Source organism: Emydura macquarii, unplaced genomic scaffold, assembly GCF_026122565.2.
Source record: "Emydura macquarii macquarii isolate MOO-44397 ecotype Brisbane River unplaced genomic scaffold, CSIRO-AGI_Emac_v2 contig_3128, whole genome shotgun sequence".
NCBI classification, from domain to species: Eukaryota; Metazoa; Chordata; order Testudines; family Chelidae; genus Emydura; species Emydura macquarii.
Window position 1 is genome coordinate 1,982,497 of NW_027133265.1, and position 144,179 is coordinate 2,126,675.

The following is a 144,179-nucleotide window of genomic DNA, read 5'->3' on the forward strand; positions in this document are numbered from 1 at the left end:
AGCGTCCAATTAAATTGCTCCACCAGACCGTCCGTCTGGGGGTAGTAGACTGAGGTCTGTAATTTTTTATTCCCAGAATGCCACACACCTCCCGGAGCAGTCGGGAGGTGAAATTTGTCCCTTGGTAGTCCCACTCGTGCGAAGATCTTTAATAGCTCCGCGGCCACCATCCGTGCTGTGGCATTTCGGAGAGGGATGGCCTCCGGGAAGCGGGTTGCATAATCCATGACGACCAGGATGTACCGAAACCCGACGGCACTCTTGGAAGGGGTCCTACCAAGTCCATCGCAACCCTCTCAAAGGGCGCTCCGACGACAGGAAGAGGTACGAGGGGAGCTCAGGGCACGCCCGGGAGAGCCGCCAGTTGGCATTCGGGGCAGGAGGTGCAATAATCTTTTCCTGCCTGATTCCCGGCCAATAGAAGCAGGTCAGAATCTAGGCGAGGGTCTTGTCCAGCCCCAGGTGGCCAGTCGCGGGGACATCATGGGCCAATCTGAGTATGGTCCGCCGGTGTAGTCGGGGTACCACCAGTTGAATTCGGGTCTCCCGGGTTCGGGGGTCTCGCTCCACGTGGTATAGCCAGCCTGCTCGCAGCTCGAAGCGGGGCCACTGGTCAGCTTGGTTGGGATTGGTCGCTTCGCCGTCCACGAAGGCGAGTTGCTCATATGCATGGCGCAGCGTGGGATCGCTTCGTTGGTCTTGGCTAAAGTCCCCCAGGGACTCAAAGGCGGGTCCTCCCCGTCTAGTGGGGTGGGAGTCTCTTGTCTCGCCCCGCTTGGGTCGCTGGGCGGCCGTGGGATCATCTGGGGCCTCGGGCTCTCTGCTTCTGGGGGATCCCCTCGGGGGGCATCTCCCAAGAGCGCTGCTCGCTCTGGACTTTCGCGGTGAGCGATCGTCTGGAGGACCTGGGTGAACCCAGGCCAGTCCCGCCCGAGTATGACGGGATAGGGCAGCCTCGTGGCTACTCCTACTTGTACCACCTAGGTCACTCCAGCTATAGTGAGCGACAGGAGACAGGTGGGGTACTCTCTCAGGTCTCCATGGATGCAACGCAAGCGGACACGCCCTGGGATTCGCTGGCCCCGGGGAATCAGCTCTGGGCGGACCAGCGTCTGTCCACATCCCGAATCGACGAGGGCCTGCACCTCTCGGTCCGGGAGCAGCACGGGGATCGTTACAGCGGGCCTGAGTTGTCTTCGGATTCGTCCCTCCCCAGTGCAGACTAGGCCGAAGGAGCAGTCCATCCGGGGACAGTCTCGCTGCAGGTGGCCTAATTGTCCACAGGTAAAACAAGGGCCGATCTCTCGTCGCCCAGGAGGAACCCTCCTATCGTGGACTGGGTTGGGCACCCCTTGGGGCCCCAAGGCCCGCTCTGGCCTCTGTCAGGGTGTCTCGTGATGAGCCGCTGGGGCTGCTGACGACTGGTGTAGTCTGTCCCTCACAGCGGGTCCTGGCTGGGCTGGGCGCCGAGGCAAGGACTCTTGTATCGGAGGAGTCCGGGCGACCGTCGGGGTCCCTTGCATCGGAGGGGTCTCGGCCGCGAGGAAGTGCTCCATGAGGCGCACCACGTAGTTTAATGTGGCGGGGCGGTGACGCATAACCCAAGTCCTTCCGCGCGGCGGCAGGATTTGCAGGAACTGTTCCGTCACTATCATATCTACGACTTCCGCCGTCGATCGACGATCGGGCAGCAACCATTGCCCGCAAGCGTCCTTCAGCTCCTGGGCGACGGCTCGGGGCCGAGCCCCTGGGGGGTACGTCTTCCCCCGAAATCGTCACCTGAAGGTGTCCGGGCTGATATCCAATGCGTCTAAGATTGCAGTCTTCACTGCCTTGTAGTCTCGGGCCTCCTCTTCGGAAAGCGCCCGGTAAGCGGCCTGTGGGACTCCGGTCAAATAGGGGGCCAGCAGGGTGGCCCATTGTGCAGGGGCCCAACCGGCGGCTGATGCCACCTGCTCAAAGGTGACGAGGAAGGCCTCCGGGTCGTCCTCTGGGCCAGCTTGGTTAGGCGGAGCGGCATCTGGGCAACATCTGGGCCTGCCATTCCTCCTACAGCTGCGCTGCTCGGAGTGGGGAGCAGGGTGGCCAGCTGCTGGAGACACTGGCATTGTTGCTCCTGGTGCTGCAACCCCAGGTCGCGGACAAGTTGCTGCTGCTGGGCCCCTAGGGACTGGAGCAGTTGTTGCTGCTGTTGCTGTTGGGCCGCTTACTGTTGCTGCTGCGTTTCGGCCCACCACTGTCGGAGTTGGTCCAGGTCCATCCTGACCTGGAAATCGGGGAAATAGCATTGCAGGTTGCCCCTTGTCAGCACGGGGCAGGGTTTGCCTGCATTCTCCACCACGTGTGAACGTGTCCTTCTGGGGGCAGCGTTGGGGGTTCCCCTCTGAGTCCTTCCTAGAGGGGGACTGGTCTACCTGGCTCTCCCCTGCTGGGAGGTCGCCTAGTCCTTCGCACCGGCCCTAGGCAGGGCGGGCGAGCCAACAGTCTTTCGCCCTGGCCCTAGGCAGGGCGGGCGAGCCAGCAGTCAGCCTAGTGGCTGGCCCGTAGGCGGGGCTGGCAAACAAGCAGTCCAACGCCCGGCCCGTAGGCGGGGCTGGCAAAGCAACAAGCAGTCCAACGCCCGGCCCATAGGCGGGGCTGGTAAAGCAACAAGCAGTCCAACGCCCGGCCAGTAGGCGGGGCTGGCAAAGCAACAAGCAGTCCAACGCCCGGCCAGTAGGCGGGGCTGGCAAAGCAACAAGCAGTCTAACGCCTGGCCCGTAGGCAGGGCTGACAAAGCAACAAGCAGTCCAACGCCCGGCCCGTAGGCAGGGCTGGCAAACAACAAGCAGTCTAGTCTCTGGGGCGGTAAGGAGGGTAAGGTTCTCCCGGGCTGGCTCGGGAAGAGGGGAGGGGGACGCAGGCCCACCCGTCTCCATTGCATCCCAGCCCAGGGCCCTAGCAGTGGCAGAGGTGCCTGCCACTGCGTTGGTGGGGCTCCAGCCGCAACACGCCAACCGGGTTGCCCCGTACTCAGCCCCTGTTTAGCCTTCTTCCTCCCCGTACCCACAGGTACCTGATTCCTCCGGGTCGCCGGGGTGTGGTAGTCCCATCAGGCCCTTCTTGTCCACCGGCGGCAGCTCCGGCAGCTCCGGCAGGTCCATGGGTTCCTCCTCGGAGGGGAGCTCCTCCAGGTTCTCCGGTCCCCAGGCTGCAGATTGGGCTGGTAGGTTCTCTGGGTCCCAGGCTCTGTACTGCTCAGGTCTATCCTCCTCCTGTTCCCTGGCAGCGGGTAGCCCGGACGGGCCCTCCTCTGGCTCCCAGGCAGCGGGTGACTCAGGTGGGCTCCCCTCCGACTCCCAGGCAGTGGGTGACTCAGGTGGGCTCCCCTCCGACTCCCAGGCAGCGGGTGGGTCAGGTAGGTTCTCTGCCAGTCCCCAGTCTGGGATTAAGACTGGCCGCTTCCCCTTGGTGTGGGCCTCGGGCCTGGTTCTAGTATGGAGCCTCCAGGGAGAGGCATCCTTCTCCCTCAGCCATCCCTGCCTGACTGAGCTCGCAGGCCGGGGTTTTAAAGGCCTGGCCCCACCTCCCTGCTTCCGGCCAGGTGATCCCCTTCTGGGCTCTAGCAGCCAGGGTCGGTTTGGTTCTCCCTCTGGGTCCCTCTCAGAAGGGAACCACCCCTCCCGGCTACAGGTATCTTTACCAGTTTTCGCTGCCCATGATATCTGCCATGCTTTCAATGTGGTGGCACATAGTCCATAGTATGCAGCCATGAATTTGGTTGCCTGTTCAATAACATCAATCATTGACATCACCAGACAAAGAGAGGAAGAATCCAGCTTGCAGAATCTTCAACACAGTGCCTTTGCTGAGGCCAAAATAGGAAGCTAGCATATCACAGCCTGAAAGCACGTGGGCAGTTAACAGTCCTGGTACCGCTCTGCAGTATAACCAATGTCTATTACATCTCTCTTTTGGACTGGGTTCCATAATCACAAAGGATGTTAGGTGTTGTTCAAGGTAATGGTGCAAGAGTAAGAAAAATATGTCAATGTCATCTGATAATACTGCTATTCCCACCAGTTTCTCTTGTGCAACTATCACCATTTGTATCACCACATCACACCACATATACAAAGATGTTGTGAACTTCCTCAGGCGAGGCAGCCTTATCTTCTCTGTTGATCACCACACCTCTCTGGTGTATTTCAGATGGGATGTTGTCTCCACCTGTGATGACTAGCTTATGCTTTTGTGTGTGTTGTTGGTGAAACTTACTGTCTTGAATGAGTTCTGTACAAATTATGTCAAACAATTGTCTCTTATTTTCAGTATATAAGAACAGCCATACTGGGTCAGACCAATGATCCATCTAGCCCAGTATCCTATCTTCTGACAGTGGCCAGTGACAGATGCTGGTGGCTGGTCCCAGTAACCATCAAGATAGCTTTCTTTGGAGGTAGGTGTATACTTATACTCAACTGATGCATTCTTCTTGCTCCTGTAGCTCTGTCTCGTGACACTCTTTGTGCTGAAGTTTTTGTACCTGTCAAAGACAAGGTATATATCACCAGCTGCTAGCATGTGTTCAGTGTAGACTCTGAAACTGGTCACAAATTCCTTGATGATACTACTTACTAGCCAATGTACTATCCATCAATGCAGAACTATCAATGACTGTGCAGGCAACTTCTATGTATACTTGACACCTCTGTCTGCAGCTGCTTCTTTAGGTTAGACTTGGCCTTAGCAATCCTTATGTCACCAAAATCAATGAACACTGTCTCTCGTACAGGAACCAACTCACATGACAAAATATTCTTGATGTCAACCTCTTGTGAACTTGCTTGTAGGCTTATCATCTTGAACAGATAAAGTTAGTATCAAATACCTTTGTTGGAATAACCTATACATGCTTTTTTCACAGTCCGTGCCTCTACTATCCTTGGTATTATGTTACCCATTGGCCAGCTACGTTCAAATTTTTGCATGTGGTGAATTCTAATTGTAAGTGACTGATGGTGGTGCCACTTTATCACTGGCGATGTTTACTATTGCCTCTGGGTGCTTAGTGGGGTCTAAGAGATTGACGCACAGCTCTAGCTTCTTACTAATGGATTCTCTGTCCGTGGTATCTGCAGCCATCCTTGACTTGACAAACTGCAACCAGGTAGCGATAGCTAGCACAGAAAATAAACAATGAGAAGCATAAAAGGTGAGTGAAGAAAACAGGTGACTGTGTGTTTCAGTTATAATCTTCTAATGTCTATAATTGTCTAATAATTGAAAATTAATTATCACGAGTGAATACGTAAGAATCTGTTAAGTGAGCATGCTCTGAGAATGCAAGAAAAACAAGCATTGTGTCCCAACTCAGAGGGAGGAGAGAGTTCACTGGGAAGGTATACTGCTAATACAGACACTCATACAGACCTAACATATGAACCTGCTAGCTAATTATGTTCCATAACAAAATATTGGTGTGAAGTTTTCATTAAAAAATAATTGAAATTCAGTGGAAGTAGTTTCACTGTCACTTGGCTTGTAAATCAGGAAGGAGGTGATAGTAAGTGCTCATATTTCAAAATGCTCAACAGTGACTAGATGTCACCAGGCAGTTTCTTTGAATTTAGTGTGTTGAAATTCAGAATCCAAAATACAAAACGCTACACTTTGCATGGACACTAAAATAAGGTACTGCTATAACTTGTGTTTGACTAAACATACGTAGCAGAAAGGCATCCAGTCTTAACAATGCATTGCAAAAGAAAAGAAAAAATGCCTAATAAATGTGCACAAAACTGCTGACTTTAAAATAATTTAAAAAAATAATTTAAAGAACTGATTTTCTCCACATTTGAATTTTTTCCTTGCTCAATAAGGTCTACAGAATAAGCACAATCTGATATTTCAATTTCTGAGTTATGCAAACAAATTTTTTCCTTAGAAAACATAGGAGAAAGTTTTCCCTTCCAATTTAACATCAGATATGGGAAATATCAATCCAAAGGGAATTTGAACAATAGAATAAATATGTAAGAATAGAAGTTGGGATTTATCCTTAATCTAAAAGGGGAATTTATTGAAGTTGATGTTGTACCAATTTATATCAAAGATCTTATTCTAACTCAAAATATTTATGGTATGAGTCTAGGGTGTACTAGAATGATATTTCATTAATATTTGTAAAATGCCTTGGGATCTTTGGATGAAAAGTAATATACAAATTTAGATTACTGTAGTAATATTTACAATACCCTTTTTCTGAGTGGAGAGGTGATGGAGTTCAGAGGTAGTGAGAAAGTTAAAGGAATGATTGTCAACTTTTAGTAAACATTAAAGAAGTAAAAAACTACTTTGTCAGGAATGCACCCACAGAGTAGTAATTTAAGGATTCCGGTTATGAATACAGTGCATGTTAACATTACTGAGAACAAAATAGTTTACTATTTCTGTTGAGGATAAAGAAAGTTGAATTCAGAAAAAACTCAAAATTTCTTCTTTGCCATTTAAAAATCAGTATACCCTGAATACGCTTCAAAAAAATCCTTTCCATTTCCCATGAGAGTAGGAAGAGTGAATTTGCAGGTGAAGTGAAACCTGATACAGATATTGAACAGTTGCATTTTGAGCACGTACTTTCTACCATGATCTTGTAAGAAGGGGAACAAAGTATGCCAGAGAGCCTTTAAACATGCAGTGGGAGAGTAGTGGTTCCAAAGTGTGTTCCTCTGGAGTCTTACAAGAATAGCACGGTTGGGGTTCTGTGGTATTAGGTTGGCGGGGGGGAGGGACAAACGGGAGGAACAACAGCTCTCCATGGCAGGTATCCCTCTTGTAGTGTGCACATTTCAGCAGTAATTCAGTGCAATTGTAATTTTGATGGAACTAGCAGTAACTGGATTCTGAGCTCCAACTCTACTCCTCACCCAGGAGGCAAAGTGAGGGAGTCACAATGGCAGCATGTCCTCCTAGGAGAGTCCTTGAACATGAAGGCTGGTAAATGTATAACAGATTTCTAACTAGCTTTTATCTTCAAGCTGTGAAAACTGGAGTTATTTAGAAGAAGTTTTGTTTCCTGATGAAGAAATTGTTGCCTCCCAACCCTCCAGAGAGAAGTGTTCAACATGCCCATACATGCTCTTGTACATGCATAATTGTTTAGCAAAACTCTTGACAAAATGGAAAGCGTGGGTCACTACAATATACAGTACTTACAAACATTGCTCACTCAGTGGAGTAACAGAGACCTCCCTCCTAAAATCCACTCTGAAGCTGTTAAATTAGTCCCAACAAAAAAAGTAAACAGTGTAAGTCAGCTGACCACTTTAAAGAGATTTCTCAGCTGTTATCCAGACCACTTCAGTGAGGAGAAAACTCAAATTTCATTGGTGAAAGTCTGGGCCTAGGAATTTTGATAACTCTGCAAAATTTCAGTTTCAGTGACTGTCCTTTAATTAACATAGAACTCATGCTTTCAATGGCAGAGGGCCTTGTAGGAGTGTGAGTGGGTACAATACATAATTCATGACTTAATACCCTTTTAGTTGTTAGATAAACATTAAGGAACTGTCTACACTATAAATATAGTCATGTGAGGGAGACCTAGCTTCAACACTATCGTCCTTTTACCTGGTTATAATATGGTAGCAATAAGTAATGTAGATAGAATCTTATCTGTGGTCCATAACTGAGGTAGAGCATGGAAGTGTGTTTTAACCAGGCCTGGATTAACCCATCACTAGACACTTGTCATACATACATTATCTGTCTAGGTATTTGCACAGAGCTGAGCACTTTCCACATTTTTGCCCTAGAGCCTTTGGTCCTAGAAGCAATTTTATATGTCTTCATCTACAGTCCATTAACAATCATTTTAGATACCCCTTAGTGACAGATTGAAGAAATTTACCAATGACAATGGAAGATGTATTCTTTAATTACAAATTTTAAGATACAGGTTCTCCTTTGATCCAGAGTCTTGTATGTTGGACACATAAAAAAGACTAGTTAAAAGGTCTCAGATATGTTCTTCAAAAAGTTCACTGTTCAGTAGCCTGTATGAAGATTCCCTTTTTATTTGGGATGTATATGAGAATATTTGCACCAAAAATTACAGTTTTTCAGTTTTATCTTGGAATTAATTAGTACTTTTTATATCAACTATTTTCAAATATTATCATCATTATCATTTACCAACATTCTGAGTGCAGCATAAGACAAATGTTATGGTTGGAGTAAAGTAACTGAGAACACTGGAAAAAAGCTGCTCATCTTGTTTGTAGAGTACAATGATTTCAGGTGCTGTTGTAATATACAGAGAAACCTGCATAAGACACCACCCTTATGAAGCAATCTCCTCATATAATGCCCCACAGAGTACAGTTCTGCCCTACATTTTTTAATAAAGTTGATTTGCTAATAAAATATTTCATTGGGGTTCTTAAGACAAGTTTCCTGTATTTTTCTTTACTAGCAGAACCAGACACCATATTTTCTCTGGAATACAAGATACTTAAAAATTAACTACTTTCAACATATACTGGGAATTTAAAATGTCGCATTTACATATACGCAGACAAAGAAAATACCCATTTAATTACCTTTAAAAACCCTCCAATTTTGTTCCTCATGAGAAATTTGTATATAAAAAGGGAAGACTAAAGATAAAGTATATCACATGTATTAATAGTAAAAATTTGCTAGCGTATATATGCCATCATACTTTGCTGCTAAGTTAGCTGTGTACTTTTAATTAATCCCCTGAATTGTACCTAATAAAAACTATGCTACTGAGTGAAGAGAAAATGTACAGTACATTCATTCTGACAAAATTATTAAGATTTATAATCTAGAAATCTGTAGGTAAAGATTTAGTGCAGCGTTATGACAATGAACATACTGCAAGCAGAAAATAATTAAAAATATATTCCAAAATGTTACATACATATCTAAAGTTGTAGAAGAATTATGATGTAGTATTTGAGAAATAACATATGATATTATTAAAGACTTCACTGTAATGCAACCTTAACTTGGTCATTTACTGATTTTTCAGTGTTAAACTACATAGATTTGCATTCTATTAACATTTTTTCCTGTGGAAACAGCTTACATAGTACAAAACAATCAAGCACCATCTAGTGGCAATATCTCATAATACCATTTTAGTCAGAACCAACAGTACAAAATTCAGACTATACTGTACTATCTGGTCATGAAATTGACATGGTCACAAAATTTGCTTTTGGTTTTAAAATTTTTATTTTGAGCATGAGATATTCTTGGCATTAGTGAGTTTTGGAAAATAGATTATATTGGTTTTGGTGATGGTGCTGCTGTATGTTTCTGGGAGAGGGTTTCTATTATTAGGAGATTTCAAGTAAGGCATTCCTGCCTAAATAATCCCATTAAAAAGCATAAGAGAAGAGAGTTATAGACAATGTTGTTGTAAATTCAACATTTAATGAGCAGTAACATACAGGATGATATTAATTGCATTTGGTAAATTAATCATATGCCCAATACTTACCAATTAGCAAAGAATAAGGAATGATGGGCCAGATTTTTAAAGGAATTTAGGCTCCTAAAGATGCAGTTAGATGCCTTAGCCTAAATGCAGCTTTAGGCATGCTCATGGGATGTATAGACCGTATGCTGGCATCCCAGCCAAAAAGTTAAAGCAGTAAGTACCAACCAGTGCTGACTGGCAGCCTCACACCATCTGGGAGAATAAAAGGACTGAGAAGCAGTGGGGAAGGGAGGCTGTCAAAGGAGCAAGCAGGCTGGAGAAGGAAAGTCCTATGAGCAAGCTGGTGAGAGGCCACCCAGGGTATGTCTACACTGCAATTAGACACCTGTTACTGGCCTGTACCAGCTGATGGGGCTCACTGGTTAAGGGCTGTTTATCTGCAGAACTGTAGACATTCTGGCTTAAGCTGCAGTCTGAGCTTTGGGACCCTCTTATCTCACAGGGTCCTCCTAAAGCCTGGGCTCCATTTCAAGCCTGAATGTCTACAACCCAATTAAAAAGCCCCACAGCCCAAGCTCCATGTGTCTTGTCAGCTAGCACAGGCCAGCTGTTTTTTAACTGCAATGTAGACATACTTGTAAAGAAGGCATGACCAGATCTACAGGCTGGAGAAGCCTACAGAACCAGGGGAGGCAGGAAGGAGTTCAGGGCACAGGAGGAGGAGTTATTGAGGCTTGATTCTGCCTGTCTGGTTTAAAGGCCCTAAGGTGTAACCCAGTGGCGTGGGTAGGCCAGGATTCCCCTACCGATCCCTCAGCCTCAGGAGCCAACTGGGTTTCTAGACCCCCTGAGGACTAGGACCAGCTAATCCTGCCAAATATAAGAGGAAACGTATACCCCCATGGGATTGAGACTAATACTTTTATAGCTCAAAATGGGACTACCACAGGGACTCAGGCAAGAGGAGCACACTGACTGCCCTGCCAGACTGAGTGAGGACTGTGCAATGCTCCATCTGACCAGAGGACCTGCTTTCACATTAACACACCATCTCATAGGCACCTAACACCCATTTGAAAACCTGGTCCTATGTCATTTTTAGAATGTGAGGCAATGGATCAATGTGGTTGGACTCTCTACTGGCTAATCAATTTGTTATTTGACCTAGAGGTGGAGAAGATACAAATCCAGTAGGATAGTTCCTCCCTGGATCCACTCAGCAGGGATTCAGGGTGTGTAGTTGGGAAGCAGGGAGGCAGGGGGATGGACATTATTTGTATTGTCACTTCCATCAACCCCACAGGGATTCCAGACTGTTGAACCTGCCCTGAGGAGAGAGGATACGGGAGCAACCAGCAAGAGAATTCCTGACAACATGGCTCTAATGGAGCTGTGCTGCAATGGAGCCATGGGTGGCCCAGACAGCTGTGAAGACACAAGGCCCCTGATGAGCTCATGGGAAATATGGCAGTTTGGGAGGACAATGCCTGCTTCTTTCATGGGTGATGGGGGAATCTCCCTCCCCTAAGGGAATTCCCCCAAGGGAACGTCATAGAATGGCCTGTTTCCTTATTATTTCTAACTCAATATTTCCATATAGGAGACAATCTGGTCCTTGGAAAAGGTACTCCTTGTCTGGCCTCTGAGCTGTAGGCCAGGTAAGGTCTTCCATCTGATGAATTGTCATGATGGGGTATAAAAACATCATATTGGAGAAGGCATCGTTAAGGAGTCACTCTGGGCCTAGTGAGTCACATCCCACCACACCCGCAAAATCTGCACAAGCTGGAAGTAGGGCTTAAAAGGGGAAGCAGAGTAACTCAGAAGTAGGCAGAGATCAGACCTGACCTCGGGGAAGGAGCATCACAGGAGCTCTTGCTGCCTGAGGTTCAGAGATACTGACCTGGCCAAGCCTACATGGTGGGACTGCTGATTTTTGAAGGTCAAACTTTAATTTTGTGTCCAGTTCTTTACTTTATCCTGAGGAAAAAAGAGGCACTAGTAGGAAGTGATCCAGGGAGTCAGCTGCATAGCACCCATAGGTGCAGCCCTTCTCTGTCAGCCATTAGACCCTCCTACCAACCCCTAGAGGGGATAATGACAAAAGTCTATTAATCAGCAGGGAAACCTAGTTGGGAAAAATCCTAAAGGCACAATGATCCTAGTCCTAAGACTAGCCCAAGGGGAAAGCCCTGGCTGACTTCTGAAGACTTCCATGTTATTGGACTCTCTCTCTGTACCACAAAAAGGGTGAACTTGAACATGGGACCTGGCTAGAGGGCTGAGTCACTAAAAGGGACAGACTACCACATGGTGGAGCTATAGTGAGAAAGAAGACGACTTGGGAGGAAAACAACCTGTCACACCCCAGCCTGATCATTAAGTGGCAGTGCCAGTAACCCTCCTTTTGCAGTCATGCTGCTAACAACAATATTCTTTCCTTCCTTCCATCAGCGCCCTGGTTTCTCACCTGTGTGCTTTCTGCATTGAACACCTAACAGTCAGTAATGTATAAGGACCTGATCCAACTCCCATCAGTGGTGCCAGTGCAGCGGGGTGGCGAGGGGAGACAAATGTCCACGTTTTTCGCACTTGCTCAAAGTTCCACAGGCTGCAGAGCAGAGGTAGGGGAAGGGGGAACATGGCCTACAGAGCCATCCCTAGGGTAGGGCGAATAGGGGTGACCACCCCGGGCCCCACGCATTGGGGGACCCTGCACACTGGGGGACCCTGCGCTGGTCCCCTGGTTCCTGCAAATCCACATGATCTGGGAGGCAGCCGCCCACGTCCTGCCTGGTCCCAGCTCCCAGCTAGGAGGCAGGCAGCAGCCGCCCGAATCCTGGGAAGACAAGCAACAGCCTCCTGGGCCCTGGCTGGGAGTCCAGCGGTAGCCTCCCGCGCCTCAGGAGCTGGGCCACAGCAGCCACTTGTGGCTTGCCCACGTCCCAGGGTCCCAGCCTGGCGGAAGCCTCCCACATCCCAGCTGGGAGCCAGGCGGCAGCCACCCATGCCCCAGCTCGCAGTTGGGAACTGGGGGACAACTTCCTGCACGCTCTTCAGAGCCCGACGGCAGCCTCCTCTGCCCAGGGCCTGCACTCCACTACGGACGGCCCTGATGACCCAGCCACTTTTAAGCAGTGGTCCTTTACTAAATCAGTACATCACTGATGGAGGGGTCTGGAACGTCAGTCTAGCCATGTGATCACTACACCACTGAAATTTTACCTGGCCGACCCTCTGTACAGATGGAGGGGTGGTTGGGCCAAGTTTCAGGGAATGGCATTGTGACCCCCAAATTTGCCCTGGTTGCCTAGCCATCCAGAAGCAGGGGTGGCTGGGCCACATAGTGGTGTGACCTGGCACACATGGAGTCTGTTCCTGTATGGCAGAGTGTAAGGGAGTGTGAGGGAGATGCCTAGGTCCCCCCTCGAGGGGTGTGTGTGTCAGTACAATTCCCAACCTGGGCAGGCCCCAAAGCGTCGTGCTTGGCCTCTGGTCGCCTATAACACAACTTCTCAAGAGCTTCCTGTGTGCAGTGGGGCCCAACAAACCACCCGGGCTGAGCTGTGAAGCAGTCCTAAAGCCTCCCTGGGTATGGCAGGACTCTCTAAGCGGCTATCATCCTCCGCACTGTGTCCCTTCTTGTGGGCTCTGGGAGTGGGTCTCTCTTCTCTACTGTCCTGTCCCGCTCTGAGGCCTCTGCTGGGCTTTTAAGTCCCACCTCCTGCCAGGGCACGCACAGTGTGCGTGAGAGGAAGGGGCCTTCCTGGAAGCTAAAGGCTCCCCCTCTGGCGGGAGGGGCTGGTACACCCCATCACAGGGAGCCTATCTACATCTCAACTCCTGACAATACTGGCTCATGCATTGTGTGGGTAAGAAAGGGACCAGCATGGCTACACCACCACTGCATACAATTCCAGGACTGTCATTTGAGCATCTTTCATTAGATGGTAAGGACCCCAGGGCAAGGAGTCTGTTCTGTTTTCGTACAACACCTAGTACAATAGGGTTCTAGGCACTCTGCCAATACAAGCAATAAATAATAATAGAGTACTAGATTTATTTTTATAAAGTAAATCAATGAACGTTGCATTCTTATCTCTATAGCTGGTGCAACAGTTGTACCCCCAAAAAATTTCACAGCATTTTGCCTGTTTTCAAGTTTGTGAAGTGCTCAAGAAATTGGAACAATTTTACAATAGTTTTCAAAGAAATAATTTACTAAAGCTTTTGCTATTTGGATGGCTGTGAAACTAAGGAAAAATTCACTTTACTTTTTAAAATTTTGAGCTGGATAGGTTGACTGTAATAGGGCATATAAGCCATGTAGTATAGGTGCCAACTTGTATTGGCTGAGTCTACTACGTGAGGTCAAGAGTTCTCAGAAGCCATCCTGATTCATTTTCTCAGTGGAAGCAGCTGCATTTTGCATGCTGTTGCTGAACTTCAATCATTCTGTCCTGCTAGAACAATGCTTAGGTTGTGGGGTGGGGAAGTTCTGTACATGGTGCACACAAACGTTAACAGCGACTGGGCCAGTATTAGCTTTTGTATGGTATTTCCAAGGGGTTGTTCTGGGAATGATGTATGTTCTGCCTCATGCATGTATCTTCACCTACTTCCCACCCAGAGATTACCTATCCTTCAGATGTGTTTTGCAAGTGACAGGGAGATGTGATCATGCTATAAAATGCTTCCATTTACTCACCTTAGAGAGACAGAGGAAAGAATTTAGGCCTCAGATTGATAAATGCTAGAGAAATACATGTAGGCAAGACGTTTGTATTTCCTGCAAATAAAAGAATGAAAGGAATCGGTACTCTCTCAACGAGAGAATAGAAAGATAAGATGCACTTTATATCTCTTCCTCCTTCATGTGATGACCTTTTTCAAGTTTGTTTAACCAGCTTCATGACAAATGGAGACCAAGTTAAATAGTATTTTTAAAATAATCAGTCAGAATGAGAGAGAGATTAATTACAATCTGTTGTTGCTCATGTGATTGACCTTAGTGTGAAAGTTAGAGGACCTTTCCAGACATTTTAGGAGAAATATAAGAAACCAGATTATAGGCCATATTCTATATAAGAGAGCTTTCTAATTATAGGACTGCTTCATGACATACAGGATGAATGGTAACTTTATTCAGAACCCCATTTGATGCTACAAGTGGCAAAAAGTTGGTCTAAGGGCAAACTAATACTTCCCACACTGCTTATATCCAAGGTAAAAATGTTTACATCTCATGTTCATTTGTGTCAATGAAAGGGTAATGTGAGATTTATCATAATATAATGTGATTAAACTGAAGAGCTTCCCAGGTAAATCACAACATTTAAACCCAAATTTCTGAATCTCTGGGTTTGATATTTTGCAACCTGTATTTTTTATTAATTTAAATTTGAAGTATACATTATTGAAAACTGAATTATGAATAGCCTCTGCATTGTTAAGGCTACAACTTGTACACAGATTCAATTAAGAGGCTTATTTTTTAGACCCTGAGAATTTGGAATAATAAAAATGGTTTGGCTAGAAAACTACCATACTTACTCTGAAGATTGAGGTCAATCCTTCTAAAAAGCTGAACATGCTACCTCTTCAAACTTCAAAATAGTTAAATCTTGCTTAAAAGTTGTCCATAGGCTATATTTGGTAACAATCTAATTGTAACAGAATTTTCTATTAGCTGTTTGCCCTCTGGTGGCTGTTGGCAGGTAAGACAGAAGAGAAAGATTTTTCCGTACTGCACTATTATCACCACTGCAGCGAAGCTGGTGAAGACCCTCTATGCTGAAAGGAGAGAAACACCCCCGCGAGCAGCATAACTATAAGCTCTCCCACCGACATAGTGTTGTCCCTCTAGCACTTACATCAGTGAAACTTATATTGCTCAGTGGGGTGGAACATTCACACCCGATAGTAACATACTTTTTGCCAATGTAAGTGGTAGAGTAGATAAGTCTAGGGCCAGAAGAAATGACCAGATCATCGATGTAGTCTGACCTCTTGTATATCACAGGCCACCAACACCACCCACCTCCTGCACACTAAACCCATACAACCAAAATCATACCAAAGTATTATAGCTCACAGAAAACTAGGCTATTACATGCCACAGGAAGAGAATAGGGGGACTAAGATATACAAGTGCTTGAGGAGCCCACAATGTAAAATAAATGATTGAGAGGTGCCTGGATTATCTGGGTAAATGACAGACACTGCAGAGAAAGGCCAATAGCCCCCCAATTACACTGCCAATCTGCCATGGAGTAAAAAATTTTTAAAAGCCTTATAGAGTACACAAGGGACAGGGGAAAATCCCTTCCTGATCAATCAGTGGCCATCTGAAACCCTGAAGCATGAGTTTTAGGATCATGAGACATAAATCAGAAGTGAGCCCCAGGGCTATCGAGTCCTGCCCCCCACCATCACAAGCAACCACATCAAACAATTGCACTCAAATTTGTCCAGCTCTCTTAAAACTAATTAAGATTGCCCCCAAAATGCTTGATGGGAGGCTGTTCCAGAACCTCACTGCTCTGATGGTTAGAAACCTTCCAATTTCCTATTTTTTTCCCCATGGCCAGTTTATATCCATTTGTTCTTGTGCCAGCATTGTCCTTTGTCTTAAATAGCTCTTCTCTCTCATTGGTATTTGTTCCCTATAAACACATTAGAGGGGTAATCATATCCTGTCTCGGCCTTTTTTTTTTTGCTAGGCTAAACAAGTCAAGCTCTTCCAGTCCCCTCTCATAAGATAGGCTCTCCATTCCCCCATGCCATCCTACTAGCTCTTCTCTGCACCTCCTCCAGTTTAAATTAATTTTTCTTGAACATGGGTGATAAGACCTCATTTGGAATACTGTGTACAGTTCTGATCAGTGCCTTTTACAATGGCATTATCTCTACTGGAAATGCCCCACATAATACATCTCAGGATCACATTTGCCTTTTTCAAAGCTGCCTTTTTCAAAGCCTCAGTTTGTAGCCGAAGTTATTACACCCTAAGTGCGTGCCTTGCACTTTGTACTATTGAATTTCATCCCATTTCTGTCACTCCAGTCTTCAAGGTCATCCTGCTCTTCGTGTATAATAATCTAATCCTCCCGTGTATAGATACTGCCTCCCACCTTTGTACCATCAGCAAATTTCACTAGTACACTCCTACTTATGGTGCCAAGGTCATTAATAAAAAATATTGAATAAGATTGGCTGGCCCTAAAACTGATCCTTAAGGAACTCCAGTAGTAAGCTTCCTTTAGTCTGGAAAACCAGGATTCTAACTGCAGGTTTGGATGACTTATATAGTAATTGTTTGTTTGAATGTTTGTAGCTAGAGCTGATTGAACTATTTGATATAGTTAATATTATGAATTTAACTCATTTTGTGGTTAGGAAACTGTTTGCTCTTTCTTCAGATTTTATAAGTATGAGTTATTTAACTTAGCCAAATAATCTTCAGACTATGTTTTGTTCAGGAACTACTCCCTGTACCCTATCTATTATTTACAACAGGAGAAAGTGTTCACCAAAATCCTATCGTATTGTTTCTGCTTCAGGATTGGATGATTGAAACCCCTCCCTTCCCCCCCATTGGTTTAATGACTGAAGGTACAATATCAGCTTCCAAATCATATGCAAACAAGCATATTTCTTTATCTATGTTATTAATAAAACCTTAGCTTATTAAAAATGAAATTCAAAAACCCTGTTCATAAAGTTTAAAAAACAAATAACTGAACTAAGGAAGCATGCTGTGCTTCACTGCTCATTTGCCTGCTTTTTGTTATATCTCATCCTTTTCTATAATTTTCTTTGATCTGTAAGCTCTTTGGACAGGGACCTGTAAAGTGCCTAGAGCGCTTCTAGTTCTGTACAAGTAATAAAATTTAGCAAGGAATCAGAGTGTGCTGCTGAAAATTGGATGAATTTTGGTTAGAAACTAAGGGCTTTATTCTGATCATTTGAAATATGAACATGTATCTCTGACATGTCCAGACTATTGGCTTAGTCCTACAAGATACTTGTCCTGATCCAGCAAAGCACTAAAGCATATGCTTAACTTTAAGCACAAAAGTAGTCAATTGATGGCAACTGTAGTCCCACTGGCATGTCAGGGTATTCCACATATATACAGTCGAACCAGATCTAGTTTACAAATCCATTGTGAAACCCTGTTTTCTGCAAATCAACAATTTTTAAAAGGAAAAAAAAAACATTGTTGTTTGGTGGAAGGTCAGAATCAATCTTTGTGAGGGGGTATAATATAAAAAGAAAAAAGGGACAAACCATCCCTGGTGTAACCTCTCTGCAGTCAGTGGTACCTAAGGGAAAAATTTAAACTGAGTTAAAGCTGCCCCAGGCAGAAACCCTGAGAGATGGCAGTGGGAATACCACTGCTTGCTCTCCACAGCAGTAAGTCCCCACACTGGAGCATGAGGAAAATAGGTGTAACTGACGCTGTGAGCCTGAACTTCCCAGTACCAGTCTTTTTGGGTCTATCCCAGTGTTGTACAACACTCTTAAATGAAAAGCACTGTAGTAGAGCTAAGTATTGTTATATGTATCTTAATGATGTGCCAAGTGACAAAAAGTCTGCTCTCTGGAAAATTCAAAGCAGGGGGGAGGGGACATACTCTTATTTTTAACCAAGAATGTTGCTGTTTGTTTTTCTAGAAGAATTCCCAGCTCAAACAATGTGGCAGGCTGGCAAGAATGAGATATTTCCTATGGGCTAGGTTCCTACTATTGTTTACATGTCAAATGCAAAGCTAGATAGTAATGGGCTGCCCCATTTCTAGTCATGATAGAGGCGTCTGTTACCAATGACAGGTCTGTATATTGAAACATGTAAACGTGAAGGATTTCTTGCAGTCTTTTTCCTTTCTCATAAGCATTGTGGCAGGAAAAGCTTTTAAAAAACTCTAGGTCTTTTCCAAAGAATTTGTTTTTTAGTCAACTTTTTATCCTCCTTACAATTGCATTTCCTAAGAACCAAACATCTAAGCCACTCTTCAGCTTTATAGTTTTTGTTGCTATTGTATTTCCAACTTTGTTCTCTGAAATTGTTGGGGTTATAATAGAAACTATTTTGCAGCCTTAACTACATTGGTTGCTACCAGTGAAGCCCACAACAGACTTGTATATTTTGTTAACACTGCTGCCATGGTGAAGTGTTGAGGCAGATTCCATTGTTTGAACTCTTCCTTTGGAGACACATAATACATGTTTATACATACGTATATGTAAACACATTAGGCATACTTGTGGTAGGCCAAATACATCTGAAAATATACCCTGATCAGTTTTAGGCATTATTGGAATGGGTGAGGCTACACACGCACAATGCTACCATTTCTCTTATTATTATTATTACTCTAAATGTTTGTATTATGGTAGTGCCCATGTGAGAGTGGGTTCTATAGTGCTGGGCATTGCATAAACACAGAAAAAAGAGACAATCCCTGCTCTGGATGGTTTACAATCAAAGCCAATTTATGCTGGTTATTCCAGATTAGAACTGCAAGAAGAGTTGGACCTGAAATACACAGGCCTTCAAAAAATAGCTTTGGTTTGAGTTTAACCTACATTCATGAATCATGACCTCGGGGAGAGTAATAAGGGGGATGGAGCAGGTTGCACAAAACCAGTTATTTTGGCTTTATGTCACCAAGGGACTCCTTTAAAAACAGAGTCCTTAGCTGCCCCTTTACCTCATGTTTAAAATGACTGAGTACACAAGGAGGATTACACCTGATCTGAGGATCTGGCTCCTAATTTTTAAAATATCTGCATCAAAAACACCTGCGGCCACAGACTGTAACCACTTTTTATAGGAGGTACAAAATTAATTCCTGTTTAATTTCCCTGAAGACAATGGAATTACACTGGGGATGAATTAGGCCTAAAATGTGGGTTGTTTTTTTTTTTTCCTGCTGGCTCTTTAGCCACATCTAATTATTAAAACATTATTCAAAGGGCAGAGTGGACATTAGTTAACATTCCAGATGCACAAAGGCATTTGGACATTAATTTTTTTTTTTAAACAAAAACAATGCCATTTATTTAAACTCCTTTGAAAATGCACAACAAAATTAATGACTTGCAAATTGAAACATAGATACAGAATTATTAGGTTGATGAGGGAAGAGAATCAAAATAAGGACACTGCACCGGATTCTGATCTCCATTAATTACAGGGGATAACTCTGGATTTTCATCATTATGACTGAGACCACAATCTGACACATACAAAAAGGAAGAGGGTCATATCTGAAAGTGCTTTGGAACAAAGACTGATGTTATTAAGGGGATTTACAGAAATCAGAGGAATATTTCATTCACAGCCCTGGAATTATGTCAAAACATACCAAAAATAATGAAGCTCCATAACTGGGTACTGATTTTAAAAGCTAGGTTCTGAACTGTTAACCAGTGTAAATTTAGAGCAACTTCAAGGAAACTATTTTAGATATACAGTGGTGTAGGCAAGATCAGACTCTGTGCCTATATTAAGATCTGGGATTTTGGTTTGACACTCCTAATTACAATGAATCAAATTACCCTCCTATTTACATCAATGTAACACCATTACACAAACCCCATGTAAATAAGAGAATTTGGCTTACATAGAATAAAATGTTACATTCAGTGTGTCAATCATTTTTGTTTTGTGTTCCAAATCTATACAGCATTTCACTTGAGTTTGTATAGTTCTGGAACAGCCTTCCAAGGGGAGCAGTGGGGGCAAGAAACCCAGCTGGCTTCAAGACTGAGCTTAATTAGTTTCTGGAGGGGATGGTAAGATGGGACAGCCTAATTTGGCAATTGACTGATCTTTGACTACTAGTGGTAAATATGCCCAATGACCTGTGAAGGGATGTTAGATAGGGTGGGTTCTGAGTTATTACAGAGAATTCTTTCCGAGTACCTGACTGGTGAGTCTTGCCCACATGCTCAGAGTTTAGCTGATTGCCATATTTGGGGTTGGGAAGGAATTTTCCCACAGGGCATATTAGCAGAGCCCCTGGGTTTTGTTTTTTTGGCCTTCCTCTGTAGCATGGGACCTGGGTCACTTGCTGGTGGATTCTCTATACCTTGACATTTTTAAACCATTATTTGAGGACTTCAGTAACTCAGTCATAGGTTAGGGGTCTATTACAGGAGTGGGTGGGTGAGGTTATGTGGCCTGCAATGTGCAGGAGGTCAGACTAAGGTCAGAAGGGACCATTATGATCATCTAAAGTCTCTGAACCTATGAATATACACAAGATAAAAATTGTACTCTGAACACTTTAATTTCAGTTTCATCTTCTTTTTAAGCAAACCATATCCTGGTCCAAATTCTGCTGTCAAGTGCACTGTTGTAAATTTGGTTAATCCCATTATGTAACTCCAGATTTACATTGGGTTAGTTAAATTTGGAATCTATCCCCTATAGATAGATGAAGGACATTTATATCCAGCTGATAATGATCAGTATGAAGACTGACTCACTAAACTTGCTTTTAAACCATGAGAAGCCTTTACTCTTAAAATATGTATTACCACATCTCCTTGAGGTGGGGGGGGGCGGGGGGGGGAAGGTGAGATTGTGGCTCCTAAACCACAGTCCATACTAGAGGAGTGCTGAGAGCTGCAATGTGACTCAGCCAGAATTCTTCCTAGGGACTCCTGGAATATGCATATTATAGAAGTAGCTTCATGACCTTTTCAGGTGCAGAGGCACATGCCCAGCCAGTCAGCTGGTGCATATCAACCCAATATTCTACTTCTCCTGTCCTCTCTTTTTTGTAGGCACTAGCTACCAAGGGCCCTGGTTGGCTGGTCTTTCCCAGGAAGTATACTGGGTAGGTAAGTAAAGATTCCTTTCACTCCATATGCTTATGCAGACATAAATACAAATAAAAAGTTAGAGGCCCCAGTCAGATCATGGTCCTATTGTACTGGGGACAGAGTCCCTGTCCCAGAGTGAACAATCTAAATAATGAAAAGATGTAACAAGAGGTATAGTAAAGAAACAATGGGAGTGGGGTAGGGAAGAGGAAGATAGTAACTGGTGGGCATAGTCATGTGGTTACACCACAGACTGGACACAATCAAGCCCGCTGCCTTTTCTGAGGAACTTCATCAAAGCCTTTTGAAAGTTTAAGGGTCAGATTTTGCACTCAAATACATGAGCCCATCCTACCAACTTTAGTGGGAATTGCACATGCATATCTGAGGACTGAATTTAGCCTGAAATAAATCATTTCCATTGGCTTTCAGTCCTTAGGTCAGTAGGCCATGAATGTCCCTTACAGAATCTTGCTAGTTTATACACCTCAATAACTATAGGTTAGGGATAATGTCATTTTCTCAATTACTTTTCCTTGTATTGGAAGAAGATGGTTTATTACTCCTGGGTAGGCTCTGGACATACAAGGCCTAATTGTCTGTTGATACAACTCTACTTGCCAGCAGAGAATTTGGCCCATAGATATCTGAGGGCTAACAGTTATGGCTGAAAAGTCAGCCTTATGGAAAATGGAAAGGTCTAAAATCTGACAGGAAGGTAATACCTAATAATTCAGCGTAGGAAGAGGAGCATCATCATCTTGCTTCTTAGTGGCAGCTCCTTTCCCATCTTAAATACCAAGAGCGGGGTTTTGTTTTTCCATAAATAGATTACTTTAGCAAATCAGAGTGAATTCTCTGGCATTTTTGCTTCTGGGTGGTACAATTTAAACCCTCCTGATACTTAAAAAACATCTAAGCTCCTGCTAGTTCTATGTGATGGTTCGGTTTCTCTCTCTCTGCAGAAGAGATGCCTATCCTACTTTGGCAGCAGGTTCTCAAGGTTTTTGCTGGTCCCTTGGATGACTGCTCTTCTTAGTGCTTAGAACTCAGTGTTTCTGTGGCTCTGGCCCACTGCTGCTATGCTAAAGTTGGAGCTCTTGTAGGTCCTGGATCTGTGAGCAGAGTGCGCACAACTCACTCAGCAGCGAGAAGTCCTTGGGATCAATTAAGACTCTCAGGACCCACTTCCTTCTGGTAGTGTTGAAGTTTATCTTTGTGCTGGCTGAATAAAGTGCCTCCCCCTCAGCACTAGAGCTCAGAGGCACACTGTAGTTGAGGGTGAACTGGTGTCCCAACAAATAGCCTCTTTAACAGATTTGGTCTGCTTCATCAACAGTGTCCAGCTGCATGTGCCTTTTCCCATCACCAGCTACAACAAATCAAGGTTGTCCTGCAACAACTATTTCTCCACTTGATTTCTACCATCCTATTTCTTTCAAGGCTAATAGACTCAGAAATACCCTATGAACAAAGCAAAGCATCCTTGTCTACTGCTCTAGCTAAGCCCAGCCAATCTTCAGATCCCTCAAATTTCCTATTTAGGAAATGGCAACATTGGTGGAGTAGGACTAGATGAGATTCCTTCTGGAGGCAGTCACAAACTTCTGAAAAGGCAACATATGCCATTGCAATGTGATGCAAGACACTATTCTCTGCTCACTGCTACAACGCTATCTCCAGAGCACACTTACACGCTGCCGGCCTAAAGCATGTAAAACCAACATTGGGACTAAAAATATTTTTGTTTTATGATGATCAAGTTAAACACTTGTTTGTAGCCTTTTGTCATTAATCTCTGATCCTTTTTAAAAAAAATAGAGATGAATTATTAACATTCATTTATTAGTTTAGTAGTTTCATCTATATGCTTTAATGTACATAGGAACATAGTATTGGAAGAGACTTGCTGGGTCATTGAGTCCAGTCCCCTTCCATCCTATAAACAGTGTTCAGAAACTTATCAAGATCCATCTGAAAAATAGCTAGGTTGTTTGCCCCCACTGCTCCTATTCAGGACCAGTGCAACCACTAGGCAAACTAGGGAAATAGCAAAAAAACTCTGAGTGAACTATTCATGAAACTACATAAGTAAACAAACAAACTTCAGAAATGGGAAATGAAAGGTCAATGAGAATGTACAATCAGTATCATAATATTCTCTCCTTTTTCATGTCAAATAAATCTAATTATAAATGCAAAAATTTTATTCATACTAATGCACAATATTCATTTTTGAATATTAATTGTTGGGAGGGAGGGGTACAAGGCTGAAGGTTCGCCTAGGGTGCCTAACACTCTTGCACTGGCTCTGCTCCTGTTAGAAGGCTGTTCCAGAGACTCTCATACCTTTGATGGTTAAAAAAAAAAAATCTTCTAATTTCCAACCTAAATTTATGCATGGATGGTTTACATTCATTTGTTCTTATTCCAACATCATATTTTAACACAGTACCTCTTCTCCCTCCCTTATGTTTAAGAAAGACTAATTTGAAACTGGAACAGGTACAGGGAAGAGGAATGGAGAACCTATCTTATGAGAGGACATTACAATAGTCTGGCTGTTTTAGACTAGCACAATGGAGGTGTTGAGGGGATATAATTGCTCTGTATAAATACATTGGGGGGGGAGGGTTAAACATAAGTGACCAAAATTATACACAGTATTCCAGATGAGATTTTATCTGTCTTGTAAAATGTGCCTTGCTTCAGACAAAATAGTTGATATTATAGCATATGTATCCTGCTTCTGAGATCTATAGCACATACATCTAATGAAGAAAAGTGTAATAAAATAGTGACTTATTTTAACAATAAATGTGGAAAGTATTATTCCAAGGGCTAATCTCCTCAGAGCCAATCATCAGGGAGTTGCAGAACTGTTCCAGGATTGGAAGATCATGTAAATGAGCTCCTTGGTTGATAGTCTTAAGACCAAAGCAATCTTCCATCTGTAGATCCACTGATGTTAGGCACTTTCGCAATGTCGAATCTAGAGGTGGTGAGGTCACTGTCTGGGAGGGGTGTGTGTTTATGTGTTACAGAAGGGTTAATCTCATAGAGAGCTTGATCTCTTCCTCATCCCAAATTGCCATTAAAAGAGCTAATGAACTCAAGTTCCTTGCCTGAGCTCTATTTCATAGATGGCAGCGAGGAGAGGATTTGTGCCACTTAAAATTCTTCCAATCTGCCATCCTCTTCCTCACATTAGGACATTTGGGGGTGCATTGAGCCAATATAATTTCTGTGAGATTGACTGCCAAAAAGAACAATCAGTGGAGCAGAACAGTGGGAAGGGGCCACCTTGAATAGGTAGTCAAACAACATTATAAACTGCTTCTGAGGGATATGTACTATGGCTGAGTCTGGAAAGCTCAATGAACCAGTAGCTGTAGAGAATTTTGGGACAAGTATTGTCTTTAGTCTTGACTGTTGAACACCGCCTGGTCACTAAAATGCTGGATTTCATTATTTTCTTATCTACAAACATAAGAATATCTGTTTAGTTTATTCACTGTGGGATTTTGTGGGATGAGTTGCACAAATGCACCAGATGACAAATGGCTGACAGAACTTCAGGCAGAGCTACATACTGTAGTTAAAAGTACACTCAGTTTAAAAAGCCATGGGCCAGATTCTCTGGTCATGCTGAGCCAGGTTCAGCACAAGGGAGAAGAAGGGGGGGAAGGGATGGCTTTTTAAACACAACTTTTATTCTTCCCCAAGCTGGGGGCTGGCCAAGGATGGTCCTGGCTGCAGCTACCCTTCTCCCCTGGTGCTGGGCTCTGTGCTTCCCCGCCAGTGAGAGCTGCCCAGCTGCTCCTGCTGGTGGGGAGCGAGCCCAGTTGCTGCTCTCCTCCACCCCCCATTTTAAACGGTAATCAGCTGTTTAAAACGTTTAAACAGCTGATTGCACACTGTTCAAACCCTACTCTGAGGCCAGAATCATGAATGTCCTCAGACTTTTTATGGTGCTCATTAGGGATGTAAAAGGTTAACTGTTTAAATGGCAAAGTATGAGACCGCATATTTAACTGCTAGGTGAAAATATTGAATAGCTGCTTATTAAGTGGGCAGCATCCACGGAGTGCACTGTATGAGGCAGGGGTCCTGTGGAAAAATTGTGTCTGTCTTTAATTACATACTATCATAATGCATATGTGCAAAAGATCCCTTAACTTGTATGCTTAACTTTGCATCCTTAATGGTTTTAATGTAGTTTTTTGTGCATAGTAGAAAAGGCAGAGAGAGGAAAAAAAGCTCCCTACTTCATAAAAGAACAAAGACATACAATGAAATTAAAAAGGTGGTGAATTAAAAACTGAGTAGTTATATATTGTGTGAAAAAGTATTTCTTAAACTGTGGAACTTTGCCACAGGAAGCTATTGAGGTTAAGAATTTAGCAAGATGCAAAGAGAGATAGGACACCTATATGGATAACAAGAATATCTAGAGTTACAACAGGGGCAAACATTTTGAAAGGTCTATTAAACTTCATTCTTCAGGGCTTAAACCAATGTCTAACTTTTAGAAGTTAGGAGGACACCTAACTTGGGGGCAAATTATCCTGCATCTACTTCTGAACAATCTAATACTAGTCCCTGTTGGACTAGATACTGGATGTCTGATCCAGTGTGACAATTTTTAGTGTTCTTAAATTCACTTGGGACTTTGCTACCTGGAAGGTGTTTAGATAGTTATTGTGATGAGGAGTGGTGTGACACTGCACCTCATGTACACCCTTATGTTGTGATTGTGTATCATTCATGTTCACCCGTATAGTGTAACTGTGTATTGTTTAATGCAAAGTGCTTCATCTGAGGTGTTTTTGCAATGCTCATGACATATTGAACATTGTTATAGTAGTATGCTTCTTGCAATGTCATATGTATGATTATGAAGTTCTGCAATGTAATATTCCCAAATACGTGTCATGTTTTGAAGCAGATCTAGGCAAACACTAAAAGCAGCAGAAAGGTAGTTCACACCTCACTAAGGCATACATAAAACAACCCAGCTCTTCCAGGAACAATGGACTGGCCTCAGCATCTGATGAGGGGATGCTCATGTGACTCAGGACCTGGAGGGTCCAGGCAGACACTGGTCCATCACCTAACCCTGAAGGATCAGAGGAACATGTTAAAAGCGGAGACATTTTGGCTCTCTCCCTTTCTCTCTCGCAACCCAGCTACAAACAACATCAAGCAAGCAACTGAAGCATTGAACACAGAGGAAAGCCTGGTTGGAGGCCGACCAACCAGCCTGTGGTAAGAACCATCTAAGACTGTAAGGCTACTAAAAGTGTTAAGCTTAGTTTAGAATGCGATTTGCCTTTGTTTAGTTTTAATTAAATCGGACCTGACTTCCTCGGGTTTATAATTACTTAAAATCTTTCTGTACCTAATAAACTTATGTTAGTTTTATCTAAAGCAGTGCATGTTTGTGTGTGTATAGAGACTTCATTTAAAAGTGACAGAGCTGGTGCATATCAATTTCTTGGATAAACTGACTTGCAGAGTCCAGTGGGCAGCACTGAACTCTGTAAGACAGAAGTTCCCAGGGTTGCATCTGGGACTGGGGGTGTTTGCTAGGGGTCATTTTATTGCATAATCCCATGAATGGCTGGCCAAAAGCACTCAGTCACAAAATTAAGGGTCACTTGCTTGCAGGAGGCTGTGCATGGGCTGACCCAGGAGTGGGTGGTTCACATAGTGGGGCAAATGCAAGACAGGCTCCAGGAGTGAGGGATTGAGATGACACAGTAATATAACAGTCCAGATTACAGAGAGGAATGTCACAGGTGGCAATACAAAAGCCAAGTCAGATAAAAAAGTCAAACGGAGAGAGGAGATTTTAAAAGGAAAATTATATGGAACAGTCACAAGAGTGAAATGCCTGAAAGCTGTATAGAAACTATTTAGAAACACCATCAGAGGCTCAAACTAAATGTATATCCACCCACCCCTCAAAATTGAAAGTCAAATGAGGAAAACAGAAAGGAACACATTCTGGCAAGTCAAGTGTAAAAGTATGATTAGGCAGGCCAAAGAAGAATTTGAAGAACAACTAGCAAAAACTAACAGCAAAAAAATTAAGTACATAAGAAGCAGAAAGCCTGTCAAACAATCAGTGGGACAACTGGATGATCAAGATACTAAACAAGCACTCAAAGATGACAAGGCTGTTGCAGAGAATCTAAATGAGTTATTTGCATTTGTTTTCGCTGCAGAGGATGTGAGGGATATTCCCACACCTGAACCATGCTTTTTAAATGACAGATCTGAGGAACTGTCCCAAATTGAGGTGTCAATAGAGCTTTTGGAACAAATTGATACATTAAAATAGTGATAAATCATCAGGACCAGATGGTATCCACTCAAGTATCCTGAAGGAACTCAAATGTGAAATTGCAGAATTAACAATTGTGATATATAATCTATTGCTTAGATCAGCCTCTGCACCAGATAACTAGAGAATAGCTAACGTAATGCTAATTTTTTTTTTTTTTTTTACCAAAAAAGACACCAGAGGCAATCCTGGCAGTAAGACTAACTTCAGTACTAGTCAAATTGGTTGAAACTATAATGAAGGGAATTATCAGACACAGATGAACAGAATACATTGGGAGAGGAGTCAATATGGCTTTTGTAATGGAAATCATGCCTCACTAATCAATTAGAATTCTTTATGTGGGGGCAACAAGCATGTTGACAAGGGTGATCCAGTGGATATAGCATACTTGGACATTCAGAAAGCTCTTGATAAGATCCTACACCAAAGGCTCTAATCCCATGATGACTTACTTTGCTTAAGAGGGAAGGTCCTCTCATAGATCAGTAACTGGTTAAAAGATAGGAAACAAAGTGTAAGAATAAATGGTCAGTTTTCACAATGAAGAGAGGTAAATAGGAGGGTCCCAAAATGATCTGCTAAAGGGCATAAACAATGAAGTGGCAAAGTTTGCTGATACAAAATTACTCAAGGTAGTTACATCTAAAACTGACTCTGAAGAGTCACAAAGCGATTTCACAAAACTGGGTGATTGAGCAACAAATGACAGATGAAATTCAGTGTTGATAAATGCAAAGTAACATGCAGTGGAAAACATCCCTAGTATATATATACATATATTGATGGGATCTAAATTACCTGTTACCACTCAAGAAAGATCTTGGAGTCACTGTAGATAATTCTCTGAAAACATTTGTTCAATGTGGAGCTGCAGTCAAAAAAGCTAACAATTTGAGGAACCATTAGGAAGGGGATAGAAAATAAGAAATTATAATGCCACTATATAAATTCATGCCATGTTCTCACCTTGAATACTGTGTCCAATTCTGGTCACCCCATCTAAAAAAAAAAAAAATTAGAATTGGAAAATGTACAGAGAATGCCAAAAAAAGTTAGGGGTATGGAACAAATTCCATAAAAGGAGAGATTAAAAAGATATGACTAAGGAGAGCTATGATAGTCTATAACAGTGGTTCTCAATGTGTGGTCCACAGACTATGTCTAAGGGATCCATGAAAGACTGTCATTACTACAGAACAGTGGTTTTCAATCTGTGGTCTGTTTTCAACCTCTAGGGGTCCAGAGACTATGGCTAAGATTTCCAAAGGGGTCCAGACTTTCATTTGAAATTTTTTAGGGGTCCACAAGCAAAAAAAAAAAAAAAAGTTGAAAACCACTGACCTATAAAACCATGAATGGTGTGGAGAAGATGAATGGGAAGTGTTATTTACCCCTTTCACCTAAACAAGAATTTCATTGGGTGATCCCTGATTAACAGGCAGCAGGTTTAAAACATATATAATGAAGTACTTCACACAATGCACAGGTAACCTGTGGCATTCATTGACATGAAACACTGTGAAAGATAGAAGTATAACCAGGTTCAGAGTCAGATGAGTTTATGGAAGATAGGTTCAGAGACACCTTGAGCATGGGATTGCATCCCTGATCATTTTAGCTAAAGCCATTGATGGACCTATGACTGCCAGAAGCTGAGATTGGACAATATTAAAAGATCCATCCCCTAATTGCCCTGTTCTGTTAATTCCCTCTGAAGCATCTGCATTGGCCACTGTAAAAAGACAAGATGTTGGGCTAGATGGACCATTGGTCTGACTCAGAATGATCTTATTTATTCTCACACTCATGCTCTTCTTTCCCTTTCTTACTCCATTAACTTCAAGCTTTATGTTGAAGTCATTCCATGGGAGTATAAATCTTACTGAATTGGCAGCAGTTTTGAGTCACAATTGCAGGGTCAATCTTCCTGCCTTTTTTGCCATCATTTGGTTAAACAATTCCACCTGTTGTTTCTTTCTGCTCTTCCCCACCCCCATTATTTTCTACAAGATTTTAAAAACTCTTCTCTCCTTTGTATCATCTTTTTTTAAGAAAAGATAAAAGGTACTTTTTCTTGAACAGTCTTTTAGGAGCGCCTTCTTCCCGTGGTTGATCTGTGTGAACCGAGGGTGGTGAGTCACTATGGAAACATCATTTGCAAGCAGTAAATGAGAAGAGGTAAAATTCAACAGCAACTGCAGAAGTGGCTTTAGAGTGTATAAATAGACTTTTAGAACAGACCAGTAACAGATTTATCATTTTCATACAGGTCCTGGCTGGTATAACACCCCACTTCCTCTCCTTACTCCCCTAAATCTATAACAGGATCTTTAAAAAACACTATTGGGGACATGCAGTGAGTGAGTGGCCCTCTGAGTCCCCCACCACAATTTGATCTCTTAGAGATTCATTCCCATTTATGACATCCAAGGGGATCTCCAAACAAAATAAAAGAAACTAAAAGGTATTTTTCCCACTCCTTCCCTTGAGAGAAGGAGACTCAGAGTAAAAGACAAAAGGTGGTCAATCTCTTCATCAACCCTTTGGAGTTTGGTTTATCTGCATGTGTAGTGTTTTTAATCAAGGTTAAGTTCTACCTCCAACTTCTCCTGTTACCTTCACTTTGTACCTGAGCCACGCAATCTCAGAGACAGCAAAGTGTGAGACTGTTTTCCACCTGACCTGTTTCTGTAATCAGCCATCTTCTCTTTAATGACCACTCTTTCCTCTGAAGTGGGGCGGCTTACCCTTTTTAAGCTTCCTCCTTCAGAGCAACGCAAGCCTTACAGGTGTTTCTGGTTGGTGCTGGCTGCGCCCAGAGGAACTTGTGAGCTACCTCCCTACTAGAGTAAGGACGTGCACCCACACAGGCAAAACAGCTGTTGCGTACATTTTAAACAGAGGGGATCCCCAACCCAAACTGTCTACCGGATCCAGACACTAGTGAACGGGGGAGCCAGTTTGGATCCAGTTCTGAATTTTGTGACTTGGGCCCCTGTTTATAATGCCCTGAGACACTACACCGAACTGAAACACCCTCAGTTGTTGGGGGAGTTCACATTTGGGTTTGATTCCAATCCCGAACTTTGTGATTTGGGCCAATTTCTCATTTCAAATTCCCTTTCTGACATCCTTCACGCGCCAGCACTGGAGGAGATCTATAAACAAGGACACTTCTAAACACTACAGCAATTGGAGAGACTGGTTTTATGGATGACAGGAAGAGGGGAGGGAAATGATCAATGTTTGGGGAATACGCTGGGCGTCAGAGCCATTAAACTCTGTCCAGAACCACCCCTCCTGTCACTCTGCAGTAAGACTTCTCTGCACAAGTCCAAGAAGCAGGTGTTTCACGAGTAAATCTAAGGGCAGAGCAGAACACTTGGCAGAGGAGGCTCTGCATAACGCGCAGGACACAGAGAGAAATTTGCAGCTTCCTTTTTCTCAGCGCAGCCGCCTCGTAAAATGAAAGTAAGGGAGTGAGCCCCACCAGAGGGCTGGGCTGCCGGGTTCTTGCTCTCCGGCGGGCAGTGGGAGGAGGAAGAGAAGGGGGCGGCCCTTCTCTAATGGTGACCTTCCCCCGGCAGGGTGAGGCTCAAGGCAATCTCGCTCCGACTAGATCAGGAGTTCAGGGTTTATCAGCAGCAGCAGCAGCGCTGCTCGGCTTAAGCCTCGACCCCAGGTAAGGGCAGCGCTGCTGGGTGGGGTGATTCTTCCTTTCCCACATGCTGCTGCAGTCTGCCAGGGTGCAGCAGCGAGGTGGGGAGGTGAGGGGAAGGGCATGAGGTGGGGGAAGCGGACAGTTTGCACCCCCTGGCGGGTGTGGTGGAGCCGCTCTAATAAGGAAGAAATACTACCGAGCAAACTCCGAGTCTGTGCTTCTCTTACCTAGAGGTTTCTCTCTTTCTGGCCTTGGGCACCTGGGACATCAAGGTTGATGACTGTTGCCATATCTAGGAGGGATAAGGGGTAATTGGTCCCAATTCATACCATGTAGAATGCACCCAGGTACTTGCAATGACAGATAAAATCTGCAACAAGTAGCAGTTACCGTAACTCGTGTGTCCCGTCTTTCCCCCCTCCCCCCCCATATTGGTTGTGGGGACAAGGAAGTAAACAAATAAGTAAAATAAAAATTATATATATCACAAGTCAGTGGAAAAGGGCAGACAAGTAAATTTTCTGCCTGGCCTGATAGATTTTCCTGATCATTTCATAAGCAAGCAATATTAAGAGAGTTTGTTGGTTAGGATGTTTCTGACAAGGCCAATACAGTTTCACAAACTGGGATAATGTAGATAAAAGGGGTTTTATGTATGCAATTTTAAATGTCTCACTGAAACACCCTCAGCAATACCCTCAGAACTTGCTTTGTTCACTTTAGTTACTATGGTATCTGAACACTCTACGTGTTAAAACAGATGAGATAAAACCTGGATAGATTAGTTATAGTTTTAGATTAATGGATAGAGTCTTGAAAAACTGTCCTGGAAATTTAATTTTAGAATGAAGGAGTGTCCCTTCCAAGGAGTGAAAGTTGGCAAGTCTGAAAATATAGTGTACATTAATGCCTGTACAATATTTTCAGTTTGTAAAATACTATGTAAAAGTGAAACATTTCTTAATAATAGGACAGCAAGTGCATGTTAAAGCTACAGTATATGATTCAAAACAAACAAAGCACAAGTATGGGGAGGTTAAGCCCAAAACCAAATAATTTCAGAACATAGCGTGTCTGAAAATAGGAGCTTATAATGGAAACCATTTCTCAACCTTTGCTAAAACTATTGCTATAGTATAATACTCATGCATTATGGGCCAGATCATCAGCTCCATTGTAAAGTTGAAAAAGCTCTGCTGATTTACACCCTATATTTCTTGGTTTACATGATCTTTCTCCTTGTATGTAACTATTGTGCCTTTTTAGAGTAGACTACTCTAAATTTATGAAGTTTCCAGTCCTCTTCCTCTGTATCAGTAGCTTTCAGTAACCTTAAAAATTCTCTTTACTTTTTGTCCTAGCAATATGATTGTCTTGTTGCTGTTGTGAATGTGTTTTATACAATAATTACTGACAGCCTACACAGTAGCTGACTAAGTTCCGATGATGCCTTTACTCAGGCATTCTTTCCAAGTCTTAATGTTCCTATGCCTTTTGGTGATTATAATTATTGGTGCTTTGAAAACAGAGCTTTGATTGTAAACGTACTCTAAACTACTTATTTTGTGCAATAAATGTGTATCTTATTTTAATAGATTAAAGTCTAGAGTCCTTACGTAACATCTTTTTGTGAGTCTAATGAACAAGAATATTTTTATTTCAGAATAAAAAAACTGACCATAGCCAGGATATCAGCAATAAATATATTCTGTGGACACGTGCTTCTTGCCCATTTTTTTTTTCAGAACAGAAATGCTGTAAATTATTAAACAATTGTAGAAATAACACTTAGCTTTCTTTTGTAGTAAAGTGTGCAACATTTTCTGTAATGTGGCTGCAGAGTGAAATAGTGTTCAGTGAGTGGGAACAAACTGCTACCTCTTGTGGTTAGTACATAGTATGTTTTCAGTTTTAAGGGGACAGGGACTTATTGTGTGTGTGGGTCCCCAATTGCAAAATCATTGTAGGTCCCCATGCATAACTAAAAGGTACCCTCTTTCTCCTCCCCACCTCAAACATTCTGCTTAGACCAAGCTATCTTCTCCGCATCAGTCACTCCTTCCTTTTCATGCACAAGAATTTAACTAGCTTTCTCCCCCGCTTTGGTGTGGCTGCCCCTTTTTTCTTCTTATCACCTTTCTTCCGTGATGTTTCCTGCTGCGTCTTTTCGGAAGGGCTCTCTCTTTATTCTCATCTCCCAGAATGCTTTCCCATGCAGCAGACATAAGGATGACTTCATGGGACGGAAGAGGACCCTAATGTGCACTCCAGTAGTGGGCAGGGAACTGCTTCCTCCTGTGTGCTGCTCCTATAATGAGTTGTATTGGAGACCTACGCATGGGAAGTTGGGGTAGGCAGAGTTGGGTTAGTGAACAGTTTAGGAGCTTAGAGGAAGCTGTAGGCTACTTCCTTAGCAGCAGGGTCCTAATGGTGTTGGATGTCTGGCAGCTTCATCCATGCCCTTTAAGTGTTTCAGCATCCCCTATTGCTGCTTTTTTGCCCCTTCATATCCCTCCCCGCCACATAAGTCAGTCAGAGAGAAAGTGGTGGGGCAACCATTGGAGTCTTATTCTGGCTTCTGTTAATGGCCATGCCTCCTACAGGCAGTATCACAAAGGAGTCCAGTCCCCCGTGAATGCTACAGAAATAAGAAAAACAAGGCTGTTGTGGAGGAAAGTTTGTTTTCCTTAATTTCCACTGAAGTTTAGCCTAATGGCAAACTTATTTTATTCATTTATGTATTTTATTTCAGCAGGAAATGAGACTTCGCATGCTCAATTGCCTCCCAGAAAGAATAATACTATAATATTAGTGTTTTAGACTACAGTAATGCTAGTCAAGCTTGGCACCTGATTACCAAATCTCTCTCTCCATGGGATATTGACACAATTGTGATCAGCAGAGGCACTCAAGCTGGAGTCCACTCCATTTAAACAGAGGCTGGCAAGGCATTCTTCATAAAGGTTCACTGACAATGGAAATTGATCTCCTCCTTTTTTGCCAGATCCCAGATTTATTAGACTTCTAGATATACAAGCCCTCCCCTCTTAAAGTAGAATTTGAAAATGTTACGTAATTGTTGACTGACAGGTAACCACTAGAATTGTATATAGTCTATTATATTACATGTAATTGTTGGTTGCATTTTATGAATTGTGAATTTAATTTTTTAAGAATGCATTCAGAGACCTGGATGGTTGCTTACAATAGCTAAAAATGGAAATAAGTAAGATAGAACTGATGAACAGTGTTGACTAGCAACAATGTTTTATTCAGTGGGTGAGAGGTCATAATAATTGTATCTTGTGATTTTATGATAAGGTAACTAAGAAGTAACTAACGTCACCATTGTATAATTTCTTGGAAACATGAAGGACTTTTTTTTTTCTATTTAAAAAAAATATCTATAGTAACTTTTAGTCACTTTATAAAGTGTATCATTTTTATTCTATTTTGCCTTGGTCCATGTGTATTGTGTTAACTTTATAAATTGTGTACACAAACTGTAAAAATGCTTTAATTTTTATGCATGTGTTTATGTCAATACATAAGACCTTTTCTTCTTAGAAGACAATGCAATGAGTGTGAAAAGATGCCTAACCTCTATTAGCCAGTGATGTTTTATTTGTTTTGCTGTTTTCCTTTGTCTTTATTTTCTCTGGTCCTCCTCCTTTTTTCACTGCTGAAATGTAAGACTTAGTTTAAAAATGCTATAGCATGTGTTTGTTTGTGTTAAGGTTTCAACATTAGCACAACAGAGCAAAATTTAGCTCTGCTGCAGAAATGAGATAACCAGATACCATAGTATAAATATCAAAGTGATTAATACAATAATATTCTGCCATGGCATGCTCATGGCTGGTGTAATGAAAAAGGCCTGATTTTACAGTCTGGAAATGCACATGCCTCTACTAAGAGAGCTGCTGTATGGTTTGCATCTGTGACATAGATATTTTCATTTCTGTGTAGATGGGCACAAGCCGTAAGTGTGGATCCAAGATTTCCCCAAACCTGGGTTGTTTGTATCCTGCGGTTTGGTTCTAATATATATACTTAACTCTCTTACCACCTATGAACGTGGTGGTCCAATGGATTCTCATTGTATAAACTCCAAACAACCATGGCATACTGCTACCTGTAGTTTTTCGTGTCATGGAAAAGACCAGATCCTGGTCCCACTGAAGTAAATAAGCCACTGACAACAAAGAGATCGGATTCTCTTCATCCTAATAGGCCATGCATAAATTTGGGACCAAATTCATTAGTCATTAAATTGGATGTACTTCTTGGGAAGTCAACAGAATTGCACCTGCTTTCTTCAGTGCTGAATTTGGCCTCAAAACTTATGATTTATTGAACAATGGGTGTTATATTAAAACACACTTCACCACCTCAGGGTATCATTCTCATAGCCTGTCTTCCCCCCTCCACTCAGTTTTTATGCACACATTTTAGAAATAAAATAAAAAACAGTGAAAAGTTATATTTGGTACAGTAGGAAAGCTGAGAGTCAGCTGGAACATGTATGTCATTTCTATCTTTTTTGATAAAACAGGAACCAAATACTGGTGACTGGTATTTATTTGACTATTGCACTTTCACGCTGGTAATAAGTTACCCTCTCCCTCAGGCTAAGCCTTTCAGACAGTTATTCATAGTAAGGATAATAAAAACAGAAAAAACACCATGCCCTATAAAACTTTACCCAAAACTGAAACCATGGGGGAAAAAAAAGGGGGTTAGTTTTACAACAGGAGTAGAGGAAATTCTACACACAAGGGCTGATCGTGGTCAGAATAAAACACGCTTTTGGAAAAGAAAAGCAATTTCAGGAGTTTCTTGAAAATAAGGTGGGGTGGACTGAGATGGGTGTTCAGGAAGATTAGTTCCTTGCTGTAGGGGCCAACAGAATGAAGAGCCTGCTGTGCTAAAGCATCATGGTAGAATCCCTAAAAAGTGAGAGATCCATTAAAATGATGCTTAGAGAGGAATTCTTGACTTTAGAGAGGGTCTACACCCTTACTGATGTTGCTCATGGTAATCCTATTGTATCACCCAACTATTTAAGTACTTAGAGAGAAAAGACAAATCTCTGGGGGAAAAAGGGCACTCTGGGTGGCATAGATGACCCCATCAGGGATCCTATTAGGGCCAGAAAACTGTCTAGCTCTTGAACATAAGAGTGAGGCACTATCAATCAGGCTTTGTGGATTCCATTGGTCCAGTAATTTTCAAAGCACCTAGAAGTTAGGCAGTGCAATGCTCAGCATTGCAATTCTTAAGGGCCTTTGTGGATCTGGGCCCTGGAGTCTTTATCAGACATATTTTCCAATCCTTAATCATTCTTGTGGCTCTTCCCTGAACCCTCTCCAATTTATCAACATCCTTTTTGAATTGTGGACACCAGACCTGGACATAGTATTCCAGCAGCATTCACACCAGTGTCAAATAGAGGTAAAATAACCTCCTTATTCCTACGTAAGTTTCCCTTGTTTATACATCCAAGTATTGCATTAGCCCTTTTAGCCACAGCATCGTACTGGGAAAACAGGACTATCCCTGTAGCCACTGTTATTATAGACACAAAATTTGGCACTCTCATAAACTATGTGAACAATTTAAAAGGGAAAACAGGAAAAAATCCCATGTCATATACAGAAAATGGTATAAAGAAATACTTTGATAATAGGGAGGTTAGAGGAAGTGTGCATGCCAGTGGCATTCTTTTGATATTAAATAGGTAGTTTGATATTGCATGGGGTATGAATTTTTAAAATATTTTGGGATGTGGTCTGATTTCTGTGTAAGAGTGGAAAGATCAGTGATTTAAGCCTACTGTTTAAGTGCTGGCCTACAGAAATGGTTAAATGAAGTGAAGGAACTTGGAAGTAGGGCTTAAGATCAGGGGCTAAAATTTCACCAGGCTTAAGTAAACAGATGATTCAGACAATCTCCTTTTGATAGAAATAGTTTTAAAAGTTTTACATGTAGGGAGTTTCATCCCCATCTCAGTTTGAGATAGTGGTTTTTCTGAAGATGTACATGTTGCACCAAATGTTGCTTTTGGGGAACATCAAACAAATGTCATACCCAAAGTATCAGAAAGATTTAAATCAGCCCGGTATGTTCTTTGTCAATATAAAATTAGTGAGAAAACCAGCTATAGAGATGTTACAGGAAATAACTTATCTACCTCACAAGTGCAAGAAAAATTAACAGTAGGCCAATTGCTACTGCACAAACAGTCTTTAGAATTCCCAAAAGGAACAAAACTGCAGAGTCTAGTTTATCAGTATTGACATTTTTCTAGCTCTTGATCAGCAGAGCAGCATACAAGAAAAAGGAACTTCTGCTACAAAGATCACAGGGTTCTCCTCCCAAATTTCACATTTACCTATTTTTTAAGCCTGTGATGGTGCTGCTCTCCTTATCAGGAGAAACTTGTAGAATAAGAAACACTGAGGCAGCAATTCTGTATTTGATTAAACTGTATGGTCGGAATTGCAGAGCTGATAAATTCTGCAACTCTATCCTCAGCAGAATTAATGGACTCTGCTCCCTATAATCTTCTGTTTCTCTAGATCAGCAAAGCACTATTACAGAATGAGTTCACACATGCATGCTAGCGCTAGCACTCACTCTCTTCTCTTTTGCCAATGAAAATAGGTCCTACAACAAAACCAAAGTTTCCTCTTGACAGAGAATAAACAAAAATTACCCCTAAATAAAATGTATGCCTTTCCTTTTCTTCCTTTTGTATCTGTTAGCTGGACCCAATAAGTGAATGAGCCTTAGCGGCATCTGTTTTCACATAACTTAAACCTTCCTGGCCTGAAAAAGAAAACCTGCTTTTGGCCTTGGTTCAACCTGGGTAGTCCGTGCCCAACTGTCCAGGGCTTTCTGGGACCTAGATGAGCAATTTTCTCATCACATAGAAAAAGTTAATGTTATTCATGTCAGTAGATAAACAAGGTGTTGAGTTTTGAGTTTGTATACTTTGTGTGCATTAATTAGAAATCGGTCTAAGCTGCAAAGTTCCGATCTAAGTTTTTCCATGCTTTGAGAGGGTTTGGATCTGGGAAAATCAAATATGACAAAATGCACACATAGGTACTGTAGGAGTAATACCAACCCCAAAAACTCAAAAATCGTGAGTATGCCTGAAAAATTGAGACATTTATTAATGTAAGGTTTTTTTTTATTGCCTCTTGATTTTTTTAGCTCTCCTGCCAACTTCAAATGTGTGTGTGACAGACTGTAGCAATTTTTTAAAAAGATGAACTGCCATGCTGACCCTATATCACTTATATTATTTGAGAGGGAGGGCTTAGCATCTCTTACTGCTGATATTGTAAATTACTTTAATGGAATCTTAAAAATTAGTTTATAGATAATATAGGGACTGGAGTAACAACTCCTGCGAATGAAGTAAGGTTCTCTATCCAAAGAAGAGGTATGGCACAGGCAATAGCAAGAACAATAAAATAGTTGTGAAGAAAAGTAATATTTTGTGTTTAAAGATTACACACGCTGTGTGAGGCGTCTAATTGTATATGATTAATGTTTAAATTAATTTGATCAGCTGCAGCCCATAATCAACAACTGTTTTCTTTCTTCACTTTTGCTCTCATAACTTGACTGAAGTATTCATGACACCTTTTAAGGGGCAGAGCTTATTTCCAGTTCTCTCAGGTAGATTGCTCACCCACTAAGAACAAGATTAACAGGAACTTATCGAAAGTTATTGTTAATACAAAAGATACATTAGAGTAGGAGTTCTCAAACTTTTTTTGCTGGGACTGCCTTTGAAAATATTTCAAGCTGTGAAGACTCTTTCCCCCCCTCCTCCCCCAAAGGTGATGACCTTCCCTTCTCCCCCCACCCCATACCATGCCACCAGCAGCTGCAGCACTCTCTGGCCACTGAGCTCTGGAGGCAGCGCAGAAGTAAGGGTGGCAATACCACAACACCCCTATAATAGGTTTGTGACCCTCTTTTGGATCAGGACCCCCAGTTTGAGAAACACTACATTAGTGGAACAGTTAAGGTACAAAAAACAGAGCTATTCGGGGTCAGGGATTATCATACTGATTCAAAATAAATTAATGTGGTCTATTCTTAATCTTCATTTGTGCATACCACAAGATCTCTACACAATACACTGTGATTAATGGTCTTTGCTCAAGAAAGACTGGAACAACAAGGAGATTTATGGTAAATCAGGATTGGAGTATGATGCAAAAGTTATATACCAGCAGTTTTCACTACTCCTAACACTACTATTCAAGTCAGTGCCATTATTCCCTCTCTTTCTTAAGCACTAGACTCATTCACAAAGTCATCTTTAAATAAATCAGCTGATTCTAGCAAACATAAAGATTAATATGATGAGAAAAATGTTGCTAATTGTATAGATCCCTGGGAACATTTTTTCATGTTCCTACTTTTCTATGTACCAGACTGTTAAGTTTGGTTTTTAATTTTGTACACTAAGTAGGTAAATAACATCTCAAATACAAAAGGGTTTTTTATTTGAACAAACCAGTTAAAGGTAAAATGGTCTGAGTACGTTTATACATATTACAGGGCTTTCACCTGTGAGGAGAATGCAAAAACTAGAATTGTTTAGTCCTAGGAGAACAAGTAAAAACTCACTTTTTAAGACTGAGATATAATAAAATCTGATCAGTCTCTCCTTTTTACATTATTCCATAATATGAAAACAAGGGGTTGCTCAGAATTAATAGTAGACATATTTAAAACATATGAAAGGAAAGACTTCTTTATACATGATGATTATTTTCTTTCTTTCTTTTCAAGAGTGGCAATGAGTGTTGTGCTGCACAAGGCACAAAATAAGCCAATCAGTTCTCTGCCCAAAGTATTTTCTATCTATAAGGCAATATGAAGAAGGCACACTAGGGAGCTGAGAGGAAAGAATAACTTGTAGTCAACCTGGGGAATGCTCTATTGCAGGAGGTCATAGTCAAGAACTGTAGCTTTATTAACAAAGATTTTGGATAAATTTATGACCATTTGTAATTAAACAAGATAAGAGGAATCATGCTACCAAGTGTAAACTCTTCATTTCAGGGATCAAGAAGGAAGCTCTCTGTCCTCCCTCTTGCTTTCCCAAATTGCCCAGTGAATTGTGGATATATTTCACCTTTTATGGAGGCATGTAATATAGGCCACTGTTGGAGGCAGAATACTGGACAAGATTAATCATTCATCCAATTTGATAAGATGAAACATATCCATGCCAGTGGACTCTATTTAAGAGGCATTGTCTCTAATTTTCAGTATTGTATTGACCATTTATCCACTCTGGCTATTGAAAAAGCTCTTTGGGTCTGGATCTGGTCTTGAGCTATTTTTACTCCATTGTGACTATTGTATTGAATGGAGTTACTCCTGATTTACATGAAATCAAATGAGATTGGAACCAAGCTCTTTGGGTACTGTGTACTTCAATGGAGTTCAAAGACATGTCTTTATTTATCTCCTCAAGTCTGTATATAGCTTACTACAAGCTTAAAAAACAAAAATGTAATTGTTGTGAAAAACTTAGTGCTCCACTCCCTGGAAGTAAGTATGTGTGTTGCCCTCACAAAGAATGGAGTGGGGTTTTCAACCTGAAATCCCACACTCATCTCAGATCGTCTGCTAGAGGCAAACTTTTCACCCAGATGCCTCTATGCTACTGTTTAATTTCCTACCTGCAAATTTTGCTTATGCAATTATTTGCCCTTGCAAATAATTCATTTTATGTGTACTGTGGACAATTATATCTAGTTATCTAATTTACATACACACAGGCCCATTTTCACAGAGACTGAGATTTTGCACATCTTTGGGTACAATTTTGAAGTTCGCCTGAAAATTTGACTGAGTCATGTTTTTGCCTGTTTAAAATAAAAACTAGCATATGTAGGAGAGGAGAGGGAGTTTCTGAGAGTCTCTACTTTCATCAAAAGCAAAGCAATGTGTTTTGACTTCTTTCTGGCAGCATATAATACACTAAAAATCTCACTTTTATGCATTTTTTCTGTCTCCACTTTTGAAATCGTATGACAGACTTTGGTAACAGCTAGTTTGCTATATTTCTATTTTTATTAAATTTAACTTAATATATTTTTTTTATTTGTTTCTTTTTTTATTTTATTTCTCAACTAACACCGTGTTCAGTTCTGCAATCCTTAGTCCTGGTGTGTAGTTGTTACTCACAGGACTAATCCCACACTGGCTACTCATATAAATAAGGGTTGCAGATTTGGGATCAGAATTGTGATATACTGTCCATACATGTTATGAAACTGTACCCATCAGAACTCTGCTTCAAAATCTCTGCTTCAATTTAAAGAATTGAAGTTTACATAACTTTAATTTAAATTACATAATAGGCTAGATAATATATTTATAATGTTAACAGCACTGGGACTGCTATTACTGTAGTTCAGACTGATGGGACTAACAGGCAATGCATTTGTCTGACTCTGTGGCAGAGCAAATCCTGGAGAAGAGCAATTGTGCAGGGTGGAAGGAGGAAGTCTATTAAAAAACAATTTTCCTGGGTGGGAGCCCATCAGTTTAATATATTGGCTTTGCACCACAGAACATGAATTACCAGATAAATGTTATTGTAAAGAAGGAGGAATCAAAACTTGGAAAATATAGAAGTCTGAGTTGGGTTTTATTTTTTGTTTTGCTATTCTAGCTGATGGCATTCAGGTTTGTGTCAAACATTTTTCTGTTGCCATTTGAGATTGTTAATAAAAGGTTTTATTTTCAGATTTCCACTGTGTTTCTGAACCACTCTTTCAGACTTCTTGAAGAACCATACAGAGGTTTGTGCTAGATGAAGTGAAAATCCTTGGTACACTAAGACATTATTTAGATGTAGAAAGGTGCAGGTCAGATTTGTTTGCCTTATCTCCTTGCTATTTATTGGAACATCCACTGTGAAATTCTTATCATTCCTATCAAGTTTAATATTAAAGCTGGAAAACATTTTCTCAGCTGGCATGAATGTTTTAACTGTTCACCAGCAAGTTTACAGTGAATAATTGTTTCAATGAGAGACTACAATTCAGTGGTTGAGAATAGGAGTAGGAGATCTGGGTTCCAGGACCTGCTCTGCTTCTGACTCATAATGTGATACTAGTCAGATTACTCAACCACTCCAGGCCTCTTTTCCCCATCTGGAAAATGGGAATGCTGATATGCATCTTTGTAAAGAGCTTTGATCTCTACAGATGACAAGTGCTATATACATGTTAATTGCTATGCTATTGACAGATTCAGGAGTAAGGTTCCCACCTATTGATATTTGTTATGAGGAACCAAATAAGCATGTTGTGATGCTATTCCAGAACACTTGCATGTCTGCCTCATGTAAAGTTGCCTCATTGCATATTGACACAAAGTTCTGACACCTGAAATAAAATTGGTAGGCATTAATGGCTTGATTTTTTTTCAGAGGTGCTGAGCACTACAGCTCCCACTGACTTCCATGGTAGTTGTGGGAACTCTGCACATTAGACAATAATTGCTACCATGTGAGATAGACCTGCAAGAACTGGGCAGATCCTTAACAAAAGGATTATGAAAATTTGGAAGTGTGGCAGCCTGAAACTTCCACAACTGGCTGGAACAAGATGAGGGATGTGTCAATGGAGGGCGGTTTCAGTTTCTAAAGAATGATTTAATAAGATTTATTAAGTAGTAGAATGCTTGGAGGAAGTGGTGGAAGTAAGAACTAAAAACTACAGGGCTTTTTTTTTCTTTTCAAGTAAGTTTGATTGTGTTGGATTCTCTTCTAAGAGTTATTACAATTATGAAAAGGAAAGTTTCAAAACAGTGTGTGAAGATTTAATTATGTTGACTGTCACTTATATGAGTGGAAGCTGTGGATAAAAAACCCTGCTGCTTTGAAAAATGTATGCTTATGTAATCAGCTACCGAATCTACAGTAGATCCTGCTAAGATCCTGAAACAGTAATATGTTGTTAGCATTATGTGAATAGGGGAGTTGGTTCCTAATTACAAGGATGTGCATTTAACAATGTTTCAGTGCAAATAACCACCAGTAGCAACTAGGTATTGTGTTTCCACAATATTGACAGTGACTGATTTTTTTTTTTTTTTTAAATGCCTGGTCTTTTTTTTTCTCATTTTTGTCGAAAGTATTTTTTTGTGGTGTAGGACTGAACTGTCTTGATTTCGTCATGGCTGGCAATGAAATGGCACTTTCTACAAATCACCAGTTTTGAAATTGCAGTTGATTTTGCTTCTGTTTTACACTTCTCTGTGTTTTAGATACTTAAAACAAAGACTAGGATTATGGGATTACAAACTGAGGCAAATATTGATATCACTTTCAGCTGCTACTATCTGGAACAGGAATTGGTGTAACAGAAAAAACACAATGGGGGCATGTGTGTGAGAGAGACTGCAATTGGGGAAGGGAGGAAGAAATTATAGACAGGAATATTTTAAGATGACTGCAGTCAGACTGATTTTTTTTTTTTTTAAATCATTGAAAAATTTTTGTATTTTCTTACTTATTCTTCTGTCCTAACCTTCTCCTACCAACTTTAGGACTGCTCTTTTCTTTTTAAAAAGGAGTGTGAAACTGATACCCAAATTTGGCACCTGAGTAAGTGATGCGAGCATACAAGACCACTAATAGCTATAACACTCTTTCTTCACCACAGAAATGCAGTTTAATCAGATGATCAGCAAAATGAAATTTGTGTATGTGTGTTTGTGTATGCATGTGAGAGAGAGAGAGGGAGAAAGTTCTTGCCACTTTTTTTAGTCAGCTGCATATTTGTGCATTTATATTTATAAGAATATAAAAGTACCATTTCAACTTTTATCATCTTTTAGATACAAATTCTAACCTGTTTGCATAGCTTTAAAGCTATGTGTAAATCTTAAACTAATTTTATAGCAGATGCACAAATATACAGTACTTCACGAGGATGGGATAGCTGCTGTGAGTGAATGTATATATCTGTGCTGGTGAGCAAGTAGATGTATGGGGGGGGTGGGGAAGTGGTGAGAAAGCACGTAGCACAAACAACAAGGGGCACTCAGTGACAGGACTAGGTTAGTAGAAGAGATTAAGGTTGTAATTTCACATGATATTGCTAGTAAATGATCTAACATTAAACAACTTAAAATGTATAAACTATTTGGGTCTAGATGGAGACTAAAGCAAAAGAAGAGAGACTGGGTAGTGACATAAAAGTTGCCCAAATTTTATTAAAAAATTATTATTATAATGTAGTACTGTGAGACGGTTTGTGGCTTCTGAATATTTGTAGTACAGTATTGTGAGATTTGTCATTTTATCCATGCTAGATATGTATAGTCCACCAAGAATTTAAAAGGACAAACATACATACATTTCCTGAATTCATTTTGAAACATTCCACTGTGCAATGATGCGTCAATGACTTGGACATCAAATTCCCTGTCTCATTGATGGGAAGACCTTTGCCTCCAGGCACATGATAAATAAGAGCATAAATTAGAGCCTTTAGAGAGCTAAATATAGCTGTTCATAGGTGGAAGGGAAAATTCTCATTTGCTGATTTGGGGAACTTTCAGTATTTGCCTAGAGCTTGTTTTTCCAAACTTGAATTGATATTTCCAGTCACCAGTGCCTCATGTGAGAGCTCATTTTCAGTCTTAGTATTCACAAGATATTTTGTCCTACATTTTCAAACATGTCTACTAATATTGGGTGCTTTAGCTGTGGGGTGCTCAACTTGAAACATGGAGGACCTGACTTTCAGAGGTATTTAACACCCACAACTCCATTTGACTGGTATCAGTTACAGTGACAAGGGTATTAAAGAGGTCTGATATCTACATAAAGACCATGTGAATTCACTGACCAGGATTTTCAAAACTGATTAGCAATTCTGAGTGCCTCAATTTTAGGTGCCCAATTTGAGATACTTTAAAAGGGCCTGATTATGAGAAGCAGGTACTCGGGCACTTTCTGAAGTTGGACACCCAGAAATTGATGTATCCCAAATCACTAATCATTTCTCAAAATCTTGGCCAATTTATTAGATGATTTTTCAAAACATAACCTCTTGATGCATATTCAATTTCTTTGTATTACCATTTATGCATACAACTCATATTTACATATGCAAAGTTGCACATGCACAAATGGAGACCACTTTGAAGATGTGGCCCAATGTATCTAAAATAAATGTCCGAACGAATTGGTACTGATTGTGCCACTTTTCTTTTGCTTTGTGTGTCCTTATCTTGAATTCCTGCTTCTTATCTGTCTTTGACCAATAGTTTCCTTTTAAACTTATGGCACCTATAAAAAAGTTATGAACCCTGAGAGAGTTATAAAAACAAAGTTCTGAGCCATGAAGGATTTTACCCCTAACTGCTGAAACTGTCATGACCAGCCTTATAGTAGGAAGGAACCAATATTCATTTAGACCTCGTATTGTGCAACAGTTTTAAATGGCTGTTTATCTGAAATATTTCTCAGGTTTATGATGAGGATTATTTAGAGATAACAAATATCAATAAGGCCTCTAACATATGCATATGACCTCTTACGCCAGCCTTGGCTGATGAACAGTCTCTGATGTACAGTCCACAACTTTTCAGTAAAATTCATGTTTAGGCTCACAGTGAATATGGAATTGTGGCTTATGGAGAGTGTAGATCTAAGCATGTGATACTCTATTTTGATCCATATGGTATTCATACACAAGAGGAGCAATGCTGCAATGTACTTCATTTTGTATCAGTCAGGTACAGTCTTCAGGTTTCTGGCAACGTGCCAGTGTAACCTTCAGTTGAGCAATGTTTGAACATTCCTGTCTAATTAACTTTTGTTAACTCAGACCCAACATCCTGGAAATTGTTTTCCCCAGTTTTCAGGTAGCTTCACTTAACAGCATCATCCCTTTTCAATTCAACAATGCAAACAGCCTATCTGTAGGTCTGTTTTCCATCGAAAACTCTACTAGAGTATAATAAAGCTCTCCCCTTTTCTTTCTTTCTTTCTTTTTTTGCTCTTTACAGGATTTGATTTTCAATGGCTGGAAACAGAGATATCAAGTGGCCGAAATGAATGTGAACACTATCTTAGAGGAGATTCTGATTAAAAGATCACAACAGAAGAAAAGGACTTCTCCCTTAAATTACAAAGAGAGACTTTTCGTGCTTACAAAATCAATGTTGACATACTATGAAGGACGAGCAGAGGTAGGAGATAAGGTTTTATATTCCATTGCCTTTGTTCTTTCTTGACAGAAATACTTGCTTTTTTGTATTAATGGTTTTCTTCCTGTAGTATATTGACCCTTGTCTGCTCTGGGAGGTGTGATGGCTGTGTGTATCACTGAATGGGAATCATCATCCATCTTTCCTTGACTGATAGTGCAGATTTATGGAGATTTAAATGATGAATCCATTAAAAAGCAAATGTAAAAAAGGATCTAATCAAAATCTGTCAACTATTAATCCCTAAAATGATTTTAATATCACTCTTTTTCTAAGAAGTATTTAAACCAGGATGAAGATCTGTCTCCTGAGTACTATGTTAGAAAGGATTAAGATACAGCTGGAAGTTTAAAAGTATCTCATTTCCTACAGAACACTATGCAGTGCTACATCCCCTGTTGAGTCTCTCAGACTCTGTCTTCCCTGCAGAGTTAGTCCACCCTCTCATGAAGGTGCTGCCCCTAACCCTCTCCCCACGTACACAAAAACCTCTCACCTGAGGTTAAGTGGTGTTTTCAATGAGGGCTAGCAGACACTTCTCAAGATAAGGGTTGGAGCCTGGCTTCTGCTTTTGCTCAGGACCACATATCACTGCCCACGTTTCACTGAGCATGCTAGCTAAATCACTGGAAGGCTGATAGGCTTCCAGCACCTTCCCACAATTTCCACTTTGTACCCAGAAGGACAGACAAGTTCTTTGGGAAAGAGCTATAGAGCTCAGCACAAAGAACCATGGGTTATGCCCCCATAAGTCCTGGCGACACTCCTAGAATCGTAGGACTGGAAGTTGACCTCGAGAGGTCTTCTGGTTGAGTTCCCTGCACTCAAGGCAGGATTAAGTATTATCGAGACCATCCCTGACAGGTGTTTGTCTAACCTGCTCTTAAAAACCTCCAGTGATGAAGATTCCACAACCTCCCTAGACAATTTTTTGCAGTGACTAACTACCTTGACAGCTGGGAAGTTTTTCCTAATGTCCAACCTAAACTGCCCTTGTTGCAATTTAAGCCTATTGCTTCTTGTCCTGTCCTCAGAGGTTATGGGGGAGCGCAGCACCAGTGAGGACACAGTAACTTGGATATGACTTTGCAGTATTGCTGCTTACACCCAGACTAGGCAGGATGCTGATCACCTGGGTTAACTGTGAAGTGAAGACACATCCAAAGTGACAGGAATCAGTTGCAGACACTAAGACAGAGAATACAGTCAGGCTACATTACAACAGCAACACCATATTTACTTCATGTATTATTATATGCAAAAAACTACATTAAAAGAACATTGAGATTGCAAAGTCAAGCATTTTGCAAAAGTTAGGAAATGCCATGATTAAAATTGCTTGTGGCCTTGTCTACTGTACAAGCCTATAGATCTTTCTTCCCTTATCTGCAGACTTAACTTCTTTTGTATTTAGTTAATGTACATGCTAGAAGAAACAGTATTTGATGTATGAGCCAAATTCTTCTCTCCTTTACATTGGTATACTCATTTAACCATGGTTACTGAAATAAAACAAAATACAAGCTTGTTCTTTGCTACACTAGCAGCTGAATCATTATCAACACCAATTCATCTACTGTCAGCAATAGCTAATTGTTGTAGTGTAAACAAATCTTCTGACACGCACCTCAAGTGAGCTCTAGAATTATTTTTATCAGATACTCTTGTCCGTACCAGGTATAGGCTATCTTCAAAATCAATGGCCCCGATTCTCTACTCCACTAAAACCACTCTGTACAGTTTAGCCAGTAAAAACTAGCCTTAAATGACTGGAGATAGCCTGTGGAGAATTCCCTCTGTTCTTCTGTCTGTAGAATGGAAGTTGGCGGAAGTGTGGCTCTGTTGCCTCCTGTGCCAGCTGTGCCATCCATGGTGTAAGGGGAAGGATCACAACAGGGACATTCTTGGGGCATGGTGGAACACAGCACCACTGTGCCTGATCCTCAACAGGATTATTGCCTGTTACAAAGTTTATGCCAGTGGCAGAATTTAGAGTAGGCCCCCTGCTGCTCTAACTTCCACTGGGGCATGCAGCCAAGGATCAGAGAGCTGCAAGCAGATCCCTGCAGCCACTACTCTCCACTACAGAACGGAGCTTAGACATAGTGAAGGATCAAGGTGTATACTTGTATTACTATATTGACTATGGAGTTCACAGGTGTACTTATCTTGGAACGTGGATTAATCTGTCCTTTTTCCCTTCATGGGGCTTTGGCTTGTAAAGATTCTTGGAACAGTTACCTAACCGTGCATGTCTTGTCTCAGTTAACTTCTGGCTCAGAATAAAGATAAAATTAACTTAAGCCTTTTCATTGCTGCCCTGAGAAATCTGTCTTTCTTGACTGAAATTTGTATGGATGCTAATTGAGCTTCCATTGATTTGACTCAGAGGATTATCTGAAGCATTTTTTTATTCTCTCTGTCTGGGTCCTAAGTTTGGAGAGACAGGGTGCATATCTTTCTATAATTTCATTTTAACAATATTTCTACTCCTGTATTAAATAGAAATTGACATATGAAAGCCTCTCGGAAATACTGATGTTAGTGGTTCTTTGTGTCATTGAATAAGCGAAGTGGAAGAGAGTCTGTTTTTTAGGTTTCTGGCAGAAGTTGTAGATCTTCATCTACAGTAAGTTAGTTGATGGTATATCTAGGATGAAATAGATCATGTAGACAAAACTAATGATTCAGTACTAGAGTAGTTCCAGTGCCTCTAGTTCTTGTATCTTAACTGATTTGAGCAGTAGCCCTTCAACCACTTTACTATAATACAGTAATGTGGCTGAAGTATGATGGCTGAGTTTTGGGATATTGTTAATAAAGGATAGATATGGATATGGCACAGAACTAAACTGCAAGTTAGGACTAATGTTTACAGTTAAGGTTGATAAGTAAGACTGGGAAATTTTCAAGAGGATGTCATGATATCTCCTGATCCATTCAATTGTAGTGAAACCAGTCTGCATCAAATGAGACGTATTTAAGAACTCTGGGCCACCTTCTGCGGCTGGATGCATATGCACAGCTCCCTATGTAGCCAATGAGGCTGACTTCTGAAATCCTGACTCAGTTTGTACATTCCTCAGGCAAACACCCACTGAGTCAATAACTGAGTAAAAAATGAATGAGGAGCCCAGGACTTGACCTAAGGTGAATAACTGGGCCAATCCATTAACATGGGCTCAAAGTTAATATACACAAGAGAAATTGTGGGTGGTTCATGACTATAAGTAAAGAAACAAAATTAGATACAGAGTATGTCTGGTGACAGAAGTGGAACGTTATATATATTTATAACAACAAAAGGCAGCCAACCATAGAGAGGTTATTTTTGTAATACTAGTGTGTATTCTAAGTAACTGTACTGTATGCAATCATCAGTTGGAGCATGATTTGTCCTTTACACCATAAGCTGTACAGAACACAGATTTTCTGTTCTTGGTTTGACGTGTCCTACCTATGTTAACATGTCACGATGCTAGTTAAATAATAAAAGCTGTCTAATAGTTTTGATTTATGAAATAAGTTTTTAATATATTGTTCAATCTGTTCTTAACCTGCTAATTGTCTCTTTATATCTAACCGTAAGCAACTTAGTCACAAAAAGCATAACAGGAAGGTGGTCCAACATATTCATGGTGAATCTGGATTCTGCTGTCCTTTAACAATGTAAAAGTAGTAATGAAGAAACATGTACTGTAAAATACTGTTGAAATGGAGATATCTAGTGCTTAAAGTGTATGTGGGGGGGGAGAAGGGGATGTCACAAGGGATTATAGACCTGACCATAAATAAATTAAAAAAAAAAAATTGAGATGGTTCCTGAAGAGCATACTCGAAGCATTCTTACCAAAGCTGCTGCTCCCAGAGTGCCTTCCCTCACTCAACTCACACACTAATCATATCATCAATGCTTTTATCAGTAAAGCAAATTTGCATCATCAGGAAAAAGGGAACATTTTGCAGGTTAGCTTCAGTAACCAATTTTTTTAAAAAGGGAAACCACATACAGCACAGTGAATGAAACTTTGGGGAGGGAAAATTTGGGCCAAGCACACTGGGGCAAAACCCTAGACTTATGAATAATACCCATTGAATTTTAGTGTTCCTGGTAAGCAGGTAGGGTCTTTGTTTTTAAAGGTTTAATTTATTCAAGGTGTTGTGCTTTTAGAGAAAGGAGAATAAAGAACTTTGTAAAAGATAACAAGGAAAAAAGATGGACACAAAAAAAGCACCACAATTGAGGTACACCAAGGATAAATTTAGCTCAGTGTTATCATGAGAAATTTAAGAACAAGTTAGAAAGGAAGGATGTTCTATTATGGTTAGAGAGAGCTTCCATTTTTGGCTGTATTGCTCAGATACTGTGAAATTATTGTGTGGGTGTTGGAAAGATTGTATGACTATGTTACAGGATTGTACTAACAAGAAAATGGACAAGTAAATTAGCGACTGATTAAAAACTCCCAAATTTCACTAAACTGTTGTGGGTTGAACAATGTGTCAGTGTTGGAAAGAATCCCTACAGCCAATTTTCACATTGCAAAAGTGGCCAGTCAGTGCTGAAGATGATTGAACTTATCCGTAAAGATGGAAAACTTTCTGCAGATTTGCTTATCACATAGATGCTGGAGATGGGGGCAAACAGACATTGCCCTCCTTTTTAAAACCGGAGCATGTTGACAGCCAGGGATGACAGTTCAGTAGTGCAGCAGGGTGGGCAGCTGCTCCCTGGAGGAACCCTGGTCAACTGCAGTGCTTCTTCCCCAGCTTACACATTATCTACTGGCTCATCTGAGCACAGAGGACACAGCTCTGGGTGGAAGGGGCACCCCCCTGCTGAGCCCTGCGCACTTGCAGCAGGTGAGTGGGGGCACTCGGAAGAGGGTGGTGGAATGGGGACTCCCCCCTTCATCCCTCGCTCTCTCTGCATGTGGTTGCGGGGTGGGTGAGCTACATGATGGGTGCTGCCATGTGATTTGGGGGTAATACTTTGGTTAGGGGGCACTGCTAGGTGATTTGGGTGGAGTTTGGAGGTGAGGAGCATTGTCGGGTGATTTGGGGGTGAGCACGAGGCATTGCTTGGTGGGGGGCACTGCAAGGTGATTTGAGGCTGTATAGTGGTGGGAGGCACTACTAGGTAATATAGGAAATGATTACAACAAATGCTCCTGAAATGGACTCATTTTTACATCTTAATCTTAAAAAATCCAAGACTTTGCAGGGGCCTAAGTGGCCCTTGGACTTCTACTGAAAGTTGCCCTCTCTTATTCAAATCTGAAATACACTCCCTTCCAGCCATGAACAGCTGTGCCAACAAAGCCCAGCAAGCACCCAGGACCTGCTCTGTGTTGGGCCACATGTGTGCCAGCCAGGTCCTGCTCTGTGTTGGGCCACATGCTGGGCTGTCACCTGCCAGCTGAGGAAACCATGACTATGGTTCCTCTTGGCTCTGAAGACCACCCAAGGCTGATCATGACTTTGCAAATACAAGAATGGAGGGAAAAGTGCTGCCTTTGCCTCCACCGTGGGCACTGAATAAAATCTGAAAAGTTCTTTGGCCTGGATTCACAATGGGATTTAAACATTGCGGTGCTGTTTTGCAACCCTTAACTTTCAGGCACCTAGAAAATCACAGGAATGATGATGCTAGGATCCACAAACTTAGGCTCCATATACAATGCATGAAGAGAGTTAGGTGCCTAAGAATGCAATCCACAAAAGCAAGCACACTAGACAGGGAGCCACCAAAGCTAGCCAATGGTAGATGCAGAGAGAGGTGTGTACTAAGCTGTGCCTCTCTTACAAAAATAGGCGCTTAACTCTGGGCTTCAGGGAGATGCCTATCTTTGCTTGTGATCCACAACTCTAGCCTCTGAGTAAGGTGTCTTAGGGGCCTAAGTTTGTTATGAGAATAAAGGAGGCACCTCTCTCTCCACACAAAACTGAGGAGACGGGTTGGTTGGAGATGGTGATGGCAGCAACAACACCGTTGACTTTATAACTTTTAGCTCAGTTCAGTTTCCAGGTTCAATTCCTCTCTCTGCCTGGGAGGGGGAGAGGATATTAATAGGGGTCTCCCACCACAGGAGAGTGCTCTAACCAGTGTGCTATGAGATATGTATTCTGGTGTGGGGGTCTCTGTCTCTCCTGTTGAAGCTACTCCACTGTGTCTAAATAATTAGGATTGGAGCAGTGCCTTAACCACCAGGCTACAGTATAGAGTCATTTGGAGTGAGGGGTTGCCAAGGACAGTAGATAAGAACCATAAAGTGAGACAGGGCAGGAGAGCTAATGAGTCAACAAGGTAGCATTGGAGAGCAGAAGTAGCTTGTAACAACCTATACGGTTACATAAGCTTGTCTTTGTGGAGTTAAATTAAGTTATGGTGAATGTGTTTAAGTGCAACATTTGAAAAGTGGTCTGGGTCTTAGATTGTGTGTGTGGGTGTGTACCTTGGTGTTGTGGTGACTGTGATTCTTTAGCTATATGGAGCCAAAAACATGAGGCAAGCAAACATTTTCAAATAGGGGTACTTTAAAAATGCTTTCTTTTCAAAAGTTAGTAACTATTTTACCAAGCAAATAACATAGGGAATGCAATTGTCCTTTAAAGTGTTCTGTTAAATTTTGAAGAATAAATTCAGCCAATAAATTTGGCAGACATTGAAAGGAAATGCTGGTAAGATAATTAGAATTGCTTATTCAGCATTGGTTGTGTGCAGTAGACAGAAATGTTTCCATGAAATTAAATAAAAATAGGGTTCACTGTTTGGGAGTTGTGATACCTGATCAGTTTTCTGCAATGATAAGGAAGTGGGCATTGGTGAGCCTTGATCCTCCTAGGTATTTGGTGTTCATATACACATAGGCAACTCTCTTCCCCCAACCCTTATAACAGAGGAGAGGAATGGATTTAAGCGTATCAGCTTGATTCAGTAAAATATAGTGAAGAATTCAATAAAGCTTTCTGGAGAGAGAGAATCTTTCTACTTCAGTGTTTTCTGTTATTTTATTTAAATAAATTAAGTAAATAAATATTATTTTAATGATAGCAAATCAGGAAATTCTTAGACCAGTTTTTATTTAAGTGCAAAATTATTTAGCTTGCATTAGCTGAACACTCCCTTCCTTTGAATCAGGGTTCCTGAATGTAATAGAACAGTTGGGTAAAACTAATCTTATTCTTGAGCATCTATGGACTTTTAAAAATGTATTCTTATTGATTTGGAGGCTCAGCTGACATTGAATTAAATACTTTTGGGTAAAATCAGCCCTGGCATAAGTGAAGGAACTCCGTTTCAGTGGAGCTGGATCTACTGATATCAAGGCTAAATTGGGCATTTTTCAGTTTTAATACCTCATTTCATCAGCGTGTAGCCTTTTCTGCATGGGCTGAAGTTTAATTTGAGGTAGTTACTACATTGTTTTATAGACTGCAGCTGCATTCACTGACTGCTACATACCCTCTTCAGATGATGTGAAAATACAGTATGACAGTATTGTTTTGATGAAGAAACAAGCAAGAGCAACCAAGACACTTTTATGATGAAAATTGTTTTTAAAAAAATCCCTATATGTATTCACAATCCACAGAGAATTAGAAAATTCAAAATATTTAATAAAATATTTAATGTATGGTCCTATTTATTAAGGTAAGCCCCTTTTTAAAAAAAGGAATCAAACGTTAATATTGTGGGTTAGTTAGGCTCTTCTGAAATAATCCTGCTACTCCCAGAAAATCAAAGGGGGCAACAATTAAAATATTGAATAAAACACAACATTAATAATGTGTTTTTATTGTTGACAACTGTTGAATTAAATGTTGTTTTAATAAGTCCTTTTTCAAACAACTAAGTTCATTTTCAGGAGGCCGGAGGGTTGATGTCCCAAGAGGAGTCTGTGAAAATAGTTTCACAAGTGTGCAGCCCCAGATACTGAAAGCCAAAATTTTCAAGAGTTGCCACTGATTGTGGATGCCTCCAGTTTTGCATATCCACCTTGAGATACTCTGGACCTGAAGTCAGTACCTTGACAAATCCAGCCTAAGACGTCTCAGGTTGGGCTCCCAGAAACAGGCACCCTCCCTCAACTCAGAAGCCACGTTTGAAAATTTTGATCCAACAGTTTAATTACTTTAAAGGGTCAAATTCACTGGTACAGTGCAGCTGCTTTGTGTCACTCTTGTGACGCAAAGTAACCATGAACCTTTCTTTGTATGATATGTCTGCACTCGAGTTACTCCTCTTTCCCAGTGAATTGTGGAAAAACATGTCTATCGTTTCTAGATGTACAGGGGGAATTTTGGGATGATGATGATGGACTAGCAGCACACAGGTGGAGTTAGCCTGCATCCACCCTACAGAGTGGTCTTGTTAGCAGCTGACAATTTATTCTATTCTCATTCTAGGTTTAGCCTATATATAGCCCCTGACTGAGTTAAAAGCACAGCCACACTTAAGCTAAGGGGTTGTGTGTGTAGATGGGACTAAAGTTAGGGGCAACACTTGAGTTATTACACAACTTAACTTTGAAAATGAAGGCAAGCTAATAGTTAAATCAGGTTTACAAGCTGCTTTGTATTCCCAGAGAGATGAAAAGCAGCCAGGATGTCCTAATGAAATGGTTCAATATTTTCAAAACAATGTGTCTGGAAAATGTCATATTAGCTGCTGTGTGTTTGTGTTTAAGTTCTTCATAGGAGTAAAGCATTTCTGTAAAGCTGACTGTGATCCAAAGACAGGTTCATAAATATTGCTGCTAATCAATATGTTGAGAAAATTTCTTCAAATGCAAAGTTATCCTTATTGTAAACCAGTCTCTCGTGTATCTTTTCTCTTTCTTCCCTGTGGTATTTTTCTGCATCTCAGCTTCTTTTGCAATGATACTTCTTATCAGCACTATCTGGTTCAGTTAGTTTGTGTGGGGGAGGACTGATTGAGTCATAGGTGATATCTTTAGCTCTTTCAAGCCTCACTAACCTAGATTGATCTTAAGTATGCTCATGAATGTAAAGAGGTTTTAAACTTTTAACATTTGTTAACTGCTCTCACTGAGGATCCTGTACAATGTATACCTGAATCACAACATATAATATAATTAGTATTTGTATAATGTTTTATATTTTCAAATGCTTTACAAACTTTATGGGTCAAATTCTGACCCCATCAGGGGCATGAAGGACCTTGCCTGCAGCTGAACTTATGGGTTTTCTGCTGCACTAAGGCAAGGGTAGAATTTGGAGAGGCTGTGCAGGGTTTGCATCTAACTCTGAGGCAGCTCCCTGCATGTCACTGCACAGGATGGATATGGGAAGAGCCAGTGCTAGTACATCTGCTACTGTACAGATCCACCAGCCATTCACTATTGTGGAGGAAGGGAACAGATGTCACAGAAACTATTGTAGCCTGAGGCTGACATAATGGTTAGATACATTTTTGCAGCTCTGTGGACTGGTGGAAAGGATTCTTTCCTTCCAGGCTCTCTGGATGTATGCAGCTCAGCCAAGTCACCTGGCTTCTTCTGTAAAGCAGACTATGAAGTGCCAAGGCTTTCAAGATAATGTTTTGTTTGTCTGGGCTAAATTTTAGCCTCAGTTATACCCTTGCAACTCAAACATCGCAGGCAGTTTTGCCTGAATAAGGACAGCATGATATGGACCTTATTCAGGCAAATATTGGAAAATGTGTTTACTTCAGAGTCAAATAGAAGACGTTTGTGTGAGGACCTGATCCTGGAGATGCTGAGTTCTCTCAATTTTCATCGACTGTAGTGGGATCTGAGATTACTCAGTGTCTCAGTTTCAGCATAACTTCTCCTGTTTTTCCCCTCTGTGATCCATTCTAGGAGAGCCCAGTCAGGTCTCAGGTCTCCACCTGTCTCTGGACAGGATCCTATGTCCCACTGCCTTCTGACCAGGGGTTTTAAGGTTGCACAGCCCCCTGCCATACACTGCAATATCACCAGCAAACCTGTCTGCCTAAAGGCCAGCCTCTGTGGGTTTCTTTTCTCTATGAGGACAATAAGAGTGATTTACCAGTAACCCAAGCAGCTCTTCCAAAGCCAACTATAGAAGAACCTCAGAGTTACAAACACCAGAGTTATGAACTGACCGGTCAACCACACACCTCCTTTGGAACCAAAAGTACACAATTAAGCAGCGCAGCACAAGAGATGCAAAAAAAACCTAAATACCATACAGTACGGTACCATGTTAAATGTAAGCTACTAAAAAAAAAAAAAGGCAAAGTTTAAAAAAAGATTTGACAAGGCAAGAAAACAGTTTGTGCTTGTTTCATTTAAATTAAGATGGTGAAAAGCAGCATTTTTCTTCTGCATAGTAACATTTCAAAGCTGTATTGTCAACCTTCAGTTGTAAACTTTTGATGTTTTGTTCAGAGTTAGAACATTTCAGAGGCTATGTCTACACTGCAGCGCTAATTTGAATTAGCTTAATTCGACTTTCAGAAACCGATTTATAGAAATTGCAGCAGACTGTCTACACTACCGTGTTTGTGCTGGTTTCTTGTGTCCACACTGGCCAGCCTTAATTCAAATTACAAAGCAGTGCAATGTGGGTAGCTATCCCACAGTGCAACTAGTCACGGTGGCTGTTTGGAAGAGTGTCTTCATCCCAGGATGCAATGCTGCTTCCCCTACCTTTCCCCCCCACCCCCCCGCAAGAAACAGGAAAAGGATTTTCGTGCTGTTTTTTTACTCCACCCGATCGCCATTGCTGCAGAGACATGGAGACAGCTGAACTCTGCACTGTAATTCTGATTGTGACAGATACAATGTGGCTTATCATGGAGTACTTTAGAAATACAGCAAGAAGTCGAAGCAGGTACTACACCTATGCCACCGTGGCTGCCCTGCTACAGGTAATCGAGCAGAACAATTCCTGATTGCTGCAGGCTGTAATGAGTCATCTGCAGTCCGTGGAGCACAGGTTCTGGTGGAGGGAAACAAGCACAGACTGGTGGGACCGCATCATTATGTAGCTGTGGGATGATGATCAGTGGCTGCAAAACTTCTGTATGCGAAAGGCAACTTTCCTCGGACTGTGCTCGGAGCTAGCACTGTCCCTGAAGCACATGAACATTCGCTTGAGACAAGCTATGATGGTGGAGAAGAGAGTCACCATCACTCTCTGGAAGCTGGCAACCCCCAACTTGGTTGGGAATCAATTTGGAGTTGGTAAATCTACTGTGGGAGCTGCCTTGATTCAAGTGTGCAGTTTCATCAATAGACTTCTGCTACGAAGGCTAGTGACTTTGGGAAATGTGCAGGACATAGTGGAGGGGTTTGCTACGATGGGCTTCCCAAACTGCGGGGGGGGGGGCATTGATGGGACTCACATCCCCATCTTAGTGCTTGCACACCTGGCGACCAAGTACATAAACTGCAAGGAGTACTTTTCCATGGTCCTGCAGGGGCTTGTGGATCACAGGGGTCATTTCACGGACATCAATGTGAGGTGCTCTGGGAAGGTGCATGACACTCGTATATTTTGTAACTTGGGGCTGTTCGGTAAGATGCAGGCAGGCACTTTCTTCCCTGACCAAAAAATTGACATCGGGGGTGTGGAAATGCCCATAGTGATCCTGGGGGATCCTGCTTACCCCTTACTCCCTTGGCTAATGAAGCTCTACACCGGTCATCTTGACAGTGACAAGGAGTATTTTAATAAGAGGTTAAGCAGTTGCAGAATGGTTGTAGAATGTGCCTTTGGGCATTTAAAGGGTAGATGGAGGAGTCTCCTCATTAGGCTGGACATGAGTGAAAAGTACCTCCCTTCTGTGATATCTGCTTGCTGTGTTCTTCATAATATGTGTGAAGCCAAGGGGGAAAGGTTCCCCCACGGTTGGGCTGTGGAGGCAGAAAGACTGGCTGCCGATTATGAACAGCCAGATGCCAGTACTATGCTGAGAACTAACCGCGGAGCGCTTTGCATTAGGGAAGCTTTGAAAAGCAGGTTCTGCAATGAGATGCAGGACTGATTTCTGTTCAAATATGTTGTTTGCCTTTGAGGTCGCTCCCCCCCCCCCCCAATACCCCTTTGATATCTGTGCCTGACAAATCCCTCCTGAACAAGATATTTAATTAAAAAACGTTTTTGAATACTGCAAAACTTTATTTTTTTACATTCAAGTCATGGGGGGAGAGGGAGGTGGTGATGGTTCATTCACTGTCTCCAGGGATAGGGTGGTAGCTTGCTGGGGTGGAGGAGAGGACAGGCTGCATCCTGGACAATCTCCTGCGAGACCTCATGGTGGCGGGGGAGGTGGAGGGTGGCATAGCCCTCGGTTCAGGAGCATTATGGAGGGGCTGCAGCGGGACTGTGTCCTGCCTCCACTCATGAAAGCCCACAAGATGCCCGAGCATATCTGACTGGTACCGCAGGAGTTTCAGCATCTCATGCGTGGTGCTGCGATCAGTCTCCTGCATTTCTCTATGAGTGTCCATGACCCTGTCCATGCTCTGGGACAAGGTCAGCCTCCATACTCTTTGCTCTGTCTCTGCTGATGTTGAGGCGGTCATGAGCTCAGAAAACATGTCATCTGGGTTTTTTTGGTTTTGTTTTTGTTTTTTCCTTTTTCTAATCTGAAACAGTCTGTCCGCTGCATTTCTTAAGGGTCGGTCCAGTGCAGAGGTGTCTACAGAATGAAATAAAAATAACAGGGGATACATAGTTAGCATAGTGGATACAGCAATACAAATGTTACAATTTAAATAAGGAGCCAATGAAACAATGTATCTATCAAATGATTTCAAGTAGACCATGAAACACTGTATCTAGCAAATGATTTCCCCTCTCAGCTTGTATTTCAAACCCCTACTGAGATCAGCTGCGGGCGGGTTGTGGTGGGTGGGTGGGGATGGGGGTGGGGAGGGAATCAAGGCTCGGATTTCAAACCCTTACAGAGAGCAAGCACTGATGGCTTGTTGTGGGTGGTGGTGGGGAAATCTAGGCTCGGATTTCAAACCCTTACGGAGACCAACTGAGGACAGCATGGTGGTAGTGGGGGGGAACAATGCTTAAAACGCAGGAAGCCATGATGCTGGCTTCCTTGATTGCAGAGAAAAATCCTACCATGGAGGGATGAGAACAAGTACAGTACAGTACAGGCAACGAAACAGCTGAGATCCCCCTTGTCTCCCCCCCCCCCCCCCAACGTACCAGGACAGAAATGCTAATAAGAAAGAAAACTCACCAGATGTGCCTTCCACGGGATCATTTGTGCAGTCCTGTGTGCTGGTGGACTGCTCGGGGGTCAAGAATAACTCCTGTGTTTCTGGGAGAACGGACACCCCGCTCTCATGCTCTCTGCTTTCCACAGTTTCCTCCTCCTCGTCCAAGGATTCCTCCTCATTGTTCATGGACTGTGAAGCAGCAGAGGTATCGATGCTGCGTGGAGGCATCGTGATGGGATCGCCCCCCAGAATAGCATGCACCTCATCATAGAACCTGCATGTTTTGGGAGAGGAGCCAAAGCGGCTGTTAGCTTCCCTGGCTTTCTGATAAGTCTGCCACAGCTCCTTTATCTTGACTCTGCATTGCTGAGCATCCCTCTTGTGTCCCTTCTGCAGCATGTCCAAGGATATCTTCCCATAAATGTCCAGATTCCTTTTGCTGGCTCTGAGCTGAGCCAGAACTGACTCCTCACCCCACAGCCCAATAAGGTCTAAGACCTCTGATCTACTCCATGCTGGAGCACGTTTGGGCTTTGCAGTAGCCATGCTGAGAACAATGGAAAAGCTCTCTCCACGCTGGAAGCAAGCACAGGAAATGAAGATTCAAATCTTCCCGGGGCTCCTTGCGGGGAGGGTACTTTAAAATGGGGCATTATGGGATACATTCTGGAGGCCAATTAATTCAAATTAAGTCCTATTGCATCTACACTGACACTAATTCAAATTAACAAATTCGAATTAGGCACTACGCCACTTGTAGAGGTGGTCTTACTAAATCAATTTTACAGGCAGCTTAATTCGAATTAACAGTGCGCCAGTGTAGATGCAGGAGTAATTAATTCAAATGAAGGGATTTCAAATCAACCTAAGCCGCCAGTGTAGACCAGGCCAGAGTCACGAACAACCTTTATTCCCAAGGTGTTCGTAGCTCTGAGGTTCTACTATACATTTATTCTTAGTGTAAAAGCATCACAGACAAAACATATAAAAAGTCCTACACGCTTACTAAATGTACCCAAAATCACCCATCTTTCACTTGAGGAGTCTGGCATGCCAATGTCTTTCCAAACTTTCAGTAAGATTGGATGTAAGGTCCTGTCCATTTGCTGAATCAAAAGGAAAACCATGAGTCAGTTTAAACTTTGCCTTTATGTATCCTAAATTCTTCCTTTATCTCTTCATATCTTAAAAAACCCCTTGGTTTGACCCAGTGTACGCAAACCACCCGAGAGAGTGGTAATTCTCTGGAGTCGTTTACAGTCTCAGTCTCTTGCCTTGATCACCTCCTACTGCTTTTAGTTTCTGGAGGAGCTGGGCTAACTCTCAGCCTTGGAGTAGAACACAGTCATACATAAACTATTCATGTTTTTAACACAATGGTCCCGAAAGATATTGCATGGGATGGCAATATCTGTCCCTCTCAGGATCAGGCCTGAAGAAGAATAGCCTTGATTAAACAGAATAGCTATTATGGCTAGCAAAAAAATGACATTATATGTAAAAATGTGAAGCATAAGAATCTTTGATTTAAGTATAAACATCCTTGAGACTTCCCCATTCTGAATGTTAATAGTTAAAGGAAAAGACTCGGATTAGACACTCAAAAGAAATGTGTGCAATTCCTGCTGTAAATTTAACAAAAAGGACAGAAAACGCTGAGATTGTGGTTTTAGGAAAGGGAATAGTTTTTGAAGCTCTGGCATCTGTTTCTAAAGCTGCAAGTTTCAAAGAGGAAACATATTGTAGTTGCATCACAGTATATTTCCTTTGCACTATGACAAAGTTATACAGTTTTCCATGACTCTGCACTAATTATTTATGCCCCTATTCTATTAAAGTGATGTGTTTCAATTATACTGTTAATTTCTATGATGTTTACATTTAATAATTACTAATTTATTTAATTAAGACTAAGCTAGTAGTATTTGCAAAGTTCTTATAGACACAACTTTTTATTCATTACATCTATCTCAATAAATACAACTTCCGTTGAAGATTTTATTAGAGTCCTTCTATTCTCTGTTTCTACTGATCACTCTTGGTTTCTCCTGTAGGGGCAGAAGCACAGGAACTTTTTCTCTGTTCCAAATCTTAGTTGATGACTGGAACAATCAGGAACTTTTTGAAAGTTTGCAACTCAAATTTCCACCAAGGACTGCAAAAGGGAGAGGCCAGGACACTGGCTGGCATAGCTCTTCTAGACTGGTACAAATGGAAATGAATGTTGAACTCCCTACATACAAGGGACTGTGTTCCCCAAAGCAGGCATAATGCTTATTGGCCGTCCTGCTGGAATGGTTCCACAAGTTCCTCAGTGCAAGGCTTTGGCTTTATTCCACAATCCCGCTCTTTTATTTTATATATTATTCAGACATATTACTTAGCTTATTTTTATGCAACTGGGCACAATTACTTTCACCCAGTGTGAGCAATGAGAAAATCAAATGAGCAATTTGAAAATCAAACAGCTGCGTAATCAGAGAAGTACCTGTCCTGAAGAGTTTACAATCTAAGCATAAGATGAGACAACAGGTAAATACAAGAGACACAGATGAGTATTATAGACTCATAGACTTTAAGGGCAGAAGGGACATTGTGATCATCTGACCTCCTGCACATGGAGGCCACAGTACCTCACTCACCCGCTTCTGAAATAGACCCCTAACCTCTGGCTGAGTTACTGAAGTCCTCAAATCATGGTTTAAAGATGTCAAGTTACAGAGAATTCATCATTTACATTTGTTTAAACCTGCCAGTGACCTATGCCCCATGCTGCAGAGGAAGGTGAAAACCCCCCAGGGTCTCTGCCAATCTGGCCTGGGGGAAAATTCCTTCCCAACTGCAAATGTGGCAATCAGTTAGACCCTGAGCATGTGGGCAAGACTCAGCAGGCAAATACCTGGAAATAATTCTCTGTAGTAACTCAGAAACCTCTCCATTTCGTGTCCTGTCTCCAGCCATTGGGAATTTTTGCTACTGGCAGTATGCCGGGGGTTGGACAAAACGTCATTGAAGATGGTGGGTGTAACAGCCACCCTTCCTTCAGGATAAATGTAAGAAGCGATTAAGCTCCTTTATGGAATAAGATAGCTGAAACAATAGGAGCCACCAGTCATACTATCTGGTGTGGCTCCCAGCCATGAGTACTAACCTCAGGGCTGACTGTCAAGCAGCAGGGCAAAAACCCCAAACTGGTTGTGTGTTCTATACTTAGATTTCACCAACCTATTAACAAGTGTGAACTCTTCAAGCATTATAACAGTCTTATCATGGAATCACAGACAGTCCCCTTGGGCATTCCAGTATACCTTGCCACCCAAACAAGCTTGACTCTGTGATAGATGGTAATTTTACACCAAAGATCACACTATTCAGGTTACTCTCAATCCCAAAGGACCACTTTTGTACCCCATGTCAATTTGCACCTTAGATTTCACACTAAAGATTGGCTTGTAGCCAATCCTATAGTAAACTAACTAAGGATTTAGGCCATGTCTACACTACAATATTAAGTCAACTTAACTTATGTTGGCATACAGCTGCCATAGTAATTACATCGCTCTTGCATGTCTTATGCTTTGTTCTTTGTTTCAGCGGTGCACATCCTCACCAGGAGTGCTTGTGCCAATTGTACAGTAGAGTCTCAGAGTTATGAACACTTGGGGAATGGATGTTGTTCGTAACTCTGAACAAAATGTTGTTCTTTCAGAAGTTTACAACTGAACATTGACTTAATACAGCTTTGAAACTTTGAAACAGAAGAAAAATGCTGCTTTCCCTTTATGATTTTTAGTAGTTTAGGTTTAACACAGTACTATACTGTATTTGCTTTCTTAAATTTTTCACTGCTATTGCATTATTAAATACTTCTTGTTCCCAATGAGGGCTGTGATTGACCAGTCAGTTCATAACTCTGAGGTTCTACTATATTGTCAATAGGGGGGCTTATGGGACAGCTGATAAAAGCTAGTAACAGTCAACATAAACAACACAGTGTCTACATTGACACTGTCAACCTAACTACATCAACCTTGACTCTGCCGCTCATGGAGGTGGAGTTAAGTTGATGTAGCAAGACAGTTACATTGGCGGAAGTAACATTCTAAGTGTAGACACTTCCATAGTTAGGTCAGTGTAAGTTGCCTTGTGTCAACCTAACTCTCTAATGTAGGCCAGGCCTTATTAACCAAGAAAAAGAAATAGAGTTATTTACAAGGTCAAAGCAGGTAAGCACACATGTACAAATGAGTTTGTCAGGTTTCAAAAGGTAATATAAAGTCTATATATCCTTTAGGGCTAACCCAAGCAAAACAGCTGGGAACTCCTTGCATATACTTAGGCCTTGTCTACACTACAAAGATAAGTCGACTTATGTTAGGTCGACTTAACAGCCACCGCATTAATTACAGCGGTGGCTGATCTCCACATTATCCTTCTTGGGTCAGTGGTGTACGTCCTCACCTGGAGCGCTTCCACCGACCTAAGACGGGCAATGTGAGGAGCTGAGAACCCCATCTCTCAGCTCTGCTGGCAGCTCTGTGGTACAAGCTCAGCTACCCCACAGGTGGCTGGGGTCCCCGTGGGCTACTCCTCCCCTCACTCCTTATTCCTCAGCGGGAACTGGTGGAAGTTACCTGGGACTTCTTTCCTCCCCATTCCTTGCTGGGAGCCAGAGGAAGCTGCCCAGGGCTTCTCACTCCTGGGGAACAGGGTCCAGCTGCCCTGGCTTCTCACCGTCCTCCCACTCCGTGCAGGAGCTGGGCAGCTTTGGCTCAGCCATGAAATTGATGAGGCTGCCCCGGCTCCCAGTGAGAAGCAGGTGGAAAAGCTACCCAGACTTCCCCCTCTCCCTTCCCTGCTGGGAGTGGGGTGTAGTCACACAGACTTCTCGACTGGCTCCCATACTGGAGCGTGATCCAGCTGCTCAGCTCTCCAAGGGAGTGGGGGGCAGCTGAGCTCTAGCTGCCGGCTTTCTTGTCAATTTCCTGGCTCCAAGAAGAGCCATGAAATTAACAAGAATGACAGCAAACAGCTGATGTAAGGAAGGCAGTGCCTACAATGACACTGCATCACCCTAACTACACTGACATAAGCCCTACACCTCTCACTGAGGTGGTTTTACATGAGTGGGAGGAGCATTTCAGTGTGTACACCTCCACTGTTTTGTTGACAAAAGCTAACTTTTTAGACCAGCCCTTAGAAATCCTCGCCCCTCAGAGTTCAAGCAGCAAAAGAATAATAAATTCTCCCTTACAGGCATTTTTATTCCCTTCCCCCAGTGTTCAAGCTGTGATGAGGGGAGGGCTCGGGCAGGTACCCTCTTCAGGGCTGTGGGGGAAGCAATCAACAGTCTTTGTTTCAAAATAGCCCATTTCAATAGTCCTTCCTGATGCACAGGAAATAACACCTTCTGTAGGAATCTAGCATTTTTCATTAGGTGAATATTTTTCCCCGTTTGGTGAGATACATAGTTTCAGAACAAACATTTTACAGTTACAGAGCAAACACTTAAGCATGAGCTATAGGGATTATAAATTAAATTAATGCATGCAGCAATTTACAAGTTTTCCATAAAGTCTACACACATTCTTTTAACACTAATATTTATTTTAACTATACTAACCCACAGGTAAGCCAGACCAGTTTCTAGCTATACATCTGTCAGTGAGACCTGAGTCCTTGGCATGAGCTGGCACCTGGTTTGCCACTGTCAAGCTATTCACCCAAAACACAATGCATCCAAGGCTGGTCTCTGAGCTGTGTGGACAGAGGGATTTGACTGGGGGCTGAATGCAAAAGCAGGAAGCAGGGTATTGTTTGATGGAGCTGTGTGGATGTATGAAAGAAGTAGCAGAAACAAAACAGAATCAGAGAAAGAAGGCAGTAAGAAATCCCCAGAGATAGCCAGAGAAAGAACTTGTAGCATGATGCTGAGCAAAAGCTAAGAGAGAGAGCTTTTGGGCTGAGTGCTGGCTAGAAAGAGGCTTGGAATTGTGACCAAAGAAATTCTCCTATTGTTTAATTCCTACTGTGTTCAGGGAAACAGGACTTTGTGTACATTTGTGTCATTAAACAGGACTACATCAAAGAAATACTGGACTCCATCATCAGTTTTTCCTTTTATAGACTCATAGACTCTAAGGTCAGAAGGAACCAATATGATCATCTAGTCACCCCATCTAACATCCGCATCTAACCCCATCTAACAGGCCATTGGCATATCTACCACCAGTAGTCAAAGATCAGTCAATTGCCAAACTAGACTGTCCCATCATGCTATCCCCTCCATAAATTTATCAAACTCAGTTTTGAAGCCAGCTAGGTTTTTTGTCCCCGCTGCTCCCCTTGGAAGGCTGTTCCAGAACTTTACTCCTCTGATGGTTAAAAACCTGTGTCTAATTTCAAGTCTAAACTTCCTGACGTCCAGTTTATGTCCATTTGTTCTTGTGTCCATATTGGCGCTGAACTTAAATAATTCCTCTCCCTTCCTGGTATTTATCCCTCTGATGTATTTATAGAGAGTAATCATATCTCTCCACAACCTTCTTTTGGTTAGGCTAAATAAGCCAAGCTCTTTGAGTCTCCTCTCATAGGGCAGGTTTTCCATTTCACAGATCATCCTAGTAGCTCTTCTCTGCACCTGTTCCAGTTTGAATTCATCTTTCTTAAACATGGGGGACCAGAACTGCACACACTATTCCAGATGAGGTCTCACAAGCGCATTATATAACGATCCAGCACCTCCCTATCTCTACTGGAAATACCTCATCCAATGCATCCAAGAACCAAATTAGCTTTTTTCACGGCCACATCACATTGGCAGCTCCTAGTCTTCCTGTGATCAACCAATATGCCTAGGTCCTTTCCTCCTCTGTCAATTCCAACTGATGCATCCCCAGCTTTTAATGGGAACAACCTACAAAACCCCAAATATTGGCTAGCCACTCTGGTCAAAAGGGCATCAAATGATAGGCATCATGGAAGAGGAGAGTTTTAGAGAGGGATTTGAAGGGGAAATAAGGCATTATGTTTGTTTACAGGGAGCTCCTTCCATGAATGAGGGGCAGCATAGGAAAAAGCACATGTCCTCAAATCATGGTTTAAATACTTCAAGTTACACAGAATCCACCATTTATACTTTAAACCTGCAAGTGACCTGTGTCCCATGCTGCAGAGGAAGGCGAAAAACCCCTGGTTCTCAGCCAATCTGACCCAGGGAAAAATTCCTTCCTGATGGCAAATATGACGATCAGTTAGACCCTGAGCACGGAGTAAGAGCCACCACCCAAATACTGTGAGAGAACTTGCTTAATACATAAATAAAGCCCCCTCTGACCGCACACTCCTATTTGTCACTTATCACCTCACACTGGAACCCATACTGCACATCATCAAACAACTACAATGCATACTCAATGGGGACCTTATCCTGAAAGAAATGTTCCTTGAGCCCCCTCTCTAGCCTTCAAACAACCCCCCAATTTCTCCGAGATCATCATCAGAAGCAAACTCCCTACAGACCATGACACTCCACCCCAAAGTGACACCAGACCCTGCAGAATAGATGCAAAACCTGCAAACATATCTCCACTGCTACAATGATTAACACCCCTCACAACACACCTTTCAAGATCCATGGGTGACGTACATGCCTGTCACAACATATGGTGTACCTCATCCAGTGCACTAAAGACCTCAATAATAACCATGTGGATGAAACCAGACAATCACTATGCTATTGAATGAACTCACACAGGAAAATGATAAAAGACAAAAACACCCTATCACCTATGGGTGAACACCTTTTACAAAGTGATCATTCTATGTCTGACCCCTCAGTCATCCTGAAAGAAAACCTTCACAACAGTTGCAAAATATGAGCCGGGGAGTTTAAATTCATAACTTTGCTAGACACTAAAAATCATGGACTGAACAGAACCACTGGATTTATGACTTATTGCATACTACTAACCCCCCTTTTAAGAGGCCTCCAGTCATCTATATTATCACTCCATGTTCCCAGGAGACCTCAGGTAGCTTTGTTCTTCACTGTGCCCCTCTCTGAGGGCTGAGCTGGGCTTCTCCCTCTTAAAGCTCCTCCATCAAGTGTGGCATGTCTCCTGGGTGGGGTGGGAATGTCTGAGCTCATAGCACCTCTTTAACCCCTTCCTGTGTAGTTTGGGTTTTGTATATCCTATCTCATTGGCCATCAATATAAAAAACCTGTGCAAATACCTTTACTGGACTTAAACTTAAAGAATGTGCTGAAGCTAATCCTTTTTAAAAGTTTTCTAACCTAAAAATCTTTATACACGTTTATAACAATGACATAGGCGCTTTAATTAAAAATTGTGAACCTCAAAAGCTAATTCAACTTGCAAGAGCCACTGCCTAAGATGGGGAGAAGAAATATAAAGAATAACTGAACTAGGCCATTAGCCAAGATGGAGTTTATGTAATTATTCCTCCTTTTTTCTCTTTTCTTCTCTTTTATGTTGCACACCTCCGTGTGCTATGTGCAGAACAAACAAATTGCAAGAGAGTCCATGCCCCAAAAAGCTACACTCTTAAAGGGCAAGCCAGACAAAGGATGGGAGGAAGGAAGTATTTTACAGACAGGTAATGAGGCACATTTCATCCCTGTGCAAAAGGCCTGCATAAAGAACCACTTAATAACTCAAAATGGCTTAAATGGGATGTATGTGGTACGTATGCCTTGAGATGAATGTCTTCACAGGGGTGAGTTTCACCTTAAGTGAGGAAAAATATATTCTGCAGCAAATCCTCCTAATGTTGGCTGTGCATGATTTGGAAAAAGAGTTAAAAAGTAAAACTAGAGAAATCCTCCTGGAAATTCATATTGTAATTTTATATATTGTGGTGAGGGCGGCCTATTTGGCCCTGGGGGTCTGCGCTTCGTATGGCTATGCTGGTGGTGTGGCTGGGTGGGAGCCAGGGGGGACCCGGTCCTGCCTTCAACCCGGATCCCAACCCAGGTACCCTGCGAGGAGTAGCCTCAAGCGGCTTAGTTCATGAGCTACTACCTTCCCTGGGTCGGTTGTCCATGGCCCCCCTGCTTGCGGTCCACTTCCTAGAATCGGGTAGGCAGGTTTCCCCCTTCCTCGCTTGAGTCTCTCTGTCTAGTTGTTTGAGCAGCACTGGTCCTCCTTCACGCTTTTGGGGCCTGCGTCCCCCGGCCCTGGTTGGACGGGCTTCTCCTAACTCCCATGGTTTGGTGTTGTGGTAGCAGCAACACTAACTCCAAACCTTGTAGCAGCTCTACTCCACTCTGCTTCGCTCTTTCACCCAACTCCCTCTCAGCTGCCCCTGTCTGCCTGAAACAGAGGCTTTTACCTGCTGTGACAAGCTCCTTAATTGGCTTCAGGTGACCCAATTGACCTGGAGTAACACCGGCTGTGTTACGCAGGGAACAGGGATTTGTTAAGTCTGGGGCTGATATATATGCCTTCCAGCACCTCCTGTACCAGTGGGCCAGTCTGTACTCCACCTTGACCCCACGGCCCGCCAGGGACATTAGTTGGCAGCTCCTTCATGGAGCCATGAGCACGGTCGTGTACCTGGCGCGGTTCACCCCCCGCCCTGACACCTGCCCTTTCTGCGGCGTGAGGGAGACCCTGGCGCACACATACCTGGAGTGCGCCAGGCTGCAGCCCCTCTTCCGGCTCCTCCAGAACCTCCTCCTGAGGTTCTGGCTGCACTTTTCCCAACACCCGTTCATTTATGCACACCCTGTCCGTGGTCCCACAAAGTCGTGGGACCTCTTCGTCAACCTCCTCCTGGCCCTGGCCAAAGTCGCCATCTATAACACCAGGGAGAGAAGGTTGGCTGGGGGGTTGCCCTGAGACTGTGGGGCCTACTTCCATTCTCTTGTGCTCGCATGCATCTGGGCAGAGTTCCTCTGGGCAGCATCCGCCAGCTCCCTTGACACCTTCCAGGAGAAGTGGGCGCTGTCCGGGGCTCTCTGCTCGGTGTCCCCTTCTGGTTCCCTCTGTATGATCCTTTGACCCTCACGCCCCTTCCTGTTTTCTCATTTGTTGCCCCCCGCAATCAGTTGAGTCCTGGATCCGGTGGCTTCTCCCTCTAGGCTGGAGGAGGGGCCTTTAGCGGTGGGCGGGCGCCGCCCCCCAGACTCAAACAGTAGCACCCTCCTATAGCCGTCAGGTCTGGCCCCGTCACAATATTTAAAATATCCTTGGAGTTTTCCTTTTAGTTATTTATTTCATGAAGCTAAATCCATTTCAAATTGCTGCAGAATTTAATACACATGTGCTAGAGAAATCAAGAGTTAGGGGTGCACCCGGAAGTTAGGTCATGCATAGCACAGAATAAATAGAGCCCTGATTATATGCCTTTGTGGTTTTCAACCTTTTTTAGCAACTGTACCCGTACGGTCTCAAGGTTTCATCTGAAGTATCCCTTCATGGTTTTCACTCTACCTGATGTTACCACAGTTGCACTAAAAGGCAGAATGGCCTAATTAACACATTTTCTTTGTGTGTTTAATACATAATTTACATCACAACAAGAACTGACATTATTACGTTAGGACTAAATTGTAAACAGTGGTTCTTAAAGCTCTTAATTACAACTTTGGATGCACATATATTCTGCACTGTATTGACTTGTTTCACAGTCCCTGATTAGTACTAATCTTGGACTACTCAATCTTACTTTAGTTAAGGAAGTCCAAGAATAGAGCTAATCAGGTCTGTGAAACCAGCTGTAAATGTTTATCACATTACCTTATGTCCATCTAAATTAGGAGTGCTCTTTAAATATTTACAATATCAAAAACATTAACCATAAAATAATTACAGAATGCTTAAATTTGGTATAATTTGATATATTTAGTTGAAACTTACCATTTCAATGGGACACCTGAGCCTGGTGGATATTGCAGAGCTTGTCAATCCTTGGTATGATGTCAGAAAGAAATTCTCATCTCATCATTCATGTCCAGTTTTGCTCTATGTTTTGTTTTAATTGCAGCCAAGGCAGAAAATCCAGATTCACATAGATACGTGGTTGCAAACGTTAGCAGAACTTTCATTGCTTTCCAAGTAAGCTCTGGATATTCAGTTGAGATATCCAACCAAAACTTTGAGATGTTTTGTCCACAACTCTGATGCTTCTGACACAAAAAACAGTCATTGCTAAGTTTAATCACTTTGTCCTCTTTCTTAACATTTAGACTGTGCAACATTTCCTTGTTGGTAGCATTTGAAAACGGATCTCTGATCCAATCCCTCTTGGTTTTTAAAGAGTCTTCCATTTCGTTGAAGTACAAATTAAACTGAGCAACAAACCCTGTTAGATGGCTGCAGATTGTCTCAGAAACGTTCACTGCTTCAGATTCTCCATCATTGAAGTCAGTTAGGCAGGTGAACATTGTTGTTATTCCCATTCTCACTCCTTCATTCTAGCATTCTGCTTTTGCCATAAATGTTTTGATTTTTTCACAGAGATCAAATAGGTCTGTCTCAAGTCCCTGCATACTTGTGTTAAGCCTGTTTAGTTCATCAAATACATCTGCCAGGTAGGCAAATTTTGCATTCCATTTGGGATCCTTGAAATAATCAACCAAATAAGAATTCTGGTCCAACAAAAATTGAGTTATCTCAGCATGTAAGTCAAACACTCATCGCAACACAGTTCGAAAGCCAGCGAACTTCAGAATGAAGAAGAAGCGCTTGATAGTCTACACCCATTTCATCGCACAGAGCAGTAAAAATGTGGGAGTTCAGAGGTCTGGCCTTGATGAAATTCACAATTTTTACAACAGAAAGTAAAACGTCATTCAAGTCTGCACTCAGTTCTTTCGATGCCAATGCTTCTCTGTGTAAAATACGAGTTGAAACAGCATTCGGTGCTACCTGCTTTATTCTCCCTATCAAACCACTCTTATTACCAGTCATAGCCCTTGCCCCATCTTTGCAAATACCGATACAGCTGTCCCACGAAAGGCCTTTCGTGGTTCTATACTGGTTAAGTATTTAAAAAATATCTGCTCCTGTTGTTCATTTTGGCAGTGTAAGACAACAACAAAAATCTTCAACCAACTTCTTTTCCCAAACATAGCGAATAAATACTAACAACTGAGCTTGATTTCCCATGTCTGTGGATTCAACAACCTGGAGTGCATATGCAGAAACTGTTTTCAAACTCTCTTTTACCTGCCAAGTGCCATTTCAGAAATTCGTCTAGAAACAGTGTTATCTGAAAGCGGTATCATTTTTACTTGACTTGTCCGCTTGCTGCCAAACATTACTTACAGATGTCCACTGCATCAGGGATAATCAAAGATTCACTGATTGTATGTGCTTTCTTGCATTTGGCAGTCCGGTGCGATATCAGATACGAGGCCTTCATACCACTCTCACTAATTGTTAAGGTATGAGTGAATGCTTTCTTTTGTCATTTGAAATTTGCAAGCCTTCTTTCAAAGTATCCAGTCGGTTTTCCAACTAAGCTTGAATGTTTAGTTTCCAAGTGCCTTTTTAATAAAGACGGTTTCATACATTCATTGGAGAGCTCCTCCAGACAAATTATGCACTTGGGTTTCGGTTTATCTTCATGACCCAAACATGTAAATCCAAACTGCAAGTAATCATCATTGTACTTACAAACTTTTTGTTGCTTTGCACTTTTTGTAGACTGTTTTGTGTTTCCTTCCTGTGCTTTTCTTTTGCAATTAAGAAATTTATCCATTTTTGACTCAAGAAATGATACAGGGCTTAATCTGAAATGAACGTAGTCTGTCAAACAACACTCTTCAACCAACACTGTTGCATCCGTTTAAATTGAAACCCGTGCAATTGAAATTAAGCAGCCATGAATTATAATTTAAAGTTTTGATAGATAACAATTGCCAAACAAAAATTATTTTACATGTGTTTGTGTAGTAGAAATAATACATTCAAGACCATTTTCTAATATATATATATTTTTTAACTTTTGCACTTCTGAATCCTCTTACATATCCCCTACGATACTCTGAAATACCACCAGGGATACATGTACCCCTCCCCCCCGTTTGAAATCCTGTCAGATTGCAACAATGTAGCAAGCATATGACTATCTACATTTGACTGATTGCTTCTCAGTTACAGGAAGAATAAATTAGTTATCATGCTGTAGCAATGGTTAGGAAGTTGCATCAGCACTGCTACTGAGAAAATAGGGCAGGTATGCAGAAGATATTCCTTTTTTCATTTCTCTTACATTGGCAGTTGACCTCCTTCATTCTCATTCAAATGTACTCTCAGCCTGTGGCAATTAATTCTTACTTTCATGTTGGACAGGATGAAGCCTAAAAGCTTTCTTTTATTCAGTTTTGTCTTGCTCTTTACCCTATAGAGTTCTATTAGTAAATCCTATCACTTTTTGTTAATCATCTTTTATTTTAAACTCTCATTTTTATCAGCCATTTCAGATTGAAGGGAAAATTGAGATTAGTTCTCATTTGCTTTATTTACAATAATACACAAAAAATCTTTACTTGGAAACATTTAGGATTGCTAGACATTCATCATAGCTAACACAAACCAACAAACAAGGAAATGAAAATGGGGCCACATCACAGGCTGGCTACACCTGGATGATTGTTAAAGAGATTGCATGGATTAAGCACTCCTCCGTCTTGGGATTTAGGACTAGAACCTCAAAGGGATTTAAAATTGGTAGTTAGGAGGCTAAATGCCTTTGAGGATCAGGGGCCTAATGGCCTTTTTCAATGCCTACTCTGAAAACCAATGAGAAAAGACTAGCTGATTTTAATGGGTTTGGATCATGCCCTAATAGAGAAGCTGGCTTCAGGGGATACTGGGTATAGCTAAACTTGTCTGAGGTTCCTGAATGTTGCAGACCAACTGTATAAAAGAAGGGTTAGTGCTCAGGCCAGTCTGATCTATGTCCATGCTTAGTTTTTGGAACACAAATTTCATACGACAATAGCTAGTGACATCACAGCTTTGAGATTTCACAGGTGTAAAGTACAGGGCACAGGCAGGAGAGAAGAAGAGACAGTACTAAAAGCAAAAGGAATAGAGACCAAGAATGAGAGAGAATGGAGCTACTTCCTGGCAACAGGCTTGTTTCACGGAGGCTTAACTGAGATCCTTGCAGCTGGAATGGCTTGTGTGCAGCTTTTTTGACACTTTTGAAGATAAGCAGAACTTTTGTACATTTTTAAGTTAATAAATTACACAATTAAATTTGCTGAATCACCAGTTTCTCTTCCAACAGGGAAATAACCCATTGAAAAGTTCCAAATCTGCTACCATTCACCCATGAGACAATTTCATGTTTATAAAAACTGTATTTGTTTGATTGGATCTCTCTTCTTTAACCCTTTGTATATTTCTTGTCATCTTAGATTTTCAGGGTATAAATTGTCTTTATACAAATTTGTATAGCATCTTATAATGGGCCCCTGATCCTGACATTAGCCTCTGGATGTTACTGTATTATACACAATAAATAACACTAATATTTTGTTTTCTCACATTCAGTGTATGGAAATTGAATTAGTCACCTAGATTGGATATCTTCCTTATTGCCCAGCAATGCAGGAAGCAAGACACTAAACCAAACTGAGGCCTAGTCTACACTGGTGACTTAGGTTGACTTAAAGTCACTTAAGTCGACCTACTTACACCCACGTCTACACTGGCAACACTGTTAATTCAAATTAAGGTTCCTGGAAAATGGACTTAATAAGACCACCTCTGCAAGTTGCGTAGCGCCTAAATCAAATTTGTTAAATCGATTTAGTGTCAGTGTAGACACAACGTCATTTAAATTGAATTAATTGACCTCCAGAATGTATCCCACTATGCCTCGTTTTGACCACTCTGGACAGTCGTGCTGTGCTGCTCAGTGGTCACGCTATCAGGAAAAGTCCCCTCCCCTCAAGCCCCAGGTAGATTTGAATTTTCATTTCCTGTGCTGCCAGCGTGGAGAGAGTTTTGTCACTGTTCTCCACATGGCTACTGCAAAGCCCAAATGCGCTCCAGCATGGAGTCAACCAAAGGTCTTAGATCTTACCGGGTTGTGGGGCAAGGAGTCAGTTCTGGCTCAGCTCAGAGCCAGCAAAAGGAATCTGGACATTTATGGGAAGATATCCCAGGGCATGCTGGAGAAAGGATACAAGAGGGACACTCAGCAGTGCTGCGTGAAGATCAAGGAGCTGCGTCAGTCTTATCAGAAAGCCAGGGAAGCTAACAGCCGTTCTGGCTCCTCGCCCAAAACATGCCACTTCTACGATGAGGTGCATGCAATTCTCGGTGGCGATCCCATCATGATGCCGCCCTGCACCATCGATACCTCTGCTATGTCACAGTCCATGGTCAATGAGGAGGGCTCCATGGACAAGGAGGAGGAGGAGGCTGAGGAGAGCAGGATGCAGGAGAGTGGGGTGTCTGTTCTTTTAGAAAGTCAGGACATATATTCCTGACCCCCGAGCAGTCCAGCAGCACACAGGACAGCACTAATGATCCCGGGGAAGGCACATCTGGTGAGTATTTTTTCTTCTTAGCATTTCTGTCCTTTTACATTGGGGGGGGGGGGGGGACACGAAGGGGATTTCAGGCATTTCGGTGACTGTACTGTGGGGTTACCCAAAGAACAGTTGATTTATGTGATGAGAAATGCTATGTTTATCATCAGTTGATATCTCACGGAAACTTTCATGTATGTAATCTGTTATCCTTTGCAAAACTTTTCAGGGGAGGGCTGCCTTGTTCCTCCCTCCACGGTAGGATACTTCGCTGCAATCAAGGGACCCTGCATCATGGTGGAACACTGCTGGTACCCCACTGCATCGAGCGAATCTGTGTTTTAAGCATAGACTTTCCCCCCCCCCCCCCCACGCTCTCCACAGTTCCTCTCTGCAAGGGTTTAAAAGACCAGCAGAGTTCCCTCCCTCACCCACGCTCTCCGCAGTTCCTCTCTGTAAGGGTTTAAAAGACCAGCAGAGTTTCCCCCCCCCCCACCACCATGCTGTCCTCTGATCCTCTCTGTAATGGCACAGCGAGCAGACCCTTCTGGGACATCAGAAATGGAATGAGGCTCTGTGTTTGCCCTGTGCACTGCATTGCGATTATTGTCTATTTTGTATCATGTGGTTCATTTTCTACATTGTATCATGGGGGATCATTATCTACATTGTTACAGTTGTATCATTTTATTTACTACAGTGGCTCCCTTGTTATTTTTCTTTCATTCTGTAGACATCTTGGCATTGGACCGACCCTCAAGAAATGCTGCGGAAAGACTAGCTTAGATTAGAAAGAGGGGGAAAAAAACAAGAGATGACATGTTTGGCGAGCTCATGAATGCCTCAGCTGCCGCAGAGACTGAGAAAGAGCGTGGAGGCTGACCTTGTCCCAGAATATGGACATGGACAGGGAGAGTCGCCGAGAAATGATGGAGCATGATCGCAGTACCACGCAGGAAATGCTGCGAATCATGTGGGACCAAGCAGAGATGCTGCGGTGGCTTGTGGAGCTTCAGGAGGAGCGGAAGCAGGACAGAGTTCTGCTGCAGCCCCTCCATAATGCTCCTCAACCAAGGGCTTTGCCACCGGTCCCTCCCCCGCCCCCAAGAGGTCTTGGAGGAGATTGTCCAGGCTGCAGTATGCGCTCACCTCCATCCCAGTGGAGGTGAGCAGAAAGCAGCAGCGGCCACGCTAACAGCTGGCCAGCAAGCTACCACCCTACCCCTGGAGACAGTGAATGAACACTCCCCCTCTGCCCCCATGACTTGAATGTTCAGAAATAAAGTTTTGCATCATTTCAACACGTTTCTTTATTAAATCATATCCACAAGCCCCTGCAGGACCATGGAAAAGTACCCCTTGTGGTTTATATACTTGGTTGCTAGGTGGGCAGGCACTAAGATAGGGATGTGAGTCCCAACAATGGGCCCCCTGCAGTTTGGGAACCCCATCGTGGCAAACCCCTCCATTATATCCTGCACATTTCCCGAAGTCACTAGCCTTCATAACAGAAATCTATTTATAGCACTGCACACTTGATTCACGGCAGTGCCCACTGTAGATTTACCGACTCCGAATTGATTCCCAACCGAGCAGTAACAGTCGGGGGTTGCCAGCTTCCACAGAGCGATGGTGACTCTCTTCGCCACCATCATAGCTTATCTCAAGCAAGTATTCATGCTTTTCAGGGACGGGGCCAGCTCTGAGCACAGTTTGAGGAAAGTTGCCTTTCGCATACGAAAGTTTTGCAGCCATTTATCATCATCCCACAGCTGCATAACGATGCGGTCCCACCAGTCTGTGCTTGTTTCCCTGCACCAGAATCATCACTCCACGGACTGCAGATGACTCATTACAGCCTCCAGCAACCAGGAATTGTGCTCCTCGATGGCTTGTAGCAGGGCAGCCCTGGTGGCATTGGTGTTGTCTGTGCTTCAGCTTCTTGCTCTATTTAGAAAATAATCGATGATAAGCCACGATGTATTTGTCACACTTACAATAATAGTGCAGAGTTGGGCTGGCTCCATGTCTCTGCAGTAATGGTGATCGCGGGGACTAAAAAAATGGCGCGAAAATACTTTTCCTGTTTGTTCGGGGGGAGAAGAAGGGTGGGGGAAGCAGCGATGCATCATGGGACGATGACACTTGTCCCAACAGCCACCATGGCTAGTTGCACTGTGGGATAGCTACCCACATTGCACTGCTTTGCAATTCGAATTAAGGCTAGTCAGTGTAAACGCAGGAGACCTGCGCAAACAACATAATGTAGACATGCTGCTGTGATTTCTAAAATTCAGCTGCTGAAAGTTGACTTAAAGTAAGTCGACTTCCCTCGGCAGTGTAGACATAGCCTTATAGTACATGGGAAAATATGAACTATGTCGGGGATTTTGCATTCTGAGGAGCTTTTAATATTAGTTCTTCATGCCAAGTTCACTCCTGTGTTGTTAGACTGGAAATAATCTTCTTTTAAAATTTAGATCGATCATTCTTGAGGAAGACATCGGGGATTTTGTAACAACATATTTACCCTACTGTAACCATCATCTCTGAGTAGAGGTCATGATATTTCTGTCTTCTAAATGGGGAGGTGAACCAACTCTGTTGGGCCAAATCACATAGATTCATGGACCCATTGGATTTCCAAAACACCCTGATGAAGAATTTTACCCAGGCTAGAAATCATGCATTAATGGTCTGGTAAAACACAACCTGTCATACACTGTGTCCCAAATTATCATTCCCTCCACATCAGCCCCATATTTTACCATGAATTTCTTATGACCTCTGACCATTGAAATCTAAGGGTTGAAGAATTTGAGCTCTACTGGCAGAAGATGTCTTCCTAAAGTTGACAGACTGTAATGTAAGGAATTCATGAAGTCTTAAGCTAATGAAACAGAAAAATCCTTTCTTTCCTCCTCTACAGAAGCTGCTAAATTTTGACCAGTGGAACTATTCTGGATAATTAACCACCTAACAAACCCTAACTGTTTTTAGCCAACTGCAGACCTTTGGACCTCATACTAGGAGGAACTTTCATCTTACTTCATCAAGAAAGTTTGGAGAAAATGTGGTAGTCTTTTTGGCCCTAAAGGAACCAAGTCAAATAGCAATCATACCACCATATGAGATGGAAGCTGGCCCCAATGATGCAGGGAGGGGCCTTGAAAACAGTGAGAGAAATTTGTTTCACTGTTATCATCTATGTTGGCAGATAACATTTTACTCCATAACAACAAGAGTTCTATAGCATCTTAAAGACTAACACATTTATTTGGGCATAAGCTTTCGTGGGCAGAAACCCACTTCGTCAGATGCAAGTGGTGTCACAGAACTCTTGTTGTTTTTCTGAAAACAGACTAACATGGCTACACCTCTGGAACTATTTTACTCCATAATTATCTTAGCTCACTATATCTTACTGGTCAGATATACTGTATATATACAGTAGTACAACAGTCTTATAATGATGTAAGATATAGAGCAAATGTTGGACCATGAAGAGCATCATTAGACTGGAACCAAACTCGGTTAGATAATCTTGGAATAATATCTAGCCTAAAGCCTGGCAATAAAAAAACACCTCTCATAGTCAGCTCAGTGTGTTCTGACCACATGTCCCAGAAAGCATCTGTCTCTTATACCTCTTTGACTTTTTAGTCCAAGTTACAAAACACATTAGCTATTCAAAACTACTCTTTGAAAATTAATGTTTCTAACATATATGAGCATTATTTATTTTTATTTTCTTTTGATTTAGAACCATAAAAAGTGCCCATACCCAAACTCTGAGTGCTCTGCTAATTATTACAAATCAAATATAAATTCCAGTCAGCTCACTGCTTGTACCAAGCTCTAAAATTAATATTAGGTGGTCTGTGGGATTCTCCATTTACAAATGGGTCCTCTAAAATACAATGGTTACCACTATCACTGCTAATGGAGTTACTTTGAGTTACTTTATATCTTGAATTAATACCTCATACCTCTAAGGCAAGCTTTGTGACCCGTTTAACTGCGTGGTTTGTCCCAGCTGAGTTTCTCAGATTAACAATAACCAGCAGAGCTTACTTCCCTCACCCCAACAGTACAATACAGATAAAATATCAAGTAGAAATTATCGTATATAAAAGATGACAGAATTAAAACTAGATGAATTGGACCTACTTGTGTCCATGATGACGTTACTGAGAACAAAAAACTCATTATACTTAGGTCAATGAACAAGAATTGGATGACAGTGATTTTTCACTCATTTCCATGATAGGCTGGATTTGACTTGGCAACCTAAAAATATAAATATTACTTTGAATTTCTGATTTTTTTAGAAAGTGGATTTTTTTATCTTAAAATTAAGTTTTTATTAAACTAGTTAATCATGTTCTTAAGAATTGAAAGTAATCAGGAAACCAATAAAATCATGAATGCTTTGAGTTTCCTCTACTGTAGAGTGGCTGGTCAAAAGGTCTCACTGAATTCTGGTGAAGGATATTTCTGTAGTGAAGGTTGCTAAGTTTTGTTGTGAGAGAAAATTAGCAACATGACCTAAAACTCTTGTTCTCTTGCTTTATGCAGTAGTCATAACAGTTAGTTTATTTAGCCTAGTAAAGACTTTCAAAGTTTAGTCAAGTTTTAAAGATTTTGACTGGCAGCATGATGGTATGCTGCATAAGAAAATGGGAGATCAAAGGTGCAGTGAGGTAATGCTCCCACTTTAACTTATAGGGGCTAAATTCTGGCCCCACTGAAGTCAATAGGAGTTCTGTCATTGATTTCAGAGGGATCAAGATTTCATCCAATGTGGTTATAACCTAGGTCTACAGTGTGAGAGTTTCAGGAAGTGCATAAGAATGTCCTAAGACCTTATCATGACATTAATTTTTTAATCAAAACTCCCAACTGAAGCCAATGGGGACTTCTGCATTAAAAACTAATGGAGCAATATGGCTCTTTTTTGGGAAATCTATTATCTTATCAAGAGGGAAGGAAAGGGCATCTAATATTGTCTTTAATTCTGCGGTGTTCTGAGGGTAAGTTTCTCACTGAGATATAGATGAACAATGATTTATAAGGGACTTATTTTGTGGGGCTATTCATGCTCTCATTGACTTCAGTGGGTGTTTTGCCATTGACTATAGATGGAGACTGATTGCTAAATGTAGAGAGCACAATCACCACATGCAACTTTAACTTTTTTAAATAAAGCTACTGTTTTAATATTACAGATCAATGGACACAAACTCCAAACTCTAGAGAGATTTTATTCAAATAGTGCAACCCTCTAATTAGAAAACTAACCAACGGAACAATTTCATTTTTTTTGTAAGAGGGTCACATACGAAAAAGAATGTTTATGAATGCGTTCTCATGGCTAGGAGCCAAGTGGACTATGTCTCAGGTCTAGCTTATAAAGGAGAGCTTCATAAAGGGAGGGGTAAAAGGTGCAGTAGCTAATTACTGCATTTGTGTTAAGTCACTCTCTTCTACTTCACCACAAAGAGGTTTAGTGGTCTGCGAAGCTGAGGGGAAATAGAGTAGAAAGCTTGCACTGTGGAAGTTGGTGGCCATTAATAAGTCTTGTTGCTAAAGGAATATTTTGAGCCAGAGAGAAGGGAATTCAGATTTAATTCCTCACATTTAATTTTTTTCCAGTGTTTTTATCATCTCCAAAACATTAAATAATTGTCAAATTCTATTCTGACTGTAGGTTTAAGTTATTCAAAAGTAATACAAATGGTAAAGCAGTGCAAATTACTTGGATTGGTTTGGCATACAATGGATGTACAAACTGAGTAACCTAGATCATGGTTCTCAACCAGGGGTATGGCGTACCCCTGGTACACAGAGGTCTTCCTGGGAGTACATCAACTCATCTAAATATTTGCCTATTTTTACAACAGGCTACATAAAAAGCCCTAGCAAAGTCAGTACAAACTAAAATTTCACACAGACAATGACTTGTTTATATTGCTGTCTACACGATACACTGAAATGTAAGTACAATATTTATATTTCAATTGATTTATTTTATAATTATATGGTAAAAATGAGAAAGTAAGCAATTTTTCAGTAATAGTGTGCTGTGACACTTGTATTTTTATGTCTAATTTTGTAAGCAAATTGTTTTTAAGTGAGGTGTATCTTGGGGGTAGGCAAGACAAATCAGACTCCTGAAAGGGGTACAGTAGTCTAGAAAGGTTGAGAGCCATTGACTTAGATGCTGAGAGCGTAAAAGGTAGTGAATCAGGAAACGCAATTAATAGGATGATGTAAGATAAGGTGTATACCTGCGAAGGCAGCATTATCTTACCCTGCGAGATTAGTTACTTATCCTGCTGCAGTTGCCTTAGCATATCATTTACACTTCTTTTGCACATCCATTGAATATCAAATCCGTGTGAAGGAGTTCACAGAAGGGAGGGGGAGTTTGTGCAGAAAACATAATACAGTCCCAGGCTGTATCATCGTCTCCAAGGAATTTCCATGGGGCCAGAGGTCCGGGAGAAAAACAATATATATCCTTCTAGCCTCTCATCCAGGTACCCAGCCTCCACACACCTTTAGTGAGGAACTAAACAGAGCAGAGAAGCCTCTGCAGGGTACAGAAGAATAGGTGTATGGTACCATGGTTGTGCCTAAGCTTCTCTTTCAAAGCCAAGAGATCTGTATGTAAAGAGTCATTGTCATGCACTCACAGATCTAGAGAGGCAACCTAGCCCACTTATTTGACTGGAATTAAATTATATATTGAACACTATGATTTATAGCATTTGCAGATTCAGACTCTAACATTCTAATTTGACTCCTGTTGATTGTCAAGCTGAAATACTTATAGTACAGTTAAAACCTGTAAAAAGGACAATTACAAATTATCTGTCAGAGATTGTTTCTGTACCAGGTGTTACATGATTCAATGAATTATTTTTTGTCATTCTCACTAATATGTGCATTCGTACAGATGGTACAGTTCAGTGGCAAAGAGAGTGGTGAGATGTTGATATAAGTAATGAAAAATTGTTAAAAACAACTTTTTGGTAAAAAATTTCAGGTTTCGCTAAGTGCAAAGTATTTCTAAATACCATAAAGGATACCAGAGTCTTATAGCTTTGTAGTAAAAAATGTAATAATGTCACTATCTGACTTTCTGTACTCTACGTTGAGATTACCAGTGTGCCTAATTCTGCTTTTTCAATGTTGAGAAAAAAACATGTTTGTTGTAAAATATTTATAGATTTATCTGGACTTAAACATCCTGTCATTCTTCCTGATGCCTGACCACTGAAGCATAAGCTTTTGAGACACAATTTCTCTGCCTGCTCTCTTTGCAACTGCTAGCAGGCTGAAAGAAACAGAAAGGGTATTAAAGTTGTGTTGGATTGGAGGACAGAGGAAGAAGGGTCTGTAATTACCAGATCACATTTCCCTCCAGGACCTGGAATTGAAACCAGGAGTCCTGAATCTTTACATTCCTTTGCTGATAGTAAATAGCTGTGAAACTCACTGACAAGAGTGTGTGTCTCATTCCTACCCCTACTGCTGTCTGATCCACTTAGAGGATAACAGCCTAATACTACATAAGAACATAAGAATGGCCATACTGGGTCAGACCAAAGGTCCATGTAGCCCAGTATCCTGTCCTCTGACAGTGGCCAATGCCAGGTGCTTCAGAGGGAATGAACAGAACAGGTAACCATTAAGAGATTCCTCACCTGTTGCTCATTCACAGTTTCTGACAAACAGAGGCTAGGGACACTTCAGAGCATGGTTTTGCATCCCTTCTTATCCTGGCTAATAGACATTGATGGAACCATCATCCATGAACTTATCTAGCTCTTTTTTTAACCCCATTATAGGCTTGGCCTTCACAACAGCCTCTGGCAAAGAGTTAAACAGGTTGACTGTGTTGTGTGAAGAAATGCTTCCTTTTGTTTGTTTTAAACCTGCTGCCTATTAATTTCATTTGATGACCATCTAAGTCGTGTGTTATGAGAAGGAGTAAACACTTCTTTATTTTCTTTCTCCACAGCAGTCATGATTTTATAGACCTTTATCATATCCCCCTTGGCGGTCTCTTTTCCAGGTTGAAAAGTCCCAGTCTTATTAATCTCTCCTCTTATGGAATACCCCTAATAATTTTAGTTGCCCTTTTCTGTACCTTTTCCTATTCCAGTATATCTATTTTGAGCTTCTTATGGTGTAGCTGATGTGGTTAGGACCTGTGATGGTGTCACTAGAGTCGATGCGTGGGCAGAGCTGGCAACGGGGTTTGTTGCAGGGGTATGTTCCTGGGTCAGTGATCTTCTTGTATAGTGTATGGTAATACTCACCAGCAACTGTAAACTGTATAAGAAGATCATTCACCTACACATCTACTAATGTTATATATGCCATCATGTGCCAGAAATGCCCCTCTGCCATATACTTTGGCCAAACCGGACTGTCACTACGCAAAAGAATAAATGGACACAAATCAGACATAAAAAATGGTAACATCCATAAACCAATCAGAGAGCACTTCAGCCTCCCAAGACACTCTGTAGCTGATTTGAAAGTTGCTATACTTCTACAAAAAAACTTCAAAAACAGACTTCAAAGAGAAACTGCAGAATTGGAACTCATCTGCAAACTTGACACAATCAAACTGGGTCTAAATAGGGACTTGGAATGGTTATCTCATTACAAGAAGTAATTATCACTGTTCCCACATTCTCACCTCCTAATCAATGGTTGTGAATAGGCCTCAACTACCCTAACTGAATGGACTTTGCTTATATCTAACTTCCCCATTGTTGTTCCTTAACCTTATATATATACCCCCAATCTGATTTCTATTCCTTATATCCGATGAAGTGAGTTACAGCCCACGAAAGCTTATGCCTGCAGAAAATAAATTTGTTAGTCTTTAAAGTGCTACAGAACTCTCCTTGTTTTTAAATCAGAATGTTTACAGTTGGCCACTAATTGTGTGTTCTTCCTTTTCTGGATGCCAAATATGAGATGCTTGGAGCCAGATTTGCGGAAGTGCTGAGCATTCATAACTGCTCCTGGAGTCTGTTGGTACTGTCCTTTGAATATATAATATTATATAAAACATTTATAATATGTTATATAATATGTTATAAAAATGCTAAGCACGCTGGAAAATTAATGCCTAGTTGTTTCATGTTGAGCACACAAACTTAGTGCATACTTGAGAATTTTGGCCTTAATCCAGAAATGCTAGCCTTGCTCTGAGACTTTTAGGAATTTTTATGGAAGAAATTAGTGAGAAATTAGGTAGGTTGCTTGGACCAGTGGCAAGTGCCAAAGATGCAAAGACAAATACAAATAGGGGACCTTAGGTAAGTGCCTTGAAGGGTTGCAGTGCATTTTAGATGCACTTCTGTGCATATTGGTGTAATAACAAGATGAAGTAACATTTTATTTAGTAACATCAATAGCCATGACCAGGTCCGACCATGATATGGGCCGTATCCTCACTCCTTTGCAAGCTCTGTGCAAGTTGCTTGCTTGGCCTTTCATAGGATTGCCTTGTCTGGATATCTCAAGTGGCAGGGTTGACCGAGCATGTCCGCTTTGGTGATCAACTGTGATTCCAAACTTTTATTACCAAGATTTGGTCTGAACTCAGTTTGATTCTTGCACACAAGAGAAAACATTCTTTCTGAGTCAGAGTTGGGGAATTGGATGGGTCACTTTCATTATCCAGGATAGAACATCATAGCATCCATTATCTGCGATATGGCACGCTGCTGTTTATCACAACTGATGCACATCAGAACAGATGATGGCTTGTTATCAACCTGGTACTGAGCAAACTCTTCCTGTTTTGTGTCTTCCTGTGATTGATCTTTCAGGAGAGGTGGAAACTGCTGCGCGAAGAATGCAATATCATTATATGTAGCTGTTATCCTGAGTGCAACATTAGCTACTTCTGCACGTTGTAGTACAGAATCAAGCAGAGGCAGTTTGTGCACTATATATGTGCACACCTCTCAGTAGCACTGATGAACTGAATAGAAGTTCTGTCGATCAGCCTCATGGTGTTCTCTGAACGAGAAGCAAGACTTGATGACTGCTGAGAGTCTGAGTTGTCTCTGATAAAGTCACGTGTCATAATATCCTTGTCATCTTTCTGATCAGAAGTGAAGTTGTACTCTACTTTTGTCAGGCACTTTGCTTCTACTATCACCAACGGCTTGTTAATCTGATAAGAAGTTCTTTCAGAAGACTGAATAGCTGTTGTCTTGGTGTGTGAATCAGAGACTCCTCTTTTTGTATTTGATGTGTTCAGTTTGTCAAAGTTCAGGATCATGTAGTAAAAAAATAAGCAGTAAAGTTTGTTTGTGGAGAAATCAGTAAGCGTCTTACCTTATCACAACTTTCAATGCCCAGTTCTGCAGTTTGTTTCAACACAGTATTGGCGTCTGATCAGGTTAGTTAATTTGTCATGTTTGGCATCAGCAACCTGATCTATAGACTTGCTGTTGTGCTGATCTTTTTGGATGACCTTTGTTTTGCTGTGATGCATGTTTTTGACATGGATGACTGGCTGTTGGTCACGGCTACACCAGATTTGGTTTTTGTTGTTGCTGATATTGTTGATCTCTGTTCTGCATGGACCATCTTGATTTTCAATAGGCTGTCACTTATAGTCTGGTCTTGTTGACTTGTCATCTTAGCACACGACTTATTGGCGTCTGTGTCAGTTTTATGTTGTTGCAAAGGAGGACAATGCAGAGTGATGGCCATAGATTTGCACGTGGTGCTGCATGAATGAACTCCTTCTGACTTCGCTGCTTCAGCTGGAAGAACATGGTCAGTATTTCCCTCTGCTGGATGAGCTGAGTCAGACATAGGCCACGTGACAGCCAGTGTGTGCTTATGTGCTTCAGTATCTTATGGACTTTTACATAAGGCAGCTTCTGATGTAATGAGCTCCCAGTGATGCTCAGCACTCTTGTCAAGATAACAGTAGATATCAGTCAGGAGTTCATCTGTGGTAATGGGCAGGGACTTAACACTTCTCTCAACCATGATGTGCACCAAGTGACATAGGCAATACACAAGAAAAACAGACAATGCTCTCAAATAAATGCCGCAATTCCCTTGTGCAAGATCATCATGACAGAAGCCTTGTCACTTCCAAAAGTCAAACTGTTTAACTTTGGGATTTTTCTGGCCTCCATATTTGAATTCAGAAACTGAAAAATATTCTGTCCAGGGGCACTCTGTACAGGTTAGGACCAAAAGCAACAAGGTGATCACTTTACCTTTGCTATCATCAAAATGTTGAATGGTAAGTGAGAACAGTTTGCTGATTCCTGTCACTTGCCATCTCTTTGATAATGGCTATAATCTTTTTGCATGCTTGGGCATATTTCCTGGTGACTTCTGAGTCAGGAAAAGCAGTTTTCAACCGCTTTTTATAAATAATTTTGCATTTGGTGCAGGATTTGAATGTTGTGTGGTAAATAAAGCCTGGAGCAACACACTGAATGAGGAGGATAAAAATATTTTGAATAACTACTTATTTATTGAATGACGCAAGGGTTCTGTAGAGAAAATAGTATGTGATCATGTAATTAAAGGTTGTGTTATAATGCATATGCACAAAGGGGCTGAATTAAGACAGCACAGACCCCCTTAATTTTGGCATTTCCTAACTTGAGTGCGTGACTTTGTAATCTTAAAATGCTTTTAAGAAAGTTATGTCACAAAAACTATGTATTAATTTAATGACTATAGCATTCAGAGGCTCCAGTTAAATCAGGGACCCCCACTGCGGTGGGCACTGCACAAATAAATATTAAAAATAGTTTCTGGTTTAAAATTTTTAAATTAGTGAGCTGGATAACCAAACCTGCTCAGATACATGCTAATGAATGATGTACCATACATATCATGATGTAGTGGGAAGTGCTGAAATCTCTTCAGCTGTTAGATCCTATAGGGCCAGGCTATGAGCTAAATGCAGAACTAGGTCTCTGTCCCTCCTAGAATGACATGTGGCCCAATCCTTTCCTTTCAGTCATACTAGTGGTGAGGAAACAGCAGGTTTATATGTATATACTTTAAGGTCTATAAGAGATATTTCTTAAACTACTGGTACTAATTTCTTAAACTACTGGAACTGAGGGTTTAGATTCTGTTCTCACTTTTACATCAGTTTTACATTTGTGTAACTCTGTTAACTACTCACAATTTACTATAATAGCAGAATCAAGCCCAAAGACTCTTTTCTTCTAGACCCTCCTGGTAATATAGTTCTGCTGTAAGGAGTGTAAATTATTTCCTGATTTGTGATTATTTTATGACGAGTTTGATTCAAAATGCTTTTAAAAAAGCATACATATATACTCTTGTTTTGGAGAGTAAAGTAGTATCTTTGAGTTTATTGAACAAATGTTTTACACAATGGTATAGAATAAAGTAAAACTTTGAAGTTTTGTTTCACTATCTACATGTTTATCTACATGAACATTTAGTTCATGGCAAGCTGGGGTGTAAATCTATCCTGTACTAATTTGCCACACAGTAAGTGTCTATGCGAACCCTGCTGTCACACACCAAAAGTTCCCTAGTGCATTTAATCTATTCCTGTTTCAGAGCAGGGTAGATTTACATTTCAGCTTGCTGTGAATGATATGTTTATGTAAATAAGCCTTTAGATTATAGTATCAAAAAACTACAGGTGTTTAACGTACAGAGTTTTGCATCTGTTCTGTTCACTAATTGTAAAAATATTCAGATGGACACTGCCTGGACTGTAAGTGCTCTGTGCATCTTTCTCTTTTGTTTACCATAGTTCAAATCAAATTATTTAAAGCAAAGAACCTTAAATATTACAGTCTCCAACAAGCTGGCTATGAAAAAAGTCATGTGACCCAAAGAGTACATGATTATAGATTTATAGACTTTAAAGCCAGCAGGGACCACCATGGTCATCTAGTCTGACCTCCTAAACATCTCAGGCCACAGAACCTCGCCCACCCAATCCTATAATAAGCCCCTGACCTCTGGCTGTGCAACCCTACTGCACATTTCTTTTGTGCTCCACAGTGGATCACATATGGAATTTTTGCTTGATTTTTTAACAGAAAAAATACAGAAAGGGATCTGTTGATGTTGCAAAAATCAAGTGTGTTGAAATTGTGAAGAACGATGGTGTCATTATTCCCTGTCAAAATAAATATCCATTTCAGGTAAGTTCATTTGGTTTATTTAAAATATAACTCTGTTTTTCAACACAGCTCAGTTATTTTATGTTTGTTATTTATTTGTTTAGTATGCTTTTGATGATTTCATTGAAGTTTCTTCAGATATTGGGCTGATTTCTCTCTCTTACACCTGTTCTAAATAATTTCAGTGTAGCTAAACCAATTTACACTAGTGTGAAGGAGAATCAGGTCCAGTCATGTTTTTAAATTCAAAATATATTTTTGAATAATTCAAGAAGTTTGTTTATTTCATTTAATTTCACAAGGGAAAGAAAGGGCTCAGAGGGGAAAAGGAAATGTTTAAACAAATTATTTTGGATCAAATTCTACTCTCATTTACAACAGTGTAAATCCCAGTGAAATTACTCTGGATTAGAATCTGGCCCCTTCTGCCTAGTAGTAATGCCTATTTTCTACCAATAAAAGCAAGAAAAATAAAAAATCCCAGTGTAGATGAAGAAGACAGTTTAAGAACTTATCTAGGGCAATATGAAATCATAAAGAGTTGTAAAGTGACATATACAGAGGGAGGTCTGATTACAAAATGATACTAGTTAATTTTTTTATAGGAACACTGTAACAATAACATACAATTTTAAAAATTCCTTATTTATCCCATTAACAGCCATTTAGATTATTTAAAATGAAATATTTTTTAAGTCTAATTTTTCACCATTTATGCTCTTTGCATGTCACTCATCTTGGATGATGAAAACAGATTTGTTAGTTTTGCTGAACCTGTTAAGAAACATTTGCTTTACACTGGATGGTGTTTACTAAGACTCAAGTGTAAAATTATTTCATATAAATGTTATTTATATCTCATTTGGCTTTTTTCAGGTTGTGTATGATGCTAATACACTTTACATTTTTGCGCCCAGTGCACATAGCAGGGACCAGTGGGTGAGGAATCTTAAAGAAGGTAAGGAAAACTGCTTAAGATTAATATGTGAAGTCTTTAACAGGCAAGGGAATTGCATGAACTAGAAAATATGAAGCACAAACTTGTATGCTATTTGTTTAATGGCTTATATACATATTGGGACACATTCTGCATTGGTTTATACCAATGATTCCCAACTCGTAGCTCGGGGGCCAGAAGTGGTCCGTGGGGGCTTTCAAAGTGGCCAGCTGCTCCCCTCCCACTGGCTACAGAAGGGAGACACTGCCTAAGGATCCAGGCGGAGCGCATTGCCACAGAGCTGCAAGACCAGTGCAGGCTCCTTGCTGCAGCCAATGGGACGGGAGATCAGTGCTCTCCTCCCCCTGGCTGTAGCAGGGAGCACAGCAAAGTGCTTCGCCTGAGTCCCTAGGTGCTGGGGTCCCTGCTGGAGTCTGAAGGAGGGGAGCAGTGATCTTCCATGCCCCTGGCTGCAGCAACCACTGCTTAGGGACCCAGGTGGAGCACATGAGGCTACAGGATGTATGCGGTTTCCCTGCAGCAGCCAGGGGGACAGGAGAGTCTCCTTGCTGAACTCCTTCCATCTGGTTGGGGTGAGTGGGGGAGGGGAACTGCTGATGGAGACTGGTGGCTTTCAGGATAGTACAAGTTATATCTGTGGCCCTCGAGCCAAAAAGGTTGGGAACCTCTGGTTTATATCATACACAATAACATTCTGCTTTCTTCATGCCACTGTAAATATGAAGTAACCTCAATGACTTCACTGGAATTATTCTTGATTCACACTATTATAACTGAAAACAGAATTTGACCCTATGGTGTTGCACAAGCTATAAGTCATCAGAGAATCTTATCCATAGTAGTTAATGCTACTACATATTTAAATGTAAAATATTAAGAGCCTGATTCACCTTTCACTTACACTGGTTTTACATCAGTGTAAATCCACTGACTTTAAGAGTTACTCCAAATTTACATAAGAATCATAAAAATTGCCATACTAGGTCAGACCAATGGTCCATCTGGACCAGTATCCTGTCTTCCAACAGTGGCTGGTGCCAGATGCTTCAGAGGGAATGAACAGAACAGGGCAATAAACTTACACTTGTGCAAGGAGAAAAGGATCAGGCCCTGTATATGCAACAGCTTTGTCAACCTTCTTCTGAGAGCTGATTTTCATAGGAAATTCTGTCACCTTCAAATGTGACCAGTTCTCATTATCAGTTTTCTAGGAAAAAATTGTGTTTCATGTCTTCGGTGAAAGCTATACCCTTGAGCTGCTTAGGAAAGTTTGACTCAATGGCAAATTTCATATGTTTGCCTTTTATTATTCTTTAAATTATCCTTGTGCTATTAATAATATTAAGGTCAATGGACTAAAAGAGTGGTTCTCAACCTTTTTGGATCCATTTGTAAACCTTGTAAACCTTGATGACCTGTTGCCACACAGTAAATGGCTTTAGTGAAAAAAAATCTGGATTATTAAATATTTCTTACTCACAATATATAATATACACATTACCATAATACTAATACAAACATAATTTAATGCTGAATCACAGAATCATAGAATATTAGGCTTGGAAGGGGCCTCAGGAGGTCATCCGGTTCAATGCTCTGCTCAAAGCAGGATCAACCCCAACTAAATCACATAAATAAGTAGATTGTGCGTACCAAAGTGGCAACTCCTGCATCTCATGTCCTGTGGGGCTTGTTGGGCAGTTGTTGCAACCTCCAGGGTTTGCTCAGGTTTGGCCCAGCCCTTGAAAGGGCGGCCAGCCAGGATAAATTTGTGTGAGTAGCATTGCAACCTAGTGTATGGGGTCACAGCACCACTCACTCAAATTTGGTCAAGCTGGCCTCCCGTCATCATGACAGAGGGGAGGCTAGGACGAACCTGAGAGGGCCTGTGACTCTGTGCACCAGTCCCAACACCTGGAGTGGGAAGCTGAGCCCAGCCAGGCTTGTGGGATCAGATGCACAGGAGCCGTCACTACACGGTGAGTGTGGGACAACCACCACCCGCGCCCACTCCAGGACCTTCCATTCACCTCGGAGGCAGGATCCCATCCCCACCCCAGGCTTCCCATGTGATTCTTTGACACATTCTGGCAACCTAATTTTGGATCATGATCCATGGGTTAAGTAACCCTGGACTAACACTTGCAGACGTACCCCCTTAGTAATATTACAGTTATTGTCTATGTTGAGGTAGCACCTAGGAGCCCGACACGGACCAGGACCCTGCTGTGCTACATACTGTACAAACACAGAACAAAAAGATAGTTTCTGTCCCCAGAGAGTTTACAAGCTAAGATTACCTTGTGCTGAGATCCTGTCATTTATCACAAGCTAAGAAGAGTCAGAACATGGAAGTCCTCTAATAAACAGCTGCTGTAGGAAATGCTGTTTGTGATTCAGTGTATAGCATGCTTATCTCTGAATCACACTGAACGAATTCTTCAATAAGATATCAGAAAAGCTGAGAAAGCACTGTGTTGCTGTAGGTGCAGTCTTTTGGATGAGGTTTAAAACTGAAGTTTTAACCACCTGTGATCATTAAAGACCTCAAAGCTACTTTTTGCAAGAGAAGGATTTGGTAACCTTGGGTAGCTTGGCCCACATTCTATCTTTGGCAATTACATCCTGCCCTTCTAAATTTTTCCTTGAAGTATCAATGATATTACGCATAATTTCCTGTCCTAAATTTTGCTTAGCGTTTCTGTGCACTGTTTAACAGCTGCTCTTTCATCCGAAAGCAAACAATGGGTGATATGATCTATATGTATAGCTTGTATATCAATTTAAGTAGCCAAAGCGCTTTGAGATCTTTTATGAGCAAATCACTTGTAAATTAATTACTGTAGTGCTGCTGCTTTCTTGACTTTGATACTTCAAGTTCAAACCTTTTTTTATTAAAAATCTACTGCTGGAAATATTTTAGTAGAGCAGTAAGGAGCTAAAAAGCAGATATAGCCCTGTAGTCTCAACACACTGGGTCTGATTTGCATCTGTGTGTAGCTTAAAATGTGCAGTGCAGCAATATGTGCATGTGTTGGAGGAACAGTGGGGGCTGTAAACAAGATGACTTTTTACACACACACGCACACACACACACACACTCTCTCTCTCTCCCTCTCTCCCTCCCTCCTTCCTCCCCAGAGCCTGGTGGTTAGAGCACTCACCCAGGATCCAGTCCTCCTGCTCTAATTATTTATCCAGCATGCAACAGCTTCAACTGGAGAGACTAATGGACCCTTTCATTAGAATATCTTGTAGCCAAATGGTTAGAGAACTCATCGAAGAGTTGGCAGATTCTGGTTCAGATCCCTTCACCCTCTCAGGTGGAAAGTGGACATGAACTAGGGGTCTCCCACATCCCAGGTGAGGACCCTAACCACTGGGCTAAAAGATATGAGGAAGGTCTTCCCCTCCCCCAGCTGTTTAATGTGAACTTGCCTGAGGGGCCCGAACCAGCAAGTAGCTTCTCAAACGCATGCCATTTTGGACCATATATGTAACTTAGATGGTCAAATGCCTATTTTCCCCTGGTTGTGAATCGCTCTTGGACTTAGGCAGGAGACAGGTGCCTGAATACCTATTGGGAGGCAGCAGTGCATAGGTCAGAGGCAGAAACGTAGCTGCCTAGGGAACATTTATTGCAAAAACTTAGGCACCAAGTGAGTTTAGGTGCCTACAGGGTTTGGTAGGTAGTTCTGTGCATTGCAGTGGTGCCAAAGCCAGGACTTAGGTGCCTAAAAGAAGGAATTAGGTGCCTAACTCCTTTTGTGCTTTCACATCTATGTCATTACATGCACTATCATCACAACTACTGCAGGTGCAGTAAAACATATAGCTATTTAGGTGTCTGTATAAAAAGCCTAATGAAAAACAGCTTCTGCAGAATGTTGTCAGAGAGGCCATCACTACTGTGCACCAATTGCCCTGTGTCCCTGCCAAAGCAGACACGAGTTGAAATACTACATTAGTAACATTATGTATTGCTAATTTTTTTATTAAAGGTGAACAGAGCTATTGATAGCACAGGTTAATTAGGTTCAGACTTGGGTCTATAAAGTAGGTTCCTGTGAGAGCAGCACAAATTACATGTTTGGCCTTTCTTCTGGGCTATTTGCTAGCTGTACATTTCTGAAACTGAACCTCTCAGATTCAGCGCCTCAGAAAACTGTAGGCAGCAATACTTTGCTGATTAGATAATTCACTCAATGGCATTACTACTATGTCACATGTCAGGAAATCTTGAGATAGGCAATGCTGTTACTTTCTGATGCTCTTCATAATAAAGCTACCCTTAAATCCTGGACTCTTTCACCTAGCTCCATTAAAGTGAATTGTTAAACATACTGTTTGCTATAATTCTCTGAGCTCTCAAAAGCATTCTTGTGGAGAAGTTGTCCTGTAGCCTGATGAAATTATCACCTACATTATGTTTGTTGACCCATATTAACAAGTAATGAATCTCTTAAGAGTTGTAATACTGAAATAAGTACCAGAAGTAGTATTGATTATGCCCTTATGTTGTATTATCGTATTTATGAATTAATAAAATGAAATTATTCTTTTTACAGCTTGTTGTACCTTAAACTATTTACCATTTACTTTTTTCAGAAATAAAGAAAAATAGTAATATAATGGTAAAGTATCATCCTAAATTCTGGACAGAAGGAATTTATCAGTGTTGCAGACAAACAGAAAAATTAGCACCTGGCTGTGAAAAATACAATCTTTTTGAAAACAGTAAGTACATCTGTTTTTATTTTATCATCATTTTAGCCTGATTTTTGTCTATCTACTTATATGACCTTTATTATCATAATTTCTGAGTGCCTTCTTTATTAAACAAATGTAATAAATCATGATCCTGATACTTTTATCACTTATACCTGGGTAAATCAAAAATAGCTGTGTTGGGGTCAGTGTAATTACACCATTGCAAAAATGATATAAGAAGAGAATCAGGACTGATATATGTAGGGAAATAGGATAAAACTTCCATAAGTTTGTACACCAGACTTTGCTTGCACATTTGTATGTGCCCAAATTATGCCTGGCCAAACTCTGATTTCTATATGCATATCACTATTTGCACATGTAAATCATGGGTTGTGTATGCACAGCAGTGTAGATGCAATCTGACATGTAAATTGGCCTTAACTGAAGAAAATACTGTATATATGTATAGGATTAATTTAGACCCTGATTCAGGAAAGCATCCCCATTAAGGAAAGCATTTAAGCACATGCTTAAGTCCAAATGAAGTCAGTGAGCTTATTTTAGGGCCTTAAATGGCTACATTGTATATTTAGAAACATTTAAGGCCTGATTCATAAATTATTATTATTTATTATTTGTATTGTCGCACCAAAGGGCCACAATCAGGATCATGGTCAGCCTGATACTGCTAGGCACTATACACACAGGAAGATAATAATCCCTGCCCTGACATGCCTACAGTGGAGTCTTCCAGAGTGAAAAGGACTTGAGTTTTTAATGTAAAAAACAAAACAGAAAAAATGTAAAGATGCAAAGGGCTCAAGCATATGTTTTTTCCCATGCCTTTGTGCATCTCCTTAGGTCATCAGGACGGAGATCATCTCCTATTCACTTCCTAAACTGGGCAGACAGGAAGTTTCTTTTAAATTTAATTTTGAATATTTTGGTTTCCTTTTGGTGCATTTTAGGCTTTAAAAAAGAAATTCCTTTTAGTTTTTATCTTCAAATTACTGCTATACATACACAATTTTAATTACAATTTAATTTTTTTTTTTCTGAGATGGACTTTACATGTCCTGTGGATAGATGTAGATGTCAGTCTTTAGGTCTGGCAGGCATGCACTTTTCCACTAAATTCAATTTACATTATGTTTTGTCTTGCTAAGTATGGTTTTACAGAGCATTTATCAGAGCTGTTTTTGTTTTCTCTGTTAGAAGTCTGTATTAATTGGAGGGCTGGTTAAGATGTTAAAAATCTTGTCTGAATTTTAAAATCTTTTATATTACTGTTATCAGTATATCTATAAATGTAACATAGCTACTTCTACTGCATTGCTTTTAGGTATAAGGAAATCACCTTCTCCAATGCCAGATAAAAATAAGGTAGGTGGAATCTTCAGAAAATTGAATAGTTCACTTCAATTGACTAAGAAGGGTTTTGCATACAGTATTTAGGCTCACTATAATACTTTCTTTTTTCTAAGATTAGGGTTCAATCCTGCAAGCACTACCAGGCATAGACCCTGATCCAGCTCAAACTGACATCAATGGACTTTCTATTAACTGTATTGGGATTTGGATTGGCCCATAGTGATTTTACTTTGAGTAATTTTACTGACTTGAATTAGACTACTCACCATAATAGGCATTATGGTTGGTGATAAGTGTTTATAGGATTGGCCCCTTTTATAGTTAATCTATGATTTAAAAAAATAAAACGAGCATATAAAATGCTTAATAAATTTGCCTAAACTGTTCAATACCATAAGTGTAAAGAGAAGCCTCTTTCTCTGACACAATCCCACATGATATTCTGATAAGTAAGCTGGAAAAATGCAGGCTTGGCAGAACTACAATTAAGTGGATACATAATTGGCTAAACAACCGCAAACAGAGTAACTCTCAATGGAATGATGTCAAATTGGAGGGAGGTCTCAAGTGGTGTTCCACAGGGATCTGTTCTGGGGCGGGTGTTGTTTAATATCTTTATTAATGACCTGGATGTAGGAATAGAGAGAATACTGATCAAATATGTAGATGACACAAAGTTGGTTGGGGTTGCCAACACTTTGGAGGATAGAGCTAAAATTCAGAAGGGTCTTGATAAATTGGAGAACTGGGCTATAGACAACAAAATGAAATTCAACAAAGACAAATGTAGGGTGCTACACTTAGGAAAGAAAAACCAAATGCACAAATACAGAATGGAGGATAACTGGCTTGGCAGCAGCACTGATGAGAAGGATCTGGGAGTTGTGGTGGATCACAATCTCAACTTTCGTTAGCTGTTGCAAAAAAAAGCAAATGAAATTTTAGGTTGCATTAACAGAGGCCTCGCATGCAAGTCATGGAGGTGATAGTACCACTCTCTACTTGGCACTGATTAGGCCTCAACTGGCATACTGTGTCCAATTTTTGTCATCAATGTATTGAAGGGATGTAGAGAAACTGGAAAGGATCCAGAGGTGACAAAGGTGATCAAAGGGATGGAATGCAAGCCCTATGAGCAAAGGCTGAAGGAACTGGGTATGTTTAATTTGGAAAAGAGGAGATTAAGGGGAGCCATGATAGCAGTCTTCAAATATTTGAAAGACTGCCATAAAAAAAGACGGAGAAAAGTTGTTCTCTCTTGCCACAAAGGGCAGGACAAGAGGCAATGTGTTCATACTACAACATAGCAGATTTAGATTAAATCTCAGGAAAAGCTTCCTCATTGTAAAAACAGTAGGAGAATGGAACAGACTGCCTAGGGAGGTTGTGGAAGATCCTTCATTGGAGCTTTTCAAAAGGTAGGGTTATCATATCTCTCAGTTTTCCCAGACATGACCTTTTTTTTGGTCCTTCAATCTCCATCTGGGTGAATTTTTGAAATATGAACAAATGACCATGTTTTTTCCTTGCTCATCCTTTTTCCAACATTGATTCTGGTAGTACTGCTAATTTTCAATGTGCCCTAATAGCAGTGTACGTATTTACTGGGTTTGCCACCCTTACTCTATGCTGCTGCTGGCGGCGGTGCTGCCTTTAGAGCTGGATAGCCAGAGAATGGTGGCTGCTAGCTGGGTGCCCAGCTCTGAAGGCAGCACTGCTGCCAGCAGCAGTAGTGCAGAAGGAAGGGTAGCATGGTATGGTACTGCCATAGAAACTGTACCTCCCTCTGGCAGTGTCCTCTATTTGGGACTTGAAATATGGTAACCCTACCAAAAAGAGGCTGGATAGCCATCTGTCTTGGATGGTTTAGCATAGACAGAACAAATCCTGTGTCTTGGCAGGGGGTTAAACTAGATGATCCTTGTGGTCCCTTCTAACTCTGTGGTTTTATGATTCTGTGATAACAGGATATCTGGATATTCAGCTGCCTTTGTTTATAACTTGGGAGCTGCACAATTTGTTGTTTCTTTAGGCTGAGTGCACTGCACACACCAGGGGCTCCTTGCATCTCTCTTTTCTCCCTCACAAGCTCCCTGTGTGCCACCCTCCTATCTGCCCCATTTCAGGGGCTTGCTGCAATCCCCCACCCCTTCGTTCATGCCAGGGCCTCTGCATGGTCCCCCTATTCCTCCTTTCTCCCCATGCTCAGGCTTCTGTTTGCCATCCACTCCCCTCTTCCCCCATGCCAGGGGTTCTGTGCAAACCCTATTCCTCCTATCCCAGGTCCTCCATTCTCCCCCACATGCTAGAGACTTAGTGTGCATCCCTTTCTCTCCCTGCCAGTGTCCCTCAATCTTTCCCTGTCAAGGATTCAGTATCCCCCCTTTCTCCTCACCTTATACAAGGATCCTCTATTCCTCCCTTCTACTATGCCCCCATCTTTATTTCCTATTATATCAGGAGTTCTGTATGCTCCCTCTTTCCCCAGGCCCCCACATTCTCACCATGATACGGGTTGTGTGCCCCCATTTTCCCCTCCTCCCATGCCAGGATCTCCCCTAATCCCTCTTTCCCCACCATTACTTTGTCCTCTTCTTTCTGTCTGGAAGATAAGTCTTTGGGAGACCTGGGGTGGCTACATGTTAGCTAGTGGGAAGATAAACAGAACTGTGCTAGAGATATTGTTATGCTGAGAGTTATTTAATGGCTGCCATCAACCAGTTCTTTGCTCTATAGACAGTTGCAGAGGTGCTTGAAGCTTGGCTGTACTGAACAAATGGCAGGAGCTACATGTCTCCCATTTTCCCCCTTCAGATTTTCCAAATTTCCTCAAAATCAGTAGGATTCTGCTTATTGAGGCCTAAAACATTCCTCTGACATTTTGGAATTGACCAGCTATGGCATTCAAAAGTTACGATGTTACACCCAAGCCTTGCAAGCTCAACTAACTAGTTATTAAACAAGCTCAGAATTAGTCCACCCTTTGTCTTCAATGTCTTAATGAGCATTTTGCTTTGGCTGAATAGAATACTAGTAATTTTATCTCATTTTCAGCGAAGGCCTCCACCACCTCTTCCCCCAACTGAGGAAGATGAAGATGAAGATGAGGAAATAGTAGTAGCAATGTATGATTTTCAACCTACAGAGTCTCATGATTTGAGACTAGAGAGAGGAGAAGAATATACAATAATAGAAAAAAATGACATTCATTGGTGGAAAGCAAGAGATAAATATGGGTAAGAAGCATTTCCATCCTTTCTGCACCCATTGTGGTATTGAGTAAGACTATTTCCTTGTTGCAGTAATTAATATTGATCATGCCTATTAAATAACAAGAATCATGTACATAGAAGCTAAAAGTGTTTAACTGTCCTACAATCTGATCTATGTACATGGACTTTTATGCCCACATGGAATCCCATTAAACCCAGTAGGGCTCTGCATGGACCAGTTTGCAGAGCTGGGCGCTTTTATGAGTAAATTTCCTGATACTTCAAAATTTTTGGCCTAAAATGTACTCAATTTTAATTTTTATAGAAAATAAACAAACAACTGCCCAAAATACCTTTTCCTATTTTAAAAAAAATGTATTTTAGACATCTCACTTTGTCTTAATGAGACTTTTCATGCTTGAACATTCACCACTTCAATGTTGAAAATTGTTCAGGGTAATTTTGAGTTAGTGAAGGACAGTAGGGTTGTTGTGGTGATATTTTGGGGAACAGCAGGCATCTCATCTTTCCTGACAATCTGAGTCAGAGCATATCTTCAGGGATGGAATTAGGATCACCAAAGCACAAAGTTGGCATGGAAGCACAGGGCTTCTCGTTTTGTCCCCTCCTGCTGCTTTTACTATAGGAGGAGAGGCTTGGTTCAGTATTTTAACCTTGTCCCTTCTTTGTAGCTTCATCAGATGCAGGGAAGATGAGTCTGCATAAAAAACACTAAATGATGTGAATCGGAACTAATCAATTATTAGGTTAAAGAGTGCTGTTGACTTTTACTAATTAGCAGTGTGAAGAACTGTGTTTTAAGCATGCATTCCGTATCTTGTTATCCAGATTGTGTCATGATTAAAGTTTACATCGCAGTGTTTCTCTTATTCTTTCTAGAACTACGGGATATATTCCAAGCAACTATGTAACAGGAAAGAAGTCCAACAACCTAGATCAATATGAGTAAGTGAATATTACTATAGAAGTAGGGAATAGGATAAAATAAACCTTAAACTTTAGCAATTGCAAGAGTATATTTAAAAAATAAATTTGTATAAATTTATAGATTATGCAACTAAGATCAGAGGTGGAACTTTTAAAAAGATTTGAAATACATATATTTTTGTTCTGAATCTTCTTGTGTTACACTGCTTTTACAGTGGTTATATCCTGATTTACAATGATGGAAGTGAGAAAAGATTCAGACATGTAGTTTTGAGTCCAGATCTGAGCAACAACAAAGATGTACTACTGGATCAAAGGAAACATTTAAGGGACTTTATCTGTTATAAATCTGTGATGAATCTTTAATGTGAAGTGGCATGATCATCTGAAAGGAATCTGACAGTAAAAGAGTAATATAGGGTCCTTTATTCTCCACTGCAGCCAACCAAGGAACATAAGCAGTACAATGAGAATATAGCTGACCAGATAATCTGGACCAACAGGTCTAAATTTGGACAAAAGAGATATTGGTGTGCAGTTTAAACATTAGTGCATTCAATCAGCTCATCAACTATAAAAAACTGGAAATGCAACAAGCATTTTATTAATGTCATGCTCAAACAACATGGGTAATAACGAACTACTTATGAGAGACATGAGAGGATGGAAGTTATGAAGGTCTTCTGTTAAGCCTGTTTCTTAAAATTAAAAATGTGTTTTAAAATATTGGGCTATGAACAAAAGCAGGCATAAACTACTATGCTGATCTACTAACAACTTATTAAAGTTTCATAGTAACTGCTACTATTAAATGAAATCAAATTGTAAGGAAAGATATGTAAAGTAATTTATAGAGCCACATTATTAGTTCCAAAACTTTGGTCCAAATTATTTATGACTCACATTTTTATTTTTTGGCCAAAGACAGACATTCTTTAGGGATTCATTTTCTCATCTTTATTAGATAATGTTACTCATTCTTTTCCAACATTACTCCTTGATCTTTGACACTTTTATTGAGAGTCTTGCCCTGCTGTGTGCTATGAAATTGATAAGGAGGGATAGGAAGAAATCATGCTCTATTCTCTATTTCAATTGCACCTTGTCACCTGCATACTATAGTCTGGTCCTAAAGCTGGTGTAACCAGCTCAGTGATGTGAGGCACAAGAGCTGTTTTGCTGCAAAGCTGATGTAGGAGCTTGCATGGTACTTCCCCAGCCAGTTTCCAGTGTAGCAGGGGAAAGTGGACATAGCTGTGTTTTTGACTGCTGAAGCTCATCTGTAACTGGCATAAATTTGAACAGCCTCTTTGGCTGTTTTAACCTAGCACAGAGGATTGGCTGTGCACAGAGTTAGCACCAAGTTCAAGGGTGTGCAAAGGTAAGCTTTGACTCTCTCCTGACTCGCTCTCTGAATAGATCAGTCATCCTCCAAAATCTAACCCAGTCATACAATTAAAAAGCAATTTACTATAAGCTACATGATTGGTGTCTAAACAGCCTGTTCAAGATTTAGTTGAGATTTTCAGTTGTTTACAGTCTTTCACTGAAATAATTAGCTATTAATACATATATTTGAATGGTATTCTGGTTGCAAAGTGATATATTACCTGAACTTTATTGGGCTCCATGCTTTTGAGAGATCCTAGTGGATTTATTTCAGAAAAGTTTTGTCTGTACACTACACAATGTAATGATGACTGGACTTTCTTGTACATTTACTATAGTTCCATAGATTCAGTTCTTGTCCTCAAATACTGCAAAATATGTTGAATCTGTTTGACTTCTCCTCTTAGTAACTGCATAATATGTTGTTTTACGTAAGTTTTTAAAATTGCTAATATCTTTAAGACTGTAGAATTTATTTTTTTCAGATGGTATTGCAGAAATCTGAACAGAAGTAAGGCAGAACAACTCCTCAGAGATGAGGTAAATATTTGTATTATTGTATCAACCCAGCACAAAATTGTTAACAAATGGAATTCTCTTAAGGTAGCTCCTCTTATTAAAATGAAATAATCATGCAAATAGCAGTCAGCACAAGTAAAAAGAAATGCAGCATAAAATCACTTGGAGCCTAAACTTGTCATTGTCCTTGGATTTCAGGATAAAGAAGGTGGTTTTGTGGTGAGGGACTCTAGTCAACCGGGTCTGTATACAGTATCCCTTTATACAAAATGTGGAGGGTAAGTTATTTATTGCCACTAGTTATAGTTTCTTTTGTTTGAATTTGATTTGCATAGAGATATAAGCTCATGGGTTACAAAAAGGAGATTTATTTGTTCAACAAAGAAATAAGCCCAACATTTTAAAAAGTGGATGCCTAAAATTAGCCCCCTGAATTCCATAGTTAGGTATCTAAATATGTAACCTGATTTTCAGAGGTGTTGAGTACCCACAACTGTTGCTAGGATCAGTGCAAATTGAAGGTGCTCAGCACCACTTAAAACTGGGCCATTTGTTGCAGTGGCTAACTTCAGGTATCCAACTTGGAAGTTTTGGCCTAAATTTTACAGCTTTGATAGTGCCTTTAAGACAAAGCTTCCACATTGGGGGTGGTGCAAACTCCTACTGCATCAAAAGGGTCTCTGAGACACCTTGTACTTAAAAGTACTGCACTGCCTCCAGGAGCTACAGAGAGAACCAAGAGAGGACAACCACTGATACCTTTGAAAAGGGTACATGTGCTTCAATCCCAAGAGACCAATGACACTGAGCAATACATAGGAGTGAGCATAAGTCCACTCATCACCTCCTTCTCTGGACACAGTACTGCCACTGTGGGTGCTAGCCTTAAACAATCTTTGAGCTCCATGACCAGCTGTTGTATGGGGAGACAAAGAAGGAGGCCATATGTTCTCTCTTATCCATTTTGCAGGACTAGATACAATCTTATACGTACTGGTGATTTCATTTCCTATTTAACTTGTACCTCTCTTCAGGATTCATTCAAAAAATGCCATCATATTTTAATTCTTGTTTTTTAGAGAAGCTTCATCAGGAATAAGACACTACCATATTAAAGAAACAATGACGTCACCAAAGCAGTACTATCTAGCAGAAAAACATCTTTTTAACACCATTCCAGAGATAATTGAATATCATAAACATAATGCAGCAGGTAAATTAATCTGATTTTTCTGTCAATTAAACAGAAGCAGATTTGAATAGGAAGGTGATGCCATTTTTACATAGTCACTCTTCAGACCATAAGCATACTTTAAAGGGACTATGAGACACTGCCTTTTACAACATTTTCTGTTTAGAGTATCACTTTAAAATGTTTCTGTTAAAAAAAAATTCTCCAGTTCATGAATAACCTCTAAATTTTACACATTGAACAAACTCCTCATAATTAGGGAGTGATCTGAACTATATAGTTGTTTCTTTTTACTGTACTCTCTTTTCATTATATTTTGAATCCATCCAGTATTCTCTATTAGCTTACTATACAGCAGACTAGATCCTTGTCCAAGGCTTAGGGACAGACAGACAAGCCAATGAAGGGGCTGCAAACGTGTTGTAAAGCTTACCTTTGCTTTCACCTGATCCTGAGGCTGCTCTGTGCAATGTTAGTACCCCAGAGTAACCTGAGGGCTTTAGTCAAGATCAGCTACTAACAGATGATTCAAAGGGCTGAACTGGTAGCTGAGAATTGGAATACACATATCCCAGCAATACCTCCTATGCCAGCAATAAGGAAGGGTTGATTTAGGAACTTGTACACCAGCCACATGGCATCAAAGGATCCTACAGGCACAGGTGATCCTATAGCTGGTTATGCTAGCAGACAGAATCCATTGGCCATTTAGTGCACACTCCAGGATCTTGACTAGCGCATAGACATTAAAACAATACAGTGATTTTCACTCAGGTCCGGACAGTGGTTGATCTCATCTCACAGGATATATTTGCAAGATGCTTACATCAAATTTGAGGGGACGTGGGATACCCTGAGAATTATCTGAGGAAGTTTTGTTATATTAGCTGAATATAAATAATTCTAAAATAATATATCTGGAAACAGGATAAGTGCAGATTCCTCTCCTCCAAAACAACAATTCTTATTGATCATCATAGTTTCTAGTTCAATTTTTAAAAAATTATTTACTTGCTTTAAGGCTTCCTCTATTTTATCCTTTACTCATTTAATGTCATTATCTTTTCCTAATCAGGTGTTAGGAGAATATTCCAACAAAACTGAGTTTTACTAAAAGGGATTTTATGTGAGTGACTCCTGTTATTACAAATGGGAGCTGCATGCACTAATCACCAAACACACTAATGAGACGATACTTTTTCAAAAATATTTTCAACTTGAGCTATAGTAGGTGCAATCCTTGCTCAGTCATTGGTGGTATTCTAGATGCTAAATGTACATTATTTTAGCAATAGAAAAATATAGACAACATATAGGCCAAATTTAAGAGTTCTTATTTTCAGAGGTGCTGAATGCTGATAGCTTCCATTTTTAATTTGCCTAAGGACAAATAAAGCCAAGATATATACAATATATCAAGAATAAATTTAATTCTATCTTTTTTCTAGAAGAAAAAGAAGAAAGAACTGTCACTATAGTCTCATTTTTGTTTATATTTATATATATATTCTGTCCCCGCACCTGACACCGAGTAGCTTTCCTAGACCTGAAGAAAAGCTCTGTGTAAGCTTGAAAACTTGTCTCTTTCACTAACAGAAGTTGGTTTAATAAAATATTACCTTACCCATCTTATCTCGCTAATATCCTGGGACCAACACAGCTACAAATACTCTGCAAACTATATTTTCATGGTTATCCAGCATAATGCACAGTAAAAATGTGAGTGACTTGCTGCCTAACACTATTTCAGGTAGACTACCTTCCATTTATAAATTTTCTCTGAATTTTAGGTCTTGTCACACGATTGCGATATCCAGTGACTCCAAAGAAGAAGCCTGCACCAACTACTGCAGGGTTCAGCTATGGTAATAACACACCTTCATATATATACACTAATTTCCTAGAAAGTGACATTGTATAAATTTAAATTGACAAAATATATACAAAAAATGATGGAAATCTTTAATTTTATAATGTGACTGTCTGGATTAATTCTTTTGAGTTCCCACTCCACTTCTTTAAAGCCTCATAGGAAGGGTGGATTTGGGAACCAGGTGTGTCAGTAAATGCAAGGGCTGCATTGCTCCTGAGGGAAGCATGCTGTCCAAGGAAAATGGTGGGAAGTTCTGTCTCTCCACAAGAATTGAATTATTAGAATATAGCAATAGGAATATATTATTGATCACTTGACCAGGATGGTGACAGTGACTGTGAAATACTCAGGGAGATTAGAGAGGCTATACAAATAAAAAATAAAATTATAAAATAATTAATAATAATTATAAAATAAAACAATCAATTATAATGGGGGATTTCAACTATCCCCATATTGCACATCTGCGGGGATGCAGAGATAAAGTTTCTTGACAACTTAAAAGACTGCTTCTTGGAGCAGCTAGTCCTGGAACCCACAAGAGCAGAGGCAATTATTAGTTTAGTCCTAAGTGAAGCACAGGATCTGAGGATCTGGTCCAAGAGGTGAATATAGCTGAACTGCTTTGTAATAGTGACCATAATATAATAATATTGAACATCCCTCTGGAGGAGGACGGGGAGAGGGGGAGACACCAAAGCAGCCCACCATGGTAGCATTTAATTCCAGAAAGGGGAACTACACAAAAATAAGGAAGTTAGTTATGTAGAAATTAAAAGGTACAATGCCAAAACTGAAATCCTACAAGCTGCATGTAAACATCTTTAAAGATGCCATAATAAAGGCTCAATTTAAATGTATATCCCAAATTAAAAAACATAGTAAGAGAACCAAAAAAGTGCCACAGTGGCTAAACAACAAAGTAAAAGAAGCAGTTAGAGGCAAAAAGGAATCCTTTAAAAAGTGGAAGTTAAATCCTATTGAGGAAAATAGAAAAGATCATAAACTCTGGAAGGGGAAGTGTAAAAATATAATTAGGAAGAATTTGAAGAACAACTAACCAAAGAATCAAAAAATAACAGCAAACATTTTCTTTAAGTACATCAGAAGCAGGAAGCTGGCTAACCAACCAGTGCCACTGGATGATTGAGCTGCTTAAGGAGTAGTCAAGGAAGATAAAGCTATTGCAGAGAAACTAAATTAATTCTTTGCATCTGTCTTCATGGCTTTGGATGTCAGGGATATTCCCAAACCTGAGCCATTCTTTTTAGGTGACAAATCTGAGGAACTGTCCAATTGAGATGTCATTATAGGAGGTTTTGGAAGAAACTGAGAAATTAAACAGTAATAAGTCACCAGGACCAGATGGTATTCACCTGTAAGTTCTGAAGGAACTCAAATGTGAAAGTGCAGAACTAATAACTGTGGTATGAAACTTATAGTTTTAATCAGCTTCTGTACCAGATGACTGGAGGATAGCTAATATGAGGTCAATTTTTTAAAAAGGCTCTAGAGGTGATCCTAGCAATTACAGGCCAGTAAGCCTAACTTCAGTAACACGCAAATTGGTTGAAACTATAGTAAAGAATAGATTTATCAGACATATAGATTAATATGATTTGTTGGGGAAGAGTAAACCTGATTTTTGTAAAGAGAAATCATGCCTTACCAATCTACTAGAATTCTTTGAGGGGGTCAACAAGCACGTGGACAGGGGTGATCCAGTGGATATAATGTACTTAGATTTTCAGAAAGCCTTTGACAAGGTCCCTCACCAAAGGCTCTTAAGCAAGGTAAGCTGTAATGGGATAAGAGGGAAGGTCCTCTCATGGATCAATCACTGGTTAAAAGATAGGAAACAAAGGGTAGGAATAAACGGTCAATTTTCAGAATGGAGATGATAAATGGAGATGGTAAATAGTGGTGTCCCCCAGGCGTCTATACTGGGACAAGTACTGTTCAACTTATTCATAAATGATCTGGAAAAAGGGGTAAAAATGAGATGGTAAAATTTGCAGATGATACAAAACTACTCAAGATAGTTAAGTCCAAAGCGGACTGCGAAGAATTACAAAGGGATCTCACAAAACTGGTTGACTGGGCAACAAAATGGCTGATGAAATTCAGTGTTGATAAATGCAAAGTCATGCACATTGAAAAACATAACCCAACTATACATATAACACGATGGGGTCTCAATTACTGTTACTGTTCAAGAAAGAGATCTTGGAGTCACTGTGGATAGTTCTCTGAAAACATCCATTCAAAGTGCAGTGGCAGTCAAAAAGCTAACAGAATGTTAGGAATCATGAGGAAAGGGATAGATAATAAGACAGAAAATATCATACTGCCTTTATATAAATCCCTGGTATGCTAACATCTTGAATACTGCATGCAGATCTGGTCTCCCCATCTCAAAAAATATATATTGGAATTGGAAAAGGTACAGAAAAGGGAACAAAAATGATCAGGGGTATAGAACAGCTTACATATGAGGACAGATTAATAAGACTGGGACTTTTCAGCTTGGAAAAGAGACCACTAAGAGGGGATATGACAGAGGTCTATAAAATCATGACTGGTGTGAAGAAAATAAATAAGGAAATGTTATTTACTGATTCTCATAACACAAGAACTAGGTGACACCAAATGAAATTAATAGGCAGCAGATTTAAAACTTACAAAAGGAAGTATTTCTTCACACAATGCACAATCAGTGTAGAACTCATTGCCAGAGGATATTATGAAGGACAAGACTATAAAGGGGTTAAAAAAGAACTAGATAAGTTCATGGAGGATAGGTCCACCAGTGGCTATTAGCCAGGATGGGTGGGGATGCAAAACTATGCTCTGGAGTGTCCCTAGCCTAGAATGTCTGTTGAGTCAGTGTGAAGTAATGGAAACCGCTACAAGCATGGTTGAGAACTCTTTTTGTTTGGAACAAGTTTATGGAAAATAAATCCTGTCAAGCTAACTTGATATCTTTTTTTGATGTGATTACAAGTTTGGTTGTACAAGATAATAGTGCTGAAATAATATATTTAGACTTTTGTAAGGCATTTGACTTGGTACCACGTGACATATTGATTGAGAAACTAGAACGGTGGTTCTCAAACTGTGGGTCGGGACCCCAAAGTGGGTCAGGACCCCATTTAAATGGGGTCGCCAGGGCTAGCATGAGACTTGCTGGGGCCTGAGGGCCGGACCCCACCACCTGGGGCTGAAGCCCAAGCCCCACCATCCAGGGCTGAAGCCATAGCCCGAGGGCTTCAGCCCTGGGCAGCGGGGCTTGGGCTTAGGCTTCAGCTCTATATGGTGGGTCTCAGATTGCAGTCCCTCTGCCCAGGAGTGAATCCCTCAAGCTTCAGTTTTGGCCCTTCCGCCTGGGGTGGCAGGGCTCGGGCTTCAACCTGCCTTCCCAGGTGGTGGGGCTTGCGCTTTGATCTCCCCTCTCAGAGTCATGTAGTCATTTTTATTGTCCGAAGGGGGTTGCGATGCAATGACATTTGAGAACTGCTGAACTTAGAACAATACAAAATTAACATGACACACATTAAATGGATTGAAAACTGGCTAACTAATAGGTTTCAAAATGAAACTGTAAAAGAGGAATCATCATCAAGCTACTTTGTTTCCAGTGGGGTCCCACATGGATTGGTTCTTGGCCTTACACTATTTAACATCTTTGTCAATAACCTGGAAGAAAACACAAAATCATCACTGATAAAGTTTGCAGATGACACAAAAATTAGGGAAGTGGTAAATAATGAAGAGGACAGGTCACTGATTCAGAGTGATCTAGATTGCTTGCTAAACTGGGTGCAAGCAAACAACATGTATTTTAAAATGGCTAAAAGTAAATGTATGCATCTGGGAACACAAAATGTAGGCCAGGTATACGGGATGCAGAACTCTCTCTTGGCTCTGGAAAAATGTGGGGGTTGTGGTGGATGTTCAGGTGATTATGAGTTCCCAGTGTGATGCTAGGGCCAAAAGGGCTAATGCGATCCTGCGATGCAAAAAAAGGGGAATCTTGAATAGGAGTAGAGAGGTTATTTTACCTCTGTATTTGGCACTGATGCAACTGCTACTGAAATACTGTGTTCAGGTCTGGCACCCACAATTCAAGGAGGATGTTAATAAATTGTAGAGGGTAAGAAGTGCCATGAGAATTGGTAGAGGATTAGAAAACATGTCTTATAGTGACAGACTCAAGGAGCTCAATCTATTTAGCTTTACAAAGTTAAAATTAAGGGGTGACTTGATTATAGTATATAAGTATCTATATGGGGATATGTATCTATGTAGAGATTTAAGTATCTACAATATTTAACAATGGGCTCTTCCATCTAGCAGAAAAAGGTATAACATGTTCCAATGGCTGGAAGCTGAAGTGAGAAAAACTGAGATTGGAAATAAGGCATACATTTTTAATGGTGAGAGTAATTAACCATTGGAACTCTTTACCAAGGGTCATGGTAGATTCTCTATCACTGACAATTTTTAAATTGAGAATGAATATTTTTCTAAAAGATACACTTTAGGAATTATTTTGGGGCTGTTCTCTGGCATGTACTATATGGGAGGTCAGGCTAAATGATCACACTGGTCTTTTCTGGCCTTAAATTCTATGAATCTATGACAGACTGTGACCAGTTTTAATCATCACTGGGATTCATAGTTGGTTACAATCCAATTTTTAAGTTCTCAGCTTCTTTTAAATATACAACTTTATGCACAACATCCATGCAACAGTACAGGCTTTCAGTGACTAGTATTTAATTAATGGTTTAAAAAACAGAGTCTGATTGTGACCTCTGTCTTGGTTAAGTGGTGTCGTAGGCTGTGGCTGTTTAAAAATCTTTGTATCTCAAAAATTGTGAAAGTTGTTCTAAGATACTTTACACCTAAATCCCAAAATTTCTAGCAGTATATCTACACACTCCTTTGTCACTTTAGATCAAATATGTTTTCTATTATATTTTAACAGTCATTGTTTTTTCTTTCTTACAGAGAAATGGGAAATTAATCCATCAGAGCTGACCTTCATGAGAGAATTGGGGAGTGGTCTCTTTGGAGTGGTGCGCCTTGGCAAATGGAGGGCGCAATATAAAGTAGCCATCAAAGCAATCCGAGAAGGTGCAATGTATGAAGAGGACTTCATAGAAGAAGCTAAAGTAATGATGTGAGTTGCTATATAGTACTTAGCTCTTATACAGTAGATTCCATGTTTCTGGTACAAAACTACTGCTTTAGAAAGAAAACATTCAGCCAGGTGCGTTTTGTATAACTTCTTGGAGGGGGGAAAACTACAATGACTGTATGTTTTAAATCTTTCAGGAAGCTAACTCATCCTAAATTAGTGCAGCTCTATGGTGTCTGTACACAGCAGAAGCCTATTTACATAGTGACAGAGTTCATGGAACATGGGTGCCTTCTGAATTATCTTCGACAAAAACGTGGACATTTTAATAAAGATATCCTGCTGACAATGTGCCAGGATGTATGTGAAGGGATGGAGTACCTGGAAGGAAACAGCTTTATCCACAGAGATCTGGTAATTTCATATCAGCCTCTTTATTACATTTCTGATTTGCACATTAATAGTTAAGGGTAAGAAGCTGTTTTTATTTTAAAGATGTCTTTTTCAGTTACTCGTAACTTCCTAAAAAATATATGCTATTGTTTAACTGTTTGTGTTAATATTAAGCAAAATCCACCAAACTGACCCATCTGGGGCTGGGAGAAATGGCTGACTCTGCATGGGCAATGGGTTAAAAAACTCCAAAGTGTTTTTAATAAGATTAATATTATCACTTCTGCACAGAAAATTATGCTTTATTGTATATTAATTTCATTATTCAGAATTCTTACTAACCACATAAAGTAAGTTTTCCTGTTCATTTTATAATATGTCTCAGTAGGCAAAAATATTTGCATTTGAAGAATTTATTATTTACATCTTGTCTGTTTCATCATTGACCTAGTGACTGATCTTAGTGAAACATTTAACTTGGTGAGCAAAGGGATGAGGTCTTGAAAGCTCTCTATATTAGTGTAGCTTACACCGTGGTTCTAATATGACATGGTTTTAGATAACATGTAGGAACCTAAGATAAGTAATACATTACTATTCTTCTAAAACACTGTTTCATTTGAAACACTGCTTGCTTTAGTAAAAGGGAGCATCAGATCATTAGAGTTGGTCTTCCTTTGTTGCATACTAATATGAATGACAGCTATACTAATGGTAATTTTCACTTGAGGCAACTAAGTTATGTGTGTTTCCCACAATGATAAACTGTGCTATATAATTAAGATATTAGGGTCTGATTCCCCTTTCCCTTATACCCATAAATGAGGTATAACACCACTGAAATGAGTTATACCATAAGTGAAAAGAGATTAGGGCCTGAGAAGGTTCTGATGCACTAGAAATGAACAAAATGTTAAGGAGCAGGGGGCCTGATTCTGATCATCACACTGAGTTTATACTTATGTAATTCCATTGCTTCAGATAAATTATTCCTGCTTTATACTGGTGTAAGGGAGAGTAGCCTCACCTTCATAGTTTTAGTTCAGTGAAGTAATAAAGAATATAAGCAGATAATAAATTACATCACCCAGTAAGTGCCTAATTTCTAAGTCAAATTTTGGTTTTATACTGGTGCAACTCCACTGACATTGATTTATAATGACATAACTGAAAAGAGGATCAGGCAATACCGATAGAAAAAACATGCAAATAATACAAGCACTTTATTTTTTTTTCCACTAAAAATTATGATTGGGCTTCACAACAACAGACCAACTTGTAAAGTTATAATTTACACAGAATTCCTATCAAAATCAGTGTGTTTTCTCAGAATGGGATTGCAGAATTTATCCCAATATACAATAAATAGAATTTCATCTAAGCATATTCTTATTTTGATCTTTCCTCATCATTAATATACATAATTATTTCCTTTGCAGGCTGCCAGAAACTGTTTAGTGAATGAGTCAGGAGTGGTGAAAGTGTCTGATTTTGGAATGACAAGGTATAACCAAGCTGACATACTTATTTGCAAGGTTTTTTAACAGATTTGGCATAACATGTGTTCTTACATTTAAGACAATACATCACTTTAAAATTACAGACAAAATTGACATTTCTTTCTCCAGGTAACTTCTCTTAGTAAATATTTCCAGTGGTTTGTAAATTTCTCCCTCCCAAACCTACTTATTTTGTGATCACAGTGTGATTGTTTTCTTACTTTTTTAAAAAATAGGAAAAGCAAAATGATGCAACTTGTTTTATGGTGCATTATGGTGACAGGAATTTTAGCACATCTTATGTACAAATGGTATAAGCTGTAAGGAGTTGTAGCTTCCACCTTGCTCTGAACAGAATATACAGAGGAGGCTCAATCCCCTGCTGTGCACCACTTATGGAGACTGGGCCCCTTAACAATGGGTAAAATGGGCCATAGAAGTATGTTGTAAAGCTTAATTGTTTGTAAAGTGTTTTGAAATTGTTGAAGTATTATTGTTATTATGAAAACTCAGACACATTTGGACAATTGGATTTTGTTTGCATTGGTTACAATGTTATTTTAAAAAGTTACAAGACATTCATGTCTAATGTTGTGTTTGTTCTTGTCATCACCATCTTTGTATTCAGAAAATGAAAATTGTGGTTCATGAAATAGCGTAACTTTCCCCATTTTACTCTTCCTCTTTCTGTACCTTGGCACTCCCTTTTTGCCTTATGCCAGGGAACCTCCCTGCTCCTTACCTGCCTCCATTAGGATAATGTAGTATAATTTCACCCATTCAAAACCCAAAATTCACTCAAATTGCCTTTGTCAAAATGCTTCTGTGGTGGGTTCTATATTTAGTCTCCTTCAATGATTTCTTTATCAAAGGTGTTCAATTAGCAACTCATACGATGATTTTTCTAACAGACAACTCTAGCAGCTCACTCTGAGATCTGAAAGTCAAGATGGGTTTTCTCTCTTCTTACATTATCACAAGGATTAGAATTGGATAAAAAAAAAGTCATAAAAAAAAAATGAAAAACTACACATCTCCTCCTCCCCCCATTTTCCAATCTTCTTATGATTGGAAAAAAGAATCTTGAAAAATGTGTTGACGAAGTGCAAATCGCAATAGAATCTAGTCTTCAGTAGATGTATTCAGACTGCAGGGTTAACAGTTGTAACACATTGTTTTTGTAAATAAAGAAAACAAGCAGGACACACTGGCACCAGGTAGCCTATCATCTGAGTAGAGTGCGATGCAGGAACTCTAGAAGGCATTGTGCCCCAGAGTAGTACAGTTTCTCTTGGAGTTTTTCTACACTTCTTGCCAGCTCCACAGACTGGTGCCTGTGGGGACACTACAAGGAAGCAATCTGAGACAATACCAATTGTTGTCAAACTGCACTGTGCCTGGCTCCTTTCACCCTTCCCACCTACTCAACTTGTACACCCACATGGTATGTAAACACAAACTGTCCCATGAGGAACAGATCTGTTGAATAAGAAATTGGCATTTTTCACATAGCTATTTTCCTCACCGTAACAATTTAATTCATACATGACTTACAATATGAAACTAATAACTACAAGGGAAGACTATGCATCAATGAGAAAGGTAAACGTAGACATAAATAAAACCTTATTACTATTGAAGTTATTTTCAAATACACTTCGTGATACTAATAATCACTAACCACTAGGTGACAACGTGAGTGCCTAAATCACAAGCAAACATGAAATAAATGGTGATTTCACAAATGGAATCAGATTGGAAATATCATATGCTTTTGTTTTTTAGGTACGTCCTTGATGACCAGTATACAAGCTCTTCAGGTGCTAAATTTCCTGTAAAGTGGTGTCCCCCAGAGGTTTTTAATTATAGCCGATTCAGCAGCAAATCAGATGTCTGGTCATTTGGTAAGAGACACTTTAGCAATGAAAAAAGAAATTTATGTTTTCAATTCACTTAATAAGCAATTAGGGTACAATTGTTAAAGAGGATTCAGACCTCTTAGGATATGCTCAGTGAAGTCATTGGTCCTGATCCTTCTCTCAGTTGCCCCAGTTTTCCACTGGTGTAATTCCACTGAAGTCAATGTAGTTACTTCTTATTTACACAGATGTTAGGTGAATTAGTCCATTAGGTAATTAGGGAACTGAACTTTTTTCAGGATAGGGCCCTTAATGAACACATTTACCATTTTAAGAAACAAATCCATAGTTACAGGCATACATGTATTTTAAAGAAGCATTTTAAAATTTATTTGATAATCTATTCATGCCATTCATTTTCTAGGTGTTCTAATGTGGGAAGTATTTACTGAGGGTAAAATGCCCTTTGAGAAAAGCACAAACTATGAAGTGGTAACCATGGTTAGCCAAGGACAGCGTCTGTATCGGCCAAAATTAGCCTCCAAGAACGTGTATGATGTGATGGTGATGTGCTGGCAGGAGGTATATTTCTTTTTCTGTACTTTATTTACCCAGCAAAAGCTCAAGTTTAGTTACCACACCGAATTATCAGTGTAAAATTCTGATTGCATTTTATTCCAAAGCCACCCTTCTCAACCATGAGGTAGCCTTGAAGATCCCTCCATGTATCCCTTCCTCCAGAGAAACATCAAAATGGAGAGAATGTCTCCACATTGTCTTGGTGAATCAGAATGGACAGGGTATTTCTTGCATGCAGGTGTTATGGAAAGAAACATGGAGAAAGGAGTGGGGAAAAAGAAAATGAACAAGGCAGTTAGGCTGCTATTGTTGATGGATCAGTGGGGGCAGAACATAATAAGAGATGAGATCAGAAATCTAAGCCAAGACAGAATTTTGTATATTCTTGAAGGTGAGTCTTAAAATTTGAGCAGTATCAAAGGACGAGCCAATGGAAGAAGACAAAGGATGGGGTGACATGGAGAGATCAACTAGGGAATAACATTGTTTTAATGGCCATGATTTGGATGGAGAGATGGGTGTCAGAGTGACCGCATAGGAGCACTTTGAAATAAACAAGGTGGTTATGATGCCCACCGGTAATTACACAGGTAGGGAAATAAAAAGAAAGAAAGTGATGAGAAAAAATTAACAACATGCAGTTATTAACAGAGAGAGCAGGGAGACTAAAAGTTAAAATAGGTCAGTAATGGTACCAATGAGAATAGAGAGAAAAATAGGAAGAAATGACAAAGAGGAGCAGAGTTAAATGTTATAGTTCAAAAGACGATGGTCCACAAAGGGCAGTTGAAGGCACTAAAGACAAATGTTGGGCTCTTCCACACCAACTGATCACACACATTCCTGAAATCGCCCCCCTCATGCACACAGAAAACTTTCTCTTTCATTGACAATGGGCCCAAGACTGCTCCCACTGAAGTCCATGTGAATTTTGCCTTTGATGTCACAGAGAGCAAAACTGGGCTCTGTGTCTTGGTAATTTTTAGTATCCCTCCAATGACTTTCTGAAACTATTTGTCTGACTCAACTTTTCACATGTGTATTTCTTAGGGGAAAAAAAGATCTCTTTTGCTTTATAAATGATCTAGAGCAGGGATAGGAAAAGACCACAGGGGAAATGTCTGTGAAATCAGCAGGGTGCCAGTGCAAGGAATTAAATAACAACAGGCAGTTGTTAAAAATTATGAAATCCATACAGAAATGCAAGAAGCATAAAATCAAAAACAGCTGAATTAGAATGTCTCACAATAGAAGAGGACCTTGATGTAACAGGCATTACAGAAAGACGGTAGAATGATAAAAATCTATGGGATACTATAATACCTGGCTATAAAATATATAGAAAGACAGACAATATTGAAGAGGTGAGGGAATAGTGCTGAGTCCAAAGAATTCCATAGAATCCAATGGGATAAAAATTCTAAGTGGAGAGGACCATGTAGTTGAATCTATGGATACAAATCCCAAGCTGTAAGAATATAAATATATTAGTACATCTGTACTAACAACCTCCAGATCAGGAAAAGGATATTGAGAGCACAACATTGAAAGAGATAAGAGGCAGCAAAATCTAACAAAATGCTCTTGAATAACAACTAGCCAAAAGTATTTAAAAGTATATCAGTGTCAGGAAGCCTGAGAGAGAATTAGTTGATTTGCTGGATATAAAATAATTCATGGTATAGAAAAGGTAAGTCAGGATCTTCTGTTTTTGCTGTCTAATAACACAAGAACAAGAAAATAAATGAATCAATGAAAATAAAAAGTGGTAAATTCAAAACTGATACAAGGAAATACTTTTTCACACAATGTATAATTAGACTGTGGAACTCATTGACACATGATGTTGAGGCCAAAAATTTATACTGATAACAAGAATATCCAGAGTTACAATAGCCAATACTAACAAATTTTAGAAGGAGTGTTTAGTTTCATGCTTCAGGCTTTAGGCCAATCTCTGAAGGATTTACAAGGAGAAATAATATGTGAAAAGGGGCAACTCTTCTCACTTCTGCCTAATGAGAGGATTCTGGCACCTTCCTCTGAAGCATCTGGTGCTGGCCCCTGCCAGATACAGGCCACTGGCCTAGATGGCTCTTGGGTCTTATTCAGTATGGCAATTTCTATGTTCCTTTATCGACACAATAATCTTCTTCCACATAGAACTCTATTACGAAAAATAAAATGCTATATAACATTTTCAGCATTGTGTGAGGTTCTAAATTAATTTTAGATTAATAGGAAATAGAATAGTACACAACCTCATTTTTTGGCTTCACCAGAGATGAGATGTCCTAGCAATACTTTAGGTTAATGGAAATTAACCTGTCATGTTTCTTTCCACTACCTCTCATCTGCTTAAATGTAACAGCATTTTAATCTTTTTACACATAATCTTTGCCTGCTATTTTATTTTGTGCACGTTATTGCTTCAGCATAATAAAATCTTTCTGATGTGACTTTAGTAATTGGCAATACAACAAAACACTTTAATTCCTAGAAACCAGAGGGCCGCCCTACATTTGAAGATTTGCTACGTATAATTGATGAGATAGCAGAGAGTGAAGACGCTTTCTGAAGAAGAGGAGCAGAGGCACAAGAATTCTATAGTACAGCAAAGAACCAACATTCCAGAGACATGGCATTATTCTTTAAGAGCACGATCCTTCAAGCTTCTGAGTGCTCAGAATGAAGTGTGGAGAGCCTATGCATTATCACTTAGCATTTTCTCAGCAGTCATGCAGAGAAAGTTCCATGTTATATAGAGAAACATGCACAATATATTCATCAATGTAAGCAAACCCTTATGCCCTTTCCGAAGAGTCACAATGGGTATAGTGAAAAATTGGGATTGATGCATGGAGCAAATGATAGGACATGGCCAAAGCACAGACTCTCAAGTGCAATCCAGTAAATGTAAATGATGTATATAGTGTCGATGTTCAGAAATTTCATTTACTTTTACTGCCAGTCAGTAGCAGGAGCTACTTGTGTACTTAAGAGCATTGCTTAAAAACTAAAAGCAAGGTCATCTGATGAGGGCCACCTACTTCCATGGGACTGCTTCCAAAGGTTGTCCTGAAATATAATTTCTCACAACTAGTTGATTGATGCTTTATGCCATATACTGGGGCCAACGTTCTTGCTATGCCATCAGTCTATTTTACCCACTTCCCTCAGTTTACTTCTCTCATTTGTGTAGCACCGTGGTCAACAGCCTAGTCCAATGGCTCTCAAGTGTGGCACTCAAAGCCCTTACTGTAGGATTGAGTCCAAATTTATTTTATGCCAGGAACTGTTTCTTGGGAATTTTTCACCCAAAGAGCATCTGGGACCAGTCCTAAGGCCAATCATAGCGATAAATAGCATGCACAACACATCACAGATGACTTTCAGTGGATTATAGCACATATAATTTGATTAACTGTAAAATAATTTATATGCTGTATGTACTATAAATGTATACTGTACACATTTATTTATATGAAATTTAAGTATTCTGTTCCTGAAATGTTAAAGCACAACAAGTCGCTAAATATTGTATGTTACACATACAATGTGATATGTGGCATCTATGGATCATGAAAGAAAACGTAGTATGAATTTTGTTAAAATGGCAGATTTCTATCATTCTGTCCTGGTCATTTGTGCACAATGAAATAATCTTTATAGTTTTAATAGCAAATGTCATACTACAGTATGTGTATAATAAACCAAATGTTCATTGTTTGGAATACGGAATAACAGTTTGCCATTGATTTATTGTCAGATAATGATTTATTGGCCAAACATATTGCTGGTATAACTACTGACTTCCATGGAGTTACACCAGGGATGTATAGGACTGAACATCTTTAGGTATGTGTGTTAATTGCCTAAAGCAGGATTCAGTATCAGAAGATGCATCTAGATCATTCATAATGTGGCTTAGGACTGTATGAACTATCTGATATTCAGATATTTTATTTGAATAAAAGTAAGGATTACAGCAGATGTCCAGCTGATATGGGATGAGGCTTACCAAAGCACTATGGGTCTGATCATGCAAAATGCTGAGCACTACCTAGGGCGGAGTTCCCTTAACCCTCACCAAAGGCCCCTTATTTGCAAATTATGTATAATATGCTTAAAAAGTGATAAATTGGTGGGGATTATTAACTAGGGCCTAATGCAGCAGTCTTTTCTATTGAAGTCATTGAGCGTTTTCCATGTAGAATAGTATGGTCAATTAAATTTCAAACCAAGTAATTACAGGGGAAGTTAGTAGGGAACCCTCTACTTAAGTTGCCTCACACTTACCTTAAAAAGATTTTTTCAATTGTTTTTCTGAGAAACTCTAGCCCCTCCATTGTTTTGCTGCATGCCTTTAAATTCAATAGGGAGAAAGTCTTTGGACTAGAGAGATGCCTTTTATTTATTCCATGAAATTCCATTCAGCTTTAACTGAGTTGTGAACTGTTGGAAAACACCATTTCTCTTCTCCTGTTAGCATTGCTCAGAAAAATTACGGCAGTGTGCAAAAATAAAGACACAGCCACCAAAGTAGGTGCAGCAGCACATGCTTTACTGTGAAAGCTGTGACCTGCCAGAGCATTTATAGCAGCTGGGCTTACCCAAATTCTCCCTTCCCCTTGCCATCTGGGACAGGAGCTCTCCCAACTCTCAGGGCAGGAGAGAGACAGTGCATTCAGTAGGACCTTGTAAACCTCCCAGACACAGCAGATGGTATCAGTTGCCATCTTCTCTCTGGAATAACATCCTTTGCCTGCTGCCTGCTAACATAGTCAGGCAAGTGGTAGCAGTCTGTGTTGAAGATTTGGAGCTCGTAACTGGGCCAACTGTATCCCATGTGCTCCCTTGTGGCCTACAGCCAAGCTACAGACAGCCTGCCTCAGTTTCCCCTCTTGGACTGTTCATATAAACTTAAATTCAAGCTTTTTCTTGGTCAATAATACCGCTCCTTGGGGAGTGGATTTATTAATATAAAACAAACTGTAAAGAAAACTCCCAAAACAAAGTCAATTTGTAAATTCACACAATCCAAGGTTTCTCTTCCTCCTCCAAAGCATCCTTGCCTGGGGCCTTTGCAGTTCCCCCTGCTTGATCAGGGTCTCTCCCAGGCCTCCCTGCCTGGGGAGCTTTGCAGTTCTCTTCCCTACATACAGAACTTTCAGACTGCCACAGCTTCCTAATCGTCTTCCATTCTTCACTGCAACTTCCTACTACTTTGAAATTGCAATCACCTGATTCCTCTCAGCTGGGCTCATCCTGTAATCAGGGTTGGCTTCGCCCCAGGCTCTCCAGCCTATGGGGGCAAGTCACTCTATTACAGGGCTTAGACCTTTATGATGATGAATGATAGAGGAGTTGTTACAGTAATACATTCCACTTTCCTTTAAAAATAAACTAGAAAATTATATACAAAAAGCCTTGGGTTGCCAAGTCATGAAAATTGGGAAATGCTAGATTTACAGATGCCTATAAACCTTAATTCTGCTGCCTGTGCAGAATTAGAGTAGTTGGGGAATTATCAGAAAAATAGGGTTCCATCAGACAATGCTGAATCATCGAACCAAAATGTTTTGTGGAAACATATTGGGTTCAATTCACTTTCAATGAACCACAGGACCCACTGCTCTGAGGTAGCCCTGACATATGGACTGCCCAGAGGCTAGGGACCCTCCAGGAATTCCAGGACCCACAACTTCAAGGCTACCCCACCATGCAGAGTGCATGGGAACAGTAATGGGAACATCTCAGAGATCAAAGGGTTCCTGAACTTCCATCATGCTCCCTTTAATTTTCACAGAGCTGCCTCTGCAGCTCTCCTCAAGCAGCCCACCTTTCCTTCTCCCCACAGGCACATCTTTTTCTTCCCCCTCCCTTCCTCTGGCACCCAGCAAACCATTACTCTGCCATGCATAGCTAGAACCAGTTGCAGATCCTTTCCTAGGTTGGTTACTATGATGGTGGCTGCTAAACATGTTGCCTAAATATGCCTCAAAAAACTCTTGGTTATCCATCTCCCATTATTATGTCTCCTCCACCTATATCTCTGCCTGTATGTTCAAAATGGTGCCTCAGAAATCACTGAATCCTAAGTCTGGGCCTCATGGACCTTTTGATTAATATAGGTTTGCATAGGTGTTTGATTTTATACTCGTCAGCTAGCCAGAAGCACATATAACTATTTACTGTTTTAAGGACAGGTTTTTTCCCCCACACACAGCCACTTCTGGGAAGGAGAGGCAAGCTATAAGAATGGTTGACTTGTGATTCCCCTGCCTTTGTTAGATTATTGTTTTTATCTGAAAGCAAGACTGAACTTGTTTCAGACCACCAAATTACATCAGGGATGGAAAAATGAGATTCTTAACATCACCAGCAAAGATAAAATGCATGACAAACTCTAAAGCCAAGGGACCAGGGCTTCAACTGGCATAAATTTTAAGTCACTGACTTTATGTTTTGGTAGCTTAAGTGAAAACCCAGCATTCAGAGAAGTAAGGGCTGAAAAACATGCTGTCATCACAGCTGCTTTCTGCAGACGTAGTCCCAAACAGCAACTTACTGAACACAAGTCACATCTTTGTGGTAACATCAAATGAGTAAAGCGATTTTCTTCCTAGTGCCCTGTCCAATTATGTCTGTGGGTTACAAAACAACTCTCACAAGCCATGCTGCAAGGGAAAGAGAGGCAGCCAGATCAGGAATTATGTATGAAAACTGATCTGCCTCCACAAAGCTGGGGAGGTTCCTCTAGAACCTCACCCCCTGTGAACTCCACAGAGCCAGAGGAGGACATGGGAGGATAGGAGGAAGAGAGAAGGGCAGCAAACCTTGCAGAACTGTCCTACCTCTTGGGGCCCCTTCACACTCATTTATCTGCAGGAGATGGTAATCTGGGCCATAGTTATTGGACTATCCGTCACATTCTGCACTCTTTTTGAGTGAAAACATTAACCTCTGTGAAAATTTTGCTCAAGTAAAGAGTGCAGAACAAGGACCTACACTGCATCCCATGAAACACCCTACTTATTGATTCAGCCTATAGTTTGTTATGATTCCTTAGGCACTATAAGAGATGAGCTGGTAAATACATGATTAGGATATTAGTAAAATGAATTACAGACATTTCATTTACTGCATTTTCTTTTAACCTAGCAAAGTAGATTAAAGTGTGGGAAGTGCCTATACTTTACAGAAAGAGTTTGAAATTCAGTGAAGGCAGAACCCTGAATTCCTTTGCATTTGTGGTTATAGTTAGATCTTCAGAGTTACTTAAGAATGTTGTTTTAATAATACTTTATGAAGTCTTATAGCACCTCATCTAAATATCTCTGATAAGTACTTTATAAATGTTAATTGAGCCTCACAGCTCTAAGATAAGTAAAAGATACACAGGGATTACTTCACCCATCACTGCAACGTCTCTGTGGTGGAATGCAGAAGCTGTTTAATAGTTCATGGTGGCAATACACTATCTAAATCAGGGGCAAAAACTGCCTCCAATTGAAACACCTGGGGAAGTTTTGGTAAGTAGCATCTAATTATCTGAGTTGGAATTTAAATACCCTTCCTCTAATGAAAAATGCCATGAGATCTCTAAGTGGCCAAAAGTGGCTAGGTCACCTCATTAAAAAGTCAGCACCTCTAGCTCCACACTGTCATCTAACACTGTGTCCAGTCATTAACTCAATACTAGTTCAGACTTTCCCTCTGAATTTCTCCTTTTGCAGGTAAACCTAGAACAATTAAGATACTGAAACTTGCAAACTCTCTTAGTTTTTGAGTTCATGCTCCTTGTCTGGAAAATATGATGAATGAGAAATTACACTACACAACAGTAGGAGAAAGCATATTCTGGCAAAGCTAAACAGCAACAATTTTAAATGGTAAGGTGATGGCTTAATATACAATGGAAAATAATGCAGCAAACCGAGCACATTGCACATACTTTTTTTTTTGTCTAGCTTCTTTTAAAATAAATTGTTCATGTCAGCTGGCTTGGGCATTTCCAATCCTCATATTTTGCATAAGTATTACTTTTATCAAACAGTTTATGATATCTTGTGATTAAAATGGGCTTGCCAAAGTCCCATGCTATAGGCTCTTCACAGGATGTTATGGTCTATGGCAATTCGCCCCCACAAGCTTCACTGGTAACTAACTATCCAAAGCAAAACAAATGTCAGCTACAAGTCTCTTCCTTTTCCGTCTAAGAACTAATTTTGATCTTATCTCCCTGAACTTTGCCATTATCTTGCTCTTTTTATTGTGTGAGATTTGTTAAATGCTGTATATATCTTCACTGGTCAAATAATTCAAGTTTCACCAGGTGTAATAAGGCCACTTAATCTTTTGAATGCTATAGTACACAGGTTTTTAGTAAACTTCACTGAAGTGCTGTGCTAAAGTATACTCATCTTAAAACTGACTTTGACGCAAGCAACTCCTCCAGTTCCTAAGCAGCTGCCTAACCCACCCACAACCTAGTGATTATGGGAGCATCCCAGCCATATCTCAGCTGCCCAACCTTCCCTTCTCTTTCAGCTACCTAAAATCCCTGCAACCTCCAGACAAGCAACCTGGCTCAATCCCCTCTCCCACCCCAACTATCATTCATCTAGAAATTAGGTGACATTTTAAAAGTAAATTATCTTGCTGCAGCTGACCTCTTTAGGTGTCTTCTCTACACTTACTTGTTCATTTGCAAGCAGCATATGTAGAATGGCATACATAAACATAGTAGCTGTGATACAAAATAGATAGCAATGCATGACTACCTCTCTTAAGGTCAGATTTGAGCTCCTGGTTTTGTTAAGGCTTCTATACCCAAAAGACTTATAATAATTTGCACTTAAATTATATAGCAAAAAATACCAAAACTCTTTTACTTTTACTTTACTCTTTTACTTAATTCCCACAATGTCCTATTTCCATTTTACAAATGGACAAAATGAAGCACATAGAGGTTAACTTATAAATAACATGACGATGCTCACACAGTAGGTCCAGAACTAACACCCAAGAGCCCTAACTCACGGGCCTATGTGCTAACCATTATACTATACTTTCTGTCTTACCTTGACTTAACATAGAGAAAGGATCTTCTTATTATTCACAGTGAAATATTTCATCTTAAATCTCTCACATGTAAATTAAATTGGGTCGTCATCCCAGATATGGGGGAGGGCATAAACAAGCCAAAAATGGTGAAGAGAATAAAAAACTAGAACACATTAGTGTGACTGTGAAAAGGACATGCATGAAAGATAAATTTGGAAATATACTCAATCCTAGGTAAAGGAGACTACATACGTGTGTCTTTAGATCATCTTCTAATGTCAAGAATGTAGTGTCCTCTGTGGAACAGACAGGATTCAATTGTGATGGATATAAAGGCTGTTGCATACAGAAGGAACTTGTAGCTCTCCTTGGATATCTAGCTTCCACACTGATTCCACACAGGATTTCCCTTAAATCCTAGCCAAGAAATGTGACTACACTACAAGCAAGAGTGTATTACAGGCAAAATGTGAATAGGGAGCTGTGGCGTTGTCTGGATTAGGGATGACCAATCATAATATTGATATCATTATTGCAAAATTAGAATAATTCGTACGAGACATGCCATGTCAGGTACCAGTGGAAAGGTTATAATTTGCTAAGATTGATAAGAACATAAATGTATGTATCAGTGTGGTATTGAATTCTAAATACGTAATATGTATGATATATCTGTATCCAAACAGTTGCGCTGTTTATGGGTGACACCCCAGATGGGATGGCAGCAGTACTAAGCCTACTTAATGGCCCATCAAGGGAACTCAAAGGTACTATGAATCAAGTGAAAGAACCCAGGAGCTACACTTTATGAGTCACTAAGACATGTAAGAACATGCCCAGGGACAGGGAACTCTCAGGCTTTTCCATGCCATGTTCTGTGTGGCTGTATTTGGGGAAACCCACATAGCGAAAGGACATAAAAAGCAGCTGCACCATCCCCATTTTATCTTCATTCCTCCTTCTTACCTCTGGATCAACTCACCAGCAGCTGAAGCTGTGAAAGAAAGGACTCAGACCTATCCAGGTACTGGATGTACACCAGAGAGACTATACAAGCCTGCAAACCCCATAGTTCTACTGAGAATCTGATTGATATATATAGGGACTTTACAGTTTTTTGTAGGTATCAGATTGTTTTGACCATTTAACATTTCTCTTATCATTTGTTTCTTTCCTTTTATAATAAACCTTTAATTTAGTTACTAAAGGATTGGCTGGCAGTGTGGTATTTGGGGTAAGATCCAAAGTTATATTGATCTGGTAATGTGGCTGACCCTTTGGGGTCAAGAGAACATTCTGGTAAAGAGAAGAGAGTTTTAAATAACGTATCTCTTTACTGGACCTACTTGCTGACTGGAAGCCAGAGACTGAAATGCAGTAAAGGGCATGGGTGCCAGGATCATATAATTTTTGGTGGTGCCCTGGCCAGGGCGCTGGGCCCACGTCACATGGGAAAGGGGTGGGGCTTGGAGGGGGGAGCGGCCGCCATGCAGCACTGCTTGGGGCTGGGAGAGGGGAGCGGCTGCTGCACAGCACTGCTTGGTGCCAGGAGTGACTCCTGTCCAGGGCATTGGACCCATGTGGGAGAGGGATGGGAGAAGAGGTGGGGCTGGGAGACGGGAATGGCCGCTGCAGTGCTGCACAGCTTGGGGTCAGGGTTGGCGCCAGCCTGGAGCAGCTGCTGACCAGCCGCTGAGTGAATCAGGGGGAGGGAGGCAGAACAGCCGGGCCGCTCTGGGCACCGCTGCACTCTGTACCTCCACAGCTGGCTCCCCAGCATCACAGAAATATTGGTGGAACTGGGCCCACCATCCTCAATGTTGGTGGAACCCAGGTACCATGGGCCCGTATAACTCGCTGCCTATGGTAAAGGTGGCTGTGTAATTTTTTTGTTTTAGTTTCTTGATAACCAGCAAGGGGAATCAGAAGCAATGTTTGTAACTAGTTGGGGAATCTAACTGCCATGTTAGCCACCAGTTTGGGAGAGTCTGCTCTCCTTTTTTACAGCCTGCCTCGTCCTTGGCATTTTCATGTGGGCTACCGTAGGCATGGATGGGTCACAGGAGCTCAATATAAAAAATGTAGGATATGGATGCCAGATTGGTTCTAGATTTTTTTTCACACCTCACAAGAGGGCATTTATAACATCAGAGACTCTTCTGGTGCTATGTATTCATTAAGAAAAATATCCTAGTCAGTATTTTATTATTTTACTTTTCACTGTGCTTAATAATATCCCCATCTGTAAATAAGAATAATGCTTAGCACTTGGATAATGCTTTTCATCTGAGGATCTCAAAATGCTTTAAAGAAGTGGGAAAGTGTTGATAACTTTATTTAATAGATGAGGAAACTGAGGCACAGAAAGGTTGGGGGTTCAGTTGTGGAGTCTTTTCTTACACTGGTGAGCACTTACTTAAGGAGTTCCACTGATTTCAATTGGACTACTCCCATGTATAAATGCTCCACAATCTGATCCTAAGTGACATGCCCAAAATAAGTAATTTGCTTTCAAAATAGTAACATATAAAAAGAGCTTCTAAAAACCCTCACTTTCCAGTAAATCTGCTGAAATTGGCAAAAAATTTCAGAGCTTTTCCCTCCCTCACAACTAATCTGTTTGGTGATATATATTCTCACAAGCACTGTTTATATTCTCCAAAATTAGAGCAGTGAGAACAAAAGTGAGCCTGGACAATGATGGAGACGTGATGGCTGAATACTCGGTGTCACAACAACTCTCCTATGCATCCTACAGATTCAGGAAACTGAAGTACAAAGAAGTTAAGTGATGTATCCAAGGTCAGACAGTGAATATTTGCCAGAGCAGGCTCTAGTGTAACTAACTCCCTGCCAAATCTTTTAAAGTTGTAGTACTACATACTTCGTATAAATAATGTAAAGAGTCATTTAATAAGAGTGCAAAGATTAAGAAGATTTACATTGTAATGTATTTTGTCCAGATACTAAGAACCAGAGTATGGTCTTACATTTGCTTGGCCTAAGTCTACTGACTTCGTTGGAGTTGCTCCCAACTTTACAACAGCATAACTGAGTGCAAAACTAGGCCTATGTTCCTGCAACACACAATGCTTATATGCCTGCTGATATGTTAAGCATGTGCAATATTCTCCACACAAAACTACTGTAACTCCATTTACTTCAATGGAGCTATGCTGATTTACATCAGCTGAGGAGCTGTCCCAGAATTCATACCACATTAATATAACTGCAAGCACTTGGGCCCGGGGGGAGGTTGCTCTATTTTGGCTACAGTCACATTACGTGCATTTATTTATTTTGTCCCTGTAATTTTGGCTTGAGTAACAGTTACTTGAGTGCAATCTATTGTACTCTACTGCCTTCTTGCAAGTGCAACTGACTGGGTGATAGGGCTGTACAAAGGGAAGGAAAAATCATGATCAGTTTCTTTCAGTAACAATATAAGAATAAAAATAAAATAAAACACTACTACTAATAATAAGCAGGGAAAGAGACCTAAATCAATTACAATACTTTTTTCTCTCAGCAGGTGTGACAGTGTAAATTGTCCTCGTTAAGTGTAAGTTGTCCTCTTGTTAAGTGAAAGGAATATTAACATTTTAATCCTATTAATACTTTACATTGTGTTATAGTATCTTTCATTTGTATTTATTTAGTAATGAAGGCCTAATTCCCAGCAATTATGTAACTGAGAACAAGCAAAATAATTTAGATGCATATGAGTAGATAAGTACCCTTGAAAAGATTATTGTACTTCCTCCCTGAGAATTGGTTAGGGTTGTACATTTTTAGGGCCTGATCTTTTAGTCCTTACCAGAAGTCAACAGGAGTTTACTTGAGTAAGGACTGCAAGACTAAGGCCCTTATTTTTTCTTACAAAATATCATCCTAAAAATGAATTCACCATTTGTTTTCCAGTTTTCATATTGAGATATTTGGGCCTGATTCTGCTCCATTCAAATCAATGGCTGTTTGCTATGAGACTAGAATATCATAAACACTGGTAGCTCATAAATAATAAATAGCATAACTATATCTGGTTACATAAGTCAAGATGTCACAATCTGGATGTTTCCTATTTGTGAGCATTCACAGCCAAATGCTATTGTATCTGATCTTTTCCTGTTCTGCACATTCCAATGAAACGTCCAGTACCCACTTCAACCTTTTTAAGGCTCAGTACTGATGAGGAGGAGTAAAATTCCTAAATATTCTAGCCAAAGATAGGCCTGAGTCCAATTGTAAATGCAAATTTTCCCAAAGTTGTGGGTGTGTATATCCAGTATTTTGTTTGGTCTCAACTCTAATTACAACAAATGAGAAAAAATATTGAAAGTCATAGGGCCAGACTTGACACCAGTAAAGTTGCCCTCTTTCCCCAGCCACCATCCTATCGCATATTCAATTATGAGACTATATGAACAAAAATTCTACACATTGGACTGCAAACTGTGAACCCACCCATTTATCAAAGGCAGGAGACTAGACACTCTTTTATGGCATAGTCAACAAAGCACAACACTTCACATTGTTGTTGAGTAGGAATTTTTAAAACAGATTAGAGAGAGAGAAAGACTCAGAACATTGGATGGCAAATTTTTAAAATATAACTATAAAACAAAAAAACCTTTTTTTTAAACAAGCAAGCTAGTAGGGGTTCTTTCGCTAATTAGGGTGAGTTGAGTGATAGTAAGGGGCAGAATTCAAATTAGTAGTGGAACTTTAAGTATTTCCAGACTTTCCGATATTTTGATTTTTTAAACTATCACCGTCCAACATTTTTTACTTTGCAACATTGGTTTTTTAACCTTAGTTCTGAATTTCCTCACTCACAAATATGCTTTTTATTGTTTTATTGAAAAAACAAGGAGAGTCTTGTAGCACTTTAAAGACTAACAAATTTAATTTCTGCAGGCATAAGTTTTCATGGGCTGCACTTCGTGGTTTGCAGCCCACGAAAGCTTATGCCTGCAGAAATTAAATTTGTTGGTCTTTAAAGTGCTACAGGACTCTCATTGTTTTTTGCTGTATACAGACTAACACGGCTACCCCTCTGGAACTTTTCACCATGGAAGGTATTGTTTTATTGTTACAACTAAAATGGTTTTAGAAAGTTGTTTAAAACGTTGTTTGTTTACAACCTGAACTCTATATTAACTAAATTTTTGGTTTAAGAATAGTAGGATAGTTATGAAATGTTGCTCTTTAAAATAGAATCAATAAGTATTTTTATTAAAAACAGTTTGAAATCAGAATATAATTTAGCTGTCTTTTCTTGATTGTTTATTGTAGGTGGTCCTGTAAAAACATAACCAGAAATCAGGCAGAATGTCAGGAGGTAATTCAGTTGGTTTATAAATAAACTTTCATGGTTTGTAAAATTACTAATAACCTAAATTATCTTGTCAGTAGTGGGAGATGTATCATGAACAGCTCAGCAACCAAATCCAGAGCTGTCTGTACAATAAAATAGAGTACTTCAAAATGGCTTGGTGGTCTACACATCAGGTGTGGAATACTTAGACTACCCAGAACTTGTTACAGCTAATTAATCTGTACACACCAATACTAATACTCAGTGGAGTAATTCTGCCCCCAGAGTTGGGGGGGGGAGCGCAAACATCCCCAGCAGCACGACATGATCACCTGCGTTCTCTGAAACCCAAAAGGTTCCAGCATAAAGTCGCTTTCACTCACCCCATTAAAACAGTAAGAAAACAAGATTTCAGCTCTTACTGTAGCATCCTCTTGCCTCTCTTCCTATGGTGCAGTCCTTGACTGTCTGGCTCCCATGCAATGCTGCAGCAGTCTTCAGCCAGCACACTGACCTCCTGCTAAATCCCCAATCTCTCCTCCTTCCCCTCCAGACTTCTCTCCATGGGAAATCCTCTCAGCTTCTCCTGCTGCCCACAAACACCGCCAATGCCCTCCCTCTCTCACAACCCAGCCCCTTTCCTCTTTCTCCCAAGCCTCTCCTCCCCATAATCCCAGTCTCTCCTCTCCAAGGACCCTCCACTCTCTCCTTTCCCCAAATTTGCCTCATTCCTTCCCTCACCCCAAACCTCTCCTTCACCCTTTCCCCACGCTGCCCCTTAACCCTCCCCTCAACCCTGCCATCTTGTCCCTTTACACATATTCCCCTCATAGCTGGCCCCTGGTGTCTGTGTCCCCCCATAACCTTGTCCTACCCCTTGTGCCTGCCCCCTGCAGAGCTGTGACCCCAATTTGTGCCTGTCCCCCACAGAGGTGTCCCCTCACTTGTCCCTGCCACCCTACGGGGAGGAAAGGGAGACAGAAGCTGCTGCTCCCTCAAGCCCCAGCCAGCTGACTCCAGCTGGGTAAACCCTGGCCTCAGAGCCAGCAAGGGCAGAGCCTAGACAAGGAAGGAGCAGAGATGGCTGTGCGCAGTAGCCATAGCAACAGCAGCAAGGAGGTCGTAGGGGCCCCTGCTGCCAGGAGGCTGTAATAGCAATCCCCTAGGTTTTCACCTCTGAGGTACAAAATAATGGCACATTTGCCTACTCCCCAAACGGCTCCACATATAACCCTGGGCCCTGTCTCCCCATCCCATCCTGGGAGAGGGCACCAGCCCCTGTGGGCTCCTGTTCCCAGGGGTACCTTGGGCATCAACCTCACCAAGCAGGATGTGCGCTGGCTGGATCCACTCGGCTCCTGCCCTATGGCAAACCCCACAGCAAGTGTTGGCATGGTGGTGACTGGCACTGTCGGTCCCAAACTCCCCATGTCCTGCTCATTGGTTCCAAGCCATCCAAATACCTGCAGTTCCCAGACACACTGGAGTGAGAGCTTCCTCTGTGCAGGCAGAGCTGCCCCACAGCTCCTCCCGCTACAACCAATAGGGGCTGGGGAACCAGTGGGTGCATGACTGACAAAAACCAGGACTTTTAATGTCCTGGGAAGGCTTACATATTTCCTGAGACAGCTACCTAAAAAAACGGATGATCCCAGGAAAACCAAGACAGATGGCAATCCTATAGACAGCACTGGAGGAGTGAGGAGGACTACTGCACAAAGCAGCCTCATACTTTCTTCTCTGCTTCCTCAGCTGCCATCCCTCTATCCCCTTCACAGACAGCCAGAATTTGGCGGAGAGAGGAGAGAAAGGCATTGTTATTGTTATTGGTCTCCCCACTCCATCTGAAAGTTGGGGTTGGGGAAATGCCTCCCATCTCTTCCTATAACTAGACCCATACTAACCCCTGGAAAGTATTTCCAAAGCTCAAAATGACTATTAACTTCACCATTTCTAGAAAGTGTAAACCTCATTTGTTCAACTTGACTTTCCTACAACCACAACTAAAATCAATAGAGACTATGTACAGGCAATCCTGTGGAGGAATCCTATCCTTAAAATTGGTGACTAAGTCTTCATGTGGACAGATTGGATGGACAGAGGAATTATGACTGCGTCACAGCTAACTGACAATGATAAATGTAAACCTTTTGTGGATCTTCAGCAACAATTTGGCTTGCCCTGCTCCGGAGCATGGAAATATCTCTAGTTAAAGCATTGACGTATACATTTATTTGGACTGGATGCATTGGATGCAGCAGACCTTCCAGACCTTATATTATTTTATAGGAAACATCCTGGATTTACTTGGCTAGTGGTATCCTGTTACAATTTTCTGACCCCCAAAACTGCTAAAGAATGACAATTTGAGAATTGCTTGGAATAGAGATTTGGATACACAATAATCTCCAACCCAATGGAATACAATGGTATCTAATGCTTAAAAAGCAATTATAGACTGCAGCTTATTCACCAAAAGACACTTTTTCAAATATACTGGTCCCGACATAGGCTAATGGTAATGGATCCCATAAATGCTGACTGCTGTTGGAAATGTAACTCCTTTGGTGCTATATTACCTCATATGTTTTGGGAGTGCCCCTGTATCAAGAATTTCAGGTATGGGGTAGGTCAAAGGACCAAGTTGATACTGGATGCTAAAGTAGATTTCATTCTTGGTTATATTCCTGATACCTAGAGATTACTTGGTAACAAGGTAGCATGGTTCCAATGTGCAGCTTTGGTTGCTAAAAAATTAATCCAGCAAAAATGCAGAAGTCGATCCCCACCAAATATTGATCCCTTTCTCAGTAATATGGCTGACCACACAGCTAATGAATGACTGGCATTCCACAGAAAGGGAATGCCTGAAAAATTGAAAGCAATTTGGGCTACCTTTGAAAGGGTCTATCATTAACATAAACCCTGAAGATAGATATGTTGTTTCCCATCCCATCCCATCCCTCTAACCCCTTTTATTTCCTTTGTGTATTATGATAAATCTGGAATTTTGATATATTGGTTGTATTTGGAAAAATTAATTAAAAAACACAAAGATGAGAGGAGGTGGAACAAGAGCAAAAAGAAGTGAAGAAAAAAGAGGGAAGGGGAGATGATATAAAAGAAGGAATAAAAGCTCAAAAGAAAAAAAAATCTCTTGACTGCCTTTGGGGAAATAAAGAAGAAATTTGGGACTTGGCCCATTTGTGGATTATTTTTTTTAGCTCTTTGGGAGGAGCTCATATGCCTGGTGATGGGTATCATTAGAAAAGCCTAGATAGATGCAAGGAAACTAGAGCATTGCCTAGTTTACTCTGTATATTATTCAGATAATTTCTGTAGTTACAGTGATAAGTAGTGGTACACTAGATACACTTTTTATGGGGAAATGATTGGGGCACAGAGAAACTGGTAGGATCATGCAAGGACACCAGTGACAGTGATTGGGGATGTTGCCATCACACGTTCCCCTAGAGTGTCAGAGTAGTATGGGTGGCCACAGCATTTGGACCCCTGGAAATTTGGAAAGTGGGGATTTAGGAAAAACACAAAAGAAGAAATTACAGGAGTTGAGATACAAGGTAGAGGAGTTGAGAAAGGAATTTATTAAGAATGAATAAAGATTTCAGCAAACGCAGGGCATTGTATCTGTTTGTATTTACTCATAGGTGTGCGCAGTGGCACATGAATTTATGGAAGTGTTCCCTGTATCTATTACTCCCATAATGCAAGAAAAGGTACAATCTCAGAGGATATATATTGATCGAGAGACTAGAATAAGATAGAATCATGAGTATTGACAGACAGATTGGAGATAGGGTCAGGAGATAGCTGATTTTTCATATAGGTTCCAAATCCTAATCCTGTTGGAGTCAATAAAAAAAATCACTTTGGTCTCAAGAGAACCAGGATTTGGCAATCAGAAACATTTAGGAAGTCCAAATATTGTAATAAATGACTGCAGAATGGTTACAAAAGGGATGTCTGACTTAGGGAGGAAAGGGAGCAGAGGTTTTGGTTAGTATCACGCCCTGAAATATTAGCCCAACCATAAATTGTACCAAGCAATTGTAAACAGGAAAATTGTATTTCCTCCCCGTAGATTTTGTGTAATAGTAATTCTTGTCCACAATATTATTTAAATCAGACAGCTTTATATGATCAAAATATGGTTTATTTTCAAGTAACTGATGTTTTGTTGATTTCAGAAGCCACAGTGGAGATATCCGATATTATCAAATTCAGCAAAACCATTCAGAGCAGTATTATGTAGCAGAAAAGCACCTCTTTCCATCCATTCCTGAACTTACTCAGCATCACCAGCATAATGCAGCAGCTAATAGGAGCTAAGTGAATAAGGATTTAATCCTGATGATGATTGGAAGCTCATTGCAGATATGATTTTAAGAGTTCAGAAATAACCCTTCCTGAAATCAAGTTTTGTCTTTTTAAAAAGAGATAGGTTTGCAAAATGCTGAAGAGAAAAGTTCAGTTTCTTAGACATCCCTTGTGCCAAATCAGTAATTTTGTACTGTGCACAAACTGGGGTTGAGTCTAAATGCATCTGTTGCCTCTTGTCTTTTAATTAGAGTGTAAGCTGCTGGAGGCAGGGAGGATTTTTTTGTTCAGTGTTTGAAGACGCCTATCACAATGGGGTCTTGGTCCATCACTAGGGCTCGTAAGTGCTACAGTAAAACAAATAATAAAAATAATAAATAATTACTAATTACTACTACTATTACTCAGCTAAATCCTATGACCTTTTGGAAATTATATATTGTATATGTCCTCCTACGTATTAATTTGTCCGGCAGGCTGGAAAATGCGAGTGTTCTCATCCTACCCTTCCAGTGACTAAGCCCCGGTCTACACTTACCTGGCGATTTGGCGGCAGTCGACTGAGCTACGCAGAGCAGCTTGCATAACTCCCATTGACTGCTGAGCTTCCCTTCTGCGTAGCGACTTCACTGCACTGCACCGATGGGAATCGTGTTCCCGTCGACGCAGCTCTATGCCACTTGAGGGGGTGGTTTACCAGCGTCAACTTCTAGATCGATTGAGTGGGTCTTCACTGACCGCTCAGTCGATCCAGGTAGGTCGATCTGATGGCAGCAACTTTGCTGCCATCAGTGTAGACATACCCTGAGTATGCTTTTCCCTCAGTTCCTCCTTTTCACCAGGGCAACATCTGAACAAGTCATATATAATACAGCAAAAAGTAACTTCACTGAGTAAAGAAATGTGTGGATGCACGCCAAAAAAGAGTTTTGTTTTAGGAATCTAAGCTGGATGCATAGGATAACAGAATAATTGTTCTAAAGAATATTATCACTTTGTCATCCACCTCCACCATTCAATTGGATCAATGGGAAGTTGTTTACCGGCAACGGCAGGCGTTAGTTATGGTAAAATTTGAGGTATTGTTTTGGTAGAGTTTCAGGTACCTCCCTCGGATTTTATATCACGCTCATCAGTTTGGTATCTGAGGTATGCTAAATAAATTATCCCTGTAATAATATATAAAAATACATGTCCATTAATAGGAATTATCCATTTCTTATTCAGGATCCAGAACTCAGTGAAACACCTGATGGGGCATGTATCATTTTAGAAGAATGGTCTCATTCATATTACTAACATTGCTTCTAAAATTTTCTCACATTTTGTAAACAAAGAGCTGAGACTCCAAAGCCTTTTAAAGGCCATTGGCACCTATTTGAATTTATAGACAACTGATGTTAACATTAATTGTAATCAAGACCGTTCTTGACAACCATGCAACTATTAGAAATAAGAATGATATTTCACAGTGCATAAAAGAGCAGTACAAATAATTTTGGTTTATATATAATAGTAAATGAAGATCACTTGGCTGGTAAATACATAGCCAGAATGAGTGCTTCCAAAACCACCCCTCCTTCCTGTGTATGTTGTGAACAGCGGGATTTAATTTAACTACTATTTGTGGAAGGCAAAAATAATTGTGTATGTCACAATAGAGTTAACTAATCACTATCACATCACTGCTAAGTTGCCATTAAGGCAATCAATGAAGGTGCAATGTCTGAGGAGGTTTCACTAAGGAAGCTAAAGTGATGATGTAAGTACAATGGCTGTTTCATGTGTGATGGAAAGGGTTAAACTGAGATGTAATAAGAAACAAATATAGTCAAAGATGTTTTCATAAGGTTTTAATTTGATGAGTACTATCATTGTGCTTGACATTGTACAATACCATAGAAGACCACACAAACCATGAGTTTACAATTTAAATTGTACTAACTTCATAGAATACACACATCGTACATTGGCTGAAACACTGTGTCTTTAGGTCACTTCCATTTTGAATTGAGGCTGAGTAGGAAAAGTACACTGATAGCTGTTCCTCTCTATCTGTTCAACTGCACAAAGTGAGGCACAATCTAGATGAGGAATTGAAAGGTCCAATCTTGATACAATGCCTATTATTTTTAATTTCTCAGTGGACTATCACTGAAAGAATTCATACAGAAGGGTGATTTTATGGAAGGACTTGAATTAAGAAATGATAGTAGATGATATAAGAGGTTCTATGTCTGTTGTAGTTGAACAGTTTATCCTACCCTGAAATATCATATTAACATTTCACAAAGTACTTTCTAAAATCATCCTAATAATCAAGACTGCTTTAACTGTTTGTCATTGGCAAATGTCTAGTTACTGAAAGGCACCTTGTTAACAGGAAATTATCCCTGCCAAAGCTGTTACAGCTCTATGGAGTATGCATACAGCACAAGTCTCTCTACATAGTGACTGAGTTCATGGAAAATGGCTGCCTGCTCAATTACCTTTGGCAAAGACAAGGGAGGCTTAACAAAGAAATGCTCCTAAGCATGTGCCAGGATGTGTGCGAAGGGATGCTGTGATAGTAACAAAAGACATGTCATTTCACCTTATGGGCACTGATGTATTTTATAAGTGTTGTTTAACTACTGAAGAATCTAATGGGCCAATACAGTGTTATTTTGATGAAGGTTTTATTCTGGCGGGGAAACATTTCTGCTGCTCACTCATTTTTATTGTGGCTTGTAGATTTTTTAACATTATATTTAAAGTATTAATCCTCAAGTGTGCGTGTATGTGGTGTGCTGCATAAATTAATGTATTTAAGCTGCTTGCTATCAATGTTCTTAATTTCTGCAGGTAATTGCTGCTGTTGAAAATTCACAAACTTAATTACTGTATTATAATTCCCATTGAACAAAAATAACTCATTAATGAAAAGTTAGAGAACACAGTGACTGAATGGCATCAGAAAAAGTCTTGGGATGATGTCCAGATATTTTATTGTCATAACACATCATCATTAACTGATCTTGTGCTACAACACAAACATCGTAGTGCAACATCATAACATCATGCCAGGACTATTTTGGCTCAGTCTTAGCTTTGCTTTAGTTTGGCATGAGATATATAGAAGAGCATTTAGCAGAAAAAACACTGTATGAATAAGAGAGAAAAGGTGGGTGATGTAATACAGTATATTTTGTTGGACCAACTTCTGTTGGTGAAAAGAGACAAGCTTTCGAGCTACAGAGTTCTTCAGATTTGGGAAATGTACTCAAAGTTTCACAGCTAACTATAAGATGGAACAGATGGTTAGCATAAGTAGTTAACACATTTTATAAAAGATGATTCAAAGTGAAGTAGCCCGTTAACACCTTACCAATCATAGGACAACAAAAAGGGGTGGGTCGTGGGTTACAGATCATTGCAATAAACCATAAATCCAGTGTCTTTAAGACCTTAATTTTTAATGTATAGCACAGTTATGAATTTAAGTTCTGAGGCTCATCTTTTCTGGATGTTGTGCAGGTTTCCTTTGAGGAGGAGGACTAAGAGGTCAGATATAGAGTGATCATTTCGTGAAAAGTGTTCACCCACAGGTGATTTGATGTTTTTGTCTTTTATCATTTTTCTGTGTGAGTTCGTTTGAAAGCGTAGTGATTGTCTGATTTCACCCACATAGCTGTTATTGGGGCATTTAGTGCATTGGATGAGGGATACTGCATGTTGTGATAGGCATATTAAATGTATTTGTTTAAATGTATACATATTAAATGTATTTGTTTAAATGTATACATATTAAATGTATTTGTTACCTGGTTTTCTTTAGATATGTTCTAGATGATGAATATATCAGCTCTTCAGATGCCATATTTCTAATTAAATGGTCATCTCCTGAAGTTTTTCATTTGAACAAGTACAGCAGCAAATCTGATGTCTAGTCATTTGGTGAGTGTGTCAGTTTAAACTAATTTGCAACACATCACTTTGCTCATAAAACTGCGGCACATAACTTTTATAGTAAATTATTTGTTGCACAGTTACACCGATCTTGAGTTTTAATGTGTCAGTTTCATATTATCTGTCTTCTCTAAAGTGCAAGCGTATATCCATTGTGAATAATACAGTGCTTCTTGGGTTGGGCAGGGAGGTGGGAGGCCATTTTGCAAAAGTTTAGGGGATGGAATAACTGGCCTTTTCTATGAATTGAAAACACAGGCTTCCCAATGGAAGGATTCCCAAGAAATGCTATCAGCTGAAATTTGCTGTGTGTCCACTCCTTTATACAGGATCCATGGTTCTGCAGTTCCACTGGAAAAAGAAAACATTGTCTACCAGACCACAATGCTTTATCTAAACCTCTCGTTACTTGAATTTAGATTATGACTGCAATGTATATTTTTTACAATCAAAAGTCTCCATTTATCAAAATCCACATTCATCTCATAAATTCATAGATTCCAAGGCCCAAAGGGGCCATTGTGATCATCTAGTCTGAACTCCTGTGTAACATCCCCAAAATAATTCATAGAGCAGATCTTTTAGAGAAACATCCAATCTTGATTTTAAAATTGTCAATAATAGAGAATCCACCATAACTTTTGGTAAATTGTTCCAATGGCTAATTACTCGCTATTAAAAAGGTATGCCTTATTTCCAGTCTGACTTTGTCTAACTTCAGCTTCCAGCTATTGGATCATGTAATACCTTTCTCTGCTAGATTGAAGAAACCATTGTTAAATATTTGTTCCCCATGTAGATACTTATAGACTGTAATCAAGTCACCCCTTACCTTTCTTGTTGTTAAACTAAACAGATTGAGCTTTTTGAGTCTGTCACTATAAGGCATGCTTTTGTAATCCTTTAGGCATTCTCATGGCTCTTCCCTGAACCCTCTCCAATTTATCAACATCCCAGGGGGACAGCTCCACAGCTGGTATTAATTGGTGCAACTATATCAAAGTCAATGTAGCTATTTTCATTTTCATCAGATGAGGATGGTGTGGTCCTCTCTCTCAATACAGACAATCTCCTGTATTATCCAGGACACACAATCGCTAATGTTGATGCTGCTTAGTATTATGAAATAGTCTTGTGAACATTTAATTTTCTGGATTATTTCTAGGAGTTTTAATTTGGGATGTTTTTACAGAGGGCAAAATGCCATTTGAAAATAAGGCAAATTCTGAAGTTGTCCATGAGATTTCTGAAGGTTACAGACTTCAGCAACCATATCTGGAAACCACCATTTCCAGCAAATCTGTGCCTGCTTTCTCCAAGGCAGTGATTCCCATGCTGCCCTTCTGCATCCTGCTGCTGCATACTTAACTAACACCCTCCCTCAGTCAGCTACACTGAATCCCCTCCTCTGGAGTGCCAATGCACAAGTTGAAAAGATGGAAAATGGCAGGAAAATGGAACCTTTTGCATTTGTGTGGCATAAGTAGCTTTTTGCAAAATCATGATAAAAAGATTAGTTATCTGGCCAATTTGTGTGGCCAATACCTGTTATAATTGGAACCCTGTGAACAACAATTGCATTAGTAACTTTTCTTTTCCTTGTACATTGTATATTTGTATTGAGCAATGTTAGTGTGAGAAAAGCTTGCTGTTTGTAGCTGCATCATCTGTTAAATTTATAATATGGAAGAGAAATAGCAGAACACTACAGAAAAGGAAAACTAAATAATGTACATAGTGCATATTTAATCAAATATATTATTTATACATAGATGCATGTATATATTTGTTTTACAGCACATAGTAGGGAGACAAAATATCTAAAACCTATTGATTGAAGAACAATTTAATTCTGCATGACTCCTACAGTTTTATCTTTTTATTCTAAATAAAAATAAACATTAATTGTCCCAGTTTTTGGAATTGTGCCAAATGATAGAATCCTTGGACTAAATACAGTCCTGATATAAACCTTCCACTGATGGCGAGAATGTGCGATATTTTTAAGCAATATGATAACCAGCAGTTGTTTGAAGAATGTAAACATCAAAGAGGAAGAGGAAATGTTTAATTACTTTGTGTACACCTGTGGAAAGTTGCCAGTTCTCTTGGCTGCATTGTGAAAGCATCATTCTCAAGGGAAACTAGATCTCCTTGTTCCCTTATGTAACCTTTTAAAATAATTTTAATCAAGTTATAACACTGTTTGCGCTTATAATTGACTCATACATTACATATTTCATACCATATCAAATGCATGTCTGAATACAGATTGATACAATACACTACAGTCTAGAGAAAAGAGTAGTGTGCCTGAAAGAGCACAGTGGGTGCAAGTTTTCCATTTAATTACCTTTTGCCCACTCCAGTGAAGTGCTACTCTTTTCAGCAGGTGTTGCTGTATAAATGCAACAATGCAATGATATCCATAGTGCAAAGTATAAGAGCATGTTGCAAGTTGCATGATAAGTTCTTTAAGAGATCATATTGTACCGGTTTTGCTACATGTTTGTTTGTTACTGCATGCCAATATGCAGCTAGGAGGCATCACCCAACTATGCAAACAAAGAAGATAAGCAGTGGGACGGGAAGGTTGTGTGCTGAAAGCTGTGGTTGTGACAGCTACACAGTGAATACATACAAATTGCTCAAATGTTTCCACACGTGTTTCTCTGTTATGCTAGCCAATACAATTTGCTTAGTGGTCCTTAGAGCCTGTCACATTATTGGAATGTAATGTAAAACTGCCTATCATGCTGTCCCTTTATTTATTCTGTTTTACTTTAATTTTGCATTTATGTTTAGCTCATGAAAATAGGCAAAATGAGTTTTGAAAATGCTAGCAATATATCCATAAGGATGTACTGGAAATCCATGTGAAGCTTGGAAGCAGTTTTTATTGTGATTGTATTGACATAGATAGTCAAGTAAAACATATAACTCTTAACCATTCAATAGCTGAGGGAAGAGCATTGTGCAAATCCATGAGGGAACAAGGAAGTTCTTGCTAATGGATAAAGTCTGTGAATATATGATCTATATCAGTGGTTTTCAAACATTTTTCATTTGCAGACCCCTAAAAAGTTTTGAATGGAGGTATGGATTCCTTTGGAAATCTTAGACATAGTCTGTGGACCCCAAAACACAGGTTGAAAACCACTATTCTATGGTAACGACTATGTTTTGCGGAATCCTTAGACATAGTCTGTGGACCCCCAGGTGTCCACGGACCACAGGTTGAAAATCACTGATCTACATCTTCTAAATGGCACTGTGGCAAAGGGGAGAGTCACCAAGTCCCCACTTATTGTCATTTGCAGCATATCTGATCACTACATCTGAAGCAACTGAACTTTGCCCACAGATGGAATGGAAGGTCAAAGCCAGATGACTGGACTGTAGGGGGCTAGAAGCAGTTAAATTGGAGAACAAATCTAAGCTAACTTTAATATGAAAGGCTCCCATATTCACAACTCAATGAACTTGCAATCATTTTCTGTGTGGGAACTGATCAAGGCATATGCATCCTGAAAGTTTGGAGGGGAGAAGATAGTGTTGCTTAAATAAATATAACCAAATTACAGTGGGTGATTTTAGCAATTGCTCGTCTTCACTTCCTAGGCTCTTCCCCCATCATCTATCACATGCTATCAATATGTGATACCAGCTTTGATTGTCCCCTTGTTAAAATTTTCAAATAGGCACCTGTTAGGGCGTGCAAAACTTTGTAACGCGAAATCAGCTGAGCTTGACAAGAGCAAGGACCAGAAGGCAATGCTAAGCTTTAAAAGCAAGTATAACAAGAGTTAGGCCTCTTGGGAGCAAGACCTAGACACCGTCCTCTGAAAGGCCTCGGGCCAAAAGAGAAAGTGCCATAAGGCCTGGAAAGTCCCTGAGATGAAAATATAAATCTGCTGATGCTTGGTCAGCAGAATAATCGCTGTTTTAGCAATAAAGTTAAGCAGTATCAGCATTAAGACTAACCCTTTTGAAGTAAACAACTAACGTCACCTTATTCCAAGAAGTCCTTAATTAACCACCAATAGACTAATGGAACATAAGATAAGGCCCAATCCCTTTAGGGATTGAGATATACGTCACCTACCCCAGCGATAGTAAAAGGGAATAAGAAGAACTGGTAGCCCCCTCCTCCCGAGACTCTCCGTGGAAGCGCTAGCGGATGCCTCGGGCAGGATGGTTCCCTGGTTGCCACTCGCTTATCAGAACGAAACATGGGTCTCCTCGTTCTTGTATTGGTAAGTGCCTTCCTTCCCGCTTAGGTAGGACTAGACGTGCTTGTAAGCCCTTTTGGTCTACCTCTCCTAGATTAATGGGCCCCCAGGAGTATATCGCAGTGGGCGTCCTCTTGGTGGGCTTTCTCTTTGCTTTGTGGTTTGCTAAGTGTTGCTGCTGTTCATCCAACGATAACAACAATAATAATAATGATTGTGGGCATTTTCCCCTGGTTTAAGATGCATATATCTACCTGCAGATTGTTACTCCTTACCTTTTACGTGGATAGTAGCCTCCTCATACTCTTTCTGGTATGGGCAGTAGTGCTAGAGATTCTGTAGCACTACTGTGATGCGGATGAGGCTGCCCAGGGATAAAAATGCCCACTCCTATGTGTCATAAACTACTCTTTGCTCTTATGGTTGATTGTGCCTGTATTTTACTCCTTGTATTGGGACTTGTGCTGGAACTTCTGTTTTACTACTGCTGAAGGTTTCTGGTAACCTCTCTTCTTCACTACCTCACTTAATAAATAAGCTAATTTTGAATCATTTTGTCCGTTTGCTCCGTCCCACCACCGAGATATAATAACGAACGCTACAGCACCTTCCTGGTTTCTCCCATGTTGCCTCTCTCACATGGGAAGAGTTTCCTGTAAACATCCACAGAGCTCATTGTTCTCTTTAAAACTCCCCCTTGCTGTGATGCCTACAAAAAAAGATGGGTAGACAGCTGATATAGCAAGACCACTACCTGTCATGCTGACCAGTATTGTCTTGTGCTACCCAGTCTGCCTGTACCCATTGTTGTCTCGTATCTTCTTAGATTATAAGATTCTTGGGACAGGGACAGTCTTTGTGTTCTGTGTTTTGTACAGCACCTAGCACAATGGGGTCCTAGTCCATGATTGGGTCTCCTTGGCATTACTGAAATACACATAAATCTCTCTTTTACCCTAATTATCACAGTTAAGTGACAGTGACAAGTACTAGAGTTTTTGCTGTCAGTATCTGACTCTGATCACTAACTTGCGTCTCAGATACCATATCAATATACAAAAACATTCTTTTGGAAGCAGCTAAGGTTGTCACACTCATCCTACCTGCCAGAAACACACAAAAACAAGTAAAGGAAAAGTCAAACCATCTAACAGTACATGCTTTCTTCTCATCTCGTACACACACCTTACCAGTTCTGTGGCTATTACTCATCATGCTCCATGCACAACACCCTCAATGCTCCTCCCTTAGCCTGCTCTTCTGTACACACTCCTTCACCAGATTATTTCCCCCCAAAAAAACTAGTTATTGGGGATGTTTGGTGCAGTAGCTGGTTATAGTAGGAGAGGATTGTTTGGTAAAGGGATGTGTGCGGAAGGGCAGTTAAAGGGGGTGATGAAAGAATGGCTTTCCTTTGGGGGCTAGAGTTAAGGTTGCAATGTGTGCCTATGGTGTATGGTAGTAGTAGTAAATGTGTGCTTGTAAGTGAAGGGTAGAAATTATTGCTGTTAAAAGAGCCTTAATTTTTCATTTCCTTGCTTTTGTGTTAGATATATTATGTGTATAGGAACTCTAACTGCTTCACAACCAATCAATTTGTGTGTGTGTGTTATTTGCTTGTTTTTAAAAAAAAAATTTAGCAGCCTGGGGGGCTGAGAAAGAGGTAGATTGTCAGGGCCAGGGCATAGGTGGCCTGACCTAGGGGTTAGCATCAGGTGTGGGCTGAATCGTAAGGGACCAGAAGCCAATTACCTGAATCATGCTGCGCTGGAAAGCTAGGAAGTCAGAATCAAATATGGAGGGCAGGGATTAAGAGTCCATTACCAAGAGTCAGGCTGAGTCAGGATATCAGGTCAACAGGTTAGGGCAATGGAAGAAGAGGGCAAGAATCAGGAGGCAGTTACTAAGAGTCCAGATACCAAGAGGTCAGGATCAGAGGGCAGGAACAGGTAAACACCAGCCTAGCAGTCCATAGCAGGGTGAAGCCCAGTTGTATGGACAACTTCCTGTTTTGGCTTAAATAGGGTCTGTGGCCCAATCGCCGCTGTCTCTGAGCTGCTGAGTGAAAGATTGGAGTATGACGACTTCCAGGAACCCCATAGACCTAGGGTTTGAGACTGGCAGGGCCTGACATGAATGGACTTATGAGAAGGGAGAAATACTGCTACTGACAGGGAAGATTTTTATCCATCAACAGTTGCACATGAATGCTTAGGTACTTTTTCTGCTGCAGGGAAAAGTCTAGCTCCTGACGGAGGAGGGCCTATGTGCGCATGGCTCCATGCAATCAGATTTAGGTGCACAGCATATATACATCCAGCTACAGCTAATAATTGCTAAAAGTCACTTTAAATCCAAATGAAAGAAAGAAACCTCACTAGTTGCCCCAGATCTGCTCAGGATTCACTTCTCTACCAGGTTTTGTGCAGATAATTTTTTTTTTAAACAACCCAGTCAACAATGAGAATTAGAACTACTACAGACAAGTTTCAGATAGAGTCCAATTTCCAAGAATTCTTGTTAAAGATTATAAAGGGAAAGCAAACAGAAGCTATTCAGAATATTCAAAAGACATAAAAACTGACACTGTGTGAAATTCCACATAGATAGGTCATCTACTTTTAGAGGAAAAACAGGAATTTATATCCCATTTAAGAATGCAACCCTAACTATGGAGTCATACCAGTCACCTGCATAATATATTTGGGTAGAAGTTGTGTATAAATGACCCCCCTCAGTTTCATCATTGATATACCACAGAATGACTCATGTAAATGCTTATCTGACCACCTCATTATGTGTTTTATGGGTACCTGGTAGAGAAAAGGAACAATCCCTACCTCAGAATCTGAACTCCCATGTGAGAAGAGGGAGAAAGCTGAAACCTTATACAAAGCTGAAATACTGACACAAAGGAATATATTTTCAAATGGAGTGGAATGACCCGCAAAATATTCACAATAGATGAAGTAAAATAAGCAGTTGTTCTTGGACGGGACTTTGCACATGCAAATGGACAGTTGCTTGTGAAAAATGGCAATGGCATGCATATGTGCCAATTTACATGTCTAGTTGGGATGACCAGGTGTCCCATTTTTATAGGGACAGTCCTGATATTTGGGGCTTTGTCTTATACAGGCACCTATTACTCCCTA

At 40.6% G+C, this 144,179-nt stretch overlaps 1 protein-coding gene and 1 pseudogene across 3 annotated transcripts; both read left to right on the plus strand.

The window, feature by feature from the left end:
• Window positions 1-30,570: 30,570 nt before the first annotated feature.
• TEC (tec protein tyrosine kinase) lies at window positions 30,571-117,855 on the plus strand. Of its 3 annotated transcripts, none has more exons than XM_067531109.1 (18): window positions 30,571-31,323; window positions 46,375-46,557; window positions 88,389-88,493; window positions 89,349-89,430; window positions 94,039-94,167; window positions 95,486-95,526; window positions 98,569-98,750; window positions 99,627-99,692; window positions 101,549-101,603; window positions 101,781-101,860; window positions 102,662-102,795; window positions 104,565-104,639; window positions 109,661-109,832; window positions 109,988-110,204; window positions 111,623-111,687; window positions 113,468-113,586; window positions 113,966-114,123; window positions 116,621-117,855. In XM_067531109.1, exons 2-18 carry the CDS (start codon window positions 46,420-46,422, stop codon window positions 116,696-116,698), a joined length of 1,896 nt encoding a protein of 631 aa, XP_067387210.1. In that variant the 5' UTR covers window positions 30,571-31,323; window positions 46,375-46,419; the 3' UTR covers window positions 116,699-117,855. The 3 variants fall into 3 exon arrangements, with proteins under 3 accessions (XP_067387210.1, XP_067387211.1, XP_067387209.1); XM_067531110.1 differs by having other exon boundaries at window positions 30,571-31,112; window positions 116,586-117,855; XM_067531108.1 differs by having other exon boundaries at window positions 30,571-31,112.
• A 5,256-nt stretch (window positions 117,856-123,111) lies between these two features.
• On the plus strand, window positions 123,112-138,160 carry LOC137142028 (tyrosine-protein kinase TXK-like; annotated as a pseudogene).
• Window positions 138,161-144,179: the final 6,019 nt, after the last annotated feature.

Coding starts and splice junctions, on each gene's coding strand:
- TEC (XM_067531108.1), top strand. Junction 94,168..95,485: donor ATACAATCTTTTTGAAAACA/GTAAGTACATCT, acceptor CATTGCTTTTAG/GTATAAGGAAATCACCTTCT. Junction 95,527..98,568: donor CAATGCCAGATAAAAATAAG/GTAGGTGGAATC, acceptor TCTCATTTTCAG/CGAAGGCCTCCACCACCTCT.